The 119,483-nt window shown below is 42.2% G+C and overlaps 1 protein-coding gene across 4 annotated transcripts; it reads right to left on the bottom strand.

Moving 5' to 3' along the window:
- Window positions 1-2,717: 2,717 nt before the first annotated feature.
- Window positions 2,718-116,621, bottom strand: Slc23a2 (solute carrier family 23 member 2). Of its 4 annotated transcripts, XM_076851567.2 has the most exons (17): window positions 116,538-116,621; window positions 93,925-94,034; window positions 64,372-64,628; window positions 46,321-46,419; window positions 45,334-45,450; window positions 42,518-42,675; window positions 31,364-31,452; window positions 30,292-30,362; window positions 29,105-29,286; window positions 23,095-23,215; window positions 22,444-22,600; window positions 18,822-18,969; window positions 17,246-17,351; window positions 12,336-12,465; window positions 11,343-11,480; window positions 8,781-8,876; window positions 2,718-7,425 (listed from the first exon to the last, which is right to left on the bottom strand). In XM_076851567.2, exons 3-17 carry the CDS (start codon window positions 64,477-64,479, stop codon window positions 7,193-7,195), a joined length of 1,953 nt encoding a protein of 650 aa, XP_076707682.1. In that variant the 5' UTR covers window positions 64,480-64,628; window positions 93,925-94,034; window positions 116,538-116,621; the 3' UTR covers window positions 2,718-7,192. The 4 variants fall into 4 exon arrangements, with proteins under 4 accessions (XP_076707682.1, XP_076707683.1, XP_076707684.1 ...); XM_076851568.2 differs by lacking the exon at window positions 93,925-94,034; XM_076851569.2 differs by lacking the exons at window positions 2,718-7,425; window positions 8,781-8,876; window positions 11,343-11,480; ... (2 more) ...; window positions 18,822-18,969; window positions 23,095-23,215 and having other exon boundaries at window positions 22,538-22,600.
- Between the last annotated feature and the right edge of the window lie 2,862 nt (window positions 116,622-119,483).

Genomic DNA, 119,483 nt, shown 5'->3' with positions numbered 1-119,483 from the left:
GAGCAGAGCCTGGGGGACACTGGTAATCTCTGTCCTCTTGGAAGAGGACACTTTGAGATCTGAACATGGATGACCACCTACCGAACTCCTTGTTGATCACCGAACCACACCAAAAATGGTTAGGATTCTACTTGAGGTGAAAACTTTTTATTTTTCTAAAAGTCTTTTCTTGGGCATTCCTAGGAGGACCTCCCTGGAGGTTTTTTTTGTTTTTTCTCTCCTGCTTCAAACTCATTCAGAATTTTTCTAAGGCCACAAGGGATCATTTGCTTCCCAAGAGGCAAATACATAATAAACTGTATATGTTCATAAGTATACGAACATGCGCACATGACCCACAGTCATCTTTAAATCTCCAGACAGCTGTTTCACCGGAGAAACACTAGAATGTTAAGGCTCACAGTGTCTCCAGGGGGTTTGAAGCTTGGGGCTTCAAAGTTCTTTTGTCAATCTGCTCAGGGATGTGTCCACTTCTGGATACTGCTCAGAGGCAGATGCCCAAATCCCACCACCCTAGAATCTTTTATCTAGTTGGAGCTTGTGGTTTCAAGCCCACTGTCGTCCCCACCTCCTTCCACCCCTACCCCATATTCTTCTAGAATAATCTGGACGACCTCATCTAAGGAAAACCTTCCCATACAGGACAAAAGGGAGCAAATATGAATGAGATAGCTTCAACACTCTGATATTATTCCTGAGTTATGTTAAAACTTTTTAAAAGCCAAGAACAAATTGAGGAAAAACATAATAAAGTTTTATTTTAGTATTCAAGGAGTACAGGGGCTTTCCTACTTCTTCAACTATGGTATTACCAAATATTTGTAATAGAATTTATATTTGCTATTGACCTTACAATGTTACTTAAAAAAGAAAAAAACTTAAACCTTTGAAAAAAATTTATAAATTATTATTGTTAATAGTAAGAGGAGATAATAAAAAATAAAGATTGGGGAGGAAAAAGGAATAAAAGTCACTCAGAGCTGCACCTCTGAAAGAATGATCTTTCAAGCACACCATCATTATTGATGCAGCCGTAACCTAACAGAAGTGGATGAAATGACAGGCCAACTCCATAATCTAAGAAATTTTATGTCACTTCATGAAACAAGTTTTTTTGGGGGAAAAAAAAAATCACCCACCCAATTCTGCTGTTGAATACACACAATCTTCCCTCTTCAATAAAAACAGTAAGAAAGAAAATCATCAGATACGTGAAAAGTTTCAAGTCCACAAGAAAGGACCAGCTTAAGGAATTGGAAGAAACGTGCCCATGAAACAACTTATATGAAAAGGCTCCCTAAGTTATCTGTGCAGCAGGACTTGAGGGAATAGAGCATCTATGAAACAATCTCATGGTGGAAGACTGTGTCTTCCTTTAAAATACAACCTTAGACATAAGATGCAACTGGAGTGTTCTGACCCAGCCGGAAGTGTTACTCACTATGCTACTGGCCCCATTGCCCAAATGGACCTGAATCTGATCCAGAAAACACTGAAAGCAGAGAAACATGTTAAAAGGAGATGTACTCCACATATCCCGAAGGAAACCACATAAATCACTCAACAAGTAAGTTGTAAGGAAGAGAACGAGAGAGAGACCCGGAAACAGGAAAATGTGAATTATCAGTCAATGGCAAAATGTGGATCTCAGGTGGATTCTATTTCAAATATTTGAGACTGGAAATTTAAAAGCTGGCTAGATGTTTGATTGTATTGTGGAAATATTAATTTTTAAAGGTATACTCATTGCATCAGGGTTTTTTTTTTAATTATCTTTTAGTTGTAACTACTGAAATATAGATGAAGTGCTGTCTGGGATTTGCTTCAATACAACAGGAAAGTGGAGGGGTGTATTTGAAATAAGATTGGCATTGAGTCCATACCTATTATCTGGGTGATGGGCACAAGGGGTTTGGTTTTGGGGTGGGCTGTTTTTGGTTTTTGGTGATGAGAGATCAAATCCAGAGCTTTGGGCATGCTAAACAAGCGTTATACCAAGGAGCTGAACTCCCAGCTTCCCATGGGGGTTTATTGTGTTATTCTCTTTACTGTTGTGTTTGAAAATGACTAAACACACAAGCAAGAGGTTGGAACTAGGGTGGGGAGAAGCTGGGGTTGTGGCTCAGGAGTAGAGCGCTCGCCTAGCATGTGAGGCGCAGGGTTGAATCCTCAGCACTACATATAAGTAAATAAATAAAAGTTATTGTGTCCAACTATAACTAAAAAATATATATATATTTTAAAAATTAAAAAAAAGAGAGAGAGATTGGAATTCTATAAACCCCAGTTGGTGATTCAGATAATTGCTCTGGAAATTCTTCCAGACTCTTTGAGGAAATGGAAAATGAGTGACCGTATATAAAACAGATCTAAGAGATGTAGTATAAATGGAAAAGTCAGAATTGCAGAAGGAAACCAATAGAGAAAAAAATGATAAGATTTTTGGTGGGGAGATACTGGAGATTGAACCCAAGAGCACTTTACCCCTTAGCACATCTCCAGCCCGCCTTTTGAGCCTGTCTTGCTAAGTGGCCAAGGCTGGCCTTGAACTGGAGATCCTCCTGCTTTAGCCCCAAGTAGCTGGATTACAAGTGTGTGCCACTGTGCCTGGCTAAACTGAATTTCTTATAAGCTGATTTCTCTTGCCTCAGTGATGGCTTTTAACAAATTACAATTGTCTTAAACACTGGCCAAAGGAGGAGGCATGCAAACAGCAAAACGGCATCCAGGAGAGCTTTTATTTGTACGGAACAGTTTTAAAAATACAGAATAAAATAGCTTTATCTCTACTATTATTCACAACATCTGGTCCAAATATTACATATTTTTAAAATACTTAAACGTTTAATGAAGCCATGTTAGAAAAAACAATATGAAAATTCTTTTTTAAAAACTCCATAAAAGAATTACACATCTCAAAAAACAACCCCACCCCAAATACCCTCGGTATGCAAAATAAAAAAAACAAACAAAATCCCAGAAAGGTATATAGGCAAAGTCAGTCACAAAAACTCAAGGAAAATAGAGGCATCTCCACTGTTTTAAGAACAGTCAGAAATTTATTAATGTGTCAAACAAAGGTTGTTAGGAACAAACAGAAAAGTGTGTTTGTCTAAACTGTCAGTTGGGTGGCAATGCTGGTAAGGGTGTCCAAAGTGCCTGGAACTACATACAGCAATTCTAAGGACGCTGGATGTCAGATTGATGAAGAGGCACAGTCAACAGCAACCTGTTGAAGGGACGGGAATGTCTGCAAGGTTGCTGACGGGAGGCCAGCACTGCCGGGCTGCGGGGACCCAGGGGTGGAAGCTGAAAACTGGCGACACGGGCAGCCTTCTTGCACTACTCGGGTTCTGACTGTAGGAGGAGAGGGTGGGAGATGTCCTATTCTCTGTGTCCAAATCACAGGGGACAGAGGACAACATGCAGCATGTGAAACACCAGCTTCTTCTCTGAAGCCAAGGGTCAGTTTCCTGGAGACGGGAGTTCTGTGAACACTCAGGCATGGGCGCTGCCTGGGTGTGACTGGGTGTGCACAGCAGGCCCTCACGCCGACCCATCCCAGGCTACCCCAGGCCTGCAGCCAAGTGTACAGCCCAAACACAACCATCTGCCGATACCGTCTCTCCTCCGGCCAGATGGAATGAGGCTTTTGCCACTGCTCCTTATTCACCTTCTGTCTGGCCTGTCTGTTCTTGTGGCACTGGTATTACTGAAGATTGGACTTGCCAACTTTAAAACTAAGTTGCTGGGTATCAATATCTCAGCAGGGATGTGAATGAAAGAAATTACAACTTAGCTCATGGTCATAAAATATACATATGGGTAAATAAAGTATACACACAATACTAGAGATTCATCAATGGAGAAATTCTATCAGCACATGACATTGTCATGAAAATTATATCATTCCCTCCCTGGAAAACTGTGACTATTATCCTGGGCAGAAATGTTACTTTACTATATGGAAATACTGCGAGATTCATGCATAAACCAAGTTGTCGTTAAAGTCAGCATTCTACAGTATAAAGCAAATTTTGCATGTGAATTTGTTACCATGAAAATAGGAAACCATCGGGACCCGCGATGCTTCATTTTAGCTGGTCTGGTAAAGCCACTTCTCTTGCCTTAATCAATCCCAAGAAACTAAAAGTTAACACTGGAAAACCCTCTTAAGGAAGATTCTGAAAACAAAAGTATCCATGAATCTAAGTTTAACTCCCTAATGAGAATGAAATCACAAAGACTGGAGCCATTCCCCAGTATTTTCTGGACCTGTGGAAGGGTGTCCCATTTGTGAATCTGCCAGCATCTCCTATCTGTTAAATGCTATTTCTATCTTCCATGGCCAACACAAATGCCTTCCTTCAGGGACCCAGGCAGGTGAAAATGGTGGACAGGGATCACTGCAAAGTTAAGAGACTGAACGCCCTACAAGAACATTCACATCTAAAATACTCCGTTAACATTCTATTGGCAAAATGAAGCACAGCAGTGCACAGCCCCACAACGCAGGCCAACAAATGTGTACGAGAAGGATACCAGGCACAGAACATAGGTGACCACTGTATTCAAAAACCTCCCCTTCAGGTATGGCAGGGTTTCAAGCAGAAAAATATATCCCTCTTCCTTTCAATTATAGACTTTCATTCTGTGACACATTTGCTAGCAGGAGGACTACTTCTTAAAACGGCTTGCATACTTATGCATTCTATGTGCAAGATTTACTAGTGATGAAGGAACTCCAATCACTCAGGGCTGTGCAGAAACTACCAGACTCACTGTGGGCATCTGATCCAGCTGCTCTTTTTTTCTTCTACCACCTGTCGCCTCCCTCCTTCCTTAGAACATCAGAGCTGGCCTCAATGGAAGAAGGAGGGTGGAAACTGTCTCCCACGGCAACTGTGGGCATAGGACTTCCTTTGCCATGTGGATGCTTGCTGAGGACCTTCCCCCAGACCAACAGAGTTGAAGCATCACAATATAATCTGGCCCAATGAGGTGTTCAGAGGCCCACAACCCGAGTGGAACTCACCAGGAGGGGAGATGCCCAGTCAAGCTGAAGGGAAATGTGTGTACATTATCAATGGTTCTGATGGCTTTCCTTGGACATATGCCGCTGCGACTTACCTTAGAGAGCTAGGATTCTGAAAATATGACATATTTAGCAGTTCTCCCCATTTTTCAAAGCAGAGAAGTTGGGCGATATTGAGAAAAACAGGAATATTAGGGCAACATAGTGCAGGAGAGCCGTCCGGCTCAGGGGCTTACCAAGGTAAGAGTGATGGGAACCATTAACCAGTGTGCTTCTAAAGTAAATATGCACTGAATAAACATTTTTTTTAAATACAAAAATTAAATGCAGTTTAGAATCTAAGATCTTTACTCAATCTGCAGTAAGATTTTGGCAAAACAAGGCAGTGGCTCTGAGGTGTTCTTGAAGCCCAAAACTTCCAGAGTCAAGAGGGCTATAGTGACAACCAAAGACCTCATAATGTGGTGAAATCAAGTCAACCTGGGGGCTGAGGGCACAGAAATGCACCTTGTGGACACCAGGCCACCAAGAACCACACTGTCCTATGGGAAACAGGAACATCCACTGCCACCCAAAGCTCAGCCAGGTCAATGACCACGTGAGAGGCACAATCTCATGAACCAAGGTCACTACTTCATGTCTCAGGCTTTTCCTTTGGCTGAAAAACTTCAAACTGAATCCACAGAAGTCATTTTGTCAGAAAGAATTTAGTGTTATAAAATAGAACTCTTAACAGAGGGAGCCTGCTAGGTTCTTTTCTCATGGTCTTCTGCAACAACATAAATAAGGCAATATTTGGCTAAGGAATCTAACCTTCCCTTCTGTAAAATCAAGATCCAGTGGACAAGTACTATGACAACTCTTCAAGTCTCCTTAAGCCACGTCTGCCAAAAATGACTTGCAACAGAAGAATGAATTTATCAGGATGATGGACCATTCAATATGGCGTTTCTGTTTGTTACCTGTCCCAACTTCCCTTCTTCACAAAACAAATTCACGTGTAACTTGACCCATGTTTTCTGGGCTCTGGTCCAGTAGTCAGTTTTGATAAATAGATTAGGCATTATAACAGTATTTACACTTTCATGGTATCAAGCAATACAAAACACAACCACAACAATGGTTACTGGCCTTAACAGCCGTTACAACAAGCTTCCCTGATGGTATCCACAGCTTTACAATGCTGGTTCTTTTCTTAATGGGGATAGGGGGGTGCAGGACAAGTAGTAGGATGCAAGGGAAGAAGGTCAAATGGAAAAACACTGGATTTCGAAAATCTGCTATAGTCAATAACATTAAATAGGAATAAAACCTCGTAATTACAGACGCGCGCAACAGTAACATCCACATGACAGGAGAGCCAAGACGCCCACAGACGTATCTGACTGGTGCCCCTGTGTGGCACTCTGTACCCATCACACCAGCCAGCAGTGACAAATGCCAAATAGGGTGTCTCAGCCACTAGAAGAGGCTAGTATGAAATGTGCTGGCCACAGGGTGGCAGGGAGAAGGGACAGTTGAGAAAAAATTGACTTCAGGGTCCTTTCCCTTCCTTTCGATCCCCTGAACAGAGTTGGTTCAATATCTGTATTATTGAACAAAGACGTCAAGCACGCCCACATCTGGGTCAGTCAGGAGTATCAGGGACAAGAGAATCTCACTTGACCAGGCAGCTGTGATAATGCAAGGACACTGATGTCCCTTGGCCACAGGAGGTCTCTGAAGGTACAGGGTAAGGTCAAGTGAAGACAAAGTGGGTCCAAGTGCTTCTGAGACAAAAATCCCCGGGACCCTGGAGGCTGCCTGTAGAAAAGCCAGCAGTAGGGACTGGAGAGGACTATGGGGAAGGAACAAGGAACGGCTGCAGATTTCACACATCTGTTCCCACAGGAGAACTGGAATTTCAAGTTCAGTGACCATGGCCAGCAATGGACACTCTCAAAGGGCAAGAGGTCAAGGGCTTAAATAAGGACACAGGTGAGACACCATATTAGACACAAATCACTACCCACAACAGAAAAGCAATGTGCAACCTGTCTCAGCTCTGGGGTGCAGGATGTAAATGGAGATATACAAACATATACTTTACTTCTTGTTACTCAGTAAGGAACTACAGATACTGCCTCACTGCGGCCAGGCCACAGGGCACAGCTAGGGCTATACTGTGGCCTGTGAGTCTTCGTCTGAACTCCGGCTGTTTTCATTCTTCCCGAAGCCTTTCCACGTGTAACCTGCAAAGGTTGGGCTGATGGGTAAGTAGCTGAAGCATCTGTATTTTTTAATAATGTTCATGCCAAATGGCAAATTGTAGGATTCCATGCCATCAAGTGACTTGTTCCCTTTGCTCACACCCTTCTTCCATTTCCTGATTCCTCTTTCCTCTGGGGTACCTGTCACACACATATGCATACAACAGATAAAACAAAGGAATGCTTAGTTTAACTCTTCTATCAGGAATGAGACTCAAGATTTTATTTACACACGTGAGTGCGCGCACGCACACAAACACTGTTCTAGAGATCAAACCTGCCTGGATGACAGCAGAGAAGTTGAATGTACTCTGTTCTCCAGGTGCCCAGACTCGAAGCCCAAGAACCACCAGCCCCTCCTTATCCCTCTTGCACCACATTTAAGTGACGTCCTGATGTCTTTACATGTCCCTGACCTGCTATATGACCCACATTGTCGATGTTGATGGCTAAAGTCTGGCCCAAGGCACATTACACCTTTCCTTGGCCACAGTGTCAATACTATACGAACCTAAATTTTATACTGCTTTGCTCTATTTTAGGGTATGGTATGGAGTGGGGTATACCAGCCTTGTATTGGGCTTAAAGACTTTGCAATTTCCCCCCTTAAAACAATCCTTCTCCAAAATGCCTCAATCAAGAGACTGCTTGGGGGTTCCCTGAGTAGAACATCAGGCAGCATTACATCATTCTTCCTTGAAGGCACCATGTAGAAGCCATCTCTAGGACACTGAGAAGGCTCCAGGTGGGACCACATCCCAGCAAGTCTATTGCCTAGTTCTTCTTAAGGACCACTTACCCATGAGGGCTCCTATGCTGCAGGGACAGCTGTTTTCTTATGTCTCATCACTCACCTTGGCCTTGCAGATCTCAGCCCTTGCCTACCATCCTTCAGTAGTGGGCTGGAAGTTCGCCTTAGGAATAATTCATTTAAAGAACAGGGACCGGAGGAGAGGTACCACAGGCTGTTACCAGCAACTCAAGAGTGTATCAATGAGTCTATGAGTCCATGGAAGCCACAGTGGAGAGACCCAAAGTCAATCAACTTATTAACAAAAATAGATTCACATATCATCTCAACTGCTTTAGAAGGCAGTTTTTTGCTTTTTTAAATTTTCTGGTACCAGGGATTGAATCCAGGGGTGTGCCTTGCTAAATGCTGAGGCTGGCTTTGAACTTTTGATCCTCCTGCCTCAGTCTCCCGAGTTGTTATGATTATAGGCATGTTTCACCATGCCTAGGTAGATGACAATTCTAATAAATGATGGCTTTGATCTGTTTTACTTTTCCTGATTCTTTTTTATTTATGTTGGAAACTACGTTGTCCAGGATGGCCTCAAACTCCAAGGCTCAAGCAATTCCTCCTGCCTCAGCCTCCCAAGTAGCTTGGGACTACAGGTACATGCCACCACAACCAGCTTCTGCTTCTTGTTTTCGTTTGGCAAAAAACAAAACCCTCACACATGTAGTTAGCATGATCGATGTACACCACATACCTGGGATGGTGTTGTCCAAAATAAAGGCCACACAGCCTCCAACAAACATAGCCGTTGTAAGAAGGACATTCAACACTTGATCAATTCCTGTTATGCCTAGAAGCAGAAAGAAACCATCATGAGGTCATCACTGCAAGCCTGCCCTTGACTCAGGAATGGGCAGTGGGTGGGCACGACTCTGCCAGTCAGGTCTACGGCATATGAAAGTCTACGTTTCCCAGTTGTACATCAATAAAGTTTTGCCACTAATATTTTAAACTAATATGAATACTTCAACAATAATCCGATGATATCTCCATAAGGAAAAGTCCTAACAGTAGAGCATAGGAGATGAACGTATTAGAGTGACACTGACCCTATAACAAAATACGAAGCCACTGTAAAAGCATTGTTTATAGTTTTTTTTTTTTTTTTTGGCGGGGGGTACCAGAGATTGAACTCAGGGGCACTTAACCACTGAGCCACATCCCCAGCCTTTTTTATTATATTTAGAGACAGGGTCTCCTTGGTTGCTTAGGGTCTTGCTAATTGTCCATAGATTTTTAAAATAAAAGATAAGTGCTGTTAAGCTTTTTAAAAAGTTAAAAAATTGCATAATGAATAAGACAACAAAAATATCTGTGGTATCTATAATCATACGAGAGTTTTCAGTATTCTGGGTTATTAATTAGAGCCTGGCTGTTTTTAATAATCAGGAGCAACTGGATATGAAGACATCCTCCCATGAAATGTGACAGATCACAGCAAGGACATCCTTGTTATTAGGAAGTTCTCACACTTTCTACACTTAAAACATGATGATCTTCAACAGAAAATAAATGTTGATGAGCATGTGAACAAAGGAATTCTGTATATACATAGCTGATGGGATTGTAAAATGGTGCAGTCACCATGGAAAACAGTTCGGCAGTTCCTCAAAAAATTAAATATAGAATTACCATATGACTCAGCAATTCAACTCTTGGATATATACCCAGAAGAACTCAAAACAGGTATCCTAACAAATATAGTCTGTGCTCCTCATTTGCAATTTTTGTGTTTGTGAACTGCACTAAGACTTACCCGTAAACTCAAAATGAACACTCTTGGTGCTCGTGCCATCTCACGAGCATGCACAACAGTGGAAAATCTGAGTTCCCAACACACATATTCCTACCTGAAGTCAAACAAGGTGACCCCTACTTTTCAATTCTCCTCTAAATAAATCTCCTTTCTGTAATTTCTATAAAGCCATGTTTATCACACTTTGTGCTTTTCCTTCATGATTTTGTGATTTAAAATGATCACCGATTGTTGTGCTGAAGTGCTGTCCAGTGTTCCTCAGTACAAGAAGTCATGAGTTATAGTACTACTGGCCACATTCCCCCAGAAGAAGTGGTTCAGTGTTTGCTAATTCTGTTTGAGGCAATTTTACAGAACATAATAATCATATATGAGAAGTGTTTGTACATGTGTACCACTGGTCACAAGAGCTAAAACATGGAAACAAATGCTCATCAACGGGTGAGTGGATAAACAAATTATGGCATATACATGTTGGTCATAAAAAATGAAATATTTAAACATCTACAACACAAATGAATCTTGAAACTATTATGCTAAATGAAAGACACAATAGGTCATATATTGTACGATTCCATTTATATGAAATATACAGAATGGGTAAACCCAGAGACAGAAAAAGCAGATTGGTGGATGCCAGGAGCTGGGAGAGGAGGTTAACAGCTTAAGGAATATGGAGTTTTACTGTGGCATGATGACAAGTTTTAGAAAACTGGATAGAGGTAGCGGTTGCACATAACATTGTGGATGTATTAAATGCCATTTTAAATTGGTTAATTTTATATGGGAATTTCACCTAAAAATATACAAAGAAGGTTCTCAATTGTGAGTTTGCTAAAATATCAGTAGCAATAGTTGCTTCTTAAGATGGTTTTTCCCTTGTTCATTCTTCATGACATCAGGATATTAAAAATAGAAGTTACAAAGGTTAATTTTAAATTGAAAATAGCCACAATCCCAGTAGGAAAACATGTATCTCAAAGTCTATCAACTTGAGTTTTAAGAAATTACGTACCTTTTTTATTTTTTTGCAGTGCTGGGGATAGAACCCAAGGGTTCTCTACCACTGAGCCCCAGCCCATTTCTAAATTTTTATTTTAAGACAGGGTCTCCCTAAGTTGCCCAGCCAGGCACTGAACTTGACATCCTCCTAACCCTGTGTCCCAAGTAGCTGGCATGCACCACTATACCTGGCTAAGAAATTATAACTCTTAATACAGAACTAGTCTGAGAAATCAAAAGATTTTACAGAGAGGCATTCTCCCTTAGAGGGTCCTGGAAGAGAAACAAACCGTAGCTTCCCTGTCAGTTAGCTATACGTCGGCTTATGTGAGAGGCCCCAGGCTTCCAAAGAAATGGCCCAGAGTGAGTGAGATTCAGGAAAATGCAAACATGAAGGTTCAGCAACACTCCCGAAGCCATAAGGCCTTCTTCCCACTGGAAAAGAGCCTTGAATGCAGCCACCCACTCACCCCGAGATCTAAGGCCCGTTTTCCCTACCTGTGACTAGAGGGTTCTGTCTGAGGTAACTCGGAAGGACGAGCCCGAAGAAGATTGAGAAGCCAAGCACAAACAAGTTCCGGGAAGAATTTAAGTCAATGAACTGCAGGTTAGAAAGGCCGACGGCTGTGATCATTCCTACAGAGAAAACACCAGACACGGGTTCCATTAAGTTCACCTGCAGCATGGTGACGGGTCACTCATGGCAGTCCTTTCTCTGTCTATCAGGAACAAACCAGGAGACCAGCGCAGTGGCGGTAAGAGGAGGAGTCCTGGGGGTGGAATGAGACCACTCTGTCTCTGGTCCAAAACATCTGCATCACACTGCATTTTCCTTAGATGAAGGAGATGAAGACGGGAACTGGTTCCCTCTCTACACAAACAAGTCAATTAAATTGGGAACACGCTCAAATTATCTGGTCATGTCCCTGATTACTGTAACCAAATAGTGCACCCATTAAATCCAGAGCGCCCTTTAAAAATGATCAGTTTTAAATGGTTCATTCACAGGAACGATATTTGAACTAAATCAATTAGAAATTCTAACTAAAGTGACTATATTTAATTAATTTTTGTAGCATAATTTTCTAATTGCTGGCTCTACCTTTAATGTAAACTCAACTTAGAGAGTGATGTAGTCTTTAATTTTTTAAAAAATATATTTTTAGTTGTAGATGGGCATGATACCTTTTATTTTCTTTCCTTATTTTTATGTGGTGCCGAGGATCAAACCCAGTGCCTCACACGTGCCAGGCAAGTGCTCTACCACTGAGCCACAACCCCAGTTTGAAAGACATAATCTTTTATATTTTAAAATAGAAATAAACTTTAAATTTATTTTAAGATATAAATATATTTTAAAATACAAATTTATTGTTAGCTTCAATTTTAATAAAGGGAGTTGGCAAAAACATCATGATCTTATTAAAAATTAACAAATGTGATGAAAGGAGCCTGGGAGGGACACCCACTATTAAGGAGGTAGAATTTTACCAAAGAGAGTACAGAAGAGGGCTCCGAGAACAGGGTCCGGGAGGGATGCGAAGAGCGCGCTGAACTTGCCAATCATGCCCAGCCCAAGCATGAGTGCTGCACCATACTGGATCACTCGGCGGCTGCCAACCTGTGAACACATCAGAGGCAGACAAGAGCTTGCCAGCCATCCTCTAGCAGCATGATTTCCAGCCCAGCCTCCCAGGGCCCAAGGCAAATGTGACCGAACCCTCAGGCAGAACCTAGGTTATTTGTTAAACCTTCAGCTAGCAGTGATTGAACTCCAAACATAATTACTATAAGGACACCCCCAAGCAGAGCTTCCCATCTCCAATCCTTCCTCTATTCTTCTCCCTTCCTCCTCCGCTGAGTCTTCTCATCTTGACTGCGGGTAGGTGGCCCCAGGGATTGGGGACCAACCTTTGCTTCTCCATGCCCTGAACAGGGTCACCCTTGCTCAGGTCTTGGGTCTCCAATGCCTTCACACGTGGTCATTGGCTGGGATGACCCTCTGGGGTCTCAGATGCTACACTCTGGTTCTTTCCTGGGTTTCCTTGTACCACCTTTTACCTAGTCAACTCAGCAGAAATACAGAAGCCTCAATTCCATCTTCCCTACCTCTCTCCCTAAGTCAGACAAACCATAGTTCCAGCATTTCTGCAACTACCTCTCTTATTACCTGTGAGAGATGGTACAGTTCAGGGCCAAGAGTACAGAATTTTCTAGTCCAACAGCTATTGTGTATGCCCACTCCACCTGTGTATGACTGGGCAAGTCAGCCTCTCTGGGTCTCAGATCCTTACTCTATGCAGCTACACCCTGTGATTTTGCTTAAGGATTAAATGACATGATATGCCTGAAATAGCTGAATGGTGCCTGGTCCTTCCTTCACCCACTGTCACATAGTGATCTAACACACTGATTTGGGGATGTCAGCCCCTTGCTTAAATCCTCTGGGGCATAGGAAATAAAGCACACTTCTCAGGCTCTTCTCAACAAAGCTGCACCTGCTGGTGAGCCCCTTCTCCGCTAGTTATGTTATGAGGTTATTTTCTATTAACCCTGGCCTCTGCTTTCTAGAGGCTGTATCTTGCTGGTATCTGGCTCAAGAATCTAGTACTGGTGGCCCCTATTCTTTGTCTCCTCCCTGGAGACTACACTCTGAGGTTGTAAATTAGGTATAAGAGGTCTTGGAAACATTTGGGGGAGTGCCCACAGGGCTTTACATATGACTTACAGTGAGGTGGTTAATGAAATATAGATCAATTAAAATGAAACACAACTTCAAATTCTTCCTTTGCACTGGCCACACTTTAAGTGTTCATTAGGCATGTGTGACTAGTGGCACAGATGGTGGAAGATGGTGCTAGTCCCCAGCTCCTGACAGCTTCAAGGATCCAGAGCCAGCTAGATAAGCATCAAAGCCTAAACTTTCACTAAAAGAGTAAAAAGATGGCTCTCTGTCTGCACAGCTGACACTGGCTTCCAGTTACTTCCATCCCAATCCATCCCTTCCCTACTCCTAAAAGAGCAAGTAAGCAGTGGGAAAGACCACACAAATTGCTGTATCGAACAAAATGACTCCTGCCTGGCTCTGATTACATGATAAGGACCTTATCATCAAAATGGTGCATTTTGCAGAAAACATTTTGAGGATCTATTATGTGACCAGCACACACTAGAGGTGGATTGAAAGATGAATAAGTCACATGCTTGTGATCAAATAACTGCACTGTTCCACTGTGAGGCAGTCCAGTGGCAGGGGAAATCTGAGTTTGGGAGAATTTTTGAAGATGATCTTGAGGTCTGAGTAATAGTTCACTGTCAAACTGAGAGATTAGCCTATATGTGAATTCCCAGGAATACTACAGCCAGAGAGACAGTGTTTACTCTGTTCCTAGAAATAAAACAAGGTCTAGACAGCACCAATGAGGGCACCTACAGCTTCCCATGTACCTGCTACACTCCAGGAGGCTGAGCTAAGTGCTTTACATCAGCGACTGATTCCAACACCTTCAGAATCAAGGGTGTGGAGACCAGAGAGGTAATGAAACTTGCCTATGTTCACACTGAGATTAAGTAATGGAGCTATGGCTGGAATCCAAAGCGCCTCCCCACCATGTAGTGCTGCCCCTCTGAAGGACAGACATGGAATGCACTTAGCGAAGAGCAAGGGTAGGTAACCCCAACTCCAAATAAGATAGGTGAGCAATTCCATGTATAGAGACTGCAATAACTGAACGAAGACGGCAAATAACAGAGTTGCCAGGAAGCAGAGGCAGAGCCTACAGGGAAGATGCAGACCGTCCTTTTATATACCACAGGAGTCTGGTTCAATGGTCCGGATCAGTGCTGACCAGTAGAACTGAGTGTGGATATATCCTTCAGCTGTGCTGTCCAGTGGTAGCCACTAAGCCACTCAAGGTGTCGGGAGTCTAGACGTGGTCAGTGCGACTGGGGGAGTCAGTGTTTAATTTTGACTTCTTTAAACTTACACAGCCAGATATGGCTCCTGACTACCCCACTGCACAACACAGATCCAGACATGTAACCCTAGAACTATAGAGCAGAACTCTACTCAGAGAAATGGCTTATCCAAGGCTCCAGCTGGATGAAGGGCAGGTCATAGCACAGAACTCAAGCCTCCTTTCTTCCAGGTGGGGATCTTCCCATAGGCTGTGGGGCTTGACACACAGATATTCCTGAGCTGCAAGTCTCACCTTCCCACTCAAATAGATATGGGAAATGACCTCAACTGTACCCTTTTTCCTGGAATTGAGTCTTGAGATTCAGGGTAACACAAATCGGATTCCAGAGCTGACACTGTGACTCTGACTTGACGCAGCCTTTGCCTGGGAAAGTAGCCTGGATGTCTGGGTGCAAAGGGATTCAGGACAACATCAATTAGTTCACTGAAAAGTGCTGGCAGAGTGCCTTTTCAGAATAAGCTGGCACCATTCGAATTTTAATAAAGATAATAATTCCCTAAGTCATTGGTAATGATGTAGAACAATACTTTGCTTGCTTCCTTTAGTGACCTTGGCTAAGTTATGTAATGTGTTTTAAAAGGGTCCAGAAAGGGAGGTGGCTAGTTAAACTGTTAATTTTTCCAAGAGTCGCCCTCCATCTATAACAATTTTACCGCTGTCTTCTTATTAGAGACCAGTTACATGGTCATGGCAGCAAACACTCAGGAGAAACATGGCTTATGCCCCACCCTGTGGCCATTAGACCCTTCCCTCAGTTCCGTGGGCTCCACACCTGCTTCTCACCACGGCCAGCAATAGGACCTCAGGGAAGACCCTACAGGAAGTGCCCATTGGGCAGCCATCTCTCCCATGCCATGCATTGGAAGGAAAGCAACAGGCAGCAGATGGGGTCATCAGTACACCTGAAGCTGAACTCTGTCCCAGCCCTATCAACTTGGGGGAAAAATAACTAACAAGCCAAGCATGCACCCTGCATGTGTGCACAGCTCCCTCTCACCTGGATTTGTAATCAAGATTAGTGGAACTTGGTATATGGTTTCTTTTTATCTGATCATAGACTTACAAGGAGCTAGGGTGAAGATTTCTTTGGAAATTCACTCTTGCCCAATTTCACAGAGGTCAAACAGGTCTCGAAGGCTATTGGGCTCGCCCCCAAGTTCTCAGGTGAAGGGACCTGTGATTCACGCAGGCCATTAGGTTTGGGGAACCAGTTTTAACAGTCTCTAGTTGCACAACACTGAATGGCCAGTGGGTTGAGCTGTATTCCTCAACATCCTGGCAAACAGCCCTCTAGCCTAAGGCAACTGGAATATAAAGTTTATTTGCTAGCAATAAAGTCAAAAGGCCTGGGAGCAGGATCCTTCTTTTGGAAATGGAGTTTTGGGGTGGGTCAGTCCCAGGTTTCCTAATCTGTTGTCTAGCTAGGGTGGAGTTGGGTAGGGTGGGGAGGAGAACAAGTGGGTTGGACTGAGACTCAAGCCCTGCTTCAACTTCATGACTCACTGTGACACCAAATCAGATTTCACTTGAAAGAGGAAGATTCTGCCACTGGAGTTTGAAAATGATATTACTTCTTTAACATAAAATGCACTTATTTTTCTGTGTTGAGTGGCATTACCTCTCATTTAGAACTACTGACGCCCCTAACTGGTCCCCTGTTTCTACCCTGCCATGGTCTAACCTCTGCACTGCAGTCAAAATCAGATCAAGTTGCTCCCTAAAGTGCCCTCTTCTACCCCAGTGTCTATGGACACCAACAGGCCCTGTGTTACCTGGCCTTTGGTTACCTGTTCTTCATTTCTGTATTCTCTCCCCCATTGGACTTGGTGCTAACCTTCCACTTCCAGAAGACTGTTCTGCACGGGCCACACTCTTTCCTGGAATGTCCTTCCTCAGATTATCTGCAGGCTCCCTTCCTCCATCCTGGAGGTCCACGTTCAGGGTCATTCTTTTGGTGAGGCCTGGGTTGATCACCCTATTTAACACTTACTAACCCTTTCTCTTGGTTCCCTACCCCGTGTTCTCCCCTCTTCTCTTCCCTGGCTGACACACTGTTGTTTACTGACTTGCTATGCTGACTAATGGGTGTCTTCTCTTGCTACGATGCAAACTCCCGCATTTCTATTGACTGATGTACCCACAAGTACCTAGAATAGCAGTAAGGCACAGGTTCGTGCTCAATACATATTTGTAGACTGCATGAGAATGAATGACAGCACCCGAGAGCCTCCTACCAAAGCTGGCCTGCCTCCAAACAAACAGGCATTCCAGAAACTCATCAAAGGGAAAAGGGGAGATGTGGGAGGAAGATGATCTCAGAATCCCAAGCCCTTCTTGTTGGAACTCGCAGAGGTCAAACCAACCCGTGAAATGGATGAACGCTTAGTGGCCCCAATCATTTAATTAGAAAAATATGTGTACCTTCGTAATTCCCAAAACTCCAATGTTGGGACTAGATGAAGTAGAGCCGTTCCCAGTACCAAATATGCCATCGAGAACACAGGAGAGACCCTCCACGAAAATCCCCCTAAAATGTAAAGGAATCGGGGAAAGAGAAACATTCAATGGGGAAACACTGAAAACAGGCTTTAAATGTTTGCAATCCACACATGTGGTCCACAGATCTGCAGCTTCTGCACTTCCTGGGAGGGAGGGATTAAAATGAAGAATCCCAGGCACTACCCAAACTTGCTGAAATAGAACCCGTATTCCAACAGGATCCCTGAACTCATGGATTCTAAGAAAGCCCTTTCTTAAAAAAAAAAACAACAACAAAAAAACCACCCACATTAGACAGAGGTGTTTTGAAATCAAATGAAAACAAAGGACTTTAGCCAGACAATAAAGTCATTTCCTGTCCACTGAAGTAAAAACTTACTAATCTGATTCTTTCCTATTAAAATCCAGTTTCTTCAGGAAAAAATACTTCAAAATTTGGTAAACACTGAAATTTTTAAAAGAATCGATCCACAAGCAGGTTTCATCAAATGCAACAATTCCATTAGAGAAAGATGGAAAACCAGGAATGAAAACCCCTGGAGAGACCACACAATCCCTTTGGAGAAGCAGCAGCTGCTAGGGACCTGATCTGGACTACTCCCTTTTCTCTGCAGCCTCCGTAGGGTCAATTCCCCACCAACTTCCAGAACTGTTTGGAGGGTATAAATCCACATTTCATGAACCTCTAGATCCTGCAAATTTCACTTCTCCCTGATCTTCCTCCCTATTTCTATGAACTGTAACTGTGAATAGATCACATAGCGCCTCCTCTTAAGAGCAGCTAGAATGCATCTAACTAATAAAACTGGAATAGTTACCATCTGCTGCTAAGATTCCCAATACAGATACAAGAAAAAAGTGTTCTTGGGGTTGGGGCTATGGTTCAGTGATAGAGCACTTGCCTGGCATGTGTCAAGCACTGGGTTCGATTCTCAGCACCACATATAAATAAATAAAATAAAGTTCTATCAACAACTAAAAAAAAAATATTTTTTTAAAAAAAGTGTTCTTATGCCTCTGTCTGATTGTGGCAGCCAATCAGACAAATGGGTGGGTAGGGTATTGGGACAGAATTTTTGCAATTCAGAAATAACCTTATAAACTGTGAAGAGGCTGTTTTATTCAAAAGAGTCTAAAATTTGAATTTACATGGAAAAACTAAAAGAATAGTTGGGAAAAACAGACAACAAAAAAATCAAAGTAGACATATCAAAATAACACAAAACCAAGCAAACAATGAGGGCAATGCTTGGCATTTGTTCTGGTGAGTTACAGGTTTATGGTGGTCTCCCAGAGTGTCTGATTGTCACTGGGAGGTAGAAGGGTTACAGATGAGGAAAATGACAGAAAATGGGGGCAGTGAGTAATCCAAAGACAAACGGCCATAAGTAGATTGTCCTGCTGTCTGGCTGCCTTCATGCTGAAACTCCTGCTTTCTCCTCCACATATACCTAAACCAACAGCCTGGATGAAGAACAAGGTCTTCTCAAGGACGCACCTATTTATTGCATGGATGGGAGGCGGTGGGGCACAGGAGAGCCTGGCGCAGGCGTAGTAGTCACCAATGGACTCGATGATGCTTGCGACGACAGCACTAAGCATGCCAATGACACCAGCAGCAGACACGGTGGGCAGCCCCCACTGAACTGAGGAAGGAAGACAACCGTGAAAGATGCATGCACTTTCCTAGAGGAACAGCAAAAGTTACCAAGACCTCAGGGGACCATGCAGGATCTGCTCGGGTTTTGAATTGCATGGAAAGTGTATTTTTAAATCTTAATGATGAACATGTCAGATGCCTGGGAAAGTTACTGAGTAAGGGCCCCAGTGAAGACTGATCTCCTCTGTGGCTTTATTTTAAAAAACAAAATCACTTGGCTAGGAGGCAGATTCTTTTCTTCCTGCTTCAAAGTCATACTCAGTGTCTACTAAATTACTATTTAACACACCCGATGTGCAGGGGTAGAAATTTGTATGAGGGATTCATAGCACTGCTGTAGAGAGCATGGTATACAATAATGGAGATCTTTCCCAGAGGGTGGTATCAAATGAAAGAGCAGTAAGAATCACCAATTAAATCCATATTTAACAGTAAAATGTGCCACAAGGTATGGTCAATCCTTCTCTCCTATGCTACTGGCATTTTTTTTTTAAAGTAAACCACAAACCATATTATAAAAAATTAATTTTATTTTAGAAAGCAAAGCAAAGCCCTATAATAGTTTCATTTGGAATATCTGATTTAATTCTTCATTAAATCTTTTTTTTTCTTTGAAAGTATAGATACATTTTGACTATTAGTACCAATAGATTCCTTTGATAAGGTTGTTGGCCTTTCTTTCCTGATTCTTAGGTATAAGGCACCCAATAAGGATAAGAAATAGTGGGAAAAGAAAGATGGATAAAACTCAGTCTATCGAACGAGAATCAAATCCAGTAGCTTGGATATAGGACACTGACAAGAGGGCATAGGGTGGGGCGGGGGGTGTCCAGAACAAATTCAAATGAAGGCAAGCCAGGTACAAGTAAATGAGGAAATGCCCTTATCCAGGGAAGGAAATGAGAAGGGGTAAAAATGCAGGTGGGCCTCGAAGAATGGGGAAGGTGGGGGGCAAATTTCGGGAATGGGCTGGTGCTTGGGAGATGGGGACCTGTGAGACACATAAGAATTCCACAAGCCACCTAGAGGGGCCTGGTCTGTGTCACAGGTGACATGGGGCAGATTCAGGCTTGGGAAGATTAAAATGACACAAAGTTGTGAGGACAGAACTGCTCCCACATGGGGCTGTGCGGTCCTGCAGGAGCACAGGAGGCAGAGGCATCCAGGGTCAGAGGCACAAGGTGCAGTTCCTAGGCACAGGCTCCCCCCACCAGCAACCTGCTTAGCTGTCAACTCTCAGGGCTGGTTCCGGGGCCTTCTTTATCAAGTCTTATTTTGGGTTTTCTAAATAACCTTTTATGCTGTTACCACGTTAACTGCTATGGTACTGTGGTTCATTTTGGTGTCTTGATTTTGAGATGGTATTCTTATTTTGTTTTTACAGACTGAGCATCCCTAATCTGAAAATCCAAAATGTTCCTAATCTGATATTTTTTGAGCATCATCATGACAAAAAGTGCACTAAAAATATTATATAAAATCACCTTTTAAGCTCTGTGTATAAGGTTATAAAACATAAAAGAAACTTCATGTTTAGACTTGGGTCTCATCCCCAGTATATATTATTTGGATATGCAAATATTCCAAAATCTAAAAAATATTCAAAATCCAAATACTTGGGATGATCCTAAGCACTTTGGAAAAGGGATATTCAATCTGTACTATTTTTCAGAAAGTGCTTTTTATTTTATCAGTCTCTTTACTTTTTTAACCTCTTACCCTTTGTTCTTATTATGATTTCTAAAATCTTTTTTTTTTTTTTTTTGTACCAGGGATTAAACCCAGGGGCACTTTACCACTCAGCCACATCCCCAGCCCTTCTTATTTTCTACTATGAGACAGAATCTTGCTAAGTTACTGAAAGTCTCATTAAATTGCTGAGATGGTCTCAAACTTGCGATCTTCTTGCCTCAGCCTCCCAAGTCACTGGGATTACAGGTATATCTTAAAGCTGTTATTTCATCTCTACTTTTAACTAGAATTTTAAATTTGTTCTGTTACTTTATAGCAATTTTTTCTAAATCTTGGCATTGCTGACTTTCAGAACAGAAACCTGAATGTTAACAGTCAATCCAAGTAATTCTTAGCATACCAAAGGCCGAGAACTGCTGCTCTTGATATTTAAAAACCTGCCTTTGAATTGATCCCCATCACTGGGGAGCACATAGGATGATGTCTGTGGAGCTGTTTTTTCATCCTGGAGAGCTGGGGCAATTCACCAGCTCTCAAAGCCAGGGACTGCTCTGAAGAGGAGCCCTATGTGCACTTCACGACTGTAGTTCCAGTAAGAGGCAGCATCTCATGCACTGCTTGCGCAGTGCTCCTACTGGTGCTCACCTTGGGAGCCACCTGCATGTGCTAAGGAGGCTTCCTCCCACCTGTGCTCCTATGCCACCTCCTGACTGCCTCACCAAGTGACTTTTAATCTCACAGGTATGTTTATGAACCATGCACATTCTTTTTTTGAAATAGGATAGGTATAGATATAAGTATACATTTAAACCCCATGTGATCTGATGAGAATGTTTCTTTTAGAAAGACTAAACTTTAAAAAGTTTTTGTGAAAGTATCCAGAGCAAAGGGGACAAAAGCCAACACTGTCATCATTCAACATGCTTGAAGGAGACATCTTTGATATTCTTGGTTTTTCTTCCTTGTCATTATACAATATGAAAATAAGATAGCTTGACAGCGAAATGAATTGGCTCAACCTGACCAAGCTCAGGCTTCGAGTCAAAAAAAAAAAAAAAAAAAAAAAAAAATCCCAATGCTGTATATAGAATCTTCACAACAGAACAATGGAATGTGTTAACAACCACTGGCTCATGTGAGTCATTTTAGGGGCTGGGGTCTAGAAAATGCTACATGTGACTCCAGGTGATACCTCAGCTAGAGATCATATTCTCTGTCCCACAGTGTCACCCAACACTCAAATTATAACTTAAGATCCATCTTCCGGCCAATTGTGACTATCAACTTACCTCTGCAGCTGTGACTAAATTAAAAAGATTATGTCCACCCATTAAGCGATTATCTAAATTCCATCATGCCTGAGCAGTTTGCTCCCTAATCTCCAGGTCTCGCTCTCTGGTCTTTTCATTTTGGCAGCGCTGGTACTAAGCAGCTCCAAACTTGCCTTTCTCAGAGCTGCCCTCAAATCCTGGCTGCCAAAACTCAAGCTTGGCAAGAACCCTTGTCCAGGATTTCATCCTAGTAGAGCCCAAAGAACCAACTAGCTAATCTGAGAAAGGAGCTGTTGATCTGTGTTGATGACTGTCCTCTGGGGACAAGGCCTTCCTTTTCTGTAGTCTAATCCTCTAATGACCAGAACAGCCAGAATCTTAGGAGACACTCTGGGACAAAAGAGGCTTTTCATGTTGTAGAGCCTTCTGCCTGTTTTCCACCCCTTAAAGGAAGGCACTCATGGGCTTCTGACCCCTCTGACCACCTGGATACTTACATGGGTATGGTACCTTGAACCACGGGGCTACCAGGAGCACACCCTGCCTGGCATCTGTGCGTGCATAGAAGCCATACTTGGTGTTGTCAGGAGGGAAGACGTCTGTGACCGTGAAGATAAAGCAGAGAAGCCAGGACACGAGGATAGCCAGGATTATCTGAAGTGGTCAAGGGGAGAAGCTTTGTCAGGATAATGGAGCTCATGGCTATTGACCACACAACCTTTCCTACAGTGAAACCACCACACCTCAGAACCCACCACCATTAGTATTTTGCAGACCCACTGCCTGAATGGAACTGCACTGAGAGCACCTTTATGCAGGTAAATTCACTTTGCTTTCCAAAGTCTTGTTAGTCAAGAATGGCGATATGCTTGTGGAGGTCACACAGGGTCAAAATCTCAGTCTCAAAGACAGTGAGTGTCCTCCTCTTGACACCACTAAAAGGATGGAACTGGAACTTGCACAGCTTCTAAACTTCAAGGCCAAGATGACTGGGCTGGTCATAAGTACCCCAATGTCACCCCCAGAAATGATCACCCTCAGAAGGACCTGCTTATAATACAGACTTTCCTTCATCTAAATAACTATACATGAACTAAGGCAACACTGTCAGGATTTAAAAAAAAAAAAAAAAAAAGCCAACTACTCACAGGGAACATTTTGAAAAGCTGTAACTTGTATGCAGTCCACCCTTTCTTGGATTTGTAAATCGGGAGAGGAAATTTAACATTCCTGGCATATTGAGAAAATAGTAATACAAGGAAAATTGTCCTAAGGAAAGAAAGAAAATAAATGAGGTTAAGGTTGCTATATCCTTAAAAAAGCCTAAAAAATTAACTATGTGTTCAACTCATTTAACCAGAGAGTTGTTAGCCCTCTTTGCTACAATTTGGAAATCATATCTATCACCTGGGGGAAGATGTCACAGCTCACTTACCTAGCATTTTTTGATATAGAAATGAAAATGCAATATTAAAGCTTTGGTTAAATTTTCCCAGAAAGAGTATGAAAACACAAAGAATATACACATTAAGGGGAAAACTCACCGTGTACCAGGGAAAAATGCCAGAAACTACATATTGAACAATATATTTACAACTAGGAATTAACTAAAAAGCAAACTGAGAAAATACCATGAGCATGTGCACATACACGCTACCAGGTGAGAAGGATGTGATCCAAAATGCTCAAGGGGACTGACTTTGGAAAATATGATATGTGACTACTTTTTCCTACTTTCATGCATTTTCTGATTTATACACAACAAGTATAAATTACTTTTAAAAAGCAAAAAGTGAAACTTCAATATTTAAGAAAATACATTAGGTAGAATCAGTGATAATATTCTGAGGTTTGTGTGTGCAGGACATTACATTAAGGCTTTTCTATGCCTATCTCAGCTTTCTGGAGTGATTTCCAGATCCTCTTTTTATAAAAACACAACGCCAGTGTTCCAAGATCACACAGTGAGGTTTGCAGGGTGTAGGACCAGGATGGCAGCAGAAGTCCTTTATCCCTAAGCCTCACATTCCTGACCCAGCTTTGCTGAGTGCTACACAGAAGGCAGGGATAGGTAGCGACCTCCCTACAACAGGAAGCTGACACTTCTTCAACCATCTGGTGTCCCCATGTGGCTGGCAAGTATGGGACCACGTCTCATGCTCTTGGGTAGATATCATCACCAAAATAATATAGGCAAGCAATGATGTGCCTAATCACCCAAGAAGGTGCCTAATCCTTCATTTGGACTCACTCTTTCACTTACAACCTGAGGTAGAGTTGGCAGGAATCATGGGTTCTCAAAGCTAAGCTTAATTATTCCTGGGCACTGCTCCAATTGGCAAGATGGAATTATTAGCTCCACTGACAGCTAGTCAAGCACAGCTCCCTTGTCACATTCCTATTGAGATGCAGACCAAAGCTTGGCTGGAGAACAGGTGTGTGTTCCACAGGCCTCCTCACCTATCTAGACACTTGGGTGAACTGGTGAGCCCTCAGAAGTGTCTGACAACACCAGCTCAGGTGGAAACATGGTGCCCAAGTTATTTCAATTCCTCTGGGACAGTGAAGTCTAACAAAAAACCAATATAGCAATGAGAGATGTTAAAACTGACATTATTTTAAGTTTAGACCTATGTAAAATTTTCATTTTTTTAAAGAAAAGCTACTTATTTGTTTCAAAGTAATTAATACTATGAAATCCAAAAACGCCCCAAGTTTGGTGCTATTATTGTTTCAGATGACACCCACTTGTGTTAAAGTGCTCACTTTTCAAGCACATTTAGGAGGGGATGGGGGACACAGACAATCCCGGAAAGACACCCAGATCCCAGGCTCCACCATGTGTCAACTCAAATTAAATTAAAAAAAAAAAATTTTAGTTGTAGATGGATACAATATCTTTATTTAATTTATTTATTTAAATGTAGTGCTGAGGATCAAACCTAGGGCCTCTTACATGCTAGGCAAGTGCTCTACTAATGAGCTACAACTGCAGCCCCGCAACCCAAATTAAGTGAGTAGATCAGGCAGATACACACACTTGTTTTCTTAGACATACTTGTTTCCTTCCTACTACAAAAGCCATCTACTTTTATATTGTTTTTATCCTCAAATGCATGGGGTAGGAAGCAGGCATCTGCTTGACAGGGAGAACAGAGGCTCAGAGTGGGGGCATGCTATGCTCACAAAGAAAAAGGACAAAGGTCTCAGCCAAAGTCCTCAGGCTGTGGTACACCTACTGCCCTGGGTACTTTACATGTTACCTTTACATTTCACCTTACATTTACATGTTGCCTTTTATTTATCTTTCTTTTACTTTAATATAAGGCAAGTGACGCACTGTAAACTATAGAGGATATTTAAAGGCAGATAATCAAAAGCAAAGAGATAAAATTCTGAAGCTCACTCATTATCCATTAGGTGATTAAAAAAAAAAAAAAAAAAACATGTAACACTCCCATCGATCCAAAAGGGATTTTATTCTCTGGATATTCATGGGAGGCTAGACACCGGGATCAAAAAAGATAGGTGACCATTGGTTGCCACCATCTTTGGAGCACAAGGAGGTCATTATCTAACCCAACCTGGGAACATTCTTTACAAGCTGCTTCCTAACCAGTTTTTAGCACTTACTAATGCCAAGAACACCTTTACACCTCAAAATATGGTGTAAACTATCAGTGCCTGAATGGCTGTTTAGCTTAGTATTCCATTTAATGGGCATCTTATTCAGTAATTTCTGTATATAGGACAACAGAAGCAATGTGAACAATGATGTAAGCCACCAAAGAGACCAAGAATGTCCATTTGCTACTCACTGCAACATGGGGTCTTATCATACTTTTAAATCCTTACCAATTTCAACAACTTAAAAAATATCACTGATTTTAATATTCTTTATGCATAAGGATACATATTTCAGCATTGTTTACAACAGCAAATGGCTTAAGCAGCATGCATGACTATCAGTTGGGGAATGGCTACATAAATTACAGCCATTCAACTTAATTAGTGTACTTTTAGAATGAATCTGACCCATCTAAAAACACTGTCTCGGAAAGGTGAGCCCCCAAAGAACAAACTACAAAATAATCTGATGTCAACACTATACATGTGCATGTTTATATTGATCTGCATGAAAACAAAAAAATATGGAAGAATAAACATGAATTACAAGTTATCATGAGGGGTTGTTTCTGAGAGATAGGTGAGTGGGAAGACTTGCTTTATGTTAGATTTCTCTGTTTAATAATTTAATTACTTAATTTCAAATGAATAGAACCAAGTGAAATGGAGGGGGCTAGGGAACAGTGGGGGATAGGTGAAAAGAGACTGCTCCAGAGTGTTTGGTGACAGAACATGGGCCATTAAAGTAATCTCTCTTCTTTTAAATAGTTTGAAATTTTTCATAAGAAAAGCAAATTTTAAAAAAATTAATGTTCTTAGGAAGAATACTGTTCCTATTAAAGATATATGCACTGTGCTGGAAATGGCAGTCACAGATGAGCTACCCTTACCAACCCTGGGGATATGTCCCTAAATGCTGACTGTTGGAGCAAACCCACACTTGCACAACCTGGTCCATTCTCACTCCTAACAAAGCTGGTATGGATAACACACATTTTGATAACTAGGAAAGATAAACCTTCTTATATGTTAATTAGCTATTTTTATTTCCTTTTTTGCTTTACAGCTGCTCATATTGTATCATTTAACCATTACTCCACTGGGATTCTCTGTCTTTTAAACTTTATAAATTAAGGACATTAGCCTTTCTTGAGAATTTGTCTTCTCGGATTAATTTTAGATTGCTTCAGTGTTGTTTTTTTAAAATATTTTTTAGTTATAGATGGATACAATACCTTTATTTTACTTATTTTATGTGGTACTGAGGCTCAAACCCAGTGCCTCACACATGCTAAGCAAGCGCTCTAACACTGAGCTACAATCACGATCTCTGTTTCATTGGTTTTTGATATGCATTTTAAATGCAGCTGTAGTGAAATCTATCAAATTTTATCTTTTAAAAAGTATTTCTCACTTTAGGATTAAATATTTATGTAGATTTTTTCTAGCACTTTTTTCCATATTCATATTTTTATATATACTCATTCATTAACATGTGGTGCTGAAAATCAAACCCAGTACCTCCCATGTGCTAGGCAAGCACTCTACCACTAAGCCACAGCCCAGCCCTTTCCTAGTTCCTCCATTTAAATATTTAACCCAACTGAAATGTAATTGCTATAAACTAGGAATCTTTTTTCCAAATAATTATCTAATTTTTCCTACATAATTCTTTCACTCCCTATTAGTTTCAAGTATGCCACCGTCGTGGTGGTTTTTTACTCATAAAAACTATGGACCCATGATAAATTTTAATAGATTGTCTGATATTTAATCATTCTTGAATTCTTGAAATGATACATAATGGGCTATTCTTTCAATTAAGTATGGGCAATGCTGGATTCTCAGGCTCTTTGCTGGGAAGAGTCTTACACATTTGCATCTTAAAAGATCCCAGGGAACCTTACAGTAGACAAAGATGCTGAACTTTAGCATTCTGCCTGAACATATTTGAACCCAGAACTCTTTGCCTGGAACATCCTCCAAAACACCAGTCAACTCTGGGTTTTTTTCCTTAACATAACCCTAGAAAGGAAAAACGAGAGCCAATGGTTCTTCTGTATTATTAGCTCAGTTAGGTTTCACCATTAAAATAAAATCAGGAAATTTTCCTTCTTTTTCAAAGCTCTAGAACACTATAAACAGAAATTCTGTCTTCCCTGAAGATTTAATACACTCGCTGTCCAACTATTTGGGCAAAGCTTCCTTAGGGATCATTCTTGACTGTTATGATGGACATGGGCTTTCTCCACTCCCAGGGCTTCCCACACTCATTCACATGGTGCTTACTAAGCACCTACTTTGTAACAGAAGGTGGACCAGGTGCTGGGCATGCCATGGAACTGGCCCACAGCTGACACTTGCCCTTAGGTGAAATCCCAAGGACAAACGGATCTTGGAAACCAAAAATCACAAGAGCAGAAATGAAAAATCCCACTGAAGGATTAATAGGTACAGTTGAGGAAAACAGGATAAAAATGACAAGATAGAAAAGGAGAGGGAAGTGGAAAAATCCAGGAGATCCAACATCCTAGGAGTTCTAGAAAGAGATGAGCAGGAGTGGAGGGGAGGCAGACATCTGAGAAGGAATTCAAATTTCCCACCTCTGCCTGTCGGAGCTCTCAGAGAAAGGCCCCCAAGCACCAGGCCAAGAGATGCAAACAGACTCACCAAGAGGCAGCAGGTGAGGTTTCAGATGTTGGGACAAGACCTAAAAGCTTCCAGAAGTCTAGCTGTGTCCAACTTGAGTTTCAAAAGGAGGGGACAGAGGAAGAGGCCTGGAAGACACTAATGGATAAGCATGTTACAGGACTGGGAATGGTCAGGAAGGGAGAGGAGATAAGCTGGAGAACAGTGAGGAGTCAGTGGCTGAGGGTGGGCCATAGAGCAGTGTAGGCCTGGAGAGGAAAACAGACCCAGGGTTTGCTATAGAGTCAAGTGTGCGACCCACTGTATGTGGGGAATGGAAAAGGGAAGAGTCAAGGACGTCACTAGGGTTTCTGGCATAAGCAACAGGGAGCGGGTCAGTTTGAGCTGTCTTGTGAAATATCAAGCAGAGACAGCAAGTTGGGCACTGATTCTGTAGGTCCGGAGTTCAGAGGTCTGAGCTACAGGTTTATGTGAAATCTCTGGCATGGATAGGATGAGCTCTAAAAAATGTGGCTTCTCAGTATTTCAACTCATGCACAAGAGACTTGGTGTGACTCACAAGGTGAGAGCTGGTGGTGCCTCCATCTTACCCCTCATCAAAGCTTATGCCTTCTGGACCCTCCCTCTCCACATCACTGTCACATCTGCCTTTGTGACACCGGCTATATGTCATTTCCCAAACTCTAAGAAAACCTTTCAACTATTCCCAAGCATGAATCAAAGTTTAAAATGTCAGAACATTCTTCTTCATTTTTTTTTTTTCTTTTTTTTATTACGGCTTTCTGAAGTCTGTGCAAACATTCTAAATACTCTCAAAGGTTCTCATGGCAGTAGTGGGAGAGAGTCTGTCTGTCCCCACTTGGGTGCGTTCAGAACACTTACAGCATGGCGATGCCCCAGTGCTTTCCTGCTCTCTCTCCTGCTGCCTGGAAACCGGAGAGCCCAATGAGGGCCACTGTGGGCGTGATGGTCAGGGGCCCGATGTACCTCAGCAGAGCTCCAGGCAGGCCAAGGAGTCCGATGACCACTTCTATCAATGAGGACATGATGATGGCCCCCTGGATCTGAAATAAGAGAAAATACAACATGAGAATGAGCAGCTTGGATGTCAAACACTCGGAATGTCACCTGTAACCACAACTGACAATTCTGCAAGGCAATAAGTTATTATAATGTAGGCACAATAGCTAAAAAATTCCTTAGGAACCCACAAAAAAAACTTCAGTGGAGGTTCTAAGGTCTAGGAAACTTGAGTATGACATTGGCAATGTTAGAAAATTATAGAAAGGGGCACTGAACACAAAGCCAGCTTGCCTTTTCCAAATGAAAATAAATGAGATACACAAAATATATGATTCTCGTTTAAGAAGACATTTCCAAACCAGCCTTACAGGAACACTGAGGTACTAAGAGTACCACACTGGCTTTAAAGAGTGAGACCCAGGGCTGGGGCCACAGCTCAGTGGTAAAATGCTTGTCTAGCATGCTTAAGACCCTGGGTTCAATCCCTAGTACCACGGGGGTTGGGGGGGGGGGGACACACGACATTTAAAAGACAATATCACTGACAAAACTTCTAGAGGAATGGCTCTATCCTGCAGAATGGCCATATCCAGGCTAATTCTACTGATCTCATGAGCCTGGGAAGATATGTATACACTGTCAGCTGTTCTTCATGTCTGGAGTTTGCCACACACCGCTTGGTTCAACGACCCTTTAGTAGACCAATATCTTTACTTCTTTCAAACACAGGCAAATGCCGAGGGCAGCACAGCCAATTCTGCTGTCTGTGACAAGCCTGGGCAGCTCCTCCAAGTGAGCCGAGAGCCTCAACTTACTAGAGGGTGTGCGTGGGCAGGTCTGTGGGTCTGCAGGAGGAAAGAACAACTCTGTCTGGTGGCACGAAGCCATGGAGTAAATTTAGTTTAACAACAGGAATAAACATCTCAGTAACTGAAGAGAAAAAGGAAGACTTGGTAAAGCAACGGTGCTTTCTTGGGCACGCCCAGCACGGGAGCCGAGAAGAAGAAACACGGAGAAGCTGCAAGCTGGTGGCGTGGGTCCTTTACCTCGCGGATCCGGGGGTACCAGATGTGCTCTGTGTGCAACAGCTCAGCTGTCCCGTTGGCAACTGAAACATCTTGAAAACAAAAACAAAGACAAAGTTTTCCTTGTAGTGACGGCGATGTTTCACAGGACATACTCATTTTACCCTTTAAGAGGAATTTTCTCCCTGTTTTAAGTATATTTGTGACATTACCCATCCCTAGAATTCAACCTACAATCGAAGGGCTTATCACACTGCAAAGTGGAGTCCCCAGTACTAGTTTAATCAATGTACTCATCTTCTGAGAGCTCCCCAACATGTCAAAAACGGACTGAAGTGGTTGCTACCCATTACTAGACCAGCTTCACACAGAAAACCAACCTTTGCAAACAGCTAACTGAAATGCCCGATGGCAAGGTGGCTGGACTGAGGTTGTAAAAACCTAGATAAAACAGAGGGTCTTCTCCAGTTCCTAAATCAAACTAATGGTCACAAAATAACTCCTAGGAGCAACAAAGGAAATGAAGGCTGAAAAGTTTGGCTCCTAGAACCTCAAAATTTAACTATTTTGAGAGTACCACAGGTCTGAGTCTGATTTCCCAAACTTCCCTGTCTTTTCCTGTCCTTATTGGGTACCTTAAGGATCTTTGCAATCACTAAGAAGGGGGAATGAAAGTCATCTGCAGAAAACCACAGTAGCCAGATCCTTAAAAAGCAAAGATGTTTCAGAGAAGGGATGCTGACGCAGCAAGAGCGGTAACTACTGGTGGGTCGTAAAATCCACTGAAAGAGACAGGCAGGAATATAGCAGATATTGTTCTATTCCAGTCCCATATTTATCAATTTCATTAGCATAGAGAAATGAGGTCATTCCTGGTCCTTATTTGCTCTAGGGTTAGGGATGAACAAGTGGATAGAAAGAGAGAGAGAGACACGGTCCACAGACTGGAGCATTCTAAGCTGTTTGGGGGTTGGTGTGTTCTGCACCTAATTCCAGAAGGAGTGAACGCTGCTGAGGGCAGTATGTCCAGGCCTCCCTTTTATCACCTGCATTAAAGGACCCCAATGACATATGTGGAAATAACTGCAATTACCTGTGGTGTTACATTTCCATTTATCTAAAGACAGGATGGCTCGAGCAGGGGCCAAAAATGCAAAAGCACTGGCCTGAAACAGGGGTAACCTAAAAGAAACGAGACCAAAACCATGATCACGGCATCGGGAACTACTGAGGTACTTCACTATTTGACAGCTTAACAGTCTTTTCCATAGACACACAGCACATGAGTAACCGCAGGCACACCTGAAAGAAAGAGTCCCCATCTGAAAAGACCTATGGCCCCTAGCCAGGGCCACTGGCTTCTCCATCCTCCCCTCCTACTGTTCTGCACCAAGGCAGCTTTAGAGGAGACTCTGGGGGGCCCCTGTGGTGATGCCAGCACCCCAACACCAGCCCCTACCATCACCACCTTTCCCCTCAAGGGTGGGGGCCATCCAACCTTTGAACTTCCCTCTTTCCTGCTGAGCTTGTGGGCTGCCTATTAAACTTCAGCGTACATCTGCTATCTCCCCTCCTCCACTGCTCTTGCAAATGTTTATGGAGTATCCACTAGAAAAAAAAATCTACCTTCCCCTGGCATTCCATTTTGTGAGTCAACAACCATCGTAGTCATAAAAAGTCTTAAAATCGTATTAGTGATCTAGATGTGTCAAGGAGAAAAAAGCTGTAAGTTACAAAGTAATGGCATTACTGCTTAATCATAAAAAAATACTCAAAAGTGTTCTAACACATTTTTAAAGGGCCCAGAAAGCTAAAAGAGTCTCCATTAAAATTTCTGACCACATCATCAAATTAAGTGCAGATTCTCAAAGTTGTCATTTGATTGTATTTTAGATAATTCATATTGACTTTATGAATAATTTAGGTTGGCACCAAGAACTTAATCACTGTTTTTCACATTATTTAGGGGGTAAAATGTAAAACTGGTTCCTTCTGTTTGCAGAGACGGGAACTGCCAGACACTCAAATCCTTAAATGACTTGGTCAGCCTGGTCAGTGAGATAGCAACTGGCCTGAGAAACGGAAGTGGCTCTGGCGGAAGGACAAGCAGCTGTTTTCAAAGTCCAGAGTCCAGCACACTCTAGTCTGAGCCAGATGAGGGTCAAGACTCTTGTCACATTTTAATCATGCAATAAAATCAATTGAGAGTAGGCAGGATGCCAGCTTTAAGGCAGAGGTGAGCCACGCAGTACAAACCAGATGCACTGCTGACAGCCACTCCCACGGGCCCGCCCTCCACACACATCCAGTTGTGACTGCCTGCCAGAGGGGCCTGGAGCACAGAGCTACAGAAGTGGAAGTGAAGGCCACCCAAAGTGAGAATGTATATCAAAGGGAAAACATCATTTGACTTAAAAAAATCCCTTAAACACAAATTTTCAGGAATATACCACAAGGATAAAGGAGGTGAGCATGTCATCTCCAATGGTCCAGAGAATATCTGTTTTACCATAGTTTCAGGTTTCAAGCAAGTCCCCCAGGGGTGCTATAACACGAATAATGAGTTGCATTTAATGACCTTGTCCTAAGGACCACGGACATCAGATGGCATTGGTGACTCCCTGGAAGTCCAGAAGTCGAGACTGGCTCTGAATTCTACTCCTCAAAGCTCAGTCTGAACCTGATTTTGGCATCTTTTAAGACAAGCATTTTATGATTTAATCAGGACAAAAGGCCCTAAGAGCACTGCTGCATAGAACCTCGTTCACTGGCTGGGACCCTGGTTCCCCTAGGAGTAGGAAACAAAAAAAGGTTCCCAAGAGGAGTGGGAAGAGCTAGCCATGCCGACATCACACGTCCACCATCAAGGTGGGCACACTACCTGCACAGGCTGGTGACAGCCTACAGACAGTGTGGGTCTCGAACTGGCAGCACAAACCAGCACCCTGACTGCAACGTGCTCAAGAAGTTCCAAGAGTGCGTGCACACGTTCAAAGGGCGCTTCCCTGGATCACAGTTAACAGCTGACTTTGGGAGGAAAAGAGGGAAGCTGACAGTGACAGCATGAAGCTGGCTGATCCTCGGCTCTTGGCTCTGACCCACAGATCCCGACTCAGAATCTCTTGTGGGGCATCAGATTCACATTCTGAACAATTACCTCTAGGTGAGGCTAAACCTGCCAACCGTGAGAGAGGGATGTGTCATTTTGTCACGTGATAAACATTTCTTAGTTATCTGCTTGACACGGGCATGATTAAAAGCAGATACGACAATGGAAAAAACCACCTGAGCCCTTGAGGGGTTCCTGCTATGTGAAGGAGACGCTAACTGTGGCCACACAAAAGGCAGCAGTGTGTATGGGGCCACTTGCTGCGGGGCTCTGTGGGAACAGTCCCTTAAGCTGACCTTAAAGAACAAGAAGAACTTTGTCATATCTGTAAGGGGCTATGAATATTCCAGGCACAGGAGAGAGGTACAAAACGAGAGCCGCATGACAGACCCAGAAGCCACAGATATTTTACTGAGGGGGAAGGCACAGGAAGGGACAGAGTGAAGGTCAGAGGGGATGGCGGCCAAGGCCTTGCGCTCTTCCTACAGGCAAGAAGAGTACTGAAGGGCCTTGCTCTGAAAGGATCTCTGTAGGATCAGGGACAGATGACCTTAACCTGGAAGCCATCCTCAGTTTTGAAGGAACCAAACCACACAGAACAGTCCGACAAGCTGTGGCATGATTCTACGTGCAGTCCTTGCCCCACTGATTCCCGCTCAGCCTCTGTGTTGGCTCAGGTGAATGACCAGTCAGGCTCAGGTCCCACATATCCCTTGGCCTCTTATTGCTCCCTTCTGTGCTGCCACTGGACTGACACAGTCTCCATGCTAACCTGCCCATCACACCCTTGAGGCCGAGATGACCTTGACAAGAGGAGGTGGGCCCCTTTCACCCACCATCTTCTCCCCAGAGCCAACAAACACTTAATAAAACGTTCTTTGAAAGGAATTTTGTTAAATTAGAAGAGGTAGCTGGGTGTAATGGTGCATGCCTGTAATCCCAGCTATTTGGGAGGCTGATAGGAGATTCGAAAGTTCAAGGCCAGCATCAGCAATTTAGCAAGGCCCTATGCAAAGGCTGGGAATATGGCTCAGTGGTTATACACCCCTGGGGTTCAATCCCTAGTACCCCCCCCAAAAAAGGTCAAAGGTTAAGTCTTCCTGATGTGTTGATTTTAATTGCAAACTGGGGAAAGGGCACTACTTAGATCAAAAGTACTCAAAAGAGACAGCAGAGAGGAAATGTACATGAATGAATTTCACAGTAAACCCAGACACAGATTCCCCTCTGGTACCATCAGAGAAAGAAAGGTCTTAAAAAGTTTAAAAGGCCCTGGATCCTATGAGAATCACCAAAGGTGCAAAATATTGAAATTCTTTAATGAAAGTGAATGAAACAAAAACAAGACTCAGTACCACAGAGAATACTCTGTGCCTGGCTTCAAGTAGCCACAAGAGCAACCAAAGTTGGCACAAAACCTTTCACTGCAAAATAAACACCTACTTGAGTCTGGACTGCAGGGCAATTTTAAAACAATAATCTCTACGTGACATAGGCAAGTTTGAGAAGCTATAGTTTCATCACTGAATCAACCACCAGGAATGTGTATTCTAAGTACCACTGAAAAAAGCAGAACGGAATGTGTCAAAGAAAACAACTTTTATTCTTAATTGATAACATTTTCTGATTATTTCTCATCACCATCAGCTGAAAGGTGGCACACCTAGCATACTTCACCCAAGCACTTTGGCAGGCATCTCTCAAGAACAAGCATATTCTTCTACATCACCATCTTTCCTTTACCGTGTTCAAGAAAAGTTAACAATAACGTAATCTAGTATTCAGGCATATTTAAATATCTTATGCACCCCCCCCCCACATACACACATACCTGATCCCATCCAAGTTTCTACATCATGTGTCATATTCAGGGCCTGGCTACACATTTATAGCAAGGAGACAACAAAAGTGTCACATTAGGGTACCTTTCATGTCAAGATGTTCCATAGGTCAGAATGCCTGGTTAGGATAGTGGCCACTATACCACTTAATTTGAACAAATAAGCAATCTGTAGAGTGATTCTTGGTGTGAATATTACCACTAGCTGTATATTCTAATGGAGGGGGATTTTAATATTATAATTTTAAGTTTTTCAGTCCATCTACCTTTATTAATTGGTATCCTTTTGTAAAGGAGAGATTTCCTTTTTATCCCATTTTTTTTCTTCCTCTTTCTCTTTCCAGAACATCCTTATAGACTCATGAATTTCTTTTTATTCAAAGTTTTATAAAATTTACTGCCCTGACTTTTTCTGGGGGGAAAGGTGAACAGGGATTAAATTTAGGGGCACTCACCCACTGAGCCACATCCCCAATCCTATTTTGTATGTTATTTAGAGACGGGTTTCACTGGGTTGCTTGGCACCTCACTATTGCTGAGGCTGGCTTTGAACTCGGGATTCTCCTGTCTCAGCCTCTCACGCTGCTGGGACTATATGCATGTGCCATGGCGCCCTGGTGGGCTGTTCTTAATAAACTGTCCTAAACTTGATAGTACTATCAACTATTCCAGGTCAAGGGTTTGTTAGCATAAAACAGAAGGCTGTTCAAGCAGGTTCTTGTTCCTTTTGACAGGGATCCCCACCCTCCATCATTCTTCAAACACATTCCTGGTTTTCTGGCACAATATGGCCTTGTCCTTTCCTCAGCTCCTACCCTTCAGTCAACAGCTCCTCCAGGGAGCCCTGGTTAATTACAGTGGAGGAGGGTGGCTGGGAAAAAAGATCTGGGCTCTAGGAGGGCTTACTGCCACCAATGTGTAGTAGTTTCTTGGCCCTTGAGTGCAGTAAGTGCAAATGCCATGCTGTTCTCATCAGATCGTGATGATATCTGCAACCTACTCCAATAGAACTGGGCCTGTCTTTCTTTCCATATTTCTCTCTCCTTTTCCTTTAGATAACCTCCTTTACAAACAAGGTATTAACAACTATTCCAGGTCAAGGGTTTTTTAGCATAAATAATTTTATTTCTGAAAAATCTAGAGAACTCTTCCAGGATGTGGCAACACCCTATCTGTGGATCACAGTGGTGGTTAGGCGACTATACACGTAGGTAGAAACTCATCCAACTACATGTCAGAAAGAACAGATCTTACTGTATGCCAGCTACCCCTCGACAGATAGGACTTTAACAAACATGTTCATCAGCTGTCTTCAGTGGGTAGACAAGATGAAATAGTCCTTAAAATATCAGTTATGCATAACAGTCTCAAAACTTAAGAGAAACAGAAAGAAGGAGCTTCCTTCCTTCCTAGCAAACTCTGTCCTCTACTCCTCTGTCAAGTTGCTTTTGCCAGTCACCCACCTAAAAAGGAGTGGTAAAGAAGTGAGCAGCATGAGGAAGAGGAGCAATGCAGAGCACAGGGAATGTGCCAGGCAAGCAGGATCTGACAGGCAAACAAAAAAGGTGTAGAAAATAAAAATCATTACACTGACATACAGCAAGAGCTGCTCTGGTGGCTAGCCTAGAGGCAAGCAGCCCAGCCTTGTATAGTACTCAGCTGAGGCAGGGGTGGCTCAGGATCAAATCCATTACCATTTCTGATGATCTCTGCAACAGGTTCAGGGGTTGGTGTGGCCCGGAAGTCAGGGTGCTGGCTGTGTGGCCAAGGCATACCCCCACCACTACATCCACCAATGACCTACTTTATTGGGCTGTAGCCTCCTCTTCCTCCCCTGCACCCACCTGCCTCCTTCCCTTCCAGAAGACTCACTATAATGAGGGCTTACAGGCGAGTGTGGACAAACATTACCTTGTTTGAGGCTCAATAACATTTTTATTATCATTTTATATCAGAGGGAACAAGGCTTTGAGAAACCAGACAGCTTGGTCAAAGTCCCATGGCTAGTGAATGGTAAAAAGGGACCCAACACACCTGAACCCAAAGCCTTACCTGGCTGGCTTGGGGAGTAAAATCTTACAAAGTCACCCCTCCAGGCTCTCACTGGTCTCTCATTTTAATACACTATCCAAAATTCTTTCTTAGTGAAGGAGATGGTAAATGTTTTATTTGGTAGAAAAACCCCAGAACCTACTACTATGTGCCTGACAGAGCAGGATACAAAGGGCTTGACATCACCTACATGGTAATACTGGAAAAAAATATTCACCCTGAATCAGCCATGCCTCTAGCCCCGTCTTCCAGCGTACAAATAAAGGGACTACAAAACAAAACACTGAAAAGACACAATCAGACAAATTCAGACTGTGGGACACTTGATGACAAGATGACTGGGCTGTCCTCTTTACAAGGATGACAATATGAAGAGGAAAAGGGCAGAACTGTTTACTATGAAGAGACACCGCAAACAAAAGCACATGGTTGGATCCTGGCTTGGGGAGGCACAGGCAACAGCTATAAAAAATATTTTAGGGACAACTGGGGAAATCAAATGTGCGCTGCATAGAAGATGATATGACAGGCTTCTGCCCATTTCTTCAGATGTGGTAAATGTGGTTACAAGAAACCCTCACTCCTAGGAGAGTACTTAGGAGTGAGCCATCATGCTACTGGCAATTTTTTCAAAAAACAAAAACAACACATAGACAACCCCACACAAATATATATACAGAAAAAGAATGGGGGGGGGGTCCCCAGTCTTCCCCCTCCCCACACTGCAGCCCTCCATTCTTTTAAGCTCTCAGTAGTCAGGATTAAAGGCCCCAGATTTAAAACCCTGAAGTATCCTGGACTCAGCATACCACGTGGACAAGGCCCACTCTCAGGCCCCAAGAACCCAGCAAGGCAGAAGACAGGGGAACCCTCTCCTCAGACAGACATCTGGTTAGAGACTGGGTTCCTGAACAGGCTGCAATGACTCTTGGCTCCCTCCCTTTCCCAGAAAGGAATACTGTGTGTCTAGGCACGTCTGTAATTAGCCCGAAGAGGCACCCCCGCCCCCACAACACCCAAAGTCTTATTTTGATGGAGAAGGCCACAATGATGGAGCAAAAGCCTGGAGGTAGCCCCCAAAGACAGGGGGGTTCTCCTCCAGCCATACCCAGGGGACGGTCAGTGGGGTGAGGGAGGGGCAGGGCTGCAGAGGACCCTGCTCCTCCCTGCTGTAGGGGGTCAGTGTAGAGCTGGGAGACTCTGGGCATGGCTTGCAGGCTGTGTGACTCTGAGTTAGGGGTGCTCTGAACTCTGCATGACCACTGAGGGTTTTAAAGGCTTTGTACTAATTTCCAGAATAAGCCCCTCGGGTAGCTAAAATTAACAGCACAAATCCACCAGAATGAGAACTGTTAACACCTTACTAAAGGGAACTCTGGAACAGGAACAAAGACCTTGAAAGTAAAGTTGGAGGAACCAAGGTCAAAGGAGGAGAAGGAAGAGGAGAAGGTGGGAGTGGGGAGGCAGGGGAAAGAGGCAGCCATCCCAGAAACCACCCTGTCCCCAGCAGACAAAGGCTCTGGGAAGCTATAAAGTCACAGAAGTCCCACAATTGAGGCTGAGATCCACAACCTCCAATGCAAAAAGGTAATGGTCACTGTAGGGAAGGAAGACACTTCTGTGCAGGGGAGACGGCAGCGAAGGAGGAAGAGTGTCCAACCACACTGCACCACACAATCCCTGCAGCTGTGGGGGGTCAAGGATAGCTGAGGGATGGTATGTATCCTGAGGAGCAACTGTGCTGCGGCACCTTAAGGCTGGCACCCTGCACTCAGGCTCGGGTCTGCAAAGGCATACATCTGTCTCATCATCAAGGCTTCCCTATCAGTTCTGGCTATTTTTATTGGATAAATCAGGTTTCCAGGGCACTATCTCACTCTTTACCATGGAACCCAAATTAAATGAGGAGGAGAACCGACCACAGCACCTGCTCCCTCTAGCTTCCTCAGAATGAAGGGCCTGTGCAGAGGCAGGGCCTTCAGTTGGTCCTTGGGGTCCCTGCACCCCAGTGTGATGAGTACAAGGTGCCAGCAAGCAGCAGCAGGAAACTACACAAACACAGAACATAAAATGCAACACGGAGAGCTACCTTAGAGTTGGAGAAGTCTTAGAAATCATGAAAGCTAAACACGAGAAAACTTTCCTTTCTGCTGCTTGAAGACTGAGGACAAAACCAAACCACTCAAACCTGCACAGGTCACCTTCAGTCCTCTGCTGTGAGGCTGGCAACAAAGCCCCCTGCGGCCTATCTGCCTTTCCCTCCCACACTGTCCCACCTTGTAATCCCCTTTACCCCAATTGCTTATTTGATTCTGTTTTGAGCAGGAAATAATATACAAACTCATTAAAATGATAATTCACACATTATGATGGTGTGGTATGTTATTAGAAACTAGCAGAACTAAAAGGATATTCATCTCAGTTATTATATCCTACCACTTCCCAAAATATCTTAGGAAGCTTATAATCTACAAAAACACAATATATTAAGATAATGGCAAAATGCTATCCACAGGACACTTAAAGCAGAGTGTCTCATTTACACAAAGAAAGCAGTAGCAGAGGTCACCAAACCAAGGTCCTAATGTTGAGTAGGCAGGTCCTTCCATTTGCCACATGCTGTGAGCTGCAGCCTTGGAGGCACAGTCCCAGCAGGTGGGTCCCCTGCTAAGAAAGCCACACAGGTTACCTGTGCCCTACTGATAACCCAAGTCCCAGCATCTGTCTGCTCAGGGGAATCCGGTGCCAGGACATGCCTCCTGCCTCTGCTCCTGCCCCTGTCTGAATGGAAACACCCACTCTTCATCCTTTGTATGCCAAGAGCTGGTTGAGTCTCCAGCACCTGTGTCTGCAACCATCTCTTCTGTGACTCCCTATCAACTCCCAGGCAGGACATCAGTGACCTGCTGGCTGTGTACTTCACTATACATGTACTGGCACCTCTGGCTGCCTCCATGGGTAACCTGCACCTTCCACACAGACAAGTCACTAGGTGTGTATGGGGCTGGGTCGGTGTTCTTCCTCTTTTCCCAGGGCAAGAGTGTGGATACACCACACCCCAACAGTCACAGAAACCCCACATCCCAAGACCGGCACCATGCCAGGGTGCCTCAAGCATACCCTCTCTACCTGGCAGCATTTGCTCACCGCCAAGGTCACTCACTGGATGGGATGCCTGCCTCCTGACATACAGCCAAGCACAAGACCACACACAGTGAGAATGAAAGCCAAGGGGGCCCCTGCTGCTCCCTGCACCACAACAAATACGGTTGAGCTCTGTGTGCACACAGCACAGACACCTCCCACACACAAGCCATAGTCCCCTATTTCTGGTTCTGAGCCATTCGGGCAGGGTGTCAACCCCTCTCCTGTTCTTTCTCAGCTCACCACTCTTGCAGAAGGGAAGGTAAGTGAACTACACTGACTTGAATTGTTCTTTTGGGGTCTTGGGTCTCTGATGGGAAAGAGGGTACCCCGCTAGGACCAAACACACTCGCCCAAAAGTTCCCCACACCTCCTGATGTGTCACCTTAGGCAGCTCTGCTTACCTGGCACAAAGGCTGGCCAGGTTAGCCCTTGGCATGATGTGGGGATGCAGCCCCAAGTGAGTGAGGCAGACAGTACTGCAGTAAACACACCTTCTACCCTCTCCAGCTCAGCCAACCATCCCATCTATAAGCAGTTCCTGAATTTACAGATTGGCATACGAGTTCACTGGTAAGGACCATGTCCCCCAGCCAACTAAAGCGCCTTTATCCACTCAGGTCTTGCAACACAGGGATACAAAAGCTGTGCCCAAAGACCCAATGGTGCTGTCACCACTTTCAACTGTCTGGCTCAAGTGATCCAACAAAGACCTGGGCCCAGCTCCTTCCTCAGCAGGACAATGACAACCCTGTCCCTTTCCTCTGGGTTCCCTGAGGAGACCCTCCCTTTTGTCAGGCATGGTGACTGTAGGCTGTCCAGAGGGGCCTTCAGTGTACATGGCTTCCCTCTATCAGCAGACCTGCGAGGGAGCTACCTTCTACTCTCTCAAGACACCACCCACACCGCAACGAGAACACTCAGCACTGCTCACTGTCCCCCAGTAAGGGTAACCCTCTTGACTCTGGGTCTTTCAGAATGCAGACCACGACTCCCACCTGCCTTCTCTGCTGTGTTCCTCTCTCAGCTACTTCCCCCAGAGAAGGCCAACCCTAACTCAGACTATTTTTGATGGAGCAAGAGATAGAACCTGCATGCTTACTCGGAGACAGTCCAGCCAGTGTGGCTTCCTACCACACCTCAGCAGAGTCTTAGGAAAGTAAGAAGCTGAGCTATGAAGAGGGCAGAAGACGGAGTAAAGACAGGAAAAGGCAAGCTTGCAGGAGGAGGAAGGAAAGGATACTTCCATTCCTCCCTGGGCTAGCTCCACACTCACTTAAGTTGGGCACTAGGGATACAGAAAGAGGACAAGCTAAAGCCCTGGCATCAGGGAGGGTAGCATAAGCCAGTGACAAAGAGACATAAAACAAAAAGGGCAGAGTATGATAAAACAGCATGAGAGGAATGAACATAAGGTGCACATGTGGGAATCCAGAGAACGGCAGAAGCTTCTGAGGAGTTGAGCACGCATCAGAGGAGGGGAGGGCAAGCCAGAACAGAAGATGAGCAGGTGTGCGCTGGGTGGGTGGGGAGGCAAACACACAGCAGGGTGGGATGGCAGGGCACACAGAGATGACAGAAGGCAGGACTCAGAGACACAGCTGAAAACAGAAGAGGCAGAGAGCAAGGGACACATGGACACCAGGTACATCTCAGTTAAAACAAGGAGTTGGAACTTCAGCCTGATCAGTCCAAGGAAGAGGTGGAGGCAGAAATATGGAACGAGGCCAGGGCAGGGATAGGGTATAGAGTGAGTAAGAATGAGGAGCCCTGGAGGCAAGGAGACCAACTGGGAACCTGGCAGAACCGTCCAAGTCTGAACTACAGGAGGAGGTGGGAGGCATGTGGGAGACAGGACTTGACTTGCCAGCCAACAGAGAAACAGGAGAGAGGCTGAGTTTCCAGGCTGCACAACTGGGACCAGGTAGTGTTCTTCACTAAGAGGACAAACGTGGAGGGGAACCCTGTAGGGGTAGGGTGGGGACCAAAGGCAACCAGGACCCTGTCCCAAGTCCTGCTGGTTCTTCCAAGTAGCCTAGGGCAACTGGCACGGCTCAGTGCCTTACGGGTTTCGGCATCCCCCTTTAACACCCCAGCCTCACCTGCAGCCAAAGGTTGTCTGCAGCAAAGTTGTGATTCCCACGCAGAAGAAAATGGTCCCGATGAGCTGGCTGGTGGCCCACTGGTCATACCCCACACACATGGCGTCGGCCAGCAGGAAGGGCACTGCAATGGTGCCGCTGAAGCACGTCAGGTAGTGCTGTGGGTGAGAGAAGAGATGAGAGTGAAAGAGGAACCCTCCCTCATTTGCTCCTGGTTTTATCCCAGCCTTGCTCCTCTAGTATCTTTCAAATATAAACACAGTTCACATGAAGAATCTCTTCGATTTCTCATGTGCCAAATCACATTTTTTCCTTTTTCATTGTGTTTTCTTTTCCTGTTTTCCCCTTATATGATGACTTACTAGTTTCATGAATCCAGGCCAGCACAAAAGAAGGACTCAAGACAGCTTATGTATTTTTACTGGAGACACCTGCTCCCCTGCCCCAAAGCTTTATTGGCATTGGGTCTTTCTCCTCTTATCCGTTAACTGTGTTATGCTGAACCACTCCTGCGTTCTTCAAATAAATCCTGGTTAGTCAGGCTGTACTTTTATTCTAGGATTTTATCTGCTAGTATTTTTTAATCTGCATTGCTAAGACAGTCTATAGTTTCTTGCTTTTTTTAAAAAAAATATTTTTAGTTGTAGATGGACACAATATCTTTATTTATTTATTTTTATGTCGTGCTAAGGATCAAACCCAGTGCTTCACACATGCGAGGCAAGCGCTCTACCACTGAGCCACATCCCCAGCCCTATTTGCTCTTTTTTAATTATTTCAGGACAAGGGATTAAAGCTACATAAGCTTCATTGCATAGGGTATTTTCCAGATTTTTCTGTGATCTGGTATTGTTCAGCAGACACACAATTTTTCTGTTCATGTCAAGACAGGTAAAGACACAGTGGCTATAGGAACTGGCTCCATCTCTGGGGACCCCTCCCCACTCCTCGTGGCTCTGGACAGTCCCAGGACTCACAACTCACTTCCCTGCTTGGCTGGTTCTTATTTCTGTTCCACAAACTCCCTACTTTTCTTCTTCACAGCTTTCCCATCTGCCCATGTTTGCCAAACACGTTGCCTGCAGCCCATGAAGTCCAACAGTACAGGTGTTTCCTTGGGGATGAAACATGCTACTCCAGTTTGTGTACTACACATTATCAAGAAGAGCAGTACACAGGCAGGATTTTTCACTCCTGTGTAACTAGGGGAGACTTTTAGAAACATCTACAATAGGAAGATTCCAAACAGCAGGTTTCCGGCACTTGGTTCAGGATACTTGGCCCAAGGTTAAGTATTCACCAAGCTTAGCTCCTTTGGCTCTGACTGCTCCTTTGCTAGACACCTTTGATGAAGGCTGCCATGAGTTCTGACACCTAAAGGGAGGGCAGGGCTTGGAAACCTGACCAAGGCACCAGGTCAGCAGGCACAACCCCACTTCCACATAAGCAAACGTGTCTGGGCTCTGAGACCAACTTTCACAGCTTGTGAGAAACCCTAGCGCAACTGATCATGCAAACTTGAGAAAGGGAAAATGGAAAGTCAGACCTCAGAAAAGGGTCCAAGCTAAAACAACAGAGCAAATGAAGGCCAGGAGGTGCCACTGAGGAAAGAGCTTCCTGCCTTGTCCCCTTTCTCCAAAAAACCACTTTAATCCTTTAAGTGAGAAAAGGAGCTAGAGAGAGAAGGGAAAGTATCAAGCATGAAGAAGGCCTCCATGTGTCACCTCGCCTTGTCCCCCAGCCTACCTGCCCTTCAAGACAAAGTGGCCACTTCGAAAGCCATAGCCAAGTTTCCCTTCTTTTTAAAGGTAAGACCTTCCAGTTATGTTCTGGCCAAGATAGGGATGGGTGGTAAAAATCAATCCCTCTGTATCGGTCTGCTTTCTTCTATTCTACCTTCTATTCCGTTTTTTCCCTTCTTTCTTTATTTTTTGGTTTCAGGAATTGAACCCAGAGGTATTCGACCACAGCTACATGTCCAGTCCTTTTTATTTGGAGTCAAGGTCTTGCTAAGTTGCAGAGGCTGGCCTCAAACTTGTGACCCTTCTGCCTCAGCCTCCAGAATCACTGAGATTAAAGGAAAGCACCACTGCAACCAGCCTTCTTTTGTATTTCTACCACCATCTTATTCTTCCCCCTTCATTATTCCCTGAACATTTTTTCTTTCTTTTCCCAGTTTTTCCCTTGCTCTGCCTTTTTTTTTTTTTTTCTCCTTGGTACCAGGGAGTGAACCCAGGGGTTCTTTACCACTGAGCCACATACATCCCCAGCCCCATTTTATTTTGAGACAGAGTCTTGCTAAGTTGCTGAGGCTGGCTTTGAATTTGTAATCCTTCTGCCTCAGCCTACAAAGCTGGTGGGATTACAAACATGCGCCACTGTACCAGGCTTCCTCTGCTATTTTGAAACTGATGTTAAAAATCCCCATTCATGGGGGGCTGGGGCTGGGGCTGAGCAGTAGAGCACTCACCTAGCATATTCGAGGCACTGGGTTCAATCCTCAGCACCACATAAAAATAAATAAATAAAATAAAGATATTTTTAAAAATTCCCATTCATGGGCTGGGGCTGGGGCTCAGCAGTAGCACAGTTGCCTGGCACATGTGAGGCACTGTGTTCGATTCTCAGCACCACATATAAATAAAGGTCTATTAACAACTTAAAATTTTTTTTTAAATTCCATTTATCACTCATAAGAGTAAGTTTATAATAAAATATTCAATAAATAAAATTCAAATTTGAATTTTCCAAAAACTCAGGTGTTTGACAATTCAGGCATCTGACAGTAGTTACACATTCTGAAGGAACCAACTTACCTGCAACCCCAGAAATATGCACAGGTACCAGGGAGGAACATCTTCTATGGTGTAAATCATGTCTGACCTTTGGGGGTCCAGACTGCCAGTGCTGTCCAGAGTCTCTGCAAGAGAGCTCTGTGGGTGAGGGAAGGACATGTTTAGTGAAGGCCCAGACGAGGCCCATCAGCTCCATACAGCCCGCTGTTGCTGAGAAACAACTCTAATCCCCAGGCTGCCTTTCTCTAAACCTTGAGCCTTGGCCACATTTGAGGCGAGGGTCAAATACACGGACTCAGTGGGACGGCTGATCCTCAGAATCTGGGATTCTTCGTCCCTTGGTATCAACTCATCCCCCTAAGCACCCAGAGCGTCTCTCCAAGTCAGTGGATCCTCCTGGTTGGACAGAGATGCTCGCTCCAGGGTTTGGTACTGTAAAGTGACACCCTGAGACCTCCAGTGACAGATGTTATAAAACGTCAACTGCTTTCAAACAAAAAGCACTGGTCTGCCCCGCCCACCCAACCCCATCCCACTGCATCCCTGGTAAGGAGAGCATCTTTGTACCTAAAAATAAAGTCTACGCTATAAGGTTCACATCTTAACTACCATTAAGACAACTAAAAACCAGTTCCTTCTGGCAAAAACACTGTTGCTCAGACAATAATACGGGGGGTGGGGGGGCACCTCTAATGTATATGGACCCTTAGGGTTTGAGTCAGATTCACAGCCAGACCCGACTTCGGTCCTCGAGGTCTTAACCTCTCCTCTCTGGCATCCTGGGGGAGGCTTTTCAAAACATCTAGATCATGAACTCTATAACGTTCACATCTTAACTACCATTAAGACAACTAAACACCAGTAAATATGACTCCTCCTTCCATTACAAAGAGAACAGATCCACAGACACAGCCCTGCACAGGAGGGTAGACCCAGAGTCCCAGTCCAAGGACATCCCCATCCCTGCAGCATGGGGTCCAGGGCAGAGGCAGGGACAAGGGACAGTACCTTCTCAGCAATGCCATTTTCTGTAGTGTAGATTGCCATGAGCTCTGTGTCTTCATTGTCCTGCTCACCAGTGGACGTGGCCCCTCCATTGATCACCACCTGAAGAGAAACCCTCCATTAAGAGGCTGTGTCACAAAACTCAAAGTGGATCAAGGACCTAGGCACTGGGCCAAAGACTCTGCACCAACACAAAGAAAATGTAGGCCCAACGTTCCATCACGTCAGCTTAGGAACCAGCTTCTACAACAAGAATCCTAAAGCGCAAGAAGTAAAACTGAAGATCAATAAGTGGGATGGTATCAAACTAAAACGCTTCTTCACAGTAAAGAAGGCAATCAAGAATGTGAAGAGGGAACCCATAGAATGGGAGAAAATCGTTGCCATCTGCATCTCAGATAGAGCATTGATCTCTAGGATATAAAAAGAACTCAAGGGCTAGGGTCATGGCTCAGTGGTAGAGCACTTGCCTAGCATGTTCGAGGCCCTGGGTTCGATCCTCAGCACCACATAAAAACAAACAAACAAACAAAGGTATTTAAAAAAAAAAAAAAAAAAAAAAAAAAGAACTCAAAAAACTTCAACATCAGCTGGGTATGGTGGTGCACACCTTGTAATCCCAGCAGCCCAGAAGGCTGAGGCAGGAGGATCGCATGTTCAAAGCCAGCCTCAGCAATTTAGCAAGGCCCTAAGGAACTCAGCAAGACCCTATTGCTAAATAAAATACAAAAAAGGGCTGGGGGTGTGGCTTAGTGGTAAAGTGCCTCTGGGTTCAATCTCTTTTACTAAAAAAACTCAAAACTTTAACACCAAAAAATAAATAATAAATAAATAAATAAACCAATCAATAAATAGGTAAAGCATTGAATAGGCACTTCAAAGAAGAAATAAAATTGGTCAACAAATACATTAAAAAAAAAGGTTCAAACAATTAGAGCAATACAATCTCCAGCAATTGGAGAAATACAAATTAAAACTGCCCTAAGATTTCATCTCACTCCAGTCAGAATGACAATTATCAAGAATACAAATAACAATAAATGTTGGTGAGGATGTAGGGAAAAAAGGTTCACTCATACATTGCTGGTGAGACTGCACATTGGTGCAACCATTCTGGAAAGCAGTATGGAAATTCCTCAGAAAACCTGAAATAGAACCATCATTTGATTCACTATTTACCCAAAGGACTTAAAAATCAGCATATAACAGTGATACAGCCACATCAATGTTTGTAGCAGTTCAGTTCACAAGAGCAAAGCTATGGAACCAATCTAGGTGCTCTTCAACAGATGAATGGATAAAGAAAATGTGGTATATATACACAATGGAATATTACTCAGCCATAAAGAAGAATGAAATTACGGCATTTGCCAGTAAACGGATGGAACTGGAGAGTATCCTGCTAAGTGAAATAAGCCAATCCCAAAAAACCAAGGGTCGAATGTTCTGATATGCGGATGCTAACACACAATGGAGGGGTGGGGATAAAAGTTCATTGGATTAGACAAAGGGGAATGAAGGGAAGGGAAGAGAGGGGTGCGGGAATAGGAAAGACAGTGGAGTGAATCAGACTTAACTTTCCTACATTCATATATGAATATAGGACCAGTGAAATTCTACATCCTGTTCAACAAGAATGGAGTCCAACTTAGAATCAGTTTTACTCCATGTATGTATAATAGGTCAAAATACACTCTACTGTCATTGTACATATCTGAAAAGAACAAATAAAAGATAAAGAGACTGTGTCAGCTCTTAACACTCTGCTGTAGAGAAACATTGTAAGGCTCATAAGGGTCCAAAGTATGCAATTCCCCCATCACAGCAGCAAAGTTTTAGTTTTCTTAAATGAAATTCTAGTTTTTGTTTAGTTTAGTTTTGTTGTGGTACTGGGGACTGAACCGAGGGCCTTGAACATGCGAGGCAAACACTCCGCCAACTGAGCTATATCCCCAGCCCTCTTAAATGAAACTGTGAGGCTGTCATCGTGCTGCAACAGTGACCAGGGCATGCGTTTTTGATGGAGGCAGTGTCGTGAATAAAGGGGTGAAGACAGGTCTCTCAGAAGCTCAGCCGGAGGAGACCAGAAATGGAACATGCCGAAGAAACCTCAGGCCAGGGGAAGAGGCTCAGAGGGGCCAGTGCTGAGAGGCCAGCACTGCTGTTTACATGACCAGGCCACCATCACTGCACAGAAGAGAATACCCCAAAGCCGCCCCAGAGAAGATCCCTCCCAAGAAACCACCTGACGGCTGCCCTGGAAGGAGGAACTTCAGTTAGAGGAACTGGAACCCTGCTCTTCCCCTGACTAGCTCGCCAGCTTATTTAACATTCACTGCTGTTAAATACACTAGCCTGTTGGTGTGGGCTCCCCTAGTGCCCCAGGTGGGAGCATACACCAACAGGCTAGTTTATTAATGGTACCAATTAATATTCAATTAATGTTCAGTTTCTGGGTCTCCCACATAAAGACCAGAACCCATCTGGGGTAAGTTCAAAGGAGACACCTGGCACCCAGCAGTCCCTTCTCTGCCTGCCCCTGGTGAGGGGCAGCATAATCATCTTGGGTTCCACCATCCTGCAGCAGGAACGTTAATATTTTTACTCTTCAGGCAAATGTTTCCGTTCCTAGCAATCTTTCCTGAAGAAGCAAAACTGAAAACCAAAAAGGCTTAAACCCAAAGAAAGTAATCACTGCTTAAGTATAACAAGTAATTAGTTATAAACCATTTATTTACATCCAGAATACAAGAAAAATTAGTTTGTAATATCAAGGAAACTTGAATATTAAGTTAACTATAGATATAACAGAAAAACTACACTTTTAAAATACAGATTAAAAAAGAAAAAAAAAGTTTAAATTACAGCACTGTGAAATGTACTTTAAAAAAAAAAAAAAGAAAGAAAAGATGAGATGGCCATAGAGAAAACAGATTTCCATATATGAAAAAGGGTCTGTCACAATAGTTCATGAAAAACAAATCAAAGGAAATGGGCAAAGGCTAGGAATATCAAATTCACAGAAGAAAAATTAAAATACGCAATAAGCATACAAATAGCTGTCCCAATTTTAATTCACTTAGAAAATTATAAAAATGACATGTAAAATAAAATTTATTTTTTAACACAGATTTGAGGAATTTAAAAGATGAACCTAGGGTTGTCCAGGGTGTGGGGGGACAGCAACCATCTGATGTTCTTGGTGGAATCATCTTTGTGAGGGATGATATGAAGAAAGGATTTAAAACAGGTGTTTTTCTGGATCTAGCAATGGCATGCATACAAACTCATTCTTGAGAAATATCCACGCAGGGGGTATGTGTGTTTGAAGCTGACCACTGCAGCATTGTTTGAATTATTGAATACTTAGGGAAAACCTAAATATTCATCAAAAAGATAGATATTGGACTGGGGGATGTAGCTCAGCACTATATTACTTGCCTAGCACGTCCAAGGCCCTTAAGACTTAAAAATCAGCTTACTATAGTAATACAGCCATGTCAATGTTTATAGCAGCTCAGTTCACAACAGCTAGATTATGGAATCAACCTAGGTGTCCTTCAACAGGTGAATGGATAAAGAAAATGTGGTGTATATATATATATTCAATGGAATATTATTCAGCTTTAAAGAAGAATGAAATTATGGCATTTGCCAGTAAATGAATGGAGTTGGAGAATATCGTGCTAAGTGGAATAAGCCAATCCCCAAAAAACCAAAGGTCGAATGTTTTTTTTAATATGTGAATGCTAATTCACAATAAGGCAGAGGGCACTAGAGAAGAATAGCATTACCTTAGATTAGGTAGAGGGAAGTGAAGGGAGGGGAGGGGAGGGGATGCAGGGATAGAAAAGAAATAGAATGAAGCAGGCGTTATTACTTTATGTATATATGTGACTGCATGACCAATATGATTCTAAAACATGTATACTCAGAAAAAATGAGAAATTATATCCCATCTATGTATGATATATCAAAGTGTATAAATGTATTCTACTGTCATGTGTAACTAAAACAAATTCAAAATTTAAAATGGTAAATAAATAAATAAAGTTTTAATAACCTGCCTACCTGTGCAAACCCTTGGTAAAGGATCCAGAAAAATCACAAATCAGTAGGAAGAGTGTCCCTGGGACAAGACAGCTATGGCAGACACCTTTCACTTCTTCCTCAGAACCCTCCTTGGATGTCTGGATCGTTTATATAATCAGTATGTATCCATATGTTATTGCATATTACTTCCAAATATTAGCAGTGGCCGTTTCTTAATCAATAGTCCTGAATTTTTTACCTTCTTTTCCCCTTATTTATTTTGGCAACTTTCTCTAATGAGTACAATTTATTTCTACAAGGAAAAAGAACTTAAAAGACAGAAGGTCTAAGCAGCATAGCGTAGATTAGAAATCTCTCAGGACCTCCTTAATCTACTTAACTTATGGTCAAAGAAATGAGAACAGTGAAAAAAAAAAAAAGGTTCTTTCAAGATCATAAAGATTATCACCCGGGGCTGGGGATGTGACTCAAGTGGTAGCGCACTCGCCTGGCATGTGCGGGGCGCTGGGTTCAATCCTCAGCACCACATAAAAATAAAAGATGTTATGTCCACCGAAAACTAAAAAATAAATATTAAAAAAATTCTCTCTCAAAAAAAAAAAAAAAAGAAAAAAGAAAAAAGAAAGATTATCATCCAAGTCTGAGGCTGGTTTTAAAGTATTCCAGAGATCTCAAATGACACTATGCATTCTTAGAGGGCAGAATTTTCTTACAGTGTTTTAAGAAAAAAATCTACCTTTAAAACTATTACTAACTCATGCTACAGCTTGTACACAAGTCACCTGGGTTTGTGGCATTAGTTTTCCTTATAAAACTAGCTGCTAAGCCAGATACACACTGCCAACCAAATTCAGATCCACACAGGAAACTAACTTGCAACAGGCACCACACTCCAAATCGTATCAAAACAGCACTCAACACACTGAGAAGCCATGAGGTGTGCACACTCAGATGAGCTCTCCTAAAACAAGGGCACTTAGTTATTAAATCAGAGAAACCCAGGTCTGGTTTGAAGTCCTATGTGAGCTGAGATTACCCTTCCCCGGCATTCATCCTGGATTGCTGGAGAAATAACTGCTCCCTGAGTACAGAGTGTCTTATGGGGTGATGGAAATGTTCTTGAACTAGCTGAGATGGTGGTTGCACAAAACTGTGACTGTGTTAAATGTCAATGAACTGTTCACTTTCACTTGGTTAATTTTATGCTATGCAAACCTCACCTCAATAATTTTTTTTTAAATTTATATGGCACCAAGGAAGACAGACATCGGCAAGAGTTAGCACTTCTTACTGCTCTCTTTCTGCTCTCACACTCACATGAATTAAGTACTATAAAATGCAGACACTGCCAGGCCTACAGAAGCACCCCTATAATCCCAGTGACTTGGGAGGAGGACTGCAGTCTCCAGGGGCCAAAAAAAAAAAAAAAAAAGCAAAACAGGACTGGGGGTGTAGCTCTGTGGTAAAGCACTCCTGGGTCCAATCCCCAGTACCAAATAAATAAGAAATAGACACTCTTCAGCCTAAAAAAAGGCTTGCATACTCGTTCAACAAATCCTGGCCATGTCCCAAGCAATGAGGACGTAGTCCTGTTGCTCCCCGAGAAGTTCAGTCTAGAGGGGCATGTGGCTAAGGAATTCCAACTTACCATAGGAAGTAGCAGGGAACCATGAAGGGATGCCAAACACGGGAATACACAATCAGATGTGTGCTTTGAATAGCCACTCTGGCTGCAGCAGGGAGAACGGATGGGTGCTGGGAAATAAGGGGAAGACGAGAAGAGCAGAGGCAGGCTGACTCTTCAGGACAAGGACAGTGGCCTGAATTGAGGTTTTAACAGTGGCCAAGGTAGGATTCAAGAGAGAGGACATGGTTAATGGACGGCGGGGGTGCCTGGATGGGAGCTGTAGCTCCTACAGAGCTGTGGGGGCGGTGGGCAGACACTGTAACAGTACAATGGGCAACACCCCCGCCCTGGCCAGAAGGTGGCTGGGCAGACAGAGATGCAGGTTCCAAAGAGACTGGCGTAGGGGGCATAGAAATCACACCCTACAAAGGAAGTTTTCTTTCCTAGGAGGTCTAGGAAGTTTACTTAACTAAATATTACTGACCTAAATAACCTGTGGTTTCTAAAGAATGTGCGCAAGGTCTACCTGTCCTAGGGACCTCGAGGCCCACCTTGCACCTACTGACTTCCGACAGCAGAGCTGAGGTGGAGCCCATCCACCTCCCTTCTCCCTGAAGGACAGGAACATGTCTGTCCCGCTCGCGCCACCAGAGCTCCCACTGGTAATGGAAACAAACCAGGAAGACTGGGCACAAAAAGGGGCTGAGGCCATGAGAGACAGGGCACCCTCTGGGGCTGCTCTTGCCTGACACCTGACCTTTTATTAATGTGCAAATAGCTGCCTAAATTTTAGTGCTTAAAGGCAAAGAATTCTTTTCAAAATATGAATCTCTTTCACTAATCTTGTTTCCTTTGGTTGTTGAAATCCACTTATTTCAAGGATGTACTTTTTGAAAAAGCACATGAAATTTAATTTTAAAAATCAAAATGTTCAGGCTGGGAGTACTCAGTGGTAGGAGGCCCTGGGTTGGATTCCCAGCACTAGGGGGGAATAAAATCAAATATTAAATAAATTCTTTGAGAAAGGCACTGAGTTGTTTTTTTCTTTTACGGGAAAAGGATGAAAAATGTTGCTGATAGTATGAGTTTCACATTTGTGGACCTCTAAATGTTATTTTAACCAGGAAATAAAACATATCTTAGAAAGCTTTCTAAACTAATGAAGCCTGGCTTCAGTTTGTACTATTAGGAACAACACAGATAACGGGAGAAATTTGGCATCTCTCCTCTCAGGAAATTAATCATGTTTTTATAAAAATGTTAGAAGATGACTTATTTATAACCCTTTTGGGAACAAGAGGTCCTTTTTCCCTCTAAAACTGTTTGAAACCAAACTTGTCTCCCAAACCACTACTATGCAGGCATTTCATCAGCTCTGAAAGCAGGTTTTTTATTTCAATTTGTTGGTTGATTTTTGTCTGTCTCCAAAACACTGTGCTATTTGACTCTGGGGGTGGGGGGGTGTCTATGGCTCAGGAAATGGGTCTTTTTTGCTCAAGTGCTTTATTTCTGCTAAGCTAAGCCAATGGTGTGCTTGTTCCAAAAGCAGCTCTCCTGAGATACTGGGGGTGCTCCTGTAGGCAGAGGGACCTAGAACCCCACACCTCTGATCAAAGGATTCAGAACTCAAATTTCCCACCTATTCAGGATCTTCTATAACCCACCTACCACAGTAACATGTCTGGAAACTCCATGAAACACTTTACACTAAGCCCATCACTTTCAGAGTAAAGTAATAAAGTTCCCCCAAATTAATAGCTTTCTGTTCTTTTAATAGAAAGGTAACACACAATTCTTAAGCCCCCTTCACAGCAGATCCACACAAAAGATAATTTCCTCTGATAACCCGACCTATCCTACTAATTAAAATGTAATCTGAATAAAGACTAAAAATATTGAAATTAGTATTTCCCCAGTCTATACTTCAAGCCCCTCTTTAATGAACATAACCAGTCTTCCACTTGCCTTCAGTATTATTAGAAATTCCAAAATTACGGGCTGGGAATGTACCTCAGTGGTACAGGGCTAGCCTAGGATGCATAAAGCCCTGGGCTTGATTCCCAACACTGCAAACAACACTCCCCACCAATCAAACCAAAAAAACAAATCAACAAAATCAACTACCATGAAAAATAAGTCAAGGTGAGCACACTGCGACATATGCCAAACCTCCAGAGGCAGTCAATCTCAGATCAGGATACCCCAAAAGCTGCAGCTCATAGCTCTAACATACCACTCACTGCCCTGAAGTGGGTGGGTGCTCCAAAACTCCAAATCTTGTTTTCACTACCTCTTCAAACAATATGGCCCCCACCGACACCCCTGGTAGCCACATGCAAGCAAAACCATGCAAGTTTAGCCTCTTGCACCTGCACTGCCCAACTCCCGACTTCTCCAGGGGACTTCTGGAGGTGCAGCAGCCAGAGCGGCCTCAGGGCTCCTGGTGTGCCCTCTCCTGTCCTCAGCCTCTTGCACCTGCACTGCCCAACTCCCGACTTCTCCAGGGGACTTCTGGAGGTGCAGCAGCCAGAGCGGCCTCAGGGCTCCCGGTGTGCCCTCTCCTGTCCTCAGCCTGTTGCACCTGCACTGCCCAACTCCTGACTTCTCCAGGGGACTTCTGGAGGTGCAGCAGCCAGAGCGGCCTCAGGGCTCCCGGTGTGCCCTCTCCTGTCCTCAGCACCACTTTTCCTTTGAGAGGAGCCAGAAGGTGCTCACTTCCCTAATTCTAGCCCTCAGCCCTAAGCACCGGATGGGGTGATGTGCCTGTCACAGTCCCACACTGAAAACGGTGCCGCGTAGTTTGTGTTCCTGCTCCCACACGCAGCCCGAAATGTATAGTGGTGGGGGTGGTTAGTGTCGGCCTGGCACATATTCAAGTTAAGCACTGGGCTGGACACTTGGTCAACATCTCTCTGAGGTGAGGCTTATAAGTTAACTAGAGATGCTGTGGTTTGAATATGGTCTGCTCCTTCTAAAACTCATGTTGAAATTTAATTCCCAATATGAAATATTGAGAGGTAGGACCAGGTAGGACCTTTAAGAGGAGATTAGAGCCCAGCCCTTATGAATGAATAACCCACTCAAGTGATTAATAGATTAATCCGTTATCTCAAGAGTGGGCTAGGCTTCTGGCACACTCCCAGTATCAGTCATGTGGCACTCTGCACCATTTCTAGATTCTGCAGGTAAAAAAGTCTATCACCAGACACAGCCCTGTGAAACTCAGACCAGAAAAGATCCTAAGGCCACCTAAGAGATGACAGGAGCATGTCATGGTTACCAAAATGAACTCTCAGCTATAAGAAAGGTCAACATTCCAACAGGAAAACAACCATGGAAATATAAATGGCCCATCTTTTCAAATGTTCAACCTTACTTGTAAGACACAAATTAAAACCATGATAAGAAACTTTTTTCCACCTACTACATTGGCAGAGACCACACATTCTGCTGCCCAGCATGTGGGAAACAGGCATTCATTCATACACTGCTGATGAAATTACCTTAACCGAAGGCAATTGGTGGCACCCCTCCACTTTCCAGGGTGTGCTCCTCTGACCCAACAATCCCACTCTTGGAAATTTATCCTTCAATTACATCTGAGTGAAATGACTTATGTGCAAGGTTAGTCACTGCGGTGCTACTGGTAACAGCAAAATATCAGAAACAATTTAGATGTTTATCAATAGGGATTAAATAAATGATGGTATATTTGTACCATGGATTGCTCTGCACTTAAAAGAATCCAGGGGCTGAGGTTTGGCTTAGTGGAAAAGAGCTCGTCTAGCACATGTGAGGCACTGGATTCGATCCTCAGCACCACATATAAAAATAAATTAATAAAATAAAGGTATTGTGTCTACCTTCAACTAAAAATTATTAAAAAAAGAATCCAAACAGAGTCTCTTTAAAAATCAACTTCCTGGTAACTGCTTTCCTGCATCAGGAATCTCCTCCTACTGAGAACAGAAACTGAGAAGTTACCCTGTGGCCCAGGTAAGCACCAAGGAAAGGACTTAACATGCTTCTGTCTATTTCCTACCTTTTGTCCCATTGAACCCCTTCTCCTGTTATAAAAGCCATTGGTACCCCAAAGCCCCTCAAGATGGAGATTTGAGATTTTTAAAAAAAGGTCTCCTTGGGATGGGGTTGTGGCTTAGTGGTAGAGCGCTTGCCTAGCATATGCGAGACACTAGGTCTAATCCTCAGCACCACATAAAAATAAAAAAAGAAAGATGTTGTGTCCAACTACAACTAAAAACTATATATATATTTTTTAAAAAATCAAGAATACAGCGATAAGATACAGGCATGGTGATACATACGTGTTTAAAACTATCAACTATTCAAATTTAAAGTCAACTGCAGTGTAAGAATCTATATGAAACCTCAAATTCTAAACAGAAAAATTACTTTTTAAGAAGATCAAAAACTTAGAAAAAGGGGGTAAGGAAAAGGATCTCTTATCATGCAGAAAAACCTTCATTTGCTTCTCAGCTTTTTTGATGTTCATACTTCAAAGCACATATTGGTAAATTCCTTTTCAAAACTTATTTTTCTAATGGAAAAGGCTGATCATCTTGCTTGTTCTATTTTGACTTGTCAAGAGCATTGACTCCCCTAAATCATGGAACCTCTGTTCCCAGTAACAGATACCAACCACACTCTAATAATACACTAGCCATACATAGTAATCTACATAGTAGGTTAAAATTCTTTTCCTACACAAAGAGGAGAATTACACCAATTCTCTAGGCTGACTCCAGGAAATGGTCTCCTTTCACACTCAGATCTTGGGATTAACAGTGTGATTCTGAGAAGGGTCTATTATTCTTATAAAAAGAGAATGTTCTCTAAGACAACTTTTATTTTTTGTTGTTGTTATTTTCATCCTTTTTACTTCTAATATAACATTTGAATAATATTGTTACAGAAGTAAAGTAATGATAGCTATCTAAATCAAAGTCCCCAAATCCATTTAATCAACTATAATCTCAAGAGAACTTCAGCAATATTTGTGACACTAGCCTGAGCCTCCCTCTGTTCCCAAAGTCATGTTTAAATTGAGGCAACCCTAAGACAACTATTATCACTACCCAACCAAGACTTTCAACTTTAAAATCTAACCTTCTACTTAGGAATGTACAAGAAGGAAGCCCAAGACATCTGGACAAAGTCAAAGAACAAGAACATGTTCTGGGCTTCCCCGTTTGGTTTTCAGAATAGAACTATTGATATTTAAAAAAGAAAAGAAAAAAGAAAAAAAACCTTTCTGCCAGCTTTTCATTGCTCAGAATGAACATTCAGCTAGGCGTGGTGGTACATGCTTGTAGTTCCACCTACTCAGGAGGTTGAGGCAGGAGAATCACAAGTTTGAGGCCAGCCCCAGCAACTCAGTGAGAACCTGCCTCAAAACAAAAAATGTGTGGTCTCTGCCAATGTAGTAGATGGAAAAAAGTTTCTTATCATGGTTTTAATTTGTGTCCTACAAGTAAGATGCTGCATCTCTGGGTTCAAACCCCAGTGCCTAAAAAAGGAAAACAAATTTGCCATCACATAATCTGGAGTTTAGAGGAATCAAAGCTGCCATTAAATAGCCTCTTCATTCACACCGACAACCCATGTCTGCCAAGGTTGCTTGTCTTAAAAAGATAGAGGAAGGGAAGAGAAAACAGAGAAGGGGAAAGGACAAGGAAAGCAGCCTGGCACAGTGGGCTCTGGGCTCACCATCTGGCCTCTGCAACACTCACCTCCACCCTGCTCAGCAAACCTATCAGTCTACAGCCCTTGGAGTCTCAGGTCTCCTGGAATCACTTCCAGGAAGAGAGTCTTTCCCTTTTTCAAGGCACATTTATTTTATTTTTATTTTTAATTTGTTATATATGACATCAGAATATATTACAATTCATATTACACATATAGAGCACAATTTTTCATATCTCTGGTTGTATAACAGAGTCACACCATTCGTGTCTTCATACATGTACTTAGGGTAATGATGTCCATCTCATTCCACCATCTTTCCTACCCCCATGTTCCCCGCCTTCCCCTCCCTCCCCTTTGTCCTATCTAGAGTTCTTCATCTGATCCTCCCATGGCCCCCCAACCTCTATCCCCATTATGGATCAGCCTCCTTAAATCAAAGAAAACATTTGGCCTTTGTTTTTTTGGGGATTGGCTAACTTCGCTTAGCATTATATTCTCCAACTCCATCCATTTACCTGCAAATGCCATGATTTTATTCTCTTTTAATGCTGAGTAAAATTCCATTGTGTGTATATACCACATTTTCTTTATCCATTCATCTACTGAAGGGCATCAAGGTTGGTTCCACAGTGTAGCTATTGTGAATTGTGCTGCAATGAACATTGGTGTTCTTCTTGCCCCTTCTTTCTAAAGTGGCCACACTTCCAGGCACCGCTCCTCCTCCTAACACTCTCTCCAGGGTCAGGGTGTTCCTCATGAACTTTCCTAATATAAACATGTATTATTTTGTAATCCCATAAGTCTAGTCATAAGTATTTTCAAAAAGTTTCCCCTAAAGAGCATAAAAATGCTTCCAGCTATTTCATATTCTTAAGTTTGCTTGTAGTTGAGGTGGTCACATACTGTATCTTCAAAATCAGCGCCCTTGTGAGTAAGCTGTATCAATAAATACACAGGAACAACAGGTGTAAACCAGGGGGCCCAGGAGAGTCCTGTGTCTGCCATTAAACGGCCTCTTCATTCACCCTGCGTCTTGATTTCTCTCGGCCCCCTTTCTAATGGGTAAATTAGAAACCATTCTATGGCAAAAGATGCAAGGTAAACAGCGCTCACATGTGACACCAGCCACAGGAAGACCAGCTCCCTGAGACCTGGGTTCTCAGCCTTAGCTGACAGAAGACAACAAGAGGGAAAAGATTGCTCAGATGCAGAGGAAATCAACACTTTCTGACTAAATGAACATAGAAAAGGAGTCTTTAGCTCTGTAGACAGACAATGCACTACTTTCCCACATGAATTTCAAAACAAAAAGCCCATTGAGTTTCTCACTTTGCTGATGGGCATTACCAACACATCCAGGTGCCCGATCCCTCCCCTGCAAGCCACTCCTGACTTCTGGTTGTACCTCACCACCCACATCCAACCCAACACCAGTTCTGGTCCGATGTACCTCGTCTGTTCCTCATTTGCCTGACTCCTCCTCCATACTCCAAGGACCCCAATTCTCAAAGCTCCTTGACCCCACCAGGCCTGCCAAATCCTGCACTTCAGTTCATTTCACTGTCCCGAGCCCCACATCACCCTTGTTTTCCCCCTTACCTGACCCAGGGTCCGCAGTCACTACGATACTCTTGCACACACACACACCCCTCTGCTTCCCTCTTTGGTAAAGCAGAGTGCCATCCCAACACACAGTTGAACCACAGCCAACCTTAACCCTGCTCCAGACATGGCTCACAGGCTTCCTTCACTGGTGTCCAAGACAGAACTTTCCCGGCTCCCCTGCAAGCCCTGCCAGCCCTACCTCCCAGCTGCCCCCTCCGCTGGTCCTCTCCCAGTCTCCAAATCTCTTTCCTCTTTGGCAACACGTACCACTTACTGGTACTGCTGTCCAGTCCCCTGGGTTTAAAAACCATCTCCACACTGTCACCTCCCAGCCACTTTTTCCTTGAGCACACAATCTCAAATCCAATTTTCTAACCCCGAAACTGATGTCCCCACAGGCAGCACTGTTCTCTAAACTACCCCTCCTTCAACCTGGTTCTTCCCCTCAGGACTTGACCAACCCACCCTTCCGGATGCTTGGGGAAATGGCTGGAAGTTATCCTTACCTCCTCCCCTTGCTCCACCCTTGTCAGGCCCAGAAGCCAATCCTCCTCCAGAGCTGGCCACTTCTAACCTCCACGTGGCTGGCACCCTGGCTAGAGACACGTCAGCTCCCCTGTCTGTGGAGTCAGCTCTTGCCTGGATCAAAGCTTTTTGCAATCCAGAAAAAGCCAAAACCTTGATCTAGACCCTGAGGCCTATACAATCTCCAGCTGATTCCACCCCTCCAGCCTTGCTCCCCAGCACACCTGCCTCCCTGCCTCAGGATCTTTGCACTTGCTGCCAACACAGTCATGACAAGCTTCCCTCCACTCCTCCAGGCTGTCCTCAAATGCCACCTTGACGGTACAGTCCTTCTGGGCTACCCAAACTTTCATCATGTTAATCCTCTCCCCTGTTTTTTCCTTCATACATATTTATATCTAATATCATCTACACATTTGACTTATTTCTACTGTGTTTTGTCTTGTCTCTCCCACAGGACAGAAGCTCCATGAGGTCAAGGATTTGGGGAGGCACTAATACATACTTTTAAAAAAAATCATGCACAGCCAGTAGTTCAATATAATCCATCTGACCTCACATTCTATTCCTCACTATCTCTCTTTCCTGATTTACTTCTCTTCACAGAACTGGCCAGTGGTGGCCATAAGATTCATATATTTATTTAATGTCTGTCTCCTCTCGCCATTGCAAGGAAACCAATTCTGCTATCCAAATCCACAACTTTTCAAATGAAATCATCATCTCCATCTCCCACCTTCTGAACTTACGGTTTTCCTTAGATTCCATATTTTCTGCAAAGGTACTGTGTTAGTGAGCTTTTCGACACTGTGACCAAAATACCTGACAAGAACTTAGAGGAAGATAGATTTATTTTGGCTCATGGTTTCAGGGGTCTTGGTCCACGGCTGACTAATGCCAGAGCAGAAACATCATGGTGGAAGGCTATGGTGGAGGAAAGTTGCTCAGCTGAAGGAAGCCAGAGAGCAGAAAGAGAAGGAAAAAATAAGAGTGAATAGAAGGGCAGGAGAGAAGTTGAACACTTCCAGGGCATGCCCTCCAACTAGGTCCCACCTCCCTGTAGTCCAATAAGCTATCAATTCACCAATGTCAGAGTCCTCGCAGCCCAATCATGGCCTAAAAGCCCCACCTCTCAACCTTGCTGCGTTTAGGGACCATGCTTTCAAAACATGGCATAACAGGCACCATGCCTGGTGCTGGCCACTGGCTAACATGGGTACCAACCAGGTACCTATGTAAAAAATCTCGGCAGGCATCATGAACTTTCCCCTTCTCTTGGTCCCCAAATCTTAGCATCCCTTCCATCAACCTCATCTCCATTCATATTGTCCCCACCTGAATCCAGGTCTTTGGTACTGCCCAGACCCCAAACTTTTACTATCCAAATCTGTCCTCACTCAAACAGTTACCCCAAACAAGGGGACTTCAGTCCTATAGTGGTACCCTATAGGACCCCCCACTACAGGGCTCACTCCACTCCACTATGCTAGGATTGTCAACTTGCCATCTCTGCCTCCCTTACTACTCGAAAGCTTAGTAAGCTGTAAAGCTTTATGCACAGACAATGGGCCACCTCTCACAGCATGCTGGGGTTTGAACCCAGAGCCTCACACACGCTAGGCACTTGCCCTACCACTAAGCTAGGCCTTCAGTTCACTCTTAAACCACCCTCAAGGATATCTGTTAAAATCAGTATGATCAATGCCCTCCACCTTCTATCAGTGTTGCTTAGGGGCAGCTCAGTTCTTGAATTCCTGCCTAAGACTTTCTTGGGTTCAAGAGCCTATATGATCCGACTGATAGAAACTTTATATAATTAGACAAGTCATATGAACTGGATGTTTTCAGCAAATACCTGCATTTTACCTTCCACAGAACACTAGGAAAGTTCTAAAGCCAGTTTCAGCTCTGAGGCTGTTGGATTCTATTGAATTAGTGTTTGTATCTTATGACTAAATGAAGAACAGATGCACATAAACCTCAGAGAGGTGGTGGCCACATTAATCCCATTCCTAGCCTCCACCTCCGTCCTGTCCCTTAGCAAGTCATTCAAAATGACTTATATTTATATCCAACTCTGGGTTACCACATTCCCAGCTCCCCTGTGCTTACAAGGACTCCCGGTAATGGTGCACCTAAACATTAATGCTTTGAAGAATGTGCCTTCCCAACCACACCCTTACAATTATAACAGTGACAGAGAGGAAAGCCCCCAAATAGGCAAACTTATTTTTAAAAATGTTTCCACACATAAGAAACATAAAGCAATAAATGGGACTGATGCTGGAACCTGCCGGGCTTGGACCCGGAAGCCCAACAAGAGGACTCTGCAGGAATTCACACTCCTTCATGTCATTGTGGGCACTCCCAGGGGAGAGAACAAAGTCTCCACTATATGACCAGATTCTGGACTTACACAGGATAGGAAAGTACCTTTGCACTTTCCAAAAGTTTTCTATTGGATCACAGAGAAGAAAATACCCAAAGACTCCAGAGGAAAAGAAAACAACTGGAGAGAGACTATAAAATAAGTATGTTAGTAACCAAGCCTAATAGCAATCTGTTACTGGGGAGGCAGAGGTAGGAAGATCACAAGTTCAAAGTCAGCTCGGGCAAAGTAGACCTCGTCTCAAAATAAAATTAAAACATAAAAAGGATTGCGAATATAGCTCAGTAGGTAGAGAGTTTGCCTAGCATATTCGAGGCCCTGGTCAACTCCCAATACTGTGGTTTTTGTTGTTGTTGTTGTTTTAAAGGTTTATTAGTGCTCTTAATGATTCAAATGAAGAAACATTTAAAAACAAATATATGCACTAAGGTTGTGGCTCAGCAGTAGAGCGCTCACCGAGTACATGAAAGGCCCTGGGTTCAATCCTCAGCACCACGTAAAAATAGGTATTATGTCCAACTACAACTAAAAAATAAACATTAAAAAAAATACATATAAGGGCCAGGGGCATAGCTCAATGGCAGAGTACACCTAGCATACAGGAGGCCCTGGCTTCAATTCCTAGCACTACAACACAAACAAAGGAAAACAAAAACCAAATACATACAAAAATGAAAAAATAATTTATAAAAGCACACATGTACAAGAAATTAAGAACTAAAGGTAAGCAGAAATGAACCAAGTGGAAATTGTAGAATAATCATTACAATAAAAATCCAATATAAACACATGATTTTACAAATAGATAAAGTAGAAATTACTAGAGGTTTCATCCAGTGGGCAGCCCTGAGAATGGTGTGAGGAAACAGTGGAAGAGAAATAGACAGTGCATAGTTAGAAGTTTATTCACAAGTTGAGAGCAAAATACAATAATTTTTCAGATGCAAACACTAAGAGTCGCCATCTACAAACACTTGGTGTGTTTTAAAAGAAAAGTGAATCAGAAGGATGCAAAAGACAACAGGGAACATGAGAACTGCTAACATACGCTGGTGAATTCTAGTATAAAATATCACCAGTTCAATGCTAAAATAAATAAATTAACCCAAGATCCTAGACTATATGGCAAGGCAAGTGGGAGGTGAAGTCATGGTTCAGTTCTTGTCTCTGAAGTGAAGAAATAATCTGCTGGTCTCTAAGGCAAAAAAAAAAAAAAAGCCAGGAGAGACCTGCAGGAAACTCCTTTTCACTCTTCAAAGCTGGTCTAATTTAAACATGAACAACAAACTAATGAAAAAAGCTATTCATTAGTTTAAACACGATAGAAAATCCAGTTTTGTAATTTTCACTTTATAGACAAAAAGAAAATAGTGATGCCGGTTGTAAAAATCAGAGGACATTTCTTTAAGAGCTAAGGTAAAAACCAAAATATGAATCAATCAAAATACTTAGCAATTCATGTTCACACCTTGCTTTTCTCACTGAGCACCACCCAACACAGAAGGCAAATTCAAGAACAAGGTTTTAAGGAATCCTAGAATGGTATTCTTGACTTAACCACATTTCCAATCTTAAGAGACAAACACCAGAAAGCAAGTTCTCTCTAAAGAGCTTTTTCCTTTTCATAACCAATACTTTTTAAGAAACTTTATACACATCAAACCATAATCTGACATCTGGGGGGAAATATTAGTCCTGAATATAATGGACGAGAGTGATCAGCCTTGTCTGATACCACTTCTTTGGATAAAATTACTTCTATTCTGGAAGTTGCAGCCATAACACGGGCCACAGGCACTGGTGATATGCCATTCCCCTCCCACCTTGCAATAAAAGGAGAGGTGAAATTACCATATTATTTCATAACAGCACATTCTTGGAGAAAAAAAAATTAAGGTTTCAATATCCGGCAGTAAGCACGGGGCCAGTTTTACAATGTTATTAGCAATGCATGCTTCCTCCCTGGAGTTAATCCCAGCAGGGGACTCCAGGCTGGGAGCAGGGCCTCGGTTCAAAGACAATATCTTTGCACTTGCATTTCAAGGCTTCGGCCTTCATTGAAACATAAGTATTAAAGCCTGTTTTACACTGACTCTATGCAGAATTACTTTAGAGTGATCTAAAGAATGAAGACAGGGAGCACTATTACCGGAAGAGTAAAGAAAGTGGGGTGCTTCGCATCATCTTCATATTTGCCTTCTGTGGAACTCCCGGCCTCCATTGATTTGGATGTGGTGTTCTTGCCAATACCCATCATCAAGAGAAGCTGAGTAAGCCTGCGTGGCCAGTGGTGTGAGGGAGTGAAGGCTTATTCAAGCCAGGAGCTCAAATCAGTCAGCTCTTCTGGTGCCTGCAGCACCGGATTCTCAGATGGATATGAGACCTGTGAGTACCATCTCTTAGCACCTGCAAGAGAGATTACAAACAAATCACCACAACGCACACATACAACCCAAGGACCCAGGATCATCTAGTTCCCTGCACAAAAAAAAGTCATATTAGTTAGACCCAAACATCCAAAAATATACTACTCAAGTACCCATTCTCTTCTGAATTGCCCCCTGGAAACCAGGACCACTAAGTTAGATTATCAAAAATATCACAATATCAGGGGGAAAAAAACCAATTAAGGTAAGTCTCTGACATGCATTAGGATATAATAACACAGTTTAACCTAACAGAATATTATGCAGTAGCAATGTTCAGTATCTGCCCTGACCAGGAGTCACACTGGCCACCTGTGGCTCTTATGTGCACTTGAAATGAGGCTAGTGCAAATGAGAAATTGAATTTTAATTAATTAAATTTATATAGCCACTTGTGCCTAGTGGCTATCACACTGGATGATGTGGACACAGGCAATTTATCATGACTGAATAAATGTCAAAATTTGCTACATGTGCCCCATTAAAGGCAGAGGCAGGCATTCAAAGTATTAAAAAGAGGAAATAAAATCAACCTAGGATTAAATGGTCACACAGAATTCCAGGAAGGAAGCAAGGTGAGTTTTTAAATGTACATAATACTACACACACACACACACACACAAAAAAAAGAGAGTCAAACATTAAGTATGAATGAAATGACAAAATAGACCTAAAATAGAAACTCAAACCCTCCCTCTTGCCCCCAAAAAGGAAGGTAAAGTGGCAAGAAACAGGAAAGGACAGGAGGTGGGAGGAGAGGGATCAACATTACCAGACCCAGAATGCATCTGACAAACCCAGAGAAATCGGAGAGACTCTGGCATTTATTAAAGAAATAAGAGGCACTGGGTTCGATCCTCAGCACTACATAAAAATAAAATAAGGCATTCTGTCCATCTACAACTACAAAAAAAATTTTTTTTTTAAAAAAAAAGAAATAACGTAATACTTTGAACTAAGAGAAAAATCTAAGAAAAAGTAAAAATAAGGAAGTTTCTAGAACAATTCTATGCAGCCAAGGCTCAGTGAAGCAGCAGAAAATAAAACCTCAATTTTAAATCATGAAGTGAGACCTAAACAATAAAAGTGACCCTAGATTAATGAGCATTGGGAGAACTCAGCTTTTGAAATTGAGAGGGTACATAGGATTCCTGCGTGGGCTGGCACACATAAATAAAACGTGCCTACGTATGCCTGGATTTTCATAAAGAAAATAACCATGCTCACATGCAGCCATGGGAGGGGCAGAGCCCATGGTCACATTTTACCACCAATTAATTAGTTTCCCGTCAAGAACAAATAATCCAACCAAAATGCCCTGCAAATGTGAAGACAGCCTAGTACATGGAGTGTGGAAATACAAGTAGGAAACTCTGCTCAAGGAATTCTTCATGGGACACTTGTTCATTCAACAAATCCTGTGGCTGAGCGAGGGAGGGGAATGAAATACAAACAGATAAGAAAAAAGAAATAATTATGCAAAGTTTGAGAGTTCAACAGTCAGAGGGTAAAAAGGGAAAATGAAAAGAAACAGCTGCTGGAACATCAACTTGCACGGGTATAATAGAGAGAGCTGGGTTCGCCCAGCACATTCTTTTGGGGGCTACATTTTCAATCCTGCCATATCCACGCTTGTTTAAAGTGGTAGTTCTCAACCCATAATATTCCACTCTCCAGAGGACACGTGGCAAGGTCTGGAGGCACTTTGGGCCGTCAAGGCTGGGAGAGAGCTAGTGGCCTCTAGCAGGAAAAGGCTAGGGTGCTGCTCAACATCCTCAGTGCACAGAAAAAGGGATCTAAGGAAGGAAGCACGGAGAGGGCTTCAGAATCAGGAAAGGGACAGCAATAGGGGTAGAGAGGGGAGGAACACAGTGACTATTGAACAAAAAATATATATTCTTGTGGCTCAGCGGTAGAGCGCTCACCTAGCACACATGAGGCACTGGGTTCGATCCTAGGCAGCACGTAAAAAATAAATAAATAAAACCCAACTACAACGAATACATAATTTATACACACACACACATACACACACACACACACACACACACACACTCATTTCCCCTCATCTTGGAAACTGCTACAAGTCCCCAAAAGAGAGCATTCTGCACCCCAGTCCACAAGGCCAGAAACCACACATCAACCTGAGATCAGAGGTTTCACCCACACAGGATGAACTTTTGTGTGGGTAAATGCCAAGGTCCACAGGCAAAATGCAAAAGATGAAAGCCAAAGGGAGAGGGCAGAGTGAAGTTTAGGGTCTATGTTCAAACTGATACTCTAACAAGAAGGAAAATCTGGGGAGAGTTCACCAACTCATGTGCCCCTCATCCTACTCCCTGCAAAAAGAAAAAGAATAAGCAAGTCTACCTGCTGTCTTGTCCCTGACCACTTGACAGGGGAAGGAGGAGCCAAAGGATGAAAGACCACGATGAAGATACAGCAGGGTGAATAAGAGCATTTTTCTAGTTACTAAGTGCCAACATGCAATAGGAACATCTCTTACCTGTCCTTATATAAATGGCAGTTATTAATAGCCAGTGAGCATATGAGTGATGTGGCCTCTAACTCCACAAAAGTAGAATGTGAGCTTCAGAGAAGTAAAGCTACTCACCAAAGGATATAGAGCCAAAAGCAGTGGAACAGTTTTCTCACCTGTCCTACTTACACAAACAAGACATAAAACTTCCCTTTCAATGCTCAGCTACAGATGACTTCCCTGGACAAACAGAGCCCATGCCAGCTGGCCTCTGAGCACTGCCTCCACAAGACCTGCAGGTGGTTTCTTCCCTCTTTGTCATTCCTGAGGGTGCTCCAGGATAAGGGACACAGCTGGGTGCCTTTTCCAGGGATTCTGCCTCTTATTCTGGCAGCCATCTGGCTAAGCAGGCAGGCAGCCATTATTTCTCTGTGTTACGACCATCTTAATGGCCCTCAGACACTGTGAGGTGGTCACAGAAGTACTGATGTAACTAAGTTACCCCAACAGAAAGGGGTGAAACGAGGGGTTCCCACCTTCATCAGATCAGGAACTCCCCAGTCTGCATTTCTTCCCACCCACCTGGCTACTCCTCAGAACAGGTCACCATCATCTCTCAGCAGCATCTCCCCAAGAACTTAAATCATCTTCCTGTTCCATCTTGATGGCCCTAAACTCTTGTCCATTCTGCAACCACCAAGAGCATCCCATAAAATGTTGGCATCTCTTTGATGACTTGACAATTAGTTTCAGAATGACAAGATTCCTTCCCCAGGAATGATGATGACACCATGATGATGACAGCAGGATGAGTAAGAGATGAAAGGAACGTCCCAACCTCCTCTCCAGGTCTTGCTTTAGCCCCCTCCTAACGTGCTCTGCTTCAGTTCTTTGTAGGTGCTGGCCCTCTTCTAACCCTCTGGATCTTGAACATGCCATCCCTCAAAAATGGGCAGCCTGTACATTGCCCCTTTCTCTTGGGGTATCTTCTGTCGATACCTCCTCTGATTATCACCTCATCACTGTGTCTCAGGACCATGAAGATGGTCTCAAAACAGAAAGATAATGTCCACCTGCCTGCCCTGCCTGCCCAGCCAGCTGCAGGAGCAAGAGGCAGAATCTAGAGTCTCACTATCAGATCTACGGCTCCCAGTGCTGAAGTTGGCTTGTATATTAAAGGTTCCTCAAAAGTTCTGGAATGAGGTATTGTCTTTTTTTAAAGGAACCTAATATGTAACAATCATTCTTGCTTAATACTCCTACTGCATCACACCTATACCTGACAGGGCAGGTGCATTACGCCAGGAACAAGTCAGTGATACAACATCACTGCTAGTCTAAAAGGCACTCAGAGCCTTCACTCTCATCTGCATCTCTGTCTCCATTTCGCATCTGTCTCCTGTGCTCCCGAGTCACCTTATTCCAGGAACAACAGACCTAATCAATAAACATCTTGTGATAAACCAAAGTCCTCACCTCACCAATCCTGAGATAATGATGGTCCAGACCATACCTGATCAATATGCATCTGCTTTGGTGGATTTGCAAAGCTTCCAGCTGTGCAAACTGCCACCCTGGCCCTCATTTCCCTTTCTACAAAACCTTAAGACTTTATCAGTCCCTCAAAGATAGGGCTGAAAACAGACTCCCCTTGCCCTCCCAGTGCAGTTACGCTGTAGGTACCTACTCTGCTTTTCACCATTACTTTTCTGTTTGGTTTTTGGGACAAGTGGCTGGACCTGATGTGTTGGAGCCTAAGACTCTGTAAACATCGGCACTGTATACAAAGATGAGAAAGTATTCAAAAGGAAAAGTCCAAATTACAACTGTATTAAGAGATCTGAAAATCAGAGAATGGTGCAATTAAATAACAAGTTACAAAACACATGAACAAGTGGTGTGTACCTGTAATCCCAGAGGCTCAAGAGGCTGAGACAGGAGGATTGAGAGTTCAAAGCCACCAGCAATGGCAAGGCGCTAAGCAAATCAGTGAGACCCTGTCTCTAAATAAAATACAGTGGTTTAGTGTCCCAGAGTTCAATCCCCAGTACTAAAAAAAAAAAAAAGCAAGATACTTTCAATGGAACTGAATCAAACATTTCCCAAATGCCAGCATTAAGTGTCTACATCAGAGGCTGGCAAACCACCAGCTGGCCTCTTGGTCTCCAGTTAAGAATGATTTTACATTTTTTAAAAACGCTGTGAACCTAGACAGAGACCATCTGGCCCACAAAACCCAAGTAATTCACAGGAAAGTCTGTGAACCCATTGAAAATGAAAGGAAGGACTCCTGCTCAGAATGCCAATAATAATGATAAATATTTATAAATAAAATTTAACAAAGTATGAAGAAAACAATAAAATATTACTAAGGAACATGAGAACTGAATAACCAGAGAGGCGGACAATAGTCCTGAACAGAAAAGCTACTGCCAGGATGTTAATAATTACTAGTTAATACCCCAAAGGAAAACGGGAAGGGTTCTTAGAAATTTTTTTTCTGGAAGAATAATCAAGAATAGCCACAAAGGTCTGAAAAACAGTAAAAGGAATGTGCTCTCACAGCTAGAAACCAAATCTAAGGCTGCAAGAAACAGAAGGGTTTAAGAGATACAAAATCAAACTAACACCAGGGAACAAAGAACCCACGGCTGACACGGGCATGACATGGGCCACTTCAAATCACAGTACAAGATACGGATTTTCCAACATAATATGCCAAGACAACTGGTTCACTGTAATAAAATCCAGAAAAGCAAGGCCTAAGGTTTAAAAAGAAAAAGCTGCTATGGGACTATATATAAGGATGGGGGGACGAGATCTGCTGTGATACACCATGTGATATACTTGCCAATACTGTATTGTGGACTTAAAAATTGGTTAAGAAGGCATAGATCCTGTTAAAAGTGCTAAACACAATTAAAAATTGAGTAGAAAATGCTGAATGTGATTTTTTTTTAAATGAGGCCATGAGTTAAAAGGATTAAAAGCAATTAATCTCATTAAAAATATATAGGTACAACACTAACCTACAATATCTGTGTAAAGTGTATGTTCACTTGACAAAACATGAATCAAACTCAAATAACTTATTTTTCTTTTTATAATCTTCTATATTTTCTAAAATTACTTACTTAGCAATGAAAAATAGGCTCCCTTTCTCCCCGGAGAGCCTGCTGATGTTTGCAATTAGCACAGTTCTTTCCTCCCTTCACACTCCAACCCAGGGTAGTGGTGGCTCCCTTTACAGCATCCCCCCACCACCACCACCACACACACACTATAAAGGAAATTTCTGTTGAGAGCTGAAGACACAGCAGCATGAAGCAATGTTTTCACGTTTAAAGTTCTAAAATAACTTATCAGAAAACACTGAAGAAAAGTGAAGATTCTGCAAATTATGCTTTGCATCTAGGTTATTTTAAAGCTCCCTGGCAGCCAGGGTTAAAAACCACTACCTTTCAGCAAGCAGGAAATCATCAGTCTCAAAATAAAACTCACCTCAAAATAAACACAAGACTGACGAAGAAGAAAAAATAGCAATTGGGGAAACTTATGAATAAGTAGACAAGTAAAACATTCAATCACTAACAAATCTTTTAGTACCTACTAGGTGAAATTACTAGCTCTCCAATCACCCATAATCGGGTAAAAATGCAAAACAAGGGTCAGTTTATCAGCTATTTGGCAAATAGTCATTTCTTTTGTACTCAATGTTTTTTACCTGGTCATTTCTCTTCCTATCCAGGAATCAGTGTCACCCCTCACTGTGGCTTAAGATACTGACTTGAAAGTATGCCAGTATTAGCCAAACAGAGGTTTTGTGTTCTTTTTGTACTGGGATTGAACATAGAGGTGCTTTGCCACTGAGCTACATTCCCTGCCCTTGTTTTATTATTTTTGTTTTCTAACAGCCTATTGCTAAATTGCTGAGGCTGACCTCAAAATTGGGATTCTCCTGCCTCAGCCTCCCAAATCACTGGGATTACAGGGCTGTAAACACCACGGGGACCTCCAACCAGAGGTTTCAAGGACTGAGCTACTCTTAGAGTTAAATACTAAAACCCTATGTTTCTGAAAAGAACCTAAAAAACATATACTGCCATGGTCAGCACCTAGTAGAGTTCCCAGCATATAATATACAATATACAAAGCTTCTGATCACTGAAAAAATTAACCACTAAAGGTTCTCCCCAAGTGTAGAATCCCCCCCTGGCATATACAGCTGTTAGCATAAAACAGATGGCCAACAAATACCAATGAAATACACATTAACCTCAAATAGATGGCACTGAATGACTACTACTTCAAAAACAAATACACTGCAAATCCATCATGTGATCAGGTGATCTAGGCACAAAACCTACAGTTAAAGAATATAAGAAGGATAAGAGAGAAAAGATCAAAGAGTAAGAATCTGTGGTTCATACTTGTAAGCAAAAGTTCAAAAGTCGTTTTATTCCTAATAGCCTTAAACTGGAAACACTCAATGGTCCATGGACAGCAGGTGAACAGGTGAATAATGTGTCCATCCAACGGAATACTACTCAATGGTAGAAAGGAGGCAACCGATGCCCTGAGTAACTGCATGGATAAAGCACACAGACACTGCGTTGAGTGAAGGAAGTCAGAAACAAGACGATTCTCAAAAAGCAGAATTAACCTACAGGGACAGGATACAGTCAGGGGCTACCTAGTATAGGAATGGAGGCAGGGAAGGACTTCCTAAGGGAGAAAAGGGAGCTCAGGAGTGATGGGAGCATGCTATGCTTTGATTGTGACACTGGGGACCCCACGTGTATGCATACCTACTTACTCTAGGTAAACTCTACCTCAACAAAGCCGATTTTAGAAGGGAAAATTGAAAAACTTCTATAATTCCATTTTTTTTTAAAAAAAAGTCCCTCCTCAAAATCTGATTCCAAAGGTCAGATCTGGGAAGCTACACTTTTAACAAACAAAAAAATATTTTCATGCTTGTGGTCCTCAGATCCACCCTGGGGAAGAGCAACCTGGGCTAAGATAAAGCTATTTTTTCTTGCACCAACCTATCCAGACAGGTGGGAGTGTGGCTAAGAAGGAGTTTTGGGAATGAGGACATCAAAACCCCAAGCTGCCGGCTGAAACTTTGGTCTTCACCAAGACAAAAACAAGAGCCACCAGGTTCAATGATAAAGCGCATTTTAAAAGCCAAGTTGTGGTTCTGTGCTTAAACCCCATTATTAAAGGATTACAGTCAAACTGTGGCTGCTACCGTTAAATTCTGCTAAATGCTAAACATGTGACCTAAGTGCTTTTAATCCACGTAAAACAAAAAAGATTATTAGAACAAATATCTTCAACTTTTATATAATCAACTCCCTTCAAATAAAATTAGTTACCCAATACATAGTCCACTGCTTTAGGAAGCTTACAATGCTGATGCTGATACTGATCCTAGCTATAATTATGTCATTTAAAGATCTAGCAATAATGAATGGACCTGTAAGTACTGATTATTATTAGATCTTGTGATGACAACTATGCTCACAGGGCGTGACTGAAAAACACTCAATTGTCCTGCAGCCTTCTCCAAAACCAAGAACTCTTACTCTTATTTTTCACTCTCAAGTTAGTACCCACTAGTGGGTCATGAAATTAATTTGGTGCAGAATTTTTAATACAATGGAATTTAGCAGAACAAAAAGCTTCAGAGCACATCTGACAAGGAAAGGGGGACCCAGTGTCACAGCCTGGCTATGGCTGATATGGAGCGTGGTCCTCCATGTTAACAGGTCGTGGGACTTTCAAGAGGTGGAACCTTAGGAAAGTCATCTGAGGGCACTGCTTTTGGAAGGGCCCCCAGTTAATAACTTATAAGAGGCTTATTTTAAAAGAGCAAGCTTGTCTGGGGGCCTTTAATCCCAACTACTCAGGAGGCTGTGGCAGGAGGATTCCAATTTCCAGGCCAGCCTCGGCAACTTAGCAAGACCCTGTTTCAAAAAATAAAAAGAGCGGGGAATGTAGCTCAGAGGTAGAATAACCCCTACATTTAATCCCTGGTACTGCCCCCGAAAAAGGCAAGCCTGACCTCTGAATCATACTCTGGCTTCCACCTCAACATGTGATCTTCCCCTCTCACTCATGCCCCCTCTGTGATGACATTCAGCATGGGCAGCCTTGAGAGAACCACCTCCATGCTCCAAAACAGAGAGATAAAGAAATCTCTTTTCTTTACCCACCTCAAATGACTGATACACTCATAGTTTCAAGGTAAATGCCTTGCAATATGGAATCAATCAAAATAAGTCCTAAAGCTCTGCAGTTACACAAAGGCACATATTCCCAGAGCCCAACTTAATTTTTGCTGAACTCAAACACACACCCATAGAAATAATCTGCCAAAGTGAGAAAGTGGGGCAAGATGACACCAATAACAAAATATCCTGTCCCCCAACTCTCTGCAACAGTGGTCTACTTTATGCTTTGAAAATAGCCCTCACTGCTCTGCCACTGAGACATATTTTTTAAATGGACATGTTTGTTCCTCTTCCTGATCTCTCCTTCCTGATCTGATCTCCCAGGTCTTCTCCTCCTTCATCTTCCCCTCCTTGAGTTTGCCTCCCAAGTCTCAGGAAACAGTATTCCTTTTGGATCACCTCTTTAAAAACCTCTGCTCTCCCTGGTGGGGAGAAACAGCCTCTGGGATGGGAGTCCCAGTGTTTCTCCTTTGCTAAGCAATAAAACTTCCTTTTTCTTCTCTTAACACCACATTCTCGTTATTGGATTGGCATCAGAGACAAGGGCCAAGCTTTCCGTAATACCTCCAAAATGATGGACAGATTGCCCACCAATAATCATTACATCAGAGTGGTCGTTTGTTCATAAATATTCATCACAATAATCTACCAGAGCCCCATACCAAACATCTTAGGTGATGCCACTGAGAGGCTCTGCACTGTACCCCGATGAGCTATCTCTGCCTTCTGTCACTGTCTTCATTTATGAACTTATGCTCTTAAGAGGAAGAGAATTTCAAAAGAAGCCAGATAAAACCTGGATATCTGAAAGGGGGGGTGAGGAGGAGGAGGAGGAGGAGAAAAATAAAATGTAGGGGCTGGGGATGTGGCTCAAGCGGTAGCGCGCTCGCCTGGCATGCGTGCAGCCCGGGTTCAATCCTCAGCACCACATACAAAGATGTTGTGTCCGCCGAAAACTAAAAAATAAATATTAAAAAATTCTCTCTCCTAAAAAAAAAAAAAAAAGAAAAAAAGAAAAGAAAAATAAAATGTATTAATCCCTAACCATTAAAGAAGCCACTGAAAAGCTGACTTTATAAAAACAGTGCATCAAGGACTATCATTTCCAGAAATACAAACAAGATTTCACTTAATCCTTACAAAAATTCTGGGAAGGGTTGTTATCTCCATTACACAGTTGAGCAATTGAGGCACAGAGGTTGATTTATTTTACCCTTAAACAAAAGTCAAGGGCAAAAGTGGAAGGCCAGATAAGAACTTTTTATTTTTTATTTTTTATTTTTGGTTCAGGGATTGAACTCCTAGTAGGTACTTAACCACTGAGCCACATCTTTAGCCTTTTTCGTTAACTTTTGAGAACAGGTTGCACCTAAGTTGCTTAGATGTGCACCATGTCTGGCCAGGTAAGAATTCTTGAAAATACAAGTTGGGCCATGTGTTCTCTTTCAAGTTTTACTTTATATAGAATTTTAGGAGTTTGAAAAGTAGGTATAAAAAGCAGTTTTTATATTGTCTTATTGTTCACAAAAAGGAATATAAAAATGAAACAGATTTCATGCAGAGATGCAGTTTCATATAGCTGAGTGCATATATTTTTAAATCCTTTTTAAGGTTTTTGGATAGTAAGAATGCTAGATTTAGCTGGGTATGGAAAGGCCTGAAAGATCACATCTGAAGGTTATTTTGAAAGAAGCTAAAGAAATCTCCTGGATAAATACTGTGGGAGGCCAACCTTACACGTGACTGAGTTACACTCCCTGGATGCGTGCTGAGGCGCTCAGTCACAGAAATGTGGTCGTTGTCTCCTGCATGGGTGTGTCTTGCTACAGCCCCATGGGTGAATCTATGCTCACCTGTTCCTTTGTAATATAACCCCTTGCAGTGTTTAGGGTAGAATCTTCCATGGAAGTGCCTTGTGTGTGTCCCCTTCTCTTACTGTGCCCTTGGATGCGGCCTACCCAGGTGTCAGTCCACCTGCTGACAGTGGACATCAGGAAGATACTCAGCCCCCTGAAACCTGACCCCTTGCCTCATTTGAATAGCTTCCCTCAATAAAAGGGGTCAGCATGTGATCTCCCACTCTCTCTCTCTCTTTCTGCGGACCCTTAAGGTCAGAGGAGCCGTCACAGCGACCCCAAAGAAAAAGGTATTTGTGTCTCTTGTGTGATTATTTTGTGCAGCCCAGTCAGCCCAGTTTGACTGGAGTGACCCCTGAGCATTTTAGTCGAGAGAACAGAAACCCCGGCAAAATACTTCCCCCTCTTCCAGGTCTCCAAATGCTCTCTGGCTTATGATGGCCCCACCTGCTGATACAGAGGCTACCCTGGAGGCTAAGGTAACATCCAGGAGAATGACTCTGCCCTACTACCAGCTCCACTGTGCCAACTGGTTCCACCCTTCCTCTCAGTTAGTCAAAGACTCATACCTTCTCTTTTTCAGAGAAGAAAGCCTCAGGAGAACCACGGGTCACCTCCAGCTGAGTTTAAACTCACCCTCCCTACGGGGAGAAGGGTTTCAAACAACTGTCCACTCCCTTGCCTCAAGCAAAGAACTTACCAGCTCTCTCTGAATTATTCTTAGGAGCAAACCATTTCACTTCCACAAGTTCTCACACCTTCTTTTGGCCTCAAGTGCCAAAACCAAATTTCCTTCCCTTACCTGCAGAGGCCTCATTCCACTTTCCCTTATTTCCTAATTATTCATTATACCAGCTCAGTTTGGCTGGACTCTTGACACATTTTCTTAACCACCTGCTCCCCATTCCGTTTGCAAATCACTTCTTCAGTATCCTTTACCTTCCTACCCACTCTTGCTGCTCCAAGAGTTACAGCTGTTCCCTACAGATCCTCCTGAGACAAGGAATGACAGCTCTGAAATTTCACCTCCCTGATGGATGAGGGCTGAACTGTGGGTTTGCTAAACTGCACTGCAATTACCTGGGCTGGGTCACAGGAACTGCCCCAGGTTAACACCAAGCACATGATAATAGAAATAGCAAGACTTCTCCCTGATCCTTTAAACAATTCATGCCTGTATGTCACTTTTTTTTTTTCCTGCAAAGGAACATGCTCCTCCTAAGAAATTCATAAATAACATACCCGCTAAAAAAAAGAGAAAACAATCACTTGGAACTACATGCCACAGATACATGTGGCTTCTCTGGTATTTGAACCCCTTTTTTGGGGGGAGAAGTACTAAGGATTGAACCCCAGGGACACACTGAGCCACATCCCCAGTCAGTCCTTTTTATTTTGAGGCAGGATCGGACTAAATTGTCCAGGCTGGCCTTGATGCAATCCTCCTATTTCAGCCTCCCAAGTAGCTGAGATTACAAGCATGCACCTCCATACCCAACTAAATCTAGCATTCTTACTATCCAAAAACCTTGAAAAGGATTTAAAAATATATGCGCTCAGCTATATGAGACTGCATCTCTGCATGAAATCTGTTTCATTTATATTCCTTTTTGTGAACAATAAGACAATATAAAAACTACTTTTTACACCCCTACTTTTCAAACTCCTAAAATTCTATGTAAAGTAAAACATTAAAAAAAAAAAAAAAAAAACCAAAAAATCAGAGCTTTAGCAGCTCCCAAGGCTGGACTTAGAAAATAAAGCAAATAGGCATCTGAAAAACATGGAATCTGACATCTAACTGCTGCAGATAGGGATTTTTACTGTTACTCCTTTTCATGTACTAAATGAAGGATGCTGCCTTCCTAGAGTTGCATAAATGTTAATATTCAGCTATTAATATTTAAATAATGTCTGACAGCACTGAGAAAGGCTTTGTAGATTTTCTAATAACCCAGCTGGGCAAACTTGAACCACAGGCTCCTCGCTCATCTACACAGTCACACAGAGAGGCATGCTCAGGCAGAAAGATATATGTGTAGAAAAATCCCACATATGTTCACAGATATGGACACATGCAGATGCACACACAGAAACAGACACACTCCTGGAAGCACAGACACATTCAGACACACAAATCAATCCATGCAGCCACAGAATTCACCCCCACAGAACCCACTCCCACCAAAACAGAGATTCTATACTAAGAAACAGTCTTACCTTCAGAGTGAAACCTTACCCTTCCAAAATAAATGTCTTTTAACCAGTGCCCCACCCACCACGCCTGTGCAATGCCGTGACTGTCCCGGTGCTCAGTGTGAGACGTTTTCAGGTACTGAAGCAATTTTGGCTTTTATAACCCACACGGGCTGGCCCAAATTGTGTAACCGCACCACCTCATTATAAATGCCATTTGTGTTACACAACAGCCACCGCCTGGTTACAAACGGTTACTGCAGGCCTCTATTATGGTCTCAACATCAATATGCAGCAGGTTTTGACTTGGCAGTCTGGATATTCTATCGTAGAACCCCAGCAGCTACTGGGATTACACTTCTAAACCCTCACAAAGAAGGGAAATTAAAACCTATCTTTCCATACCCTACAGCTCAGATGAACAAGTCCACCCACGCTGCTGCCAGCTCAGTGAAAAGGGGAATTACTTTTACTCCCTACTATTTTTTCATTTCCCCAATCAGGCATCCAACAACAATTATGCTCAAAACTAAAAGAATCTCAGAGCTCTCATGGTAGGATCCCTTCATCAAATGGCTGGCAAAGCCAACAAGTAACTGTGATACTGAAGGGCTGACAATCAGTAACAGGAAAGAAGCCACACCTGAAGCCAGACTAGCCTTCCCAGTCCCAGCCTCAGGCCAGGGCCTTCAGAGCCTGAGCAGGTGACACCCTCTGCCCTTCAGATGTAAACTCCTGCCTCCATCTCCCCTACTCCAGGCTGAACGTCACAAACCAGACAGGATCCAGAGAGCCAGGCAGGAGGGGCATCTACCATCAGCAAGACACATCTTAGACATCTACAGGAGAAAAGCTCTAGAAGTGTTGCTCATTCATGAAAATTTTGAGCAAGTAAACATTGACAAGAAGAGGAAGACACCGTGTGATGAGAGAAGCCATGGTAGAAACTGGGGAGAAAGCTGGGAGCCAAATGCTGTAGGCAAGAGATTGACCCCTACAAGTGCCCAAACACAGCTTCCCACTGACTGCCCAACAAGCCCAAGAAGCCAAAGACTATATTTAGGATACTCCACAATTCCAAACCCAGAGAGGATGTACTGCAGAGCAAAAAGGAAAAACACGTGGAAAAAAGGAGGAAACTATAAAATCTTTTTTAAAAATGGCATTAAAAAAAAAAAAAAAAAAAAAGCAAGCCAAGCATGTGCATGCCTATAATCTCAGCTACTTGGGAGGCTGAAACAGAAAGATCACAAGTTCCAGGCCAGCCTGGGGAACTCAGTGAGAGCCCATCTCAAAACAGAAAATAGTCAGATACAGTGGCACATGCCTGTAATCCCAGCAACTCATGAGGCCGAGGCAGGAGGAGTCCAAGTGCAAGGCCAGCCTTGGCAATTTAGCAAGGCCCTGACTCAAAAAAAATAAAATAAAAAAGGGCTGGAGATGTGGCTTAGTGGTAGAGCATAGTTCAATCCCCGGTACTAAAAAAATAAAAATAAGTAAAAGGAAAAGAATCGGATAATTATATAAAGAACATGAACTGAGACCATGAGATAACAAGCGGGATGGGGAAGAACCTAATTAACTGAGAAGCAATAAAGAGAAAGGAAACAATAGAAAGCTGAAACAGAAGCGGAGGACAAGCTTGAGAAACAGAGAAAAGAAAGAATACAGAAAGGCAAGTACAGCTCAGAGAAGAGAACTGAGGAGAAAAGGCAAAGGGCAAAACCATGTCATGAGTAATCAGCATTTCCTAACTGGACCTAAACGAAAGGAACAAAGAGGCCAGTCATGCTGTGCAAGTCCATGTGTATGAAATGTCCAGAATAGGCAAATCTACAGAGAAAGGAAGCACAGAGAGGCTGCCTGGGGCCGGGATGGCAAGGGAGTGACTACAAGTGGATCTGGGGTTTCCTTGTGGGATGAGAAAAATGCTCGAAAATTAGGCTGTGGTGACAGTGGTGGTAGAGCTATGTGAACTTTAAAATAGTGAGTTAAAACCATACCTCAATAAGTCTTCTAAAAAGGCTGAGGAGGGCTTAGCATTCATTAAGCCCAGTACAAGGGGACAATAAAAACCAAAAAACAGGGGTGGGGAATGTAGCTTGGTAGCACCATAAAAGAAACAAAAAAAATGGAATAGACTTACCTAAAATAAAATGTACTGAATAAAAAAACTGTTCTGATATTAAGAAAAATCTCCGTGTAAGATTACAAGGACAACCCATGTAGAGAAATCTGTACCTGGACACGTCCAAAATGGTTTGACCGCCAGGATGAAAAGGTCAGACACAGGAAGGATAAAATGATTGGTTGTCTTAAGTGCTGTACACTGGGTATGGGAGTTTTTTGTTCAGCAATAGACTGTATACACGGTGGTGACTACACCAGACAGCCTAGGTGTGTCTAGGTTGGGTAACTACACTCTATGATGTTCATGCAATGACAATATCTCAGAAAGTGTTTCCCTTCATTAAGTACTGCATGACTGTATTGGCACTGCACCAGGACTTAGCCCCAGGATTGTCCAGGACAATCTGATATGGCAAGAAAGAGCCGGATCCAGTGCAACATGCCTGAAGACCAGCCACTCTGAAGGCTGAAGGAGGATGATCACTTGAACTCACAATTTCAAAAGCAGCCTGGGCAACAGAGCAAGACTGCACCCCACTCCCACCCAAAAAAGACTAGGGACTTGGCCCCTCTTGCCCACAGCTGGTTCCCTTTCCACTTTTCTATCATGTTGTAATGCAGCCTAAGTCCCCTTACTAGGACAATGATACCATGCTCTTGAACTTCTCTTTATAAAGTATGCAGTATCAAGTATTTTGTTATAGCAATACAAATCAGACCAATATGGGGAGTAAGAAGAGTCTAAAACCCTTCTCCCAAAGAGACAAGGTCTTTAACCATGACAAATGCAGATGCAGGAATATAAACTTTTTTAATGTTTTTCACTTGAAAGAAATCACTATTTGGGGGGGGGGGCTGGGATTGTGGCTTAGCAGTAGAGCGCTCGCCTCACATGGACGGGACCCGGGTTCAATCCTCAGCACCACATAAAAATAAAGGCATTGTATTAAAAAAAAAGAAAAGAAAGAAAGAAACCACTATTTTGGGGAGGGACTAGATGGGCTCCTGGGGATTGAACTCAGAGCCTCATGTATATTAGGCAAGTGTTCTACCATCTAGTATCACCAGTCCATCTAGTATTAGGATTTGAAACAGAACACAGACTAAAAACACAAACTAAACCTATAAACAAGTTAAATTCATTTCATTAAAAATACTCTTAGATCTTGTCAGAAAATAAAGGCCAACACTTGAAGATAACACTTCAGTAAAGTAAAAAAGAAAAGAAAGAAAGAAAATTTTGCTGCCTTATTAGTTTTTAAATGTCAAACACAGGCCAGGGCTGTAGCTCAGTGGTAGAGCACTCACGTGGCACGCACAATGTCCTAGGCTTAATTCTCAGCACAGCCAAGAAAAAAAGCCAAACACCATGGGATTCATGTCAGAAAGTATTAAATGGGTAAGAGGGTCATTTTACATTGCTGAAGTTTAAAATTCACAATGATGGTGTCAATCTTTACATTGTGAACATTCTTTCACTGAAATAAAGCCCATATGTTTAAAACTCCAGAAGAAACGTCAAAGATTTAACCAACAAATTTAGCCTTTTCCAAAAAGATACTTAACAGATAGTTAACACAGATTCCCTTTCCTCGTCCATCTTGCAATGTAGGTTAGGGAATCTAACCTGCACAACGAATAAAGCTAACACAATGGGTAGCAAATTTTGAATCCCACAGAAAACAATTTCATTTACAATGGTAAAGAGCATTTGTGAAAAATGCCACAAGGAAAATTTCAAATCCCAAAATAAAGGTATATTTACATTTTCCACTGTCTTACTACAGGGCCAAAAAGAAACTAAATAAAATTATCAAGATCCCCTAACAATTTCAAAAGTTTAACCATTCTCCTGAATAATCACTGGATCAAAGACAAAACTGAAATTGTAAAATTATCTGTACAGTTGAACAAGAAAACATAAGCCACAAAATACCCTAAAGAAAGTAAAAAGGGACTGGGTTTGTGGCTCAGTGGTGAAGTGCTCGCCTAGCATGCTTGAGGCACTGAGTTCGATCCTCAGCACCACTTAAAAATAAAGATATGGTGTCCACTCAAAACTAAAAAAAAAAAAGAGGGGCTGGGATTGTGGCTCAGTGGCACAGCACCTGCCTAGCATGTGTGAGGCACTGAGTTCGATCCTCGGCACCACAAAAAAATAAGTAAAATAAACATACTGTGTCCGTTAAAAAAAGAAAGAAAGAAAGTAAAAAGGAGTAAAGAGGACCATTGTCTAGAAAATAAGCAAAAGACTTGGATAAATTTGATAAATAAATTCAAGCAGGCTCTTGGACAAGTCTCCCAAGGACAGAGCAGACCATCCACTCAACCAGGCACCCAGGGGCTTCCCAAGCAAGTACCAAAGGCCAAGGTAGAGTCACTTCACGCTACTCAGACAGCTCCAAAGCACCAGGAAAGGATCTGACAGACTAATATAATGATAGAAAACTGGATGAGAACCAAGAAAATGGGAAAGGCTAGTACATACTACTACTCACATCAGGAGATAGGAGGAGGAAAAACAGTAGGACCTACAGAAACCCAAAAAGGCATCTGATAAAACTCAATGTCAATTTTTGAATAAAACTCTGAGCATATAAGACACAAAGAAAAAAATAGTCCCCCCCACACCCCAAGAAAAAAAATTCCTATGCCATACCAAAAGCCAGAAAAACGCTCAGGGACGCCTATAAAAGCCAGAAAAGGAAAGGAGTTTGATAGAACTTCCAGAACAGTCTTCTCTAATAAGGACTTACCAATACACAAAGAAAAAGATTTTGAAAGCTCAATTTATGAGAAAGGGAATGCAAAAGATTTACAAGTAGTGGGTCTGTCTACACGGAAATGAGGTGGTTTTTGTTTGTTTGCCACACCTAGAATTGAACCCAGGGCCTTGCACATGTTAGGCAAGTACTCCACCACTGAGCTACATCCTCAGCCCCAGAAAACGAGTTGTTTAAATATATATATTCTATTTACTCACATGATCTCTTTTAAAAAAACTGTGTATGCACATGTACAGTTGTGCTAAAGAAACAGATGGCTGCATCCCATGCAGTTTACATGGCAATCTTTCCAAAATGGGACTACAGGTGTGTGTGTGTGTGTGTGTGTGTGTGTGTGTGTTTTGATATTCAGGATTTAACTAGGGGTGCTTAACCATATCCCCAGCCCATTTTATTTTTTGAGACAGGGTCTCCCTAAGTTGCATAGAGCCTCATTAAATTACTGAAGCTGACCTCAAATTTTCAATCCCCCTGCCTCAAACTCCTGAGTTGCTAGAATTACAGGTACGTGTCACTGCACCTGGCTAGATGTTTCTTTTTGTGCTTATCTGTATTAAACTCTAGTTATGTCCCCCACATTGTTCTAGAAGGCAAAATGAGCAGCTCAATTCTTAGCGCCTATGTATGGTAAATAAATTCAGAAAAGAAATGAATGCAAAACAAGTAAAAAGCTAAACTTGGAAAAATATAGGAAACAAGAATTTAATTCTTCAGAAATGTGAATTTACAAATATCTGGTTTTATTAATGTAATCTGATTTGTTTCCTATTTAAAAAAAAACTCTTAAGAAGAAGAAAAAAAATCCCTTTCACTTACAGTGATTATCTGCTTGTACCTTTTCAAACAAATGCTATATATTGACATTTCATTGCCCCTATTGTTATCAAAAAGAGTAAAACAAAATATATTTAGAATTACCAGTTGGACAAAAACTACTCTGATGCTGTGATCAATAATGGGGGCCGCCCTTGTTCCATAAATACTAAGAGCAAAACAATCAAGTACATTAACCAAGAGCACCCTCTAGTGTTTCAATATCTACTTGGCACTTGGTAAAGGTAAATCATAGGATAAAAATTTTTAAGAAAATCTATTTTGGAAAATTTCAAACATACAGAAAAGTAGAATTAAAACGCATTTTTAGGGACTGAGGTTGTGGCTCAGCGGTAGAGGGCTTGCCTAGCACATGTGAGGCATTGGGTTCGATCCTCAGCACCACATAAAAATAAATATAGTGTCCAACTACAACTAAAAAAAAAGAACACATTTTTATTTCATAACCAACTTATTTCTGATTATTGATTTTTGTGCTCATGGCTCACTGGACACTTATATGTTTCATTAACATAAATAAGCCATTCTCAATAACTCAACTTACAGTAAACCCTTGATTTTTAAGCAGAGAACACAACCAAATAAGACAACATTTCCCAACTTCCCTTGCAGATAGATGTGGCCAGCTTTGCCCAATAGAACATGAGCAGAATAATCACACCCTCCCTCCCCTTCCCGTGTCTCTCTTCCCCCTAATTGCAGAAAACAAATCTTAGACCATGTTAAAGAATCAATACTCTCAGGATTGAGAAAAAAGGGGCAGTAATCTGGGAGATAGAAGCTTCTGTCAGACTTGTTGAACAGGTTTCTTTTCATTATTTGAATATGTTAGAGCACCCAACACTACACCCAACACAAACACACACACACACACACACACACACACACACACACACACACCCCCCACAGATGCACATTTTTAAAACGAAGAATTCTGGGCTGGAGATGTAGCTCCACAGTGGAGGGATTACCTACCATGTATGCAGCCCTGGGTTCCATCTCCCAGCACCACCCCCCCACACACACACACACAGAGAAGGAAAAGAGAAAAAGAAACCTGATATTTCAAAAACAACTTTATACGTAAGTAATCTATAATGTGCTCATCTCAAAAACAAATCTAAATTAAAAAAAAAAAAAGACGCCATATAGAGAAAAAAATAAATCTGAAGAGAGTACTGGCAAGATAGTATTATTTGGAATGACCCCAGTTACCAAATTTTCAAAAGGAAACAGATCAGAACATATTCAAACCTGGGGAAGGGGGTGGGGGGGTTGAAAGTTATTTTCCTTCGGAAGGGCCAAACAAGGTTCATGATAAAGGGTAAGTGTCTGGGCGAGATGAATAAATTCATTGTTCACCTTGGCTATCAGACTTATTAAACTGGCCTCTTTGGCAGACACATAAAGGCTACCCAGTCATCCAGAATCTCTAGGCCTGACTCGGAATGTGTGCTGACAAGCGCCCACCAGAATTCCGGCAATGAGGTGAAACCAAAGTTCACTCAACTTTGTCAATCCACTGTGAAGACTGCCGACTTCGACCTTCGAGACTGACATCAGTGTGCCTAGCACCCACAAGAAGCCTCAAAGAGATTAGTGAAGAAACGGCTCTGCACTAGGAGTCCATGGTGGGGAAATCACAGCAACGTCATTAACCAGTAGCCAAAAGTATCCCACTCTGTAAAACAGGGGTGCTGCCCCACATCTGTGGGTTTCACACTTCTGTTTTTAGTAATGGAACAAGCATCCTCAAATTGATCTTACTCAAAACCTGGAAGGGGGGGGGAATCACAAGTAGGTGGATAGTGTTATTAACATGAAGATTTACCGCTCTTCACTGCAAAAGTTTTAATATGTATTTTCCGAAATAATACCAAAGAGTCCAACCGGTAAATCAAAGATTCAATAATTTAATGAACTTACTCTCAGAATAAAAACACATTTATATGTTCTAGCCTACAAATATTATGCTACACTAGACCCCAGAAGAAAAGGCTGTTCTAGAGCTAGGAAAGCATAAATCAATTACATTATTTTTTTTTAAAGAGAGAGTGAGAGAGGGAGAGAGAATTTTAATATTTATTTTTTAGTTTTCAGCGGACACAACATCTTTGTTTGTATGTGGTGCTGAGGATTGAACCCGGGCCGCACACATGCCAGGCGAGCTCGCTACCGCTTCAGCCACAATCCCCAGCCCAAATCAATTACATTAAGTGATTTAAAAATAGAATCTGATTTTAAAACTTCATTCTTTGAATTAAAGAAAATCATATAACAAAATAGAAACAGATAGCTAACACAATACCAAGAGCTGACAAAGACAGAAAACAGCAGACTCCCACATTCCCGGAACGTGTGCAAAAAGGTACTTTGGAAAACTGGTCATTTCTTACCACATTAAACATAATTTTATTCTAAGGTCTAGAAGTACTACTTCCAGATATCTACCTTGTAAAATGAAATCCTGTACATAAATATGTATAATGATTTTACTTATAAATAAACCATTATTTACAAACCCTGGCACATCCCTATTGAAAACAATAGATAGCCAGGACTGGTGACGCAAGCAAGCCTGTAATCCCAGCAGCTCGGGAGGCTGAGGGAAGAGGATTGCCAAATTCAAAGTCAGACTCAGCAACTTGGTAAGGCCCTAAACAACTTAGTGAGACCCTATCTGAAAATAAAAAAATAAAAATTAAAAAAAACCGGCTGGGAAATGTGGCTCAGTGGTTAAGCACATACACATACACAAACACACAGACACACACATACACACATACACACATAGTGGGCAAACAGGAATTCTCCCTGCGTGTTGCCAGAAATGTAAATTGGTTCAAACACCTAGGATAAGAATTTGGTAACACACATTAGGTGGAAGAGGGTTGCACTATGCTCTAGCAAGACCAGGCCTCAACATGTTCTGCCCTGAAGATGCTTCCCCAGGTTAGGTCAGTCACCACGTTCATCATGCTGCTGTTCTTAATAGCACACTCCAGCAGGAGAATCTGGAAGTTGTGACCTATTTAAGCAGTGGAATAAAGTGAACAGAAACAGAAATGACCTCTAGCCACTTGGGCCAACACGACTTGAAAACCATCACTCATACTCCAGAGTGACTGAGTAGGCTGCAGAGCACACACCCCATGAGTCTTTTACTTATGGTTTTAATGATGCAGTCAATACTGCACCGTGGTTTATGGATGTGTAAACATGTCTCACAGAAGGAAAAACATGAGCTGCAAAGCTGCTCTGAAAAGAAAGGAGGAGGAGATAAGATAAACGAAGTCACTAAAAGGATACCTGTAATGCTTTATTTTCTGTAAAATGAAAAACCTGAAGCAAAAATGGCAACACGTTTAGACTTATTAGATCTGGGCACCTGGCACAAGTGTTCATTCTTTCATTTTCTTTATATTTGTAATTTCACAATTAGAAACAAAAACTTTGACAGACTATCTCTATGATGGCAAATGGTGGCAACACACCTATAATCCCTGCTACTCAGGAGGCTGAGGCAGGAGGATCCTAAATTCAAGGCCAATCTCAGCAACATAGTGAGACTCTGTCTCAAAGAAAGGTTATCTCTAGAAGGATCCACAAAACCCAATAAAGCAGTTGCCTCCAGGAAAGGGAACTGGAATCACACAGAAGGCAGACTCACTCCCTACACAGCCTTTTGAATGTTATTCCTTTATGTATTTATTTATATTCTTTACCTATTATTTTAACTACAAATAAATTTGATGCCCTCTTCACCTCTAAACCCACTTTCATGGGGGAGGGAGGGCAATGACCCTCTAAAGTATTCTTACTAAGATAAAAAAAATTCCACTGAAGACTGGATTCTAGCCCTGACTATGCTATGAAGAAGCTCTACCATCTGGGCAGAGAGACCTCCCCACTCTGAGGGTCATACCATTTCTAAAACTCCATCTTCCATGAAATTATAGACATTTCCCCAAAAGCCAGACACCAGAAGTTCTCACTGTGCCACAGCAGCGACAGCAGTTCTGACATTACCTGGGGAGGAAAACGCTCAGAATCTGTTACAACAGCTCCACACAGACCTTCTGCAATGGTTGTCTTGTCCTCAGTGGGCAGAGATGTACACAGATAGGCAGCCACCATCAGTCAACACAGCAGGAGGCGGGAGGCAGGAAGTGGGGGTGGGGCACTTATCTGATGATTTATTTTCTTAATGAACTGAGCAGTGGAGGTCACGGTGGAGACTAAGGAGGCTATGTATGAGAGTGGACAGAAGAGGCTGTGGAGGGAGGAAAAGGATAAGTAAAAGGATCTGACCAGAGATAAGGACAAAATTCAAGGTCCCTTTGTGCCTAGAACTCAAATTACTGAGAGAGAAAGTTGGCTTCTCTCCAGTTGAGTTCAACCAACAACACCACCACACACACACACATACACACACACACACACATTAAACAGGACTGAATCACTGAGGAAACTTGACAATTCCAGGGGTAGCTCAGAGTAAAGAAAGTGTGAAGCTAGTAAGATGACAATCCCATGCCTACCTACAGAGCCAACTGCAGGTAAAAGGGGCCAGGAAGGTGAAGCTAGAGACCACCAAAGGGTATGAAGAACAGGACTGCAGGAGCAGAGGAGTGAGCTACAAAGGGCAGCGAGAGGGCACACAGGACACTCTCTAAACTTGAGCTCTCCAAAGTGTCACCTGAGAGATGACAAGGCTGTGATGAGCAGAGGTGAAGCTTCCTGCAAAAGAGAAAGTGAAGGGACAGAGAGGTCCAGAGGCCATATGAGCCTAGAAGACACAATAGAAAGAAAGTGACAAGCCAGGAGTTGACATTCAAGGAGCACAAAATATGGCCAGGAAGTAGGCAGATGACAGTGAAGAATTTAAAGGGTTTCACAGAAGACTGGGGCAGTCTTCAAAACTGACAGTGTGGGTGAACTAAAGACTTGGCCCACTGCTCTCTCTACCTGGAATCACTGTGACCCTGGAGAATTCCTAGTCATATTTCAGATCTCTATTTAATATCGATGGTAGCAAATCCTTTTCAGACTCCTCACAATCTAAATCATACACTATGCCCTTTGCCATTCCCTCGAAGCAATGACCATGATTCATACTAACTATCCTTCCTTATCCAGATCGACACTTGAGTTCATGCAGCGAGGAATCCACATGTCTGAATCTATGGTTCCTAAGTTGTGGCTAGCAAAAAATAATATTTTGTAAAGGGAATACCTAAAAACGTGTTGGGCAAATCACAGTGTCAGGAGTGCAGGCCTCTTGCACACTGGCTTCAGGACACCTTAGCCACATAGCCTCAGAAGTAATCTGCTTGAATCCAAGAACTGCCAAAACTGCCAAGGCTCATTTTTTAGTTTAATTGGATTCTCATTCCATTGATTGGTGAAGGGAATATGATCATGTGTGAGCTTTCTTATAAGAAAAATGTGAAAAATCATAAAAAGAGCAGAAAATTAAATTTTACCACTTATAAGTCACTCAACAAATCATAAAATTGCCAAATTATCTTTAATGTCCCTTTAGCAGAGAAGCACATGATGTGGTGCAAAATGTTTCTAAGTAGTCCTTCAACATCGTCAATCAAAAGCTCTAAAAATATACATACACTTTGACTCAACAATTTTACTCTTAAAGGAATTGATCCTAATAAACTAATTAAATTAGGCTCAAATTTTTCAGTATTGAGAGTTAAAATACTGCTTAGAGTAACCCAAATTGGATAGGAAAACATTACTGCCTATGTTTTTTTTTTTTTTCCTTTTTTTTTGCAGCACTGGGGATTGAATCCAGGTCCTTGCACATGTTAGGCAAGCACTGTATAAGAGCCACATCACCAGTCCCTGTAATCTCAAAACAGAATATCATGGGGATTAAAATACTGGTAATGGCAGTGCTCACCGTCATGGCAATGTGTTGAGTGTCTGTGAGTGGACAAGAAAATGGCAGGTCGTAACCCAATGTGACGATCCCTTTTCAATGAGTGTACATATATACATGCAGAAAAGGGGAAACAACTGGCCAAGGTAGTGTGTACACACCCTTAACCCAGAGACTCAGGAGGCTGAAGCAGGAGGATTGCAAGTCCAAGGCCAGTCTCAGGAACTTAGCGATACCCTTGCTTCAAAATAAAAAAGGATGGGGATGCAGCTCAGTGGTAAACCACCCCTGGTTTCAATCTTTAGGAACAAAGAAAAGGGAGAAATACGAAAATGGAAAGTGATTATCTCCAGATGATTGACTTTTTCTATGTTCTTGTTTTTCTACAATGTTTATGTACCCCTTTGAAAAAAGTATTGCCTAAGAACAATACTGAAACCCTAAACTTCAACTTGTCTAAGACTATAAGCTATGGAACATACTTGAGATTTTTGGGTTTTAAAAAACTGCTAAACATTTGTATATTAATTTAGAATATGTTAAGGAAAAAACTGTTCTTTTTCAAGCCAGGGTGGTGGGGAATCAATTTACCTGCTGAACTGATTCATAAGTATTTTCCAGGAAAAAGAAAACCTCTAAAGTTGAAAGGAAAAAAAATGAGGAAAGGGAAGCTGTGGGGACATCACTCGGCTATGGGTGTACATTATTCTGCAGTTCCTGAAACACAAGTGGCCTACCCTATGAAATACCAAAAATCCCACCGCTTAGAAGTTGAAAACATTCCTCAGTGGTAGATTTCCTGGTGCAGATTAGCTACTACATAATTCTATGTTTCTTTTTATTTTATTTAATGTAGCTCCTAAAAAGTTGCCTATGTGACTCCTACTATAATTGTACAGGACAGTGTACTGGTCTCAAGAAAGTGGATTCAAAGAAATGAGAAAAGAAAATGGCACTTCCAAGCACACAACCATGGTGATCATGCTGAGTGTGAGAACTTCTGATACCCTGACTCTTCTCTCTCTCTCTCTCTCACACACACACACACACACACACACACACACACAGTGGCATGGCCATGTATCTTGGCCCAAACACCAAAACAAATCCTATAATTGATATTCTACACAATTAGCTCTGCAGCCTGCATGGGAGAGCAGCTGCCTGCCGTGACCTAAATTTTCACACATGCAGAACCAGGAGAAGGAAGGAAGGAGCCAGATGTGAGCAAGGCTGAAGCAGAAATCCATGTGCTAACAACAAGCGTAAGCTGAAAGGTCAGAAGGGCTGGACTCAGGGGCTCTTTGCTGAAAGCCCAGAACCAGCGTAAGAAATCTAAATAAAACAGAGCCCACAAAGTAAACACTGCTCAAATCCAGAATGGCTTTATAACTACCAAACTGCAGGTTCCAGTTGGGGATGGCAAACCTAAAACAAAATAATACCTGTATTTAAAAAGGATTATCATTAGAAAGAACGGAACAATTTATTGGTTCATTTTTCCATAGCACACAGAAAGTCAGCATAATCAGTTGGTCTTAATCCAACACTAACTTGCTGATTTTAAAAAAATCTCCAATTGAAAAATCCAGAGTTGTTCTAATCTGCTTGGAATCTCTTTCATGGTAACCGTTACACAACCATTCCATCTTCTTTTCTTCCTTCTTATGTAAGCTCTATAATCACTACCAGTGTTTACATAGGTTTTTGAAACTGCCCAATTTCTCCAGTAAATATTTAATTCTCTTGTTGCTATGAGTCGAACCATAAACAACACATTTTTATATAACATGTTTAGTAATGAGAAAATAAGACATTGATGTCAACAGCACACAGAGTCTATAAACCAAAAACACCAGAATTACCAGGGAGGCCTCTAAGAAATCAGGCACCCATAAAATGAGAATTTCTCCTCACTGCTCAAAGCTTTTAATTGAGTTTATATCCAACTCCCTCTACATCTGTGATATTCTAGCAACTTCTAAAATGCACCTGGACCAGGCTCCTGGCACTGAATAGAACAGGTGTTCTCAGCTATAAAGGCCAGGTACCAAAATGACACCTGTATGTTCTTGATGACAAAGATGAAAGGTCTTCTCTTTTCTCAATTTAATAAGGTAGTTTAGGATCTGTACTGAAAGCCTAAAAACAAATGGAATGAAACCAACTGTCGACTAGTTTCCTGATTCAGACAATGGTCTAAGTGTGGATAGGCTATTGGATCACATTGGAGGCAATCTGCCCGCCCACTGAACAGACAGGAATGATGAGTAAAGAAGAAACACACAGTAACCACAGCGCAGCTTGGGAGAGTCAGGAAAACGGAACTCCAGGCTCAAAATCATCAGACATGGCTTTGGGAAGTGGAACTTGAGGTTAGTGTTGCAAGACAGCTAGAGCCTTACAGGAAGGCCACCAGGGAGGTCCAGATGAAGACTGGTGTATGAGGAGTCTCCAGAACAGAAAACACCAGCTTCGCCATGGCCCAGGGTGAAGCAAGCGGAGGAGAAAATCCCTCCACTTGGACACGAAATCCTCACTTGTTTCTTCAAAACTGTTATCTCCATAGGTTTCAAAGTGATTTTCAAAGGGTCAGAGGAACCTCAAAAGTCAAAATAATTGTAACAAAGCTTTAGGAAATACACACTTTGGGCAGGTGACGACAGCAGAAAGTCCACTACAAGATCATCTCAACATCAAGTGGCACAATGGCACACGCCAGCCATCCTAGTGACTGTGAAGATAAGGCAGGAGGATTTCAAGTTCAAGGCCAGCCTTGACAAACTCTGAGACTCTGCCTCAAAATAAAAAATAAAAAGGTCTGGAGGTAGAGTTTCATGGTACAGTGCTTGCATAATATGTGCAAGGCCCCATGCTCCATCCCTAGCACTACACAGAAAAGAGGCTACTGTGTTAACCCAAGTACAGCTGTCACTGGGTGTCTGCTGGCGACTGGTTTCAGTACTAATCCATGGATGCTCAAGTTCCTATATAAATGGCATGGTGTTTGCATATAACATCATGGGTCTGTGTATTTAAATCGTCTCTAGATAACTTATCACAACTAACACAATGTAAATAGTTGTTATACTGAATTGTTTAGGAAATGATGGCAAAAAAAACGTATACATATTCAGTACAGATGCAGTGATTCAATCTGCTGTTCGTTAAATTCACAGATACAGAACTCATGGTCTTTGAAGGCCAATTATCTAAGGACCTTGGCAACTAAGACGATGGAAGTGACAAAGTAGATGAAAGAAGAAGTGATTTCAAAGAAACAGGTGAATACTTGGTGTCAAAGAAAAGAACAAGGATGCCGTCTCCAAAAATCAGTAAGGTAATGGGGTCTGGGATCTGGCTTAGTGGTAGAGTGCTTGTCCAGCATGCATGAGGCCCTGGGTTCAATCTCCAGCACCACCAAAACAACCAACTGACCAAAACCACTAGGAACAGAAAAAGTAACGAAATGGGCATATGAGGCAAATCAAAAAGAGTGTGGATGTGCTGAATCCAAGTGGGTATGGAGGACATCTGAAAAGTGCCCACCAAAGACCACCAGATATTGTGAGAAGAGCTCTATGAAACAACAGCAGGGACAGAGCTTTGTGAATGAAACCCAAAGGTGATAACTGAAACTCTGAGAGTTGGAAACTCTTACTTTGCAGGCACCCCTAGACAAAACTCTTGTCCTCACCTCCATCATCATTAATAAATGTTTTAAAGAAAGTAACATATACACTTTGATGACAATGGCTTAAGGGGGAAAAAAAAAACTCCAGGACACAAAGGAAAAAGAAAACGGAAACAAACACACAAAAATGTTCATGATAGTAGGAACAAGAATACTCTTTTTCTTCCTAATTTTTACAATATACCAAGTTTGGTTCTGTTCCTTTTTTTTTTTTTTCCTTTTAATAGTAAGATAAGGCTTCTTTTACTAGAAAGTAAAAAATAAAGTATTTCTAAAAAAGGAAATGATCCATTGTATGTATTAATGAAAGCTTTTATAGAAATTCACCTAAATAGTGAATTTCACTGCATGTAAAAGCAAATAAATAAAAATAACCTTGACAGAACATTACACGCCATACTGAATACATCCAATTTGGACAAGGTAAAGTATCAGACCCAATATCAATAGGAGTGTCATTTCTTGTAGCTTTTGTATTGGACAACTTGCCAATATCTATTAAAATTTTAAAATTATATACACTGTGCCCAATAATCTTAGCACTAGGTTGTTCTTTCCAAAAAGAACAAAGCTATTGTAATATTGTTTACAAGAGCAAAAAAACACTTAAATACCGAAAGTGTCCATTGAACTTTGGGATAAGGGAGAGGTAGAGGAAAGGAGAAGGAAAAAAGAAGAATGCTCCCTAGCAATGTATAAGTGGTTATATTTACAGATTGCCTGGAAAAGGGTGAAGAACAGTTCTTAAATCACTTTACCCCAGGGTACTCCTGTGTGACCCTGACCAAGGACCCAACAGTAGTAGGCACTGAACAAAGGACTGCATATGATTTTTTTAAAGAGTCAAAAGCATAGGAAAAAAATATGAAAATATTTACCTCCTACCTTGTAATTAATATAAATGGCAAGACTGTGCCTGTTCATTTTCTAGTTTAATCTACTTACATGGAATTTGGCCTAAAGAAGTCCATTACCTTATCATTAACAGTAACCTAGCCAATTCATTATTCCCAGTTTGTGCATTCAGACCATTCCTGACATGTACAATGGGCAAGGTCAAGTACAAAAGGGTTCTGATGATAAAGAGCTGTCAGCATAATTCTATCATGAAACACAGAAATGGGCATTGTGTTTTAGATCCACCTAAATGCTGTGGTACAGACCTGTCCATATGCTCTCCCCGTTACAAGTCGCTGAGCTACATTTCCTTGTGCTGCCGACGTCTAAGCTCAAAGCCCCACAAGAAGTCCTGGTTGGTGGAGTCAAGTCCAAGCTAGAGAAAAGCAAATGACAAATTAAAATTAAAAGTAATCATAGATAGGTACAGTGGCGCACACCTGCAATCCCAGGGGCTCAGGAGGCTGAGACAGGAGGATCCATAGTTCAAAGCCAGCCTCAGCAAGGGCGAGGCACTAAGCAACTCGGTGAGACCTTGTCTCTAAATAAAATACAAAACAGGGCTGGGGATGTGGCTCAGTGGTTGAGCCCTGAGTTCAATCCCCAGTACCCCTCCCCCGCACCCCAAAAAAGTAATCATAAACCTAGGAGACACTCTGCATGAATGGAGTCTATACTCACTCAGCCATGCCCATGCCTAGAACACACTCTATTATTTCTTCACTCTTTTGTTTTGCTTTTTTGAACCCAGGGCATTTTACCACTAAGCCATATCCCCAGACCTTTTTATTTTGAGGCAGAGTTTCACTAAGTTGCTGAGGCTGGCCTCAAACTTGCAATCCTCCTGCCTCTGCCTCCATATTGCTGGATGACAGGTATGTGTCACCGCAGGCTTGAAAATTCTCTTAATAAAATGTTTGAAAAAATTGCTTGCAGGGGCTGGGTTGTGGCTCAGTGACAGAGTGCTCGCCTAGAATGTGCAAGGCGCTTGGTTTGATCCTCAGAACCACATAAAAATAAATAAACAAAATAAAGATAATTGTGTCCAACTACGAATTAAAAAAAAAAAAAAAACTGCTTGCAAAGCTATTACCCAGATAAAGCCAGGCTTTCATTCACTTACGTACATCTACATAAATACCAGTGGTCTCACCAACTTGCCAGGCTGGCCTTGAATTTAGGATCCTCCTGCCTCAGTCTCCCAGTCACCGGGATTACAGGCATGCACCACTGCACTCAACTATTACTTCCTGACTCTTACAGAATGTCTGTCTCTGAGGCACCAGCCCAATTCTAGGCTGGGTCACAAACTGCACTCTCAGTTCCTTAAAAATCAACTCTTGGGCTGGGAATGGTGGCACATACCTATAATCACAGCAGCTCGGGAGGCTGAGGTTAGAGGATATGGAATTCAAAGCCACTCTTAGCAACAGCAAGGCACTAAGCAATTTAGTGAGACTCTGCCTCTAAATAAAATAACAAAATAGGACTGGGGATATGGCTCAATGGTCCGGGTTCCCTGGAGTTTAATCCCCAGTACCAAAAAAAAAAAAATCAACTCTCCAATTGCACAAAATATTTTTAAACAACTGTATTTTAGACACCTGTAAAAAAGCAATTTTGCACTCTGTTGGTCTAATACACTAGCACAGGGCTTTGATTTAAAAGAAAAAGAAATTAAGAGTTTTTTAGTTTAACTAAAAGCCAAACATTTTAATTACATGTCACATGTGCATCATTTCATCTTCACAACAACCCTTGGGAGCTACCAGGTCAACAGTCTGTAGTAAGAAACCTCAGGAATGCAAAACCTCCTGGTCAAGTTTGTGAACTTAAAAACAGAAAGCAACAACGAGTGTAGGAGTCAGAACCCATCAGATGTACAGCAGAGCCCTCACCTATAATTGCTACTCTAGGCTACCTTAAATGCCAATGCAAATATAAACTGAAAGTATTATCTTTATGGGGAAAAAAAATACTCATTAATACATTGGGATAGTACTTCTCAAAAAGCTGAAAACACTATTTCTGAAGCTGAGTTCTCAGCAGGTACACAGATGTTCCTTTTATTATTCATTAAATGATCATGTTTTATACACTCTTGTACCTGTGCATGCATTTCACAACAAAAATAACTCAGAGCCACACTTGGTGGCTGTCTCAGGAACAGCCTGTGCTGCCCCAGTCATGAGCATGGTCCTCCCAAATGAAAAACGATGCCCAAGGCAACCCACAGTTTAGCCAGATTCTCAGTGGAAAATAGCTTACCATTAGCTCTTGGGCGAGTCGGAGCCCAGAGGCCCAGAGGTAAATAAGCACTGAATTGCCAACAGACTTACCCCAGTCCAGCCTTCAGTGAGCCTGTATTTTCTTCTTTTTTTTTCTTTTCCTTCAGAAACTAAACACTAGTCTTTCACTGAACTCATACACACACACAAAGGCTAACTTTCAGCTAAATAAACTATAATAATGTATACTGTTCTTTGAAAAATGCAGGTTGCACAATATATCTAGTATGATCCCACTTTTATTGAAAAGAATAATTATATAGTACATATTTGTGTACACAGGTAAGGGCTGGCAAGGATGCACATCAAGCTGCCTTGAGGTGGGGAAGAGGAGTAGAAGAGATGGTTCAGTTTTTCCAATTTACTTAACACAATTCTGACAAGTTAGAATCTTTCTAATATGTGTACACTTCTTTTGTAAATCCTTTTTTAAAAAAACTAAGACATATTAATTTTTTTAAAAAAAAAAAGGTTCCATGAGGGTAAAATTTCACATTAAAAAAAAAATGTCATTTTAGCTGAAAATCCAGAAAAATTCTGAAAGATCACATATAAATACTTTGACTCCTTAAAGACTTATTTTTGGAAAGTACTTTTCTAGGCTGGTTAGTAAGATGAGTGGAAAGGCTTGGCTTTCTATTCCACTGGACCACACCACAGAATTGGGTCAGAAGTTTTTATACTGCAAAAATGCAAATTCACTTTTGAGAAAGGAATCATTGAGAAAGGAGTTAAGCAGGAAGAACTACTCTACAAACAAAAACAAGACTGGGTTATCAGTGAGTAAGCACCCTTGAACTTATGTCAGAGTACAGGCAGAATGCCCCTCCCTGTGTAGGCTCTACCAAGCTCTGGAAATATGAAAACTTGCCCTTCACACACAAGGCCATAGCACTGACTTCAAAGCCCAGACCCCTGCAACAGGCCAGAGGAACATCACAGGGAGCACAAGGTCGACCACCTGACTTTTCCCCATGAAGGCTATGCTGAACTCACAAGCCACTCTGTTGCTCTATAATTGTGATTTGTAAAAGTGCTTGAAGGTTAAACATCTCCAATTCAAAAATCCAAAATCTGAAGCTTTTTGAATGAAAACTTGATGTCGTGAAACTTATTTAGTGCACAAAATTATTTTAATATAGTGTATAAAACTACATTCAGGAACTGGGGGTGTTGCTCAGTAATACAGCATGCGCAAAACCCTGGGTTTAACCCCTAATATAGGGGGAAAAATTACCTTTGGGCTCTATGTATAAGGCATATATAAAACAAATGAATTCTGTGTATAGACTTGGGTCTCATCACTAAGGTTTTTCACTATGTATATACAAACATTAAAAAAAAAAAATCTGAAACACTTCCTTTTTCATGCATTTAGGATAAGAGATATCCTAACTGAATATGCTGTGGCTTCCAGACTTTAATTTCATAGAGAAAATAAACAAATATCACCAAAAATTTGAGAAGGAAATCATACCAAACTGCCAGCTTTTGTCTTTTACCATGTTATTTAACATCCATGCCTGAGTCTCTCCATCATTTTCTTTAAAAGGGATGTAAAATGTTTCAAAAACAGAAAGGATAGAACCCCAGGGCCCACATCATCAACAGATCAGCATCTCTGAGCTGCCAAATACTTGTTAAATTCAGTAAAGGCCAAAACACCTCCTGATTTACAAAACAAGAACTAAAACTTATCTAATGCAAATTAGAAACACTTCCTGTATATGTCAGAGATACTATTAGAAAACTAGGGCAAACAACACACTACCTATTCTTTATGCTTTTATATTTAGTTTTGTGTGTGTGTGTGTGTGGGTTTTTTTGTTTTGTTTTGTTTTGTTTAAGATTTAAACAACAACAACAACATGGGGCACAGTGGCACATGCTTGTAATACCAGCGACTCCGGGAGGCTGAGACAGAAGGATCAAGTTTGAGATCAACCTCAGTAACTCAGTGAGACCCTGTTTCAAAATAAAAAATAAAGCACCTATGGATTAAATTTCTAGTACCATACAATGAATCAAAATGCATTCTGCTGTCATGTATAACTAATTAGAACAAATTAAAAAGTAAAAAACAAAATTCTAGTACCAATACAAAACACAAGTGTACACTTGGAACTCATGATGCAATTGGCATATTTTTAAGGAAAACTATTTTTTTTAAAAAACCTGAACAAGGCTGGGCTGAGTGGAGCTCTATAAGTGGTAGAGCAGTTGTCTAGCATGCACAAGCCCTGTGTTTCATCCTCAACACTGTAAAAAAGAAAACCTGGACAAGTAACAATAAGTAGAGAAAATTACAAAAGCAAAGAAACAGCCTCAAAAAAAGGATGCATGCTCAGACTAGTCCACAGGTTAGTTATTTCCCAACCTTTCAGGTAAGAAATGGGAAATGGGAAAGCTTCCCAATTTCTTCTGGAAAAAACTGATAAACCGACAAAATATAAGAGAAGGAAACTGAGTTAACCTAATTGCCATTCCTATTTTGTTTGAAAAGAAAAAAATTCTTGACATGAAAAGAATGACATCTGGTTCCAATCTTGATTCCTTTGATTCACTCACGTGTGTGTCTTCTTTTATGAACAGTAAGTGCCTTTTACCCATTTTTTTCAGTAGGTGCTAGAATTTTTCTTGTTCATTTGCAAGAGTTCTAAAGTTAACCCTTTGTTGTATTGCCATTTGTTTATACCACTTAAAACAAAGGTCATTTAAAAAAGTATTTCTGAAGTCAAATCGAATCTCCTTCTGCAATTCCTCCTATCACTTCCACACTTAGGAAGTCACATCCCACTACAAAAATCAGAGAAACAGTCATCGTCATTTGCAGCTAGATGTTTTTGGTCAAAAATCATTTTAAGCGAGGTGCAGGGACGCATGCCTATAATTTGGGAGGATGAGACAGGGGGATCATAACCTTGAGGCCAGTGTCAACAACATACTGAGAACCTAAGTGACATAGCAAGATACTGTTACAAAATGTAAAAAGGACTGGGGATATGGTTCAGTGGTTAAGCATCCTTGTGTTCAATCCTCAGTACCCCCCAAAATTTTAACATTTAACATCCATCCCTCTAAAAGTACACATCAAACAAAAATAATTGTTTTATGAAAATCACTAGTATAACTGTACTCACTTTAGTTATAGAATAAGTAAATGTCCAGCCTTTAAGAACTACCTAAATAAATTATGACATCTGGGTAATCTGGGTATTTTATGATAAAATACTATAAAGTCATTCTGTAATACACTATCTAATGACATAGGAAAACAGTCCATCTGTTACTAAGTGGGGAAGGTAGAGCAGATCATTTCCACTTTTATAAAAACCACCCTTGGTCAATAAGTCAGGCAGAGCGGACACTTACCTATGTATCGACTGTGACAGATTATATCTAAGTATTGACTTCCAAGGGTGTCAGATGGCAGGTAATGTCCTCTTTATGCTGTTCTGCTTTTGTGTTACTAATGAACATGCATTATATTTGTGATTTTTCAAGTTTAAAATTCATAAATACATATATAAAACAAGTCACTAAAAATAATTGTGCTCAAAGTTTAAGTTGACACAACTAAGTATCTTCAAAAAAATTTAAAGATGTCTTTACTTAGCATGTTTAATCCCATGTTTAAAATGGGATATTAAACTTTCAATTCTAGGAAAACAAGGGAAGGGGAGAGAGGAGAAAATGGAGGCTCTGCCAATTCTAATTATGTGAAGGGTCTAAGAAGTAATGCCCCAATTTTGCCAGGTACTGTGGCACACACCTATAATCTCAGTGGTTTAGGAGGCTGAGGCAGGAGGATTACAAATTCAAAGCCAGCCGTGCAATATAGCAAAGCCCTCGGCAATTAGTGAAACCCTGTCTCAAAATAAGCAGGGTTGGGGATATGGCTCAGTAGTCAAGCACCTCTGGGTTCAATCCCAGGTATTAAAAAAAAAAAAAAAAAAAAAGGAGGAGGAGGAGGAAGAAAAGAAGGAGAAGAAAAAATTTTCCCAATTTACAGCCTGGCAAAAATATCAAAAGTAAAAACACAGTCCAATGGCAATTACCAGAGGTAATAAGTCAAACTCAATAACACAAACGGTTTGGCTTTTCCCTTAATCAACTGTGCCTCTGCATATGAACTAGCGCTCCAACTCTGCTACAAAGGCTATTTTATGTGAACTATCCGCAAAACTTCCTAAAACCTTTTCTAAAATGTCTTGGAGTGTTGACCACAGTGACTTGGGGTCAGAATTTTGAACTCAGAACTAGGAAGACCTGGAAATGGTTTTGCCCGAGTGCAGGGGAAGGCTGCTCTCCCCAGCTGTGCCCCCATGTCCAACCCAGCACCATGCCCAAAGACTGTGACAGCACAGATGGGTAAAGGGATAAACACCAAGCCCAGAATCTGGCAGCCCCTCCCTCCAAGGACAGTGGAGGGCACAGACAGGAAGGACTCACCCAGCTGGAGGCAGCTCTAGAAACAGAACCCAGACCGATCTCATTTCTCATCAGAAACTGTCTGGAGGAAAATGCCATGGTGTGCACAGAGGGCGCTGAGCCCCACGCCCCGCCATACCAGATGCCAGGCAAGCTGCAAACAAAGTTAATTTCTATACACAACCTCAAGGAGTCAGGAAGACGAATGATCCCTAAAACCTAGTTAAGACAAGTGTTTCCAGGGACCTGAAATATAAACGGGGGCTCATTTTTTTTTTAATAACAAGCCTAAAGGATAACATTAAAAAGAGTTATTTACAGCTATCATCTAAGTCTGATGAAAAACTCTTAAATTTTATTTTGTAATTCTAAACTAGAGTAAAACTAAGAAATTAGAGCAAAAAAGTTCCATCAACCCAAAACAAACACTGTATGCACCCCAAGGAACTAAACACCAAAAGTACCCAAACTTAAAACTTGAGCAGAAAAATCTGTAAATAACTCCTTGGCACCTTTTTCTTTTTATCTGGAATACATAATCTCCAGAAGCTCTCGTTTATTGAGACTATGATGCTGAAAAATAATGAAGTTCAAGATTTGCTTTTTTCCCCCCACTGTTCAAAAGTGTTAGCTACCTACTTATATTTTAGTACACAAATTGAAATTGAAATATAAAAATTACTTCAAATAAAATCATGTTCTTAAGGTTTCTATTCAACCTTAAGAAAAATCTTCTGAAACTTTAAGGTTTGAAAAATGAGACTTCTAATTTGAAAATTAAACCCAAGAAAAATGACCTACAAGTAAAATTTATTTCCCCAATGCATCATGAAATAAAATTACAAGACAAAATGGGGAAAGTATTCATAATATTTATTTAAGTGCTAATATCCTTGATACAAAAGAAACTGTTATAAATCACAAGGGAAAAAAATATAAACAGGAGACTAGAAAAACTTATAAAGTAAATGAATAAGCCAAATAAAATAACAAAGGAATCATTAAACAATATTCAAACGCACTAGCTATCAAAAGAATAGCAAAATAAACATGATGATTCTATTTTCTGCCCAAATGGGCAAAAAGTGAAAAAAAAAAAATAGCAGTAATTCACAATATATTAACTTTAATGAATACAGGAGCTATCACATATGTATGTTATGTATGTTTAAGTCTTAAAAATGCAAATGATGTCACTTTTAAAAATTTAAAAAAATTATCAGAAAAGTGAACAGATTTATACACAAGGCTGATCATCATATTATGTCATTCACAGAAAAAAAAAACAGACTCATAAGCTACAGACCCAACAATAAAAGGATTTATCAAGTAAACCACGATGCATTCAGCACAAATGAGCTGTTAAAAAACATGTTTTAAAGAACGATTTAATGTTTCAGTCATGTTCCTAAGACATACTGCTAAGAGGATTAAAAAGCCCCCGTATGATCTGCATTTTGAAACAAATACAGATACACATTATAGGTATATACACTTATAAATACACAAAAAAAATTTTTACTTTCAAATATAACCAGAAATGGTAGAGCGCTTGCCTAGCATATGTGAGACAGTGGGTTCAATCCTCAGCACCACATTAAATAATAAATTAAATAAAAGTTTAAAATATATAGATAAAATGAGGGGAGACGAAAAGAATACTCAATGAGTGAAATAAGCTACTTTCCATGTAATATTTTTACCACAATCCTAAAATTCCTTACTAACTCCAAGATAGGATTGCCAGTCCCACTTTCAGGTATTTTGCTAATCTTAATCTCTGACCAGTAGCTTCAAGTATTTCAACAGTAACACTAACCAATAGCCTCAGTGTTCTCTATATAATAATTCCTAAAAATGCTATGGATTTCCTGCATATTTTTCTCAATCCATTTCCAATTACAAAAAAAGGGCAAAGTACATAAAAAGTTCCTGAGAAATGACACTTTCCAGGGACTCTGTTCTATCTTTGCTCTCTATGTACAACAGAGACAACTCTATACACCCACGGGAAAATCAACTGCAAAAATCATTAAATTTCTCGGAAGAACGTCATCAGTGATCATATTAAGCTGAGATAGTGCACAACCAGAACTCTCTATATATGCGTCACCAAAGATAACACAAGGATCTATAATTAGTAATATGCCTGCACATTTCCATCCCAACTTATGTTCAGTCATCTATGCAAAGGCTTTAAAAGCGGTAAATACCTGGGCATAGCTCAGAGGTGGAGTATTTGCCTAGCATGCACAAGGCCCTAGGTTAGATCCCAGCACCACAAAATGTAAGTGGTAAACACCTGAGCTTTCACTGATTTTCTACAAGGGTTCTCAATCCTGGCTCACGCTGAAATCACCCAAAAGATGTGTAGAAACTCCAAAGAGCAGGCTGAACTCCTAATCAACTGCACCCCGGTCTCAGGGATGACACCCGGTGTCATTTAAAAACTGTCATCCAGTTTTTAAAAGTTCCCCAGATGAGCTGGGGATGCCTGTAATCCCAGCCACTTAGGAGGATGAGGTAGGAGGATCACAATTTAAGACATCAGTCTGGGCAAGACTCTTATCTCAAAATGAAAAAGGGCTGGGGAAGTACCTCAGAGGTAGAGTATGCCTGGATTCAATCCCCAGCACTGCAAAAACAAAACAAAAAGTTCCCCAGATGATCCCAATCTACTAGCAAAGTTGATGAGCACTGCCAGGCTCAGTGGCACAGGCCTTACATAATCCCAGCAGCTGGGGAGCCTGAGGCAGGAGGATGGCAAGTTCAAAGCCAGCCTCAGCAAAAGTGAGGAGCTAAGCAACTCAGTGCGACCCCGTCCCTAAATAAAATAGAAAATAGGGCTGGGGATGTGGCTCCGTGATCAAGTGCCCCTGAGTTCAGTCAATACTAAGAGAAAAAAATCTTGTTGATACTACCCAAACTGATCTACCAATTGAAGGCAGCCACTATAAAAAGCTCATCTGCCTTTTTGGCCAAAATTGACAAATCCTGAAATTCACACAGAAATACACAGGACCCCTAACAGCCAAAAACAATCCTGAAGATAAAAATGACAAAACAAAACTGAAAGACTTACTTTTCCCAATTTCAAAACTTAATACAAAGCTATGGTGATTAAGATAGTGTGGTAATAGAGCATACATAAAAATTGGTATAAAGATAAACTATAGATTGGAGGAAGATAATTCAGAATCTAGAAATAAACCTTAATATGTGATTTTCAACATAGGGGTCAATTCAGTGAGGGAAGAGTAGTCTTTTCTACAAGATGGTGCTGAGGCAACTGTAAAAGAATGTTAAGACAAGGAGGTTGGACCCCCTATGGCACAACATAGTAAAAAAAAAAAAAAAAAGTAACTCAAAATGGATCTTAGAAGTCTAAGGTTTAAATAAATCTATAAAACTCTCAGAAGAAAATGAGGGATAAATCTTTATGACCTTGGGTCAGGTGTGGTTCCTTAGGTATGACACCAAAAGCACAAGCAACAAAAAATAAATGAACTCCATTATTATGTGTAATCACAATGGCCTCATAACAATTTTTTAAAATCAGTTTCAAATGAATAGATAAATGGGACTTTATTAAAAATTTTGTTTCAAAGGGTCTGAGCAAGAAAGTGAGACAACAACCCACAGAAGGGAAGAAAAACATTTGCAAATACAGAGCATTAAGAATTAATATTGAATGGCAATATGTAAATCAATGGTTGTGCAACTGATGTGATTCTGCAATCTGTATATGGGGTAAAAATGGGAGCTCATATCCCACTTGAATCAAAGTGTGAAATATGATATATCAAGAACTATGTAATGTTTTGAACAACCTACAATAAAAATTAATTTAAAAAAATAAAGTGGAACAATGTTATAGAAAAAAAAAAGAATTAATATTTAGCTGGGTGTGGTGGCACATGCCTATAATATATTTAAGATTTCAGGAAGGCACACACCTGTAATTCCAGCAGCTCAAGATAAGGCTGGAGGACAGATCGTAAAGTTCAAGGCTGGCCTCAGCAACTTAGCAAGACCCTGTCTTTAAGTAATAAAAAATAAAATGAAATAAAGAGGGGTAGGAATATAGCTCAGTGATTATGCATCCTTGGGTACAATTCCTAGAACCCCCCCCCCAAAAAAAAGAGCTACAATTTAAATGCTTAATTCTATTAAGAACTCTTATAACCTAACAATTTAAAAAATTTTTTTTAAATGGGCAAAGGATTTCAATAGACATTTCTCCAAACACAGCACACCAATTGGCCGATATGCACATGAAAAGGTGCTCAACCTCATTAATCACTAGGGAAATGGAAATCAAAACCATTGCACACCTGCTAGGATGACTATAATGTAAAGGATAGACAATAATAAGTGTTGGAGAGAATGTGCAGAAATTGGAACTCTCATGTATTATTAATGCCCCAACTTTGGAAAACATTCTGGCAGTTCCTCAAAACGTTAAACATAGAATTATCTTATGATCCAATAATTCCACTTCTAGGCATTTTCCGAGAAAATGAAAACACAACCAAACAAAAATCTGTTTACAAATGTTCATAGTAGCATTATTTTTAAGACCCCAAATGTGAAAATAACGCAAATGCCCACCAACTGATTACTTTATAAACCAAATGTGGCAAGATATTATTAGCAATCATGAGAAAGTACTGACACATGCTACAACATGGGTAAACCTTGAAAACTTTATGCTAAGTGAAAAAGTAAACTGCAAAAGACCCAAGCATGTAAAATTCATTTACGTCCAGATTAGGCAAGTCTATAGAAATAGACGAAATCAGAGGCTGCAAGGGGCTGAGGGAAAGGGCAAAGGAAGTGACTGCAAATAGGTACAGGGCAAAAATGCTCTGAAATTAAAAGTGATTACAAAACTCAAGGAATATGCTGGAAACAACTGAAGTGTATCTTTTAAAGGAGTGAATTTTGCCAGATGCAGCAGTGCACACCTGTAATTCCGGCAACTCAGGAGGCTGAGGCAGGAGAATTCCAAGTTTGAGGCCTGCCTCAACAATTTAGCAAAGCCCTAAGCAATGTGGATCAGGAGGATCTCGAGTTTAAAGCCAGCCTCAGCAAAAGCAAGGTACTAAGCAACTCAGTGAAACCCTGCCTCTAAATAAAATACAAAATAGGGCTGGGGATAAGTGCCCTTGAGTTTAATCTCTGGTACCAAAAAAAAATTAAAAGGAGTTGGCAATGTAGCCCAGTGGTAAAGTGTCCCAGGTTTTACTCCTCAGTACCAAAACAATACATAAAAAATAAAAATAAACAAAGGGGTGGGCAAATTTTGGGTATGCAAATTACCTCAATAGAGCTTTTTTTTCAAAAAGCTTCAGATTATTCTGAACATCAGTAGTACCTCCTGCCTTTCCCACAGAATCTCATGTGGTTACTTATCCATAAGAGTATGACTCAATAACCTTTCTTACTCAAAGGCTTTATTTCAGAGCTGCATATTTCAATCAATTTAGGGTGTCATAACCAAGTTTGTTTTTTCATGAAACAGAACAGAAAACACAGCATATATAGTGATGTGGATGTTTTACAAAACTTTTATATGCATATCAAGATATCTAAAAAAAGATATCTATCTATCTAGACAAATATATATATCAAAGAAAAGTGGGTCAATCAAAACAAAGACTGAAAAATATATTTTAGTAGTTCAGAGACACCTCAAGAAATAAAACAATAAGGTGAGATTTCAGAGCCAAAAATGGAAACTGAAAGAAAGTTAAAGGCTCTGTGGTATATCACCATAAGCAAGCACTAACTAATACCACGAAAACTGAACCTGACCCTGTGTGGTTTTATTTTTGTTTGTTTTGGTACAAGGGCTTGAGCACAGGGGCTCTCAACCACTGAGCCACATCCCCAGCCCTTTTTATTTTTACACTTTTAATTTTAAGACAGGGCCTTACTAAGATACTGAGGCTGGCTTTGAACTTGTGATCCTCCTACCCCAGCCTCCCATGTCACTGAAATTACATTGGGCCTAGTGACCCTATGTGTTTTGACAGATCACCTGCAATAATAAAACAGATTCCCTGCCTAGCCTACCTCCCAGGCTTCTGCAAAGGGCTCAGGGGATCTTCTTGCTCCTACTAAATTCTTGGTCCCTGCAGTGGAGTTTATAGCAGACCCCATAAGGTGCTCAGGAAGGAAGGGTACAAACACACACCCTGCACCAATCACACTGGAAAGTAGTGAGGGAATGCAGGGCTTCAGGATGGGCACCTTGGAATTGCAGAGCAGGTACTCACACTGGGTGGTAGCAGGCAGAAAATGAAATACCTCAAATGCATCTAGGTGGGCTAACCCAGGAGAGAAGGAAGAAAAAGCAAGTGACATTGCTAACATACTCCATTTGTCTTTTGCATGGATAAAGAATAAAAGAAGAGAAACAAGAACCCATAAAACTTCTCTGAGGGAGAGAAAACATTTCCAAAGAATCTCTGAAACAAAAGATGTAAGCAGCTGTACTATACGACAGCATGGGCTAAAAAAATAAAAGCCCTTGGGATGAACCCAAAGAAATATAGAGCTGGACTAATTCCTTCTGGTGAGAAACTTGAGATTATTCTCACATCAGCAGAGAAACACAACTATATGGAGAATTACTACAATAACAGTGACATATTCGACCAAAGATTCCAGAGTGACATATTCGACCAAAGATTCCAGAGTCAATGTCAAGGTGATGGATGGGCTTTGCTCATTAAAACAACCGGTATAGTACTGAGATTTTAATTCAGTGAAAAAGACATCAACAAGATGGCACTTCTTCAATACCATTAAAGATTGTATACAATATCATTTTGATACATAACAAGAATAATGAACCAGGCATGGTGGCACCCACCTGTAAACCCAACAACTCAGGAGGCAGGGGTGGGGTATGACAAGTAAGAGGGCAGTCTCAGCAATTTATCGAGGCCCTCAGGAACTTAGTGAGACCCTATCTCAAAATAAAAAAATAAAAAAGCCTGGGGATATGGCTCAGTGGTTAAAGGGCCCCTTGGGTTTAATTCCCAGTACAAAAAAAAAAAAAAAAAGAACAGAAAACAAGAAAGAAAGAAAGGACTACCATCACAGTTAAATCTGTTCTGCAAGTGTTCTACAATGCACTAATAGAAATAGGAAGGAAAACAGCAATAACAAAATGACCACTTGCCAATATTGTCATGACCTAAGAAATTCAAATCAATCACAAAACAAGAATAACAAAGTCTGATCAGGTGAGTATTGCAGACACAGCGTTATTTCATTTTCTTCCCAAGTACATAAAAAGACTCTATTTCCCAGCCCCCATGAATCTAAGAGTAAAAACACCACTTCCTTGCCTGGCCCATAAAAATTTCTTATGTGCCCAAAATTCCATGGCAAATTTAGAAGCCACGCCTTCTTTCTTTTTCTTTGCAGTGCTGGAGATGAAACCCAGGGCCTTGCACATGCTATACACATCCACTGAGCTATACCCTCAGCCCAAGGTCACAATGTGAAGTCAGTTGTGCTATAAGATAGAAAGGCCCAGATCCCAAAGTCACCATTTACAGAAGCACATAGAGAAATGTGAGCAAGAAATAAGTTTTTATTTTTCCAGGCAAGATTTTTGGCTAGTATTAAGTTCCTGACTGACACAGGCATCTGTTATGAGAGACATACTCTGTAAGCAGTACACTTGCTATATATTTGCCCCATATCAGTTAGGAGGGGATAATCTCATTCTAAATAAAAAATGTTTTTAAAATAAAGGAAATAAACAAAAAATCTACAGACCATATTTTAGGAAAAATCTAAAGAAACTGTCTTTGATCTGCTCATGGGCAAGTCAATATTATCAAGATAGGCCCTGGGTTCAATCTCAGTCCTATCCCCCACCCCCATCCCTCACACACCCACAAAAAGACAATTCTCTGCAAATTAACTCATACATTTAATGAAATTTCCTATTTAAAGTACTCTGAAATCAGGCTGGGGTTATAGCTCAGTTGGTAGAGTGCTTGCCTTGCAAGCACAAGGCCCTGGGTTCAATCCCTAGCACCACAAAAAATAAATAAATTTAGGATTTCAGAATACTTTATTTTAAAACATCAGGGAAAAAAATTGAACATAGGCACCACTAGATTTTAAAGCTTACTATAAGGTAATTAAGATTAAAATAGTTAAGGCCATAGCAAAAGAATAATAATTTTTAAATTATTATTTAAAATCCCACCTCAGAACCACAGATTCAGCATATGATTAAAGGATTATTTCAAGTTAATAAGAATGAATTAGTAAATGGTGATAGGAAAAAATGTAAACAAGAGGAAAATGATCCTTACCTCACAGCACACTCCAGCACAAATATCAGATTAATTATGTCCAAAAAATATTTTTTAAGTTTAGAGAAACTATGGGTAAATATTGATAAAATCTCAGGGTAAAGAAGGCATAGGAAAGAAAAAAGACTGACAGATTTGGATTCAAAGCTTACCACTTACCAAAAATATCTGTGCCTTAGGACCAGGGAAAAAAGCGCGCTTTTTTTTGGAACCAGGAATTGAACCCAGGATGCTTAACATTGAGCCGCACCCCTGGTCCATTTTTTTTTTTTTTTTTTTTAAGAAACAAGTTCTCCCTAAGTTGCTTAAGGCCTTGCTAAAATGCTGAGGCTGGGTTTGAAGTAGCAAAACTACCTCAACCTCCTGAGCCACTAGGATTACAGGTGTGCACCACTGCACCTGTCTAAAAATGCAAACCTTAATGGCATATTCCTCAAGTAGGATGGAGGCAAGGATCAAACACAACCTATTTAGATGCAACAACTTTACTCAAAGATCAAGGAGCAAAAATGCCTCATATTGAAACAAGCACTGATGTTTCTGGAATAGAAGAGAAAGTCACATTAATTTTAGATAAAACAAAGGCTTAAGAGAAGCATCATGCTTGTTATATTTCCAAACATTTCCAAATATTCACATATTCCCCCACACCATACATTTGTAGAATATTTTGTGAAGCAATGTCTTAAAATATAAAGAGCTCTTGGTAACAAAAATGTATGAACTCAACAAAAAAATGTCAGCACTGATCACATCTATCTTTCTGTGAAGCAGGGATCAGCAAATCTTTCCTTATAAAGGGCCAGATAGCACATATTTTCAGCTTATCAATTATGTGGTCTCTTTAAGGAACATGGCTGTGTTTCAACAAAACCTTCTGAAAACAGGGAATCAGAATTCTCATCACCTGTTAGAAATGCAAATTTTCGGGCCCCACCCCAAACCCTCTGCATAAGAAATTCTCCAATATGAAATCTACCATGTTAGACAAGGAAAAGTTTTAGTAAACCAGGATCCAGATGATTTGCTTTGGAGGCAGAAAAAAATTTTAGCCAGGGCAAAAAAGAAGACAATGAAATCGAACCAAGTTTGAAGCTGAAATCCCAACTCAAGCAAAATGGCATGTTCTCGGCCAAGCTGTGCTTTCAGAGTCTGAACCAGGGTGGAGAAGACTGTCCTCAGAGCCATAAAAACAATATCTCTATAATGAAATGACAATTCAGCTGGCTGCAGAGGTGCAGGCCAGTAATCCCAGAGACTTGGGAAGCTGAGGCAGAAGGATTGCAAGTTTGAGACTAACCTCAGCAACTTAGCAAGACCCCAAAGATTTAGCAAGGCCCAGTCTTAAAATAAAACATACAAACTGGGTGTTGTAGAACATGAATAGTAACTCAGGAGGCTGAGGCAGTAGGATCACAAGTTCAAAACCAGCTTCAGCAATTCAGTGAGGACCTCCACAACTTAGTGAGACTATCTCAAAATAAAAAACAAAAAGGGCTAGAAACGTGAACCCAGTGCCAAAAAACAAAAACAGAAAAAAAGGCTGGGGATGTGGCTCAACGGTTAAGCAACTCTGGGTTCATTCCCTGGTAGGAGGGGAAAAAAAGGAAATGATGGTCCAGAATGAAAATACTTATTCAAGTCAAGCAGAGTAGCACATGCCTGTAGTCCCATCAATTCGGGAGGCTGAGGAAGGAGGAAATTAAGTTCAAGGCCAACCTCAACAATTTAGCAAGACCCTTTCTCAAAATTAAAAAATTAAAAAGAAAATGGGAATGCAGATTAGTGGTAAAGCACCCCTGGGTTCAATCCCTAGTACAAGAAAAAAATAATCAAATTTAACTGAGTAAATGAAGCTGGAGACTTGTACATATTTTCTTGAGCAAAGGAAGCCCACATAAAAAGAAAAAAGTTGAGTACTGAGACTGGGCATGGAGAGGTCCTACAGGGATTCCTACAGGAACAAATAAGAGAATTAATAGGGGTCACAGCTGGAGTACATAAAGAAAAACAATACAGTGAGAAACAAACCCCAAGCAGTCTAGAAACAGAAGCAGGAGAAGGACCCTGTTTACCTTAAGCCTTAGCCTCCTCCCAGTGCATCCTCCACCCTTCCCTGAAGTTTCCTAAAATGCACATCTGACACGTCACCCAAGTCCTTGAAAAACATCCTGGAACACAGCAGTACAGCGTGATGAAAGTCTAACTTTTGTGTTTGGCAGTCAATCTGGGGTCAAACCTGACCCTGCTGCTCAGCAGCACTACGACCTTGGGCAAGGCAATGTCATTCCTCCAAACATCCTCAGCATCCTCAGCTGCAAGATGGGAATAGTTAATATCTATCCCAGAGGGCTGCTGTAATTAAATGATGATTAAAGAACACAGGAGGTGGGGCTGGGGATGTGGCTCAAGCGGTAGCGCGCTCGCCTGGCGTGCGTGCGGCCCGGGTTCGATCCTCAGCACCACATACAAAACAGAGATGTTGTGTCCGCCGATAACTAAAAAATAAATATTAAAAAATTCTCTCTCTCTCTCTCCCCCTCTCTCACTCTCTCTTTAAAAAAAAAAAAAAAACACAGGAGGTGATGGGCAGAGCACCCAGCACCTAAATAACACTGGCTTCTCTGACCTCTTCTACACCAAAAGGAATCTAGGAATCCAGCATTTCAGACAATATCTGGGAATAGCACTCATATCATTGAGGGGACCACAGTTTAACAGCAAAACTCAAGACCCAGGAGTTACTTAAGGATATTACCCAGCTCCAGTTCCTTCGTGGATAAAATGCAAACCAGAAACACCCTGCCTGCTATTTGTTAGGGCCAGTAAAACCTCTAGTGTCCAGCATATAATCAATACCCATGGGCACCAGCATTACTTCACTGGCCCTATCACAGAGGCTGTCTCATCTTTCTAGGGAGCTCTCTATTGCTTGGAGAGGCTACTACAGAGAAGTGCCTATTATTAAATTGCAGTAGTATTTAACTTAGAAGACAGGGTGACACAAGTTCTGTAAATTTCCCATACATAGAATAAAGATGGCTGTCTTGAAGGGTGACCTTCATCAGGTACTCAAAGAGATACCCACAGGCAATTGATACAAGGGAGCTTGGTCATCAGCTGCTTTGGGCAAAACCTATGGAAAGAACCTATGAGTGAAGAAGGCTTTCCTGACCATGGACAAAAGAACGTCACTGTCCATGGAGTGAACTTCCCTACAGGACCTTAAAAGCTGCCTCGACCTGAGTCAGAAGAGAGAATTAAGACAAAGGACAGGGCTGGGGATGTGGCTCAACTGGTAGCGCACTCGCCTAGCATGTGTAAGGCACTGAGTTCAATTCTCAGTACCACGTCAAAATAAAGATATTATGTCTACCTAAAACTAAAAAATAAATATTTTTTTTAAAAAAAGAAAAAAAAAAGACAAAGGACAATGAAAAGTTCCCTAGAAGACTGACATTTCCAGTGAGGAGGAAATCTCAGAAACATCATTTCCTCACTCAGATCAGCATCACAACATAACATGCCCTGCACCTGCTCCTCAGGCAACTAGGTTAATGGCCACTTTTTGTTCAGGTGCTCAGACCAGGAACCTTCCCTTGCACCTGGTTCATCAGCAAATCTCCCTTAGCCCCACCTCAGAATCCTGCCTCTTCTCACTGCCTCCCTTCCCCCCCACCATCATGCTGATCTGATTCACGGCCCTCAGCTCTGCCCTACTTTTGGTCTCTCCTCACACACTTAGGTCCACAGTGTCCTTGTTAAAACCTAAATCAGGGCTGGGTGTACAGCCCAGTGGTAGAGCACATGCTTAGAACTCACAAGAGCCTGGGTTCCATCCCCACACAAAATACACACACACACACACACACACACACTCTAAATCAGGCCAGAGACCTCTTTTATTCAAAACTCTCCAGTGGCTTCCACTCCCTTCAGAGTAAGCCTATAGGCCTTAGTATGGTCCACATGACTTTATATAATCTGACCTCAAAACCAAATTTTCTCCTCCTCCTGCCTCTGGACCTTTACATCTGCTGTGTCTTCCATTTAGATTCCCCCCGATAGCCACAAGCCTTATTTCCTACATATCTTTAGTCAAAGATAACTCAAGATGTCTTCTATGCGGGCTGGAGATTTGGCTCAAGCGGTAGCGCGCTCGCCTGGCATGCGTGCGGCCCGGGTTCGATCCTCAGCACCACATACAGACAAAGATGTTGTGTCCGCCAAATACTAAAAAATAAATAAATAAATAAAAAAAGATGTCTTCTATGAACCGAGTTTCTCCTCACCCAAAATTCACATGTTGATGCCCTATCCCTCACAGTGTGACTATATTTGAACACAGGGTCTTGAGGACATAATTAAGGTTAAATGAGGTCTTAAAGGGGAGTTGTATGGCTAATATAAGATTGATGACTGAACCCAGGCCCTCACCCAGGCTAGGCAAGTGCTCTAGCACTGAGTGACATCCCCAGGGTTTTTGTTTGTTTGTTTGTTATGGGTTTTTTGTTTGGGGGGGTTTTTGAGACAGGGTATCATTAAGTTGTCCAGAACTGGCATTGAACTTGTGATCCTCCTACTCAGCTTCCCCAGTAGCTGGTATTTCAGGTGCACTTCACCAAGCCTGGCTAGATTTGGTAGATTTATACAAAGAACAAAGAGAGAGATGGTACCAAGAAAAGGCCATGTGAGGACTCAATGAGAAGGCAGCTGCCTACAAGCCAGGAAAAGAACCCTCACCAGAAACCAACCTTAACCTTGGACTTTCCTCAACCTTTGAAACTTCCAAAAGTTTCAGTTCGTACCCCAGCACAAGTGGGTATTAAACCCACAAGTCTGCCAGATTCTTCTACAAAGCCTGGAGTCCTGCGCCTGCTTCCCCACTGAAGTCCAAGCTCCATGTGCCCCAGGAATCTCCCCACAGCATCTGACCACCAAGAACACTACCCTGCACAAAGCAGGCAGTGCAAGATATTAAATGTGTGGAAGGCTGGGTGTAGGGGCATGTACCTACAGTCCCTGCTACTCAGGAGTCTGAAGCCAGAGGCCTGATTGAGCCCAAGGGTCCAGGGGCAGCCTGGAGAAACAGCAAAACCCTGTCTCAAAAATAAAATAAAAGTGGGAAAGGCACAAGCTGAAAGCAGACCTCAATTAAGGGAGAGCCAACCACCTAGAACCTGTGACAAAATAACAGGCTAGAAATAGCAAAGCCAGGAAGAAAATGAGAAGAGTGCCACAGGGCTCACAAAGGGCTCGTTTAAACCCTGAGGCAGTAATGCACAGGTTAACCTGGAGCAGAAATAAAAGAATAAAAGAAAGCCCAGTCACTCTGGCCCTCTGAGGGGAGAACTACTGGAAGAACAGCAGGATGTGAAAATGAATTAACGAGGTTATCAGGCTTTAAGAACCAACCGACTGCTTTGTTGGAGTTTTATGGGCAAGACCTGGAAACAGGTCAGAGGTGGGCTGTAAGATGTTTAAGTTTAAAAAGCCTAAGAAGATTAAATAAAAATGAGGCTTTCCATTTACAGATACAAAGCACCATATTATTAAAAATTATTACTGCTGACTTTTAATTTCCTAAACCAAAATGAGAAAATTCCTTAAGCTAGCTGGGGTACTATCTAGGGTCCCCAAATGGAGCCCAGGCTTGTCTTTAGAGATGCTGAAAGGAATGGCAAAAGGAACTCAGAATTTCCAATAATCAACAAAGTAGAACTTAGGTTCCTTGACTACAAAAAAGACTGGGTTTTAGTCAAGTGATTTGTTGACTTGACTAAATTAATGGGGAAACCGACAAGTGAATGGAGGTATTAGTGGCAAGCTACAGGATGGGTAACTCATTTCTGCAATGCAAAGTGAACCAGACTTTGCTACCCAAATGAGATGTAGGCAGTGTGGCAAGAAAGCTGGCAAAACCCTCTATAATAGTCTAGGCAAGTAGTTCATAAGCATTTTTCAAACATCTTAACAGATGTTTAATCTTAGTCTAATGTGCCATAGACAGAAAGCTTTAAAAAAAAAAAAATAATAAACTATCTGGCAGGTAAGGTGGTGCACACATGCAATCCTAGCTGAGGCAGGAAGACTGCAAATTTGAGGCCAGCTTTAGCAACTCAACAAAAAGAGCAGGGGTGATAGACCACCCCTACTCAATCTCCAGTATCATGAAAAAACAAAACCAAAAACCAAAACGAAGTCAACAAAAAAAATTCCTGAAATACCTATTTTTTCACAAAATTCATTCTCCCTTCCAAGCAAACAAACCAGAATAAAAATGCCCTAGTATTAAAAGTAAGAAGCTGGTCACCATTTTGGCAAAGGAAGTAGTCTAGAAAACAGATAACTTTCTCACCTAACACTCAGGATATCAGGTGGAACAAATAGCCAGATGGACAAAGCCGCTGTCTTCTTTTAACTAGTAAGTGTGTCATTAGGGCTTCCACTATGCACACCCACAGGTGCCCAAAAGCTATTAAATTCTGGATGAGTGAAGAATGAACAGTAGTACTGCATTCATAAGTGACCCTGATATGGCTAATCTTAAGGCCAGTACAGAATTCTGAATTTTTGAGCTAAAAGGGCCCTTTATAAATCCCACCAGGGTCAAACACTTTCAGGGGTCAAGCAGGCAAAGTCATGTGCAAAGCTGAAAAGGCACTGTAGACAAGCGGAAACCTTGAGGCCAGAGATCAACAGCACTCAAATACAAAAGCACAAAAATAAAAAAGTTCCGGCCACCCCCATTTCTAGCCTTTCTCTTTAGAGAAGAGGAAACTGGCTGAAGGAGGTCACATGGCCAATTAATGACAGCTCAAACCAGGCAGCTTCAGGACTGGTCCCATGTCCTCGCACATCCCAGGCTTTCTCTGGGAACAGAAGACCCAAACGTCAGCAAGGACCGCATCTTCCCCCTCCCATCTCCCAGCACTGCAAAAATAAAACTAACAGCTACTAAAAATGCCCCAGCCCAGAAAACCCTTATGGATAACTTTCTTCCACCTGCAGTTGCCCTCATTTAACCTTTGCCCTGATGATCGATAATTTCCCATCAGTCATGCTTAAAATTCCGCAGCCTGTAGGCCGAGTTCCTATCAGCTACCCATCCAATGGTACATATATAGGGCCAAGCGAAGGAAAATATTCCGCGCCCTTAAAGTAGTCACACTCGAAATGTCAATTTCTCTCGAGAAAGGTGGCAACAAGGGGAACCCGCGACCCCCGGGGAACAGACTAAAGAGAACAATCCTAAAGTCGGTACAGACGCTTCTAAAAATTACTTGGCACCGCCTTTGTAGAAGGAAAGAAAGCAAGAATGTAGAAGGCATCCCCCACCGCTGCCGCCCCTCTACATGGCCCTGAATTCCGGGGGCGCGAGGATGCCCGCGCGCACCACCTGGAGAGGGACCAGCGAAGCGACCCCTGGGCGCGCGAACGCAGCGCCCGAGGGAGGCGGCGACAGCCAGCCGTCCCGAGGGGACCCTACTTGCCTCCCCGCAGCGCGGCCTGAGAGCCGGAGCGCGCGGTGGCTCCCGCGGCAGGCAGGGGTGAGCGCCCCGGAGTCCCGGCCGGGTTCGTCGGGACGACACAGGCGAGGAGCCGCCGAGCATCAAGGGGCGCGGGGCCCTGGTGACCGGAGGGCGCGGGGCCCCGGGAGAAGGGTGGTGTGGGAGGTCGCAGGCCGCGCCGCGGGGCCGGTGACAGCGCGCGGGGGCTGTGCCAGGCCGGCCTCGTGGGCGCACCGGGCAGCTCGGGGCCCGGCCGGCAGGTGCGACCCGCGGGCGGGCGTGGAGCGCACGGCCTGGCTCTCACCTGGCTGCAGCTCCCTGGACTCCGGTCCTGCTGCCGCGCCTCAGCGCCTCAGTGCCTACCACCGCCGCCTCCGGTCCCCGCGTCAGCCGCCTGCAAAATGGCGCCGCGGAGGGGCGGGCCGGGGGCGGGGAGCCGCGCAGCCGCCCGCCCCGCGCCGGCCTGGGGCCCACCTCCCTCCCCGCCCCCGACCCCCGCCCTCCGGCCTGCGGGGAGGGAGGGGCTGACCCCTCGCCCTTGGGAATACTGCCCCCAGCATCCCGGGCCTCGCACCAGCCGCCCCCTTCCTGTTCTTTTTATTCCCCTCCCGGGTACTGAAAGCACCCCCCACCTTCTCGACCCTTCTCGTCACACCTGCTCCTGGGGACCCACCTGGAATGCAGAGTTCTCGCCCTCCAGATGCCCCCTTTTTAATCTACCGCGGGACTGTGAGCCCTGCCATTGCCGCAGGGTGATTAGCAGCTTGCGGTGCACTGGACTCAAAGGGGTTGGGTGTTTTAAAACAATTTTCACCGCTTCTCCAGTTAGGCCGTCAGGTTTCTTAACTCGAAGAAGAGGTTACATTATTATATGACATTACAATATGCGGACACCGTAACCTACACCCAGGCTTCTCAGACTTGAATTCCCTGGGAATCGTGTTAGGGGTGACTTCTGATATAACGGGTTTGAGGGAGTGTAGCCCGGGATTTTGCATGTCTAAAGTGACCCAGGTAATGCCCAAAGGTTAGGTACTTGGGCCACTTAGGGGAAAAGCCATGCGTAAACCTAGCGCACAACAGTCTCTCTTTGAGGGCTCCATTAAAATGCACTGGCTGGGCCCCACCCCCGGTGGTGCTGAAGCTGGAGGTATTGGAGGGAGGCTCCAAAATTTGCATTTCCGATGGGTGATGCTAATGCTTCTGGTCTTGGGACAGCAGGTGTGAGCCTTTGCTGAAGCCATCTGAGTACACGTTAAAAAAAAAAAAAAAAAAAAAATCTAGCAATTAGCGCTTTCTTAAGCCTTCCATCTTATGACCACTTGTCATGGTTGCTTTACTAACCGAACGATAATTCAGTAGTTCCTAAAGCAAAGCAACTCTTGAGAGCCATAAAGAACTATGGACCGTCGGGAGCGGTGGCGAACGCCTGTAATCCTAAAGGGAAAAAAAAGAACTGTGGACCACATCTGACCTCATATGGCAAGAAGCAGATTTTTTTTTTTAATTTTAGCATAAATTGAACCCAGGAACGCTTAACCACTGAGCCACATCCCAAACCCTTTTATTATTTTTTTTTTTTTATTTTGAGACAGGGTTTTGCTAAATTGCTTAGGGCCTCGCTAAAATTTCTGAGGCTGGCCTTGATTTGCGATCTTTCTGCCTCAGCCCCTGGAGCCTCTGAGATTACAGGCATGTGCCTGTAAACACATCAAGAAATAGATTTTATCACAGGAAATATCTGCTTTTTCTGCAGTTTTGGGAACTCGTATACATATCAATAGGAGGAGGGCAGATGTGTGTGTTAACCAGCAATTATGGGAATCTCATAAAATAGAAAAAAGGTAAGCTGTATCTTTGAAAATCAATGTGAGCTGAGTATGGTGGTGCATGCCTGTAATCCCAACCACACCCAATTTAGCAAGACCTTATCTCAAAATTAAAATAAAAAAGAGCTGGAAATGTAGCTTAGTGGAGAAGTATCTCTGGGTTCAATGCCAGTACCTAAAAGAGAGAGAGAGAAGGAGAGAGAGAGAAGAATCAATAATGTATCATTCCATGTATTTATCTAATAATTTTGCATTTTAGAAAATATAAGCATTAGCATATTGGCAAAATGTTTAATCCTCATTAAAGATGGAGAAAAGGAGACCAAGATTCTGTGACCAGCAACCAGAGAAAAACTCATGTACTGACTGGCCAACAACTATCTTTCTACACCAGTGAGATCATTTTCCAGCCAGTCAGTGTCTATGTCTGTCTCTCTTTCCCACCATCTCCCTCCCTCCTTATTTATGTATTTATTTTGTACCAGGAATTGAACCCAGTAGCACCTAACTATTAAGCCACATCTCCAGCCCTTTTTATTTTTTTGTTTTGAGACAGTGTCTTGCCAAGTTTCTAAGGGCCTCAGTAAATTGCTGATTAATACTGACACACTGAGCTTCTAAAACTCTACCCCTTCCCCATTTTTTATTTCATTAATTGTTTCATTTCCTTGTCTCCCTCTCTCCTCTTAGGCATTATGGTTTTTCTGTATTCAAAAAAAACCTTCCAGCCTGGCTCCATGTCACCGGCCTGTGATCCCAGCAGATCTGGAAACTGAAGCAGGAGGATGGCAAGTTCCAAGCCTCAGCAATTTAGCAAGGCCCTAAGCAACTCAGTGAGACCCTCTTTATAAATATAATATGAAAAAAAAAGGGCTGGGGATGTAGCTCAGTGGTTGAGTGCCCATGGGTTCAATCCCCAGTACCAAGAAAGAAAAAAAAAAAAAAAACTTCCATTATCCCCATCTTCCCAGACTTCCTAACTCTCCTCCTTCCCCGACCCTTATTCATTACTTCTGAATAACTGTCAGATGTCATCTGTGACCTTCTAATCACCAAACCCCATCAGCCCTTTCATAAATGGCTCTGGAACATTCCATTGACTTCTATCTCCTTGAACTTCTTTTCTTACAATGCCCCAATCTTGCTTACTGTCTGTACTTCCCCTTTCCTCCCCCTCAGGGATGTTAAGAATTGCTCAGGTTCACTTCTAGAAATGTTACTTTTCCAGCTAGGCACAGTGGTACACACCTGTAATCTCAGCAGTTTGGGAGGCTGAGGCAGGAGAATCGTGAGTTCAAAGCCAGCCTCAGCAAATTAGTGAGGTCCTAAGCAAAACCCCTATCTCTAAAAATCTTTTAAAAATATTTTTAAAAGGCTGGAATGGGCTGGGGATATAGCTCAGTTGACAGAGTGTTTGCCTT

This window comes from Callospermophilus lateralis, chromosome 3, assembly GCF_048772815.1.
Source record: "Callospermophilus lateralis isolate mCalLat2 chromosome 3, mCalLat2.hap1, whole genome shotgun sequence".
Lineage (NCBI taxonomy): Eukaryota > Metazoa > Chordata > Mammalia > Rodentia > Sciuridae > Callospermophilus > Callospermophilus lateralis.
This window is presented reverse-complemented; position numbering and strand designations above follow the sequence as displayed.

Bases quoted from the DNA above. Each gene is read 5' to 3' on its own strand.
- Slc23a2 (XM_076851567.2), bottom strand. From the start codon at position 64,479: ATGATGGGTATTGGCAAGAACACCACATCCAAATCAATGGAGGCCGGG. The intron at 31,453-42,517 runs GTGAGGCTGGGG...CGTTTCTTTTAG, and splicing joins CAGACAACCTTTGGCTGCAG to GTTACCCCTGTTTCAGGCCA. The intron at 12,466-17,245 runs GTACACATATTT...ATGTGTTCACAG, and splicing joins GAGTTTTGGGAATTACGAAG to GTTGGCAGCCGCCGAGTGAT.